Below are 144,179 nucleotides of genomic sequence, written 5' to 3'. Positions count from 1 at the left end.
TACAGGGGCCCCTTATAGACTACAAGCCCTTAAACAAAAGTTACATGTGAAATAAACCAACATGAGTAACGCTTAGAAGGCTGTTACTATATCAGAAAATAACTCTGAGCACTATGCAGACATTTCTGAGCGGTACAGGTGAGTACGCGAGTGGAGTGAAGAGTAAGGCTTGCGACCCTTATCTTTCGACTCCTGCGCTGGAAATATGTACTACGTTTACGGGTAAAGGTAAAAGGTAAAAGGAATTGCACAAATGCTGTACAAATGACCTATTTTGCTTTTGCAGTTGTCGATGAATTAACATTTATTCTGACTTCCGGCACCACCATTTTAGTACGGCACTAGGATTTTCGACATTTATTTTTTATCATCTTTAACACTATAACAAAGCCGTACATTAATAATTTGTTGTAATTCATCATTTGTACCTGAGAAATTCCATTCACTCGCGTACTCACCACTGTACCGCTCAGAAATGACGGCACAGTGCTCAGAGTTATTTTGTGTAAATGAAAAATTTGTAAAATTTAATTAACATTCTCACTTAATTCCTTGCTAATTAAGCGTGTGCCCAAAAGTTGGAAACATCCTATATACTCGTAGGTTAAATCATTGTCACATTATATATTTTAAGCTGGCATTTTTGTTTCCTTTGTGAGAAATCTTTCCCTTCATTAATTGGGCCCCCCAACTAATTTTGATACGGGGCACGCTACGCCACTGCTGATATTACAACAGTCATACATTTAAGTCTTTGTTTGATGATACACGACTAAAATTCGAGTGGTGTGAGAACTGCGTGTTGGTCGTAGTTCGGTTTAGTGTCGTCTGGAGAGACACAACAATTCCTCTGAGCAGGATATCCGTTGTTCAAGTTTATGTTCATTTTATCTTTTCGGCACTATTGCTGGGGGGAGTTGGGAAGGAGCCTCTTGGGCAGCATTAACACTGCGACCTGACGGCAGACTCAGTAACTCTCTCTGACATTATGGAACTGTCGCTTGATCAAGATACATCATCTTCAATGGCCGTTAAATGTACCGTAATTACTTGTCTCGACATAAATTGAGTTCTACTTGGAAAATATGTATTTATAGTCGTTGAGATACTTTTCCGGTACCGGTGTAATTTTATGTGCTACTAGTGGATGCCTGCAACTTCGTCCGCGGGAAACCCCCCTACCCTGACCTACTACTACTACCCACCCTACGCCTACCTTACTATACCCCTACATAACTCTAGCCTACTCCTAACCTATCTCTAACCTACCCTATCTCTACCCTATCCTACCCTACCCCCACCCTATCCCTACCCTAAGTTTCTTATATCCACCAATTTTCAGCCAAAACGGTCCAGTCGTTCTTGAATTATAAATAGTCTCCTCACACCGCACACGTGTAAGTAGCGAGAGAAATGGGCAGAGACGTCATGTATCGTCGTAACTTGTTGCCATAGGTATATCACGCCGCTCGTCCTGCCCACAATTCCCTATTTTGCCTGTCTTGAGCGCGAGACTAATTTGGGACGTCGCGATTGCTTGCGCGATGCTGTGTGTGGGCAAACAGGGCAACATCGTGGAAGAACGAGCGTTCGATCCATATCTACCTTAGGCCCATCTACACTTACCATCAGGCGAGATCGTGGTCAAGCCATTTCATACTCATATTTATATAAAAATAAAAAGAACCTAATTACTGTTCCTCGTTCTTAATATACTTCCGCCTTCTTATGTTTAAAAAGCGAGCAATTCAATGACGTCACGAGCCCCGCGAGATGGCGAGTTGTACTCGAGCAAACTGCGTGTTAGACGCACCACATTTTAGTGTCGCCGGGAGACAGACTATAATTCCTCTGAGCAGGATATCTGCGTCAAGTTTATATTCATTTTATCCTTATATCATTATTACTCTGGGAGCCGCGGAAACTGCCTTCACACTCAGAAAAAATCCAAACACTATTACGCATGTAGCCGGCACCATGTTTTAAACAAGCTCCCTGTGTAATAAGTTGTAGCTTCTAAAAGGCACAGTAAGCTGCACTATTTCTAAGTATACTGCATCTATTTTACGTATGCTGCACCCTTACGTAAGTAGCTCATTTAAGTAGCTTATTTTTCTCAATACAATATATCTATAATATATAATTTTTAACCGACTTCCAAAAAGGAGGAGGTTCTACGTTCGGCTGTATGTATGTTTTTTTTTTTTTTTTTTTTTTATGTATGTCCAGCGATAATTCCGTCAATTATGGACCGATTTTGAAAATTCTTTTTTTGTTTTGTAGGGTTTACTTCCAGGGTAGTCCCATTTTTTTCATGTCAGGATCTGATGATGGCATCCTGAAGAAATTGAGGGGAACTTTCGAAAGTTGTAGAGACGGCTAGTACGTTTGTTAGTGTTTCCATAAGGTATTTTAAACCATTACAACTTTATGAAGGTTTGGAGTTGGTCTGATGATGGAGCCGAAACATAGACGATGGAACTCGTCAAGGATTTACAGCAGTCACCTTTTGTTTGGGCTTGATTAATTTGTATTGATGAGTACTTTCCACCTATATGGGTTGTGACTATATTAAGGGTCTGGTGATGAAGACGAGGGACAGTGAAGAGAACTCCTCGACGGTTCACAGTAGCTACCTTGTGTTTGGACTTGATAAATTTGTATTGATGAGAACTTTCCACCTAGAAGGATTGTGACTGTATTAAGGGTCTGGTGATGAAGACGAGGGACAGTGAAGAGAACTCCTCGACGGTTCACAGTAGCTACCTTGTTTTTGGACTTGATAAATTTGTATTGATGAGAACTTTCCACCTAGAAGGATTGTGACTGTATTAAGGGTTTGATGATGAAGACGAGGGATAGTGAAGAGAACTCCTCGACGGTTCACAGTAGCTACCTTGTGTTTGGACTTGATAAATTTGTATTGATGAGAACTTTCCACCTAGATGGATTGCGACTGTATTAAGCGTCTGGTGATGAAGACGAAGCACAGTGAAGAGAACTCCTCGACGGCTCACAGTAGCTACCTTGTGTTTGGACTTGATAATTTTGTATTGATAAGAACTTTCCACTTAGATAGGTTGTGACTGTACACGCAGTGGGTATGCTAACACTAAAAATAAAAAAATAAAAATTTTAATAAAAAAAATTCAACCGACTTCCAACTCAAAAAATAACTTTAACTAAAAAGCAAAAAATAACATCTTACCTATGTGCTACCTTCTGATCAGTTTGAAGGCGGTGCCAAGCCAGTGTCGTGTTTTAATTAAAGCTGTTTCTGGAATAACCACAGAAATTTTGTAGTTTAAACGTATTTAATTAAAACATCACCGGCTTGGCACCGCCTTCAAACTGATCAGAAGGTAGCACATAGGTAAGATGTTATTTTTTGCTTTTTAGTTAAAGTTATTTTTTGAGTTGCAAGTCGGTTGAATTTTTTTTATTAAAATTTTTTTAAACTAACGTATTGTACAATTTAACGCTAACTTAAACATATATTTATCTATGTGAGATGATGTCCTGGCATGTATCGTTCTACAGTTGTACGTTTTAACTTCGTCACATTTTCCTTCTGCCTTCGATTATAATACTCTTGCAAAATTTTGGTCAATCCTGAACTCTAAAGCATTAAACAATAGTCAAGATATTAACTTACCGGACTCAAAGCTGTCCATACTTTCGGACTTGATATCTGAAACAAAATAAAGATGTCCGGTTATTACATTTATCACCAAAATAAAATATCCCATGCTTTCGTTCTTCTTTGTATAGGACGTCCGCGACTTCGTCCACGTGAAATTATTTTTATAAATCCCGCAGGATCTATGGATTTTTCAGGAATAAAAGTAGCTTATATGTTGCTTAATAACCTCTTATATCACAGTCCCATTAAAATCCGTTCAGCCATTCCAGAGAGTGGTCCGTACAACCAGACTGACAGACAAAAAAGTTAGCTTATGTATTAGTATCGTATAACTCGTAACTATACGAAGGTTACTTAAACACGTCATAATATCTAAATATTTTTTTTTTTTTTTTATTCTTTACAAATTAGCCCTTGACTACAATCTCACCTGATGGTAAGTGATGATACAGTCTAAGATGGAAGCGGGCTAACTTGTTAGGAGGAGGATGAAAATCCACACCCCTTTCGGTTTCTACACGGCATCGTACCGGAACGCTAAATCGCTTGGCGGTACGTCTTTGCCGGTAGGGTGGTAACTAGCCACGGCCGAAGCCTCCCACCAGCCAGACCTGGACAAATTAAGAAAATCTCAATCTGCCCAGCCGGGGATCGAACCCAGGACCTCCGTCCTGTAAATCCACCGCGCATACCACTGCGCCACGGAGGCCGTCATATTGTCTACAACGTCGAGTTATGTGCTTATGAAGTATAGAAACTATATATACATAAATATATAATGTAAGTAAACACTAAAATGTGCATGTGTGCGCTCATTGAAGTCGCTAAATTCGGAGTATTTTGCCTACAAAATCACCTAAACCTGTCTATAGTATAAAATCATTGCTAGTATGTGTAAGCAAGGCAGGGACGCGGTAGCCCGCGGCCGGGTCCTCTAATCCACTTGCGAGGGAGCTTCGGAGACAATTTCCCCTTGTTTTAAATTCTCGCTCGGAAAGGTGATCCTGTTTAAACTTTTAGCAAGTCCAATTTAATAGTTTGACAGACCTTTCCGAATAACTCTCTCACCCACTATGCCCGCAGGTTGTCTTAAACCATTACGAATGGACAATTTAGAATAATATAGCACGTATAGAGAGTAGGTACCCCCGAATGGATATTTTATTCATGGTATTGCACGACTTGGTTAATGTTTACCAAAGCATAATACGTAATACCTAATTTAGAGTTTGATTATCTCTTTTATTTTAGTTAACTATTACTATATTTCTATTATTAAGTCAGTCAAAATCCGAATTAGCATTTTGTGAATATACTCATATCTAACTGATATACAGGTTGGCCGAGGAGTTGACGTTTGGCTGAAATTTGGATGCCTTGTAACGAGGAGTATCTGAATCCCCATGTATAATTTACGATTTTGCTTAGTTTAGGAGATATTTTTTTATGATTTTTTCTGCAATTTTGACCTAACGTTGGTTTATAATTTTTTTTTTATTGTACTGAGCACTTTTCGTTGGGTTTGTAGATAATAGTTAAGAACCATGCTCAGGAGTACCACCTTAAAAATTATGACTTAACTAGGCATTGTGGAACTTACTTATTTAGTCGCAAAGTCAAAATTACGGTTCTAACTCAACACTTGCGCAAGTTCGAAGTATCATAAAAAATATCTCCATAACAGGCTACGCCACTGCTAACTAGTAACTAAACAGTCATTGGTTGGAACTGTAACACGCGTTTCCATAGATAATATAGTGTAAAGAGACGTACACATAGATTATAGAAGGCAGACACTGAGGGCCATGCAAAATTGATGACGGTAGACGCCTCGCCGCGATCGGATCTTGTGAATTACGGGTAGTAAGCGCGCTCGACAACCTTGCGGGGGAATTAATCTGCGTAAGTGTTACGCGCACGCTTTATGATCAAATACTAGTATTGTTGGGGACCCTGATTGAATAACAAATGGGATATCATGAGGAATCATGACATCAGACACTTGGCTTTGTTGCAACTAGTGTTACCAGGCGTCCGAAAAAATGCGGATATAGGTAGGCTTTTTGATTGTCTGTCCGGCCAAAAGAAACGGTGTCCGGCTTGTCTGACTTTTGTTAGGCTTTTTACATTTTTTTTAGCTAAAATGATCTTATTTGTGCCTTTCATGAGTATTTAAGAAGAATTTAAATATGTTGATAAATGTATATGTATCTAGAATTTAATTTTGTCTCATGACTATTTGACTGATTAATAATAAAGTAAGTACCTACATACTCCAGAAGGTATGCTGTAAAATCAAGCTTTTTTACACCTTCTGGGGTTTTTATTTATATAATTTTACATACAATTTTTTGTCGTACCTAGTAAAATCCTCAATAATGTAGGGTGTCCGGAATTTATGGCAAGTTTGTCCGGCTATTAGGGATGGTGACCTGGCAACCCTAGTTGCAACCCTTCACTGGAGACTTTGTTGCACGCAATGAAGTGACTGGGGACACGTTTTCTCATATTCATCATTATAAGCTTATTAATTTATTATGAAACACGGCTAAAACTGACGTTATACAACTTCAGTTGATATCGTGCCGCGTTGCAAGAACCAGCTCATGACTAGGGCCCCGTATCGGTTCGAAACTAGTTGAACATCCGACGCTGTATCACGTGAGTTTTAGCCAAGGCCGAAGCCTCCCACCAGCCAAATCTGGACCAATTAAGAAATCCTCAATCGGTCCAGCCGGGGATCGGGAAATAAGAAAATGCTCTGGTATGCAGGTTTCCTCACGATGTTTTTCCTTCACTGTTTGAGACACGTGATATTTATTTTTTTTAAATGCACACAACTCAAAAGTTGGAGGTGCATGCCCCGGACCGGATTCAAACCCACACCCTCCGGAATTGGAGGCAGAGGTCATATCCACTATGCTATCACGGCTCGTGGCCATACGATATGGGTTTTATTTATTATTTTTATAATGTATTGTAATGTATTAATACATAAACGTATATCACGAACAATAGCTTAACAACACAAGCTCCGAGTACGAGTATATCGCAGGTGCACGTCACCGGGATAGCGCAGATATTAAGCACATCCCAGCGGAGTGGGCGCGGACGAAGGCACCGGCGCCGGGCCACGACCCTAACGGCATTCGTAGGTATACGCGAATCCTATATGAAATTCTATTCACGCAAATTCTATAATCGCTGTATTTGTTGTGTGGTTTGAGCTTTTAGGTTTCGTGACCATGGCACCATCAGCTGGCCTATTCACTATTTTGGTCTATATTAATAAAGTGTCATCTACATACTACATGATATCCACCGTAAGAACCGGATGACATTTGTAATTTGTATTTTATTATGTGGATGACATTTCGTGAATTGATTTGTTTTTTATTTTGATGGATTATTTTTTATTCTGATAGATAATAAAAACCAAAATAGGAAATTTGGCAGCTGGACAGGAAAATCGAGCTCTTTCTAGAGAACTTTTCAAAAGGATTATTGAGTTTAGCTATTCAAAGTGTTAATGGGGCCAGTATTAGACATTATATATAAAATAAACCTTGGCTGAGTTTGTTGTGGGCTCTTCTCGGACCTAAGCGCGTTAGTAACTTTAAGTTAATACTTAGTAACTTAAATTTTAAGTTTTCCACTTTTATTACCACTAGTAGAACATAACTTAAGTTAACATTTCAAAAGTGCTTGTAAACTAAGCCTAGTTGAATAATATATTAATTTAAATTTCATGCCTCGCTGGCATTGGCTGGCGCTCGCATCGAAGGTTTTAGATTTAAAGATTTAGTAGTAGTTTATAATTTTTGGTTGTTGTACAAAAAAAAATCCACTGACTCTTAACAGAGAAATATCCCGTGAGCACGCAAAATGTCATCTGTAACTGCAACTCTTATATGTGTAATGAAAGCGTTGTTATTAGATACCAGGGCGACGCCAGGCAGCCAGGCGGGTTACCTTTTAAAATTCCACAAGTTTAACGGACGTACCTACATTATTTAACGTACTCGGTCAAAAAAACACATTCAGACTAAAAAAACCCACATGAACGGGTTACATAAGGGAAAATTTCAGCCTGCGCAACCGACTTGACAATTTTCTAGAGATAAATATATACGAGTAATTGTACTAAACATTTATTCAGACTAAAAAAGCTATAGGTACTACTAGACCACTAAGCTTTACTAATACTGTCACGTTGCTCAGCGAACTCGCTAGAACCGCGGCACTCGTGGCCGATCGGCAAGGCTGCCGGTAGATTTCCCGCGGGGGCACGTTAATTTTCTGCCGCCTTGAGCATACTGCCCCCATGGGGCGCTACCTTTCACGGAGCCATTCAGGTTGAGGTGTTATTCCGTGCTGACTGATGGGCCATATTACCTCCACATATGCAAAAAATATTTATTTTGGCTACCTAATATCTATACTAATATTATAAAGCGGAAGAGTTTGTTTGTTTGTTTGATTGAACGCTCTAATCTCAGGATACTGGTCCGATTTGAAAAATACTTTCAGTGGTAGATAGCCCATTTATCGTGGAAGGCTTATAGGCTATACTATATTTTCAAAAAAAATAGGTAATTCAGTGATTTGAACACAAAATTACTAAACCGATTTTCATGAAAATGAAATAGGCCTAATCTGGAAATAAGAATACTCTTTCAAACAAAAAACAATTTTCAAAATTAGTTAACAAAGACGAATTTATGAGGTGACAAATATTAAAAAAAAACATACGCGTCAAATTGACAACCTTCTCCTTTTTTGAAATCGGTTGAAAAGAAGCAAGCACTACTTTAGAAAAGTAAATTATTCATTATGTACTTGTAGGTACTTTGCCGATTTTTAGTAAACAAAAATCTTCAAACTGGCTGGCTGACATCAACGCTCAGCCGTTTACTTGTGCATATGTATTCTGTGTCGTAAATACTGAAGAAATAGTAGAACTAAATGCACAATAGTTTATTTAGTGTCTTTTTTTTATTCTTTTACAAGTTAGCCTTAGCCCTTGACTACAATCTCACCTGATGGTAAGTGTTGATGCAGTTTAAGATGAAAGCGGGCTAACTTGTTAGGAGGATGAAAATCCACACCCCTTTCAGTTTCTACACGGCATCGTACCGGAACGGTAAATCGCTTGCCACGGCCGAAGCCTCCCACCAGCCATTGTTGGATAAATTAAGAAAATCTCAATCTGAACAGCCGAGGCTCGAACCCAGGACTTCCGTTTTGTAAATCCACTGCGCATACCACTGCGCCACGGAGGCCGCCAACAATGTTTCGGCGATAAAAGGGGTTTTTTTTTTAATTTCACCTTAGGTATATGATGTGTGTTTAGGTAATTGCAATATAAAATGAAAACCAAATATATTAAAAAAAAATTGTGTAACAATACGCAAAATTATGAATTACGTACATATATACAATTTACATTTACGTAACTTTATTGCAGGAAAATAAAACATGACAACAAGATGGAGAAAAGTAGGAATATGGTATTTACAATTTATGTAATTTAAAATTGATGACTTGTTTTCCAAACTGCATATGTATGCGCATTTTGATAAGTACATTACAAAATAATGATTGGGTACATATAATATTGCTACGAAATAAAAAATACATAGCTTTCATACGAATACAAAATGCCATTAAAACTTTCTCGTACAATGTTGCCGTACAACGATCGATGACATTTACATTACATTTTACACGTGTTGAAAAACTGTTAAGTTACGCTAAGATCAAAAGTGTATGAAAAAAAAATACGTTTACTAGCCTACGCCCGCGACTTTGTCCGCGGAAGACTGAGTCGAGTATGGCACGAGTACAGTGGCGTGCACTTCATACATGCATTAAAGTACTGCATACCCTAAGAATTGTTTTCTTGATGCTTGTTAAATGAAGATTTTCCCAGTTGGGTTAATTTTCTTACTAGTGCATACCCTGATCATTCACCTTATGCATGCCACTGTACGAGTAGCTACGAGTAGGTACATTAGTAGTTATTTAAGCATAATTTCTTTCATATTTTCCTTGTTATTAAGATTTCTTAGAGTTAGGCTCTACCAGCCATGGTAAATTGGGCCCAATCGCGAAAGATTTTCAATAAAAAGCAGTGGCGGATTTAAGGTAATTTCATGCCCTAAACAATCTTCCCCTCCTTGTGAACCCTCCTACACTATATCCTTAAATGTGAACTAAAAAGTGTTAATAAAAAAAAATGTTAATAAGGTAAAATATGTATCAAATAATTTAATTTGAAATTGCTTTAACTTTCTTGTGGTCGTTCTTTTTCTCGATCGTCTCTGGTTTACCGTCTAAAGGGGGCCAGAGAATGCCCTAAACAATTGCTTAAATTGTTTATAGGCTAATCCAGGACTGATATAAAGGTCAATAGTTTCAAGGTTTGGAGGCTCGTCCTCCTTCAGACCTCAAGCTCACATTCTGACAGACCTGTCTTTGCATGACCCATGATAAACAAGGAGAGACCTCATTAAGGAGTCTACAGATCATAATAAACCGGTGGAGTCAAAATGTTAAATACTCTCAAGTTTGATCCTTCTTGGAGTTGCGAGTGGGTATGTCACGTGAGTCGATCATTTAGTAGAAGATCCGACTTAGAAACGAACTTCACCCGTGTGTTTATTAAATGAAAAGTGTTATATATCAAAATTAGGAAGATAAAAAACACGGTGCGAATAGGCTGCCTCAGAAACTCCTGGCCAAACTATAATTTTTAATGATAGTTAACAATGGTAAATAATAGTTTGACCAGGAAATTTTTAGGCAACCTTTCGCAATATATTTTTAATAAATAAATTAATTAAACAAATAAAAAAACCCGACTGCATAAATTATACAAAAACTGAAAAGAAAAAAAACAAGCTCAGTCCAGAAGTGTAGAAAGCAATTAGAAAACAGTCGGGACCTATTATATTGAATAGAATGATTTTCGTCTACATTATTTACCGACTGTTTTCTAATTACTTTCTACACTTCTGGACTGAGCTTGTTTTTTTTCTTTTCAGTTTTTGTATAATTTATGCAGTCGGGTTATTTTATTTCTTTAATTAATTTATTTATTTCACACCTTTTTAGTTACGATAGATGGTGAATTTTGGATGTATTTGTTACGTTGGTTACATGTTACAAAGTACGATAATGTATACCTACGTCCAACCGAGGTTAAGTAAATATTCAAAAAGATCTACGGAACCCTCGGTAGGTGAATCTGACTCGCACTTTCATAATCAATATATTTAGTTTAATATATTTTAGGTGTTTTATAACTTTACTTCATAAACCTCGCACCTTATAGTCATCCGCCTCGCGTATTTTGTATATACAATTAATAAATAACGTTTTTCTAATTGTAGTTTTTTTTTAACATGGCCATGATATACCATTTTGAATTTTTCACAAAAAGCCCTTGATTTTGATACCCATGTTGCAATAGTAAAAAAAAAATTTTTTTTCACCTCGAGTCTATAGCGCCTTACAGTCGTCATGTTGGTTTTTTTTTAATTTCACCTATCTAAGAACACTTGGGTTATTAAGACAAATCTAACGATATCTTAATTACCTAAATCCGTCCAGCGGTTTGGAAGATATGAGGTAATAAAGAATATTACATACATACATACATACAAGATACGCGCGAAAAACATAACCCTTCTTGCAGTCGGGTAAAAATTCGCCGGTGCTCAAAAGCGGCGTAGTAACATTTGAACATTTTCTTTTATCAACAAGCTTATCAAACAAGAAAACGAAAAAACAAACCAATCACAAAACTTCAAAAAATGTCGTATAACTCAGGCTGTATGGTCAACGATCTTTGCTTGTCCTCGTTGGGGACAAGTTAAAGATGATTTAAAAATGTCGTTAAACTTTTTTTGGTACAGTAATGATTTCATTAATAAAGTAGAATTACCAAATCTTTTTTAGATATAAGTAAATTGCCGGTTAGTCCAGGGCCGGCATTCCCTTTTTTTATTCAAAACACTTTTCATTCTATAAAGAGATGGGTGAAGGTCGTCTCTAATACGGATCTTAGACTATTAGTGTTAGTGTTAACTAATTAAATGAAGTAACAGTTCCGTTGGTCGGACGGCGAATGCGTTTCCGCAGCAACTACATAACGCATATAAGAATATGCAGCGCGGAATGCGGACGCGCCCGGAGAGGCGGCAATCAGTTCGGGAGCCCCTGGAGGCTGCATTAATCATGGGCTGCAGCCACACGACGCAGCCCATATCAATCCTGTATTCCTAATATACATACCCAACTATAAAAAGCCAAACAAACATGCCAAAAGTTTAAGCAATGTGTTAAAACTAGAACACAGTAAGAAAATACACTTTACTACTGTACACCACTTAAAATATACAATACAATGCAATTTTTAAATATTGGATAGAATCAGGCGTTACTTTGCGGAAGTTCATCATGATTATATAATGATTTATTTATTTAGCTATCATCCGCGAAAAGTCGACGAACCCATGCGACAACGTCACCCAGGTCCGACAAAATACAACGTGCAATTGCAAAGAAGACTTTGCAATTGCACGTTGTAGAGTCAACATCTCCTGAGGATGCTCCGGTTTCGGGGTGAAACGTACGTAGAGAGTATTTTGTCGGACCTGGGTGACGTTGTCGCATGGGTTCGTCGACTTTTCGCGGATGATAGCAAAATAAATAAATCATTATATAATGCAATTTTTGGCTGGTGGGAGGCTTCGCCCGTGGCTAGTTACCACCCTACCGACTAAGACGTACCGCCAAGCGATTTAGCGTTCCGGTATAATGATGAAAAAATACAATAAATAGAATAGAAGTTACAAAATGCACAATATCGCTAACAAGTGATCTTTTACAGGCAACCTAATGAAGAAACTATTAATGAAACTTATAAAAATATAGGGTATCAAATTTAATTGATGGCCAAATGACAGCCGCGTGGCGCAGAGGGTAGCGACCCAGCTTTCTAATGCACGGCCGTGGCTTCGATTCCCATAACTGGAAAATATTTGTATCATAAATATGGATAAAGTCTGACAAGTTCGTTGACGACACTCATGATATGCGGGCGACGGGGGGACAGACTGTGCGGGTGTGTAATCGTGCATGCGGGGAAGCGAGTCGTGTGTTTTTCATTCATTGCTACACGCTTCCCGGTCCACGCGGACCGAGAAGTGTTACGAACGAAATGCCAAGCAAATCTTAAAAAAAAAGTTTAATCTTAAAAAAATGTTTGAAATAGATGAAATTTTTCATCTAGTAATACTTCACCTGTTACATTATTAATTTCCTACCTACGAGCCCCGTTTGAGCCATAAAGTTAGACGAATATAAACAGAAACCAATATAAGTGAAAGAGACTGTTCAGCTTTTATGACATATCATTGTATTGTACCGTGTAGGCCTGCAGTATAAAGTAGCTAATTTATCAAAAATACATTAAATTACACACGAGTACTTTTCACACGCAATCTTGTTCCTACTCATTATGTTAATTCAATTACTATATTTACCTATAGATAGAGAGATGTGATAGCCCAGTGGATATGACCTCTGCCTCGATTCGGAGGACGTAGGTTCGAATCCGGTCCGGGACATGCATCTCCAACTTTTCAGTTGTGTGCATTTTAAGAAATTAAATATCACGTGTCTCATACGGTGAAGGAAAACATAGTGATAAAACTTGCATACCTGAGAATTTTCTTAAATCTCTACGTGTGTGAAGCGAATCCGCATTGGGCCAGCGTGGTGGACTATTGGCCTAACCCCTCTCGTTCTGAGAGGAGACCCGTGCTCAGCAGTGAGTTGAATATGAGTTGATAATGATCTATAGATACATTGTAAATTTGTTACAACTCTTACATTTGTATTTTGTGCCTCTGCTGCCTTGTAGGTTTATGGTAATTACTATATTTATGTAAATATATTGTACGTCACTCCTGCTGCCTCGTTGGTTCAGTGATTAGCAAATGTGGCTTCGAATCACGAGGTCCCGGGTTCGAATCTTAACTCAAGTTGTGTAATGAGCTTTTCTATCTTCTAAAACTTACAGTAAAATATCTCAGCCCGGAGTTGGGAAACTGGTGTTACCCCGTGCTTTTGCCTCAAGAGCAAATTAAGCCGTCCCTCTCGGTCATTATCATCGTCATCTGATAGTGAAATATTTACCATTATCACCCTACGAGTAAGTCCTTTTTTTATTCTTTTACAAGTTAACCCTTGACTACAATCTCACTTCATGGTAAGTGATGATACAATCTAAAATGGAAGCGGGCTAATTTGTTAGGAGGAGGTTGAAAATACACACCCCTTACGGTTTCTATACGACATCGTACCAGAACGCTATATCGCTTGGCGGTACGTCTTTGTCGGTAGGGTGGTAACTAGCCACGGTTGAAGCCTCCCACTAGCCAGACCTAGACCAATTAAGAAAACCTCAATCGGCCCAGCCGGGGATCGAACCCAGGACCTCCGTCAAGTAAATCCACCGCGCATATCACTGCGCCACAGAGGCCGTCAAAATGGATATGGATAGGTATGGAATATCCCCTCTGTACATGGAGGGAGGCTGGGCCCTCTAATTGGTCGTTAGAATAGGCTGATGATGATGATGACTTCAATAGCAAAAAATCTCAATGGATCCTCTTTGAGGCCAGACCACAGAAAACATAATGTACAAGCAAATCATTCACTGTGTTGAATCCAGTTATCGTGGAACTACTGAGACTTTAGGATATTCGAATGTAGGTAAAAAAGCTAGACAAAAGTATGTCCTAGACATACCTATTATAGATATAGGAAGGTTACAATGTAATAACATATGGACTCGCAAAATAGTCAAAACAATAAACTTTCATATAAAAAATTACCTACAGTGAAACCAAGCGGCTAAAAGTAGCTACGGCTATGTGCTAGACAATATCATTTAGTGTAAACGTCATGGGAATAGGTTCCTTTTTCCACGTTTCCAAGCGCTTCTTTAGATACACGGTTGTGTGTGTGTGTGCGGCTGTGTGTACGCGGGTCGGGGATTCCCCAGGGACGGAAGGAAGTGTGGCCGAAGCGACGCCACCTGGGACCGGGGGGGCAAGAAAGTAAAAAGTAACCTTCCACGGAGACGATTAATTTTTAAGCAATTTTAATCAAAACTTTTTGACTTACAACACATAAATGTGTAATAGCTAAAGCTTTAACACGCTACTGTTTTTTGTTTTTGCGAACCGGCACTAAGTTCTTGCTGCAGCTTTTGGTATGTGTAAAAGACCTCTAACGCAAAGTGACCAAAATCAAAATTAGTTATAGAGTACTTAGCCAATAAATTAAATTTTACATTAATGTTAATGTTAATTAATGGAGATAATTAATGTCGTAAACGCAATGAGGGTCCCAAATACCCAGTCCCAGGCCCAGTCTAAAAAGAAGCCCAATCGAACTCATAACTTACTAAACCAAAACAAAAAAATAGTAGTAATCAAAAGTAAAACAAAATGATAAAAGAATCCAATGAATTTTAATACCTCCTCCTTTTCTGAAGTCAATTAAAAAAGAGTTTCATCGTTTAGCTAGCCGTAGCTTATTGTCGTAGTCTATTGGCAAGGTTATTGCCAAAAACCTGGTTTGTTTAAGTAGGTATTCAGTAAAATCGTTAAAATGACGAAAAAATAATGCAAACAAACACTTTCAGTAATGAAGCATCGGTAGAGCGGTGCTTAGGTCGCGGTCATCCCTAGCGGGTGTCGATAATATCTAAACGCTAATGGCTGCTGGGCCTGTGACGAATGTATCGCCCCCCCCACTATGTGATAATTCCAAACGCTGCGGCCGCGCCACCTGGGATCGGCCAGGGGCGGACTCAACTCGCACTTTTATTTGTATTATCCTACTAATATTATAAACGAAAGTTTGTATGGGTGTTTGTTTGGATTGTTATTGTTATTCTTTAACGCCGCTACTATTGAAGCGTTTATTCTGAAATCGAGAAAAATCCATCGTTCCCGCGCGATTTGTGAAAAATTGAATTCCACGCGGACGTAGTTGCGGGCGTCTGCTATTGTATGAATATATTTTATGTTACTTTTTTATAATAATTAATAGTATAATATTAAAGGTAAGTATCCACTAGTTCCATATTTATCTGATGTATCTGATACTATAACAGAGTTGAAAATCGACACAGATTAAGTATCTCCATATTATTTCATAACAAAACTTGTACATATGTTTTCTGTGAACAAAACCGCGCGTGTCTTGTGATAGTTAACATCCACTAACCTAGACACTCGTATGTTGAGCAATACGAGCACTTTGGTATACTTGTTATTGTTAACGCCACAAAGGCGTCAAGTTTGCCAACAATTCAGATTGTCAACTCGGCGCCGGTATGCGGCGCAGTGTCGGGCGGGCGAGCCTCAGCACCGAACGGAATTTCACGGAACTTCGAATGTACCCTCCGTCCGTCCAACATCGGCATTTAATTACCCACGTACCACTCGAAAATCCTCTGCCGACCAACATTATTGACATTGTTGTTTTGCATAAGTTGCCAGATTAACTTACCAAGTACCGGCTTACTAACTTACCTACACGTATACGTAGCTTATGAATAACTAGCTGACGCCTCGCGGTTTCACCCGTGTTGTTCCCGTTCTCGTAGGAATACGGGGATAATAACCTATAACCTTCCTCGATAAATTGGCTATCTAACACTGAAAGAATTTTTCAAATCGGACCAGTAGTTCCTGAGATCAGCGCTCTTCTGCTTTATAATAATACTCGTAGATGTCATAGAACGCCGGAACATGGAGAAGTGGGAAGGGAATCTATCGCAAATAATACTGACATCAGAAACATTGCTTTTGACAGACATCATAATTTTTTTATCCTGACTGAGTAATTGCCGTAGTCTCCTTAATGGGATCTCCTCCAACCGCATCATCGGGAGTTTTGGGCTAGTGCAGAAGCATCCGAGCCCGAAGGCAGAAGCAGAAAAAGAGATGGCTGGAACTACTCTTTAAGGGCGTTTCTAGTGAGACTCGATCCTCGGCTCAGAAGGTCGTTTAGGAATGATGTTTTGATGATGACCTGAGTGAATCAGTCGGTCAGTCTTGAAGCCTCCATGACCGTGAATGAAGTCCATGTCAGGATGATGTTAGAAATCAGGAACCTCGTCGTCGTCGTATAAACATATGTTTCTTTAACATAATCTATCAACTACACGCTATCCTGTATGACGAGCATACAGAATTGGGTAAATCAAAGTTTATGCTTAGCTTAAGCGTGTTCACTGAAAGATGGGTGTGACTGTATTATTATACTGAGGGAGAGTATTTGTATACTGACGGGTCTGGTGATGAAGACGAAGGACAGTTAAGGGAACTCCTCGACGGTTCACAGGAGCTACCTTGTGTTATGACTTGATAATTTTGTATTGATGTGAACTTTCCACCTGGATAGGTTGTGACTGTATTCTATGTTCTGTGGTCTGTACAGGGTGTAGTATAGAATCAATGTCAGTGTCTAGAATGATAATAATAGAAGATTGCCGCGCTCTTACAAGGAAGTACTACCGCCATGCTTAAGACTACTACCAAGTAGCTGTATTGTAATGTAAGTATAGTTACCGGTGTAGTTACAGGTAAACTATGTCTGACAAGGCTCAAGTTGAGGAGTTGTTCCTAGCAGGAATGCTCTGCTAGGAACAACTTTCTACACTTACAACTACAATTAGGAAAACCCCATGAACGGTCTAATCGTTACGTCAACCATCCTTATAAAAAAAACCTATATTGCCTGTGGCTGTGCCTAACGAATAAACAGCTAGTACCGAGTGCAGTCCTGGCTCGAGGTCCCTCGGGAGCGAGCCCACGCGCCCAACTTCGGGCGCAGCGGCGGCGACCGACCCCCCACCCCCCGCCACCCGCCGCGCCCGTAGAGAATACATTTGCGCACCGCTCGTGTTGGCCTAACAACGACTGCGACAATGTGAATCCGCTATGAAAAAAATTACCTACCTACTCATTTTACTGAGCAATCCTACTAACTGCCACTATCAGTATTGGAGGGGAAATCTAAGTGGTTATCACAATAAGTAGGTACTTATATCGAAAATGATCATAGTAATATAGACAAACATATCACAGCTTCACAGCTCGTGAATGGCAGATCTACATTTAGTTTTATATAGGATGGTACGGTGTGCCTAGTGGGAGTTTTTAATATTTTCATACTGTTACTATCGCGTTGACGTAAACGCGAATTTCTAAGGAATTGAAACAGCGCCATTTAGTGGCATTACTGCACAACTATTTCAATTCCATATACATTCGCGTTTACGTTAATGCGATAGTAACAGTATGAAAATATTGAAAACTCCCACTAGGCACACGGAGGTGACAGTGCGTTTCACTCTTGAAAGTTTGCCGCGATTTACGATAATAGTACGTATTAGGAACGTCATACAGGCGACCACCGTATTCATGCTATCTGAAAAACATTTGCGGTGTCAGTGCGAAGTCCCGTATTTTTTTAGATCTACGTATACTCGAAAGTGACTATGACTGCTGGCAGATTCTTTGCTTAGAAACAATGAAAATACATTTCTCTACACTGTCGCCAATGCTCAATAAATGTGGAGTTTGCAACTAACTGGGATTTTAAAAGACGAAACAATATGTAATTTAGTCAGGGTGCCGTAATATAGCAGCTTTGTTTTGTTTGCTTACATGCCGTATGCTGACTCGCGTAACATTCAATTGTTTATTATACAAGACCTTAAATATACCTACCTACACATATTCTTGGTTTGCTAAGAGATGGTTGCTGAAGATTTTGAAATTGCGATTCATTATCCTTGTTTGCCAATGGAAAAAAACAACAAGTAGGCATTGATTAGTATTTTTGTTATTTTGGTTGTTTGTTCTTTTGGTTGAACGCGCTAATTTCAGGAACTACTAGACCGATTTGAAAATTTATTTCAGTGTTAGATTATTTATTTATCGATGAAGGTTATAGGCTATATATCCCTGTATTCATACGGGAACGGGAACCACGCGGGTGAAATCGCGCCACGTCAGCTAGTGAGTAATAAAATACGGCAAACTACGTAGGACATACATAATACCTAGGTAGACAAGCGACTTTTTATTCCCATAAGTAACTTCTCACGTAAGAAATAAGTGTTAAGTGAACAGAGTTTATGTAGAACGTACACAGACCGCGCATTTTTAACTAAGTAGGTACTATAAAGTGTGAAAACTAAAATAATCCGGGGAGCGTTAAATTTTAATAACAAGTGCGCGAAAGGAGTGCTTTAAAACTCCAAGAGTCGTGAAAGATAAAGTGGAGGTGGCGCGTTGACGATAGGCCTCTGCGGCCAATTTATTTATAATCTCGGATCCAGAATTGGCTACGAATTAGCATGTAAATATTTGAGGTCCAAGGAGTCTGGTGGAGATTTATCGTAAACGGCCTCAGATAAGCGAGCACAGGGTCGTAAAGCAAGAAGCGGGAGGCGCGAAGGCAGCCTGCGCCGAAATACACCCTTTGACAAAGTTATAAAAAGAGCATTAAAGCGCTGTAAAAACGCATCGTGAACATCACAGCGCTGAACATCGCTGGAGAAACTTATTATGGTGTCCTTATGAATTTCAACGAAGTCGTCGATGTAATGAACCACTCTCGCTTTGTTACATTAAATCTTGGTCTATAGCTGTAATCATTCCTGGCTAGAGTGGAGATTACTCGTAAATGTAAAGAAGCGATGTATTTTCTTAGCTAGCTGACGCTAGCGACTTCTGCCCTTAGACCTCCTTGTTAGGATGATGAAATTCAACACCCCTTTTGGTTTCTACACGGCATCGTATTGAATCGTAGGTTGGTAAGTAGCCACGGCCGAAGTCTCCCAACAGCCAGACCTGGACCAATTAATAAAACCTCAATCGGCCCAGCTGGGGATCGAACCCAGAACCCCCATCTTGTAAATCCACCGCGCATACCACTGCGCCACGGAGACCGTCAAATTTAGATTAATTTTTAACGAACAACAATCAAGTAATATTCATCTATTACTTACCAGCGACATCTTCAGCTTCTAACTTGATCTTTGGCGAATTATGTTCATCATCCCCGTCTGAAACAAGAAATATTTTTCGAGTATTTCCAAGGGATTCCACTTCTCTGCCACCTTTTATCTATAACTCAATTACCTCCTAAAAATATTATAGCGCAGAGAAGTTTAAAATAAAAATAATTAATTATAGAATTCTCATAACCATCTTCTATTAAGTTAAGAAGGTGCTGGCGTTATACCCCCTTGCCTTAGTGAGTAACTAAACTATCATTAAGATCTGATGACGATAGTTACAAAATAAATCAAACATAATCACCCTAAGCCCGCCAACGGAGATATGTGATGGGTCTACGCTCCATATCTCTAAAAACGTTCTGTAGCGACACATTGTTTTTTTTTAAGAATATTTGCCATATCTTCCCCTCCAACTAGTCGAGAGAGATTGTTTGAAAGGTACCTATTTACATAGAAATATGTACCAATAGTGTCGCGACGACATGTCGCGTGTGATTACAAACTTGTACTGAAACAAACTGCGCATCTAAACAAAAATTAGTTACCTACCTATACTTGTACTCGAATTAGGGTAATTTGATAGTCCCAGTAGAAGCTTCAGTGTTGGCAAACACATGTGCCGTGTAAAAGTGGACTTAACAGGCTCAGCTATTGCAGTAATTCATTGTAGATTGATTGAGTCGCCGCAGTGCGTCTGCACCCTGCACTCAGTCACCTGTCAGCTGCAGTCGCGGCTGCACACAATTGAGTGACCGGAGCGAGCGAGGTCGTTTATCGTCAGATTAGTCACTCGCGTCTACTCATGCGACGACGCCTGATGCGACATTACTTATGTGAATCCGTTATTGACGCCCACATTTATGAACTAGCTGACGCCGGTCGGTTTTACTGTCGTGGTTCCCGTTTCCGTAGGAATATGGGGATAATATAGCCTATAGCATCCTCGATAAATGGGCTATCTAACACTGAAAGAATTTTTCAAATCGGAACTGTATTTCCTGAGATTAGCGCGTTCAAACAAACTCTTCAGCTTTATAATACTAGTATAGAGCATAGATTAAGTATTATTTTATTACTAATTTTGTAGTACAAGAGCTTTTATGGTAGTGCTCGAGAAACTACAACTGCCATTCTTATATCTGCATTGCTGAAGGACGTAATTACCAATGTAATGATAGGCACATGAAGGTACGCCTAAGTACCTACGTCTCAAATTGATGAAAACCTGGTGGCAATTTTTAGACAGTGTTCCATGCATGCTTTATGAGGTGTTAGACAGTGTTTCATGCATGATGCATGCTTTATGGGGTGTTAGTCGGTTAAGACAATGGTTTACAATTGGTTCGAGTCCAGAGTCAGGCTATAAAGTAATAAGGTTTTCTTTCATCTAAAAAAAATTTCAGTTGGAAGCGTTCTCCTGCGCCTCGGAGAGCACGTTAAGCCTCCGGTCCCGGGTATTAGGTATATTTTTTTCATTCATTTAAGTGGACTTAACAGGCTCAGCTATTGCAACCTGCACTCAATCACCTATCAGCTGCAGTCACGGCTGCACAAAATATTTGAGTGACCGGAGCGAGCAATGTCATTTATCGTCAGATTAGTCACTCGCGTCTACTCATGCGACGACTCCTGACACAACATTACTTATGTGAATACGTTATTATCGCCCTTATGACCAAATATATTATTAGTTAAACTTCGTTGATTCAGTGGCCAAAAAAATACTAATTGTTAATGACTCAAAAGATCGACATAATTCCAAAACAAATCCTAAATTTTACTGTAACATAATAAAAACTAATCAAAGAAAATATTTATTCATCAACAGAAGCAGCGTTGCTCAATCATATGCCATTGGTATTGAGCATCCAATAAATCATCCAACCGACTTTTATTGACGACTCAATGCAGTTCCTCTGTTCAACGAGCAATGGACAGACGACGCGGCGCTACGATCTGTCATCCACAAATCGGTGCACCCATTGCAGGCCAGCCTTCGCTCGTATGTCATGCCTTATCCGTGGCCGTGTGTCAATGTCAACTGCCTACACGCTTTACGATGCTTTGGCCACATATGCAAATGCCCCCATTGCTACATCTACATTAATGAACAGATAAGTAAACCACAGATTTGCTTTAAGCACGCTTTAAGATTTAATCCTTTATACTCGTAACTAAATACGAATGAATGTGACTTTATTTGTTTGTTTGTGACACTTTCAAGTCTAAACCGATAAACTGATTTTGATTTTAAAATTCTTTCACCAATGAAAAGCTACACTACCAGCTATTAACACTACCACTAGGTATATTTTACCAAGGTATTCCCCACGAGTACGGAAACTACAAAGGCCAAAACTGTGTAGAGTATATAATCTAGTAATTTTAACAAGTTATATTAAGACACAAATATACTATTGACATTGTTTTTCAACATGGTCACTTTTGAAACGTTTTCAACCAAAAATTATAGTTTTTTGGTTGAAAGCACACCCCCATATTCATTAACATAGATTACGATTTAAATGTAAACTTTAAACAGTAGTGACTTGATCCATTTTAATATACTTTGAAAAAAAATTAGGTTTAAATATTTTAATCCCTGTTTATAGACAAGGTCAAAATTGCATGCTTACCTTCGAACTTTTCCTCTACATTGTTCTCTTCTTCAACCATATTGCTTTTGTCTTCGATATTTGTCTCTTCGTCTTGCCATTCAGGATCGTCTTCAGTGACTGCGTTTTTCAACATATCCTCATTTTCCTCAGACACTGTCCCCTCCGCCCATTCTTCTTCTTCCGCTGTAAAAAAGGAAACTCTTGAAACAAAACAAAAGGACATGACAGGGGCCTTAGCCATGTCGATTATCTTTCTACAAACGCTAACGCTTCGAAAACTAACAAAATGTATAAAAATGACAGATCCAATCGATGTTCACGTGACCTGTCGATAGCGTTTAGAAAAAGAATCTACTTGCCACATGGCTACAGGCTCTGTACTTATGTTCTAAAAACTTACAACAAAAATTGGCAATAGTAATAGGCCCACAAAATCGTTGGGGGCGCCATTTATACCCAATGTAATGGAGTATTGTGTTAAAGGTTAACTAAATGGCAATTTACACAAAAGTCCTACTTGAACCAGAATATAACGTGTCGACTGTTAAAGGATTTCGTTCACATTTGCGCGGACATCACGTAATACAATAACAAAAATTGAGGGGACGCCATAGCAACCTGTTCACGTTATGCTAATTTTATTGAAGATCATTTTGACGGTAGTTTATTTGTAGTGTTTTAAAAGGGATCAACCCAATATTAAAGACAGAATAAAGAATTATTACGGTGCTCTCAGTCTCATTTTAAACCTAAATTAATTTATTGATATCTAAATCTATACTACAGCCTTTTTTGATGAGTACTGTTTACCAACAAACAAATTATAAATGAGGGTATAAGTCACTAGTCATTTCACACCTAATAATAATGATTAGTAACTTGATCTTAAATTAATTAAAATAGATTTGATTTATAAGCTTAGAACAAGTAGATATAGTAATTATATTTTATATAACATTTTATAAACAAACCATACATCATTTAAAATGAATAATTTATGAAATGACATGCGTTTTCTACCTTCATTTCTAATTTATTTGTTAGTAAACAGTACTCATCAAGAAAGGTTGTAGTACAGTAGATACTTAGTCGGATAATGATATGGTAGGCCTACCCACCTCTACTATTTTTTAAGTAATTAGGGTATTTCTGGTAAGAAAGTTTTCGGGTATATACACTAGCTGCTACATCGATGAGCTGCTATGCTAAGTTTTATCAAATCCACCAAATACATGGTTTTTGTGTGAAAACATCGATACAATAATTTCCACAAACATTTGCATGTATACAATTGGTTATTATTTTTAAATAAATTATTATAAACGGTAAAATAAATAAACAGACATTGCTATTAGGAATAATTAGTAAATTGTACCAACTGTACAGTGTTAGCAAAATAAAAGCTAATTACGATAATTTGAAAGCCCCGCAACGTAGACATGGAAAGCGCGAATAAGGTGCGCGTCCATGGGGACCAGAAATCACAGGCTTGCAGGCACACCGACACACCATGTCGCCATTCGCGAAAGTACTACATGGACCTACCTTCGCTGAAATACCTTACGCCAATTATAATTGTATACTATAGATCGGTTACGTCCCTACAAATTCACCGCAAAAAGTGATCCAATCGGCAACAAAACTGAACGCATGCACAATTTTGCTTTTAATTCCATTATTTATTTATGTATATACATATAGTTACATATTTAACATCATTGCATACTTCCAATAAATTGTTATTAGAAGAGATACTAGTACTTACTGGACTTTGGACTTCGGGTAAGTAACAATTTGTTCGTCTTTTCGTCATCATTATCATCATCATCGTCATCAACATCATTAAAAGCCGATGTACGTCCACTGCTGGACAAAGGCCTCTTGCATGGACTTTCAAATGTCTTCGTATCAAATATAGTGTTTTCATAATGAGAGGCAAAAATTAAAAAAAAAATTGTTTGATATATTTTTTTTATATTAACACTCCTGACGCAGATATTTTTGTAACTCTCCTGTGCATTAATAAATAAAGACGATTTAGGTCGGTCTATCTCTGAGACTGAAAAATACCCTATTAAAAAAGTATAATAATCTTGTAGGATATTAGATCTTGTAATGTTAATTTGATATTTATTTTTATCTGCATAAGAGGCTTGAATTCGACGATCTACCCATAACAATGTTAGCAATGTTAGGTATCAAACTAGTCATTTTATTTTCTGCTTTGTATTTAAGCGGTGTAACAAAGTTTTCGGTAAGAATTTGTCGTCTGTTACGAAGGTAGTATCCTCATTATGTATACTCAGTGACACAATTAGCGACAGGGCGCGGGTAGCGTGATTTCGCCCCGTCCGTACTCGCCGCGCCTTCACTTTCAACCAAATAATATTTTCCACTTTGGCTCACAGTAACGAAACAATGAGAATGACTTAATCACAGAACAACAATTTAGCACAATAAATCAGTAAGAGTTAGAGCCGCTGGCCTATTCTCTAACTTCGAGTAACCTTAGCATGACTTACTCGTAGTCACAGAACAACAATTTAGCACAACAACTCAGTAAGAGTTAGGGCAGCTGGCCTATTCTCTAACTTCGAATAACCTTAGAATTACTTAATCAAATAACAACAATTTAGCACAACAACTCAGTAAGTATTAAAGTAGCTGGCCTATTCTCTAACTTCGAGTAAACTTATAATTACTTAAACACATAACAAAAATTTAGCACAACAACTCAGAGTTAGAGCAGATGGCCTATTCTCTAACTTTGAATAAACTTAGAATGACTTAATCACAGAACAACTATTTATCACAACAACTCAATAAGAGTTAGAGCAGCTGGCCTATTCTCTAATTTCGAGTAACTTAGTGGATGGAAAATCACCAGGGCCCATAAGGCTGAAATGCTTGTTTGGCCGCGCTGTGGAGTGGTAATATGACAGTGTCTTGAGCAAGATTAATGAAAAAATATTTTAGACATGGGTATTAGACAATATATCCTTTTAAAAGGATTGCAGACCAGTGACCACGATTACAGGTTTAAAATCAATGGTAACGACCGCGACGCTCATTTTGACGTTTCCTGCTTACAGCATATTGCATATATAAATTCAAAATTCGAATTTGACACGGTAGAAGTTGGCGACAGTCGCTAGTGGTCGCTATAATCGCGTATTGTTCATCTGGGCGGGCGTCAGGCCATCGCAACTCGGTAACGCGTCGCGCGGGACGCATTCAGCACCAAAGACCCGACACTATGCTGCCAATTCAATTTTCTTGCTGACCATATTGCTTCTATTGCTTGCCATATAATGAAATTCTTATTTCTTACCTCATAATATTTATACTAGTGGGTATGGTTTGCATTTTTACTTCCTAGATAAGTATAAAACTTTTTGATTTAAGAGTCTTGCTTCAGTTGGAACGGACACTGTTAAAGTTGTAAACTTTTATATTATCCCCAAAAATACTATAACGGATTTTGCGAGAGGGCCAGATTAAGAAGGTCTAAGAGTGGACGAAGTCGCGGGCCTCCGCTAGTAAGTATTGAACCTTCAAAAACCCTTAAAAGAGCACGTCTTCATATTTTCTATGTACCGCCCTGTGCAGGTCAAACAGTGGTATTACATATGCCTGTAATTTCGCCAACAACCATATCCTTAATATCCTAAGACAATAATACTCCTTGATGAAAGATATACGCACGGCAATAGGTAGCTTCCTCAGATGAACTTTGTCACACAAAGTCACTATAATCTACAATCAATAGTACCTACGTAGAAACAACAAAGATAATTAAGTAAAAAAAAAGTAAACAATGAAAACGTACAGAAAGGATACGTTTTCATGGCTTCTTTGAGTATATTAGAGCAAGAATGTATCAACGTTCTTGCTCTAATATATATTATACCTACATAATATAGAGGAATTTGTGTAAGCATATAATAATCAGCATTCTGAAAGTCACCATCCCTATAGCCGAAACTAAATCGGTACACAAATACATTACAACGTTATGTATAATTAAAGCTGAATATGAGTCGTTACTATCTTAATGGGTAACAAACTACCCGAGAGCCGTCCTATTCCACTGGCAGCTGTTTACGTGTGCCTAGGTACGTAATAACTATGATTAAGGAGCAGGCGAATCGGAGCACAAAGGAATACCTATCAGAAATCACCCTTAGTACGAGATACCCTCTACATGACTTTAAAAAGTCAATAGTTTGTGTTTTAAAACACCAGCATGTACTAGCAAAAAATACCTAATCACCATTGACTTTAGGTCTATCACAGACTTGCTTTGTCTTCATCTAAGGCTTAAACGATGATGATGCTGATGACCTTCGTGCTTCAAAGCTGAGTCTGTCAGCCTTTCCAGGTAAGTGCAACTGCGAAAGGACCGTGTGCTGAATGTGAAAGGCGAAAGGTGACTTTGGAAGGTAGCATGTTTCAAAGGGTCCAAACTCTCGAGCGTGTACCTAATTTGACGAGTTCCTCGATTACGGGTGGTGATAATATTAATTATTTATAAGTATTACTATAAAAAAGAGGAATTTGTATAAAGTGTATACAACTGTGACTGTATAAATAGGAGGATTGATGACTTTAGTCCAGTTCTTTGTTAGGCAGCGTGAACCCCGTCATGCTGCCAGTCGCGTTAGTGATTTTGTGCGATAATGTTTTTGTTTTGTATTGATCATAAATTGTTTAATGTGGGCATGTAGAACATGTCGGGCAGGGAAGGTGAGTGTCAATGCATTCTAAAAGGATCCCTGGGTCACAAGTCCTATTACCTGCTAGAAGTGTTTCCTCTACCACAAAATACAATCACTGTCGCTGCTACCCGTCACGTATTTTTATACTTTCCTCGGCATAATATAAGAAATCATGTCCTCAATCGCCAATCACATAACTTCGTAGCAACCTTTCGTGAAACACCGTTAAAGATCAAACTTTAAAGGTCTCTAGCGAAGGGTTGCCACGAAATTAAGTGGCTGACATGATTTCTCATGATATCCCGTAGAAAATATCAAAATTCACGTTTTATACTTGGATAATTGAGGGACAAAACCCTTGAAAATTCTTCAGCATTCTTGAAACTACCAGAACCCTTTTGTAATGTTATTAAATTATTTTCTTTGTAAGAACAAACATTTTTCTTTTTTTTCGACATTAACTTATATTGTAGGTTTTATAGAAAGATGTTATTTATTTTACTCTAATGTTAACCTATGCTTTCGATACCGAAGTATATCTCGTTTGTAATAAATATACGAAACTCACATCAGCTTCTCGATCGTTTCGCTCAGTACCTTGGAAACTGTAATTTTAATGTATTCAGTAGCGTCAGTACGAAGCCTCCGGAGAATTATGAACCTAGTATAGTTGTCCCAGCGGCGGCGTGAGGTCCAAGATCGATAACAAACTTCTTTACACAAAGCAGCTAATTATTTACTTTGCTAAATGAGAGTACCTTCCTATTAATTTAGTACCTATTTGTATGATTTAGATGTTATGATAATGTGATATGAAAATTTTCAGGGTTTCTTACCTCAAAAGAGTAAATCGGAACCCTTGTAGGATCACTTTTTCGTCCGTCTGTCTATCACTCAGACCAATTATCTTTGGACTTCTATCGCACTCAAATTCATAAAAATATTGTCGTTGTTTGAGGGGGGTTTAAACTCAGACATATAAAAATATTAACACCAATAAATGTATCCTGTGTTCTTAACTACACACAACTATAAATTTAAATCATAATACACAATTGTAATTTTTACACATTGAAACACCGATTTTTTTTTTGTCAAAAAGGTTTTGAGAGAGGTTTTATTTCTAGCGGGACAGGTTCTAAGGTAATTGTTCTGAAGTTTATCAAGACAGTCTGCAATGACTACTCCTCTTGACTATCGCGTTGAAATTAACACCATAATAAGTTACTTAAGTTTACAACAGTCTCAGTTAGTGAGTCTTGAAGCTGTGTAAATTTTTAATTAAATTAACTGCATCATGTGATACCGTATGAAATAATTTCATTGGCACAAGTTATAGTTTTGTATATAAGATGAAAATTATATTGTATTTATACGGAACCCTCAGTGGGCGATTCCGACTCACATATTTTAGTTATTAATAATACTTACCAACTACAGAAATTTATAATAGATATTACACACTATTAGGTACATCAATCCATAGGCGTTTCACTTGGAAATCATTTACACAGCATTCCGTACCTAGTGCAAAAAATTACAATAAATATAATTCACAACACTAATAACCACAGTATCACATCTACACCATGGGAAATAATCACTGACAGATTAAAATAAAATAAAAAACATAACAGTAACTGTTTTAAGTTAACACAATACAGTGATGGGTAGGTATATTATTGAAAACACTAAAGTATACAATTTATTGTTGATTACCAACACTGCAAACATTAACTAAAGGCTAACTACAATGAGCGAACATAATAACGGTTATCAATTAAAAGTCGAACATCTCGACTGTTATTTCCCTGGGAGAGTGCGGGGCGACCGTGTTGGAGGGAGTGAGGGTCTCCGGAGAGCAGGCGGCGAGGCCCGGGCCACGTCCCGAGGGACCAGTGGGTGGAACTTCACTCCGGAGGGATCTCCCCCCAACGCCGCGCTGGGGGGGACCGTGATATTTTTAAACAATATCTCAGACGAAACTCCTTGCGAACTATATGTATATTATATGATTTGTAAGAATTATAGAGCTGCAGTCTGACCAAGAATGGTACTTAAATCATATAGCATACCATAGTCTATGACGGTAATTTCTATGTAATTGTCATTATTATTATGTACGCCGCGTTGCGTGAGCCAATGATTAAGAGCCCCAAATGTCAGTCATTTTTTCGTCCAATAAACATGATCAAGTCGTTGTTCTATTTTAATGATTTATGAATCCTTCAATAGCTCTACGGAAAAGGGATCTGGTATATTAAAAAAAATTAAATTAAATTTTTTGATTTTAAAGTCAACTAAAACATTGATGCTTGATCTTAATTTCAAGTGATGTTATACCTAGTTATTTTACAGCAATTCTAAATTCAAATACCTACATACTCATAAAACAGACTCAGGGAGCTGAATTTTCCAAAAGTTCTTTTTTACCGAGTCTCTATATCACAAAAGTACTACACTTGGTATATCCAAAATTAAAGGCTGTTCATTGCTTTATTAGTAAGTTAGTTACTTAGTAGTTATAATCAGTAATTAGATGATAAAGACAATAAGTGACGCATATAAAACATCGTACATCATATATCATAAATATTCAATACAAAATCTATTGTTGAAAAACATTTCCAAAGCAAAATAATGTGGTTAATGAATCCAACATTAATACATCTTCGCGAAGCTCCGGTAGTCACTCCGCGGTGTTATTTTACCTGTTATGGATTTTTTGCGTGAAACACGTGAGTGATTTATTGAAGTCACCTGGGAATAGGAAAAAATAATACTTGCCAGTTGCCTGTGTTAACAGATTGCATTAATATTTTTTTTCTTTCGAATTTTCTTTCTTCACAAGTATACAGAGCTTTTCAGAGGCATGACAGCTTTCTCTTTGTTTGCGTAAAGACACGTTACGTATTCGTACTTTTTTATTGACAAGTTAATGTTTGATTGTGATATCGTCTAATGTTAAATAAGTAGTCTAAGATGGTATTGTGCTAACTTTGTACGCTTTATTTAACTTAGCTTTTTTACGGCCTCCGTGGCGCAGTGGTGTGCGCGGTGGATTTATAAGACGGAGGTCCTGGGTTCGATCCCCGGCTGGGCCGATTGAGGTTTTCTTAATTGGTCCAGGTCTGGCTGGTCGGAGGTTTCGGCCGTGACTAGTTACCACGTACGTACGTACGTACCGCCAAGCGATTTAGCGTTCCGGTACGATGTCGTGTAGAAACCAAAGGGGTGTGGATTTTCGTCCTTCTCCTAAAAAGTCAGCCCGCTTTCATTTTAGATTGCATCATTACTTATCATCAGGTGAGATTGTAATCAAGGGCTAACTTGTAAAGTATAAAAAAATAACATTAGTGCCGACCTTAATTAATTGCCTTATTAATTAACTAGCTAACGCCGCGCGGTTTCACCCGCGTGGTTCCCGTTCCTGTAGAAATATGGGGATAATATAGCCTATAGCCTTCCTCGATAAATGGGCTATCTAACACTAAAGGAATTTTTCAAATCGGACCAGTAGTTCCTGAGATTAGCGCGTTCAATCAAACAAACTCTTCAGCTTTATACTTGATATTAGTATAGATTGGATTAGCTTAACTTATTTTACACAAACATCAAGACATGGATATTGGACAGGATCTATTAACTTAAAGGTACCTTTAAGGCAATGGCGTAAATTTACCGATTAGAGCAGCAATAGCCGAGCCGGTAGGTCGACACTGAGCATCAACATAAAACTGTTATGATATGGCTTTGCCGTATTTCCCAGCGCGCGGGAGGTGCGCACCACCCAGGGGAAATTTCGCGGCAGTTCTCTGCGGAGCCTCTACAAGTTTTATGGTCGGCACCCGCGCCTCCCACCATCAACTTCTTATCGTCTCACATAACAACGACCAGTAAAGCCCGGCAGACGTAATTAGTTACCCATGACTCGAGGATCCGTTTCGTAGTGGCTGGGCTTTTGTCTTTAGGGTGCTGTTTCGTTGTATTACGATTTAATGTGTAACCCCTACTAGTACGGAGAGCTTATGATTTTTTACCGGTATATGGGTGTTATATGTTTTACATAACTTCTTTATTTTAACAACTAGTTCGTTGACTCCATTGTTTATATAGAGTTTTTATTTTATGTTAGGTAATTGAACGATGAAAATGTTTTCTTGTTTCATACTTTTTGGTAGAACTTTTTTTCAAAGATTTAACTGAAAGTTGGAGGTGCATACCCTGGACCGGATTCGAACCTACGCCCTTTGAATATATCTGATAAATAGTTAAAGAGTCGAACATTATCACCCTAAGACGCCCGCTTTGGAGCAGTGTGGTAACTGGTAAGTTATCCATATACCTTCTCCTACGTAGTGGGCAACGATGTTATCCTATTAGACATGTTACGAGCCTACAATCACCGCAAAAAGTGATCTGAATTTAGTCCACTGAGCGCACACATGCACAATTTTGTGTTTTCTTGCGTTATATATTTATTTCTCGATCCCCGACTGGGTCGATTAAGGTAGTCCAGGTCTGGCTGGTAGAAGGCTTCGACCGTGGGTAGTCTATCCTACCGACAAAAGACGTACCGCTAAATGATTTAGCGTTCCGGTACGATGTTGTGTAGAAACCGAAAGGGGTGTGAATTTTCATCCTACTCCTAACAAGTTAGCTCGCTTCGATCTTAGATTGCATCATCACTTACCATCAGCCCATTAGCCAAGTGGCGCGTTAGCGATCGTAGAAAGAGAATCGACGTGCGACTTGGCTAGGGGGGCTGGTGAGATTGTGGTCAAGGGCTAACTTGTAAAGAATAAAAAACATCTATACTATATATATATATATATACTTTTTACACTTCCTGAACACACAACTCGATATTGTACACAATATTTATGTATTATTTGTTTAAATAACTTTCGTTGTGTACTATGCGACTAAACGAAATTAAGACAATCCTCCTAAACGCGAAAGTATGGATGTTTGTTTCTCTTTAACGCCACTACTACTGAACCGATTTGGCTGAAATTTGGAATGGAAATAGATTTTACATAGTCTACCTTTCATCCCGGAAAAGTCCATGGTACCCGCGGGATTCGTGAAAAACTGAATTCCATGCGGACGCAGTCGCGGGCGTTCGCTAGTTAGCCATATTTGTTCGCCTCAGTTTCAACGCGCTAGTGACATGTCGAATAGTACAAAATCTTTGGCCATTACCTAATACTAACAAGTTAAATAAAGGAATATACAATGTACGTACACAACATTAACTGTTGAACAGCTATGTAATGCTGTTAAGTTAGGTATCGATCTGGTGGAGTGTGGTGGTTCCGTAATGCGTCCCGCGGGGAGTGCGAGGAAGCTGCGACGCTCCGAGAGCTCCAGGGATGCCTAATGCAATACCTACTCATTGCTGTATCTACTTAGTTCTTAGGTACCTATGTGGAAATAATCTTAACATAGTATGCACAACAAAATCGCTTCTCGTCTAGCTTAGTGCGAGCTCAATAATAGAGAGAGTGATTCGTAGATTAGATGTTAAACATCTATGTAATGCTGTTAAGTTAGGTATCGATCTAGTGGAGTATGGTAGTTTCGTAGTGCGAGGATGCTGCAACGCTCTGAGAGTTCCAGGGACGCCTAATGCAATACCTACTTATTGCTGTATCTTAGTTCTTAGGTACCTATGTGGACTCTGGAAATAATCTTAACATAGTATTGACAACAAAGTCGCTTCTCGCCTAGATTAGAACTAAGTACACATACAATCCATGCGTACTTAGTTCTAAGCTAGGCGAGAAGCGACTTTAATGTGCTCAATAATACATCTAGATAGTGTGATTCGTCCCTTAAGTAGATTTGGGATTTTGCAAGTTGACTCGGTATAGGCCTAATGCACACCACGCCAGGACTCATCGCGAGACGATAACAAAAAAAGCTGTTGACCAACAGCGACGCAATCGAAAATATCGCTCTTTTTTCTTTGCGATAGGACAAAGAGAGAGAGAGGTCTTCTTTTAATTCTCTACAAATTAGACCTTGACTACAATCTCACCTGATGGTAAGTAATAATGCAATCTAAGATGGTTGCGAGGCTAATTTGTTAGCAGTAAGATGAAAATTCACACCCCTTTCGGTTTCTACACGACATTGTACGTCTTTGCCGGTAGGGTGGTTCTTGTAACTAGCCACTGCCGAAGCTTCCCACCAGCCAGACCTCGACCAATTAAGGAAACCTCAATCGACCCAGTCGGGGATTGAACCAAAGACCTCCGACTTATAAATTCACCGCGCACACCACTGCGTTGCAAAGGCTGTCTGGTCTGAGAGCAGGTACCACAACTCGTAGTTATAACCTTAAGTTGACTGCCAAAGATTTATCTAAATCTCTTGGCGGCACAAATCCGATTTATAGCATTCTGGTACGGTGACGTGCAGGTACGGGTAGGCCTAACATGTGTGCCACGACATTATTTCATGAAGACAAATCGACCAATAACGCCGCTTTCGTTATTTTCGTTCGTTCGTTCGTTCGATGAAAGAAAGAGCGATATTTCCGTTTCGGCCGCATTTGGTCATTTTGTCTTTAATAGATGTGTCATGAGTCGCATGATGAACCTGCTTTTGCAGTAGACTTATATACCTGCCAATTCAAGGAAGTCATCTTAGAGTAACTCACTCACCATCGGAAAATCGGAAAGTTATTTATGAATAAAAAATTTGTACCAAATTCTTCGTTATGATCTGATGTCACGGGAAAATTCAGTATCTTAATAACATCGGAATGGAGGCAAACAGGATGGATATTGGGATTTTAGGAATTTAGACAAAACCTAAATGACTAATAAGTATTAACCTAAAAATCCTTTCTAGATCTAAGAGACCCCTAGATAACCGTTGGAAAAAAATAGGTATTAGACTGCACCTACTAGATGACGTCGCGATTTAAAATAGTTACTGAAAGTGTCCACTGTCCACCTGATGAAGTCCAGTACTGTCGTAATGTGTCCCGAGGGAGCTTCGAGTACACTGCGACACTGCGATCCGCTCTAGGGATAAATGTAAGTGTCTAATGTTACATCCAACGCTTATTGCTAGCTGACTACAACTATATTATCAACATTATAACGTACACATATAGTGTGTACTAACTAGCGGTCCGCGTGGAATTTAATTTTTCACAAATCCTTCGGGAACTATGGATTTTCCGGGATAAAAAGTAGCGTATTTGTTAATCCAGGCTATAATATATCTTAATACCAAATTTCAGCTAATTCGGTTCAGTAGTCGAGGCGTGAAAGAGTAACAAACATTCATATCATCAAAATCATCGGGAAACCATGGATTTTTTCGAGATAAAAAGTAGCCTATGTGTCAATCCAGAGTAAAATCTATTTCCATTTAAAATTTCAGCCTAATCGCTTCAGTAGTAGCGGCGTTAAAGAGTAACAAACATCCAAACATACATCCAAACATCCATACAAACTTTCGCGTTTATAATAATAGTAGGAGTAGGATTATATCTACCTATATCTTACCTAAATGATGAAAGATGATGATCAATGATCATCTGGCACTTTTAACTTTCAAGCATTCGAAATCAAAATCATAGTCATATACAAGTTACTATAGTTACATTATATACCTTTAGGTGTCAAAGTTATATACAGTTACTATAGTAAAATTTACGGCAGGCGTCCACAGATCCGCATCGTACGCATACGGATTTTAGTATTATTTGTATAGAAATTAACACAAGTGCGTCTACTGATCCGAATCGTACGGATCGTATCGAACGGATTTTATCTACCGAAAAATTAAAAATCCTTTTGATGCGATGCGTCCGATCCAAAACGTACGATGCGAATCAGTGGACGCCTAACATTACTGATTAATGATTCGCTTGTGGAAAATGGTAGTGTTTTAATTTTGAGCTTGGCAAGTATAAGAGAAATAAACACCTATTGAATTTTCGTTGGATTACAACAATGTACACGAAGTATGTACCAGTATTTTGTAAGGTTGCAATATCGTTAATTGTAAGGTACTATAACATTCTGGTGAAATCCAGTTTCCTCATAATAATATAACCCACAGGGACCGCGAACATGCTGCGACGTTCGAGCCACTCCTGGGATACCTAATGGAATATCTACGGGCTCATTGCTGTAATTTATTATATGGATGCCTACAGAGTTGCATATTGGATGAAATCAACAACTTTTTATGTAAGTTTTACTCTAATAAAATTGAAAATATTGAAAAACCCCGTATGTCATGAAAACACTTTTCCATATCAAAACAATTACACTCTCGAACAAGTCATCAATATTCTCTTTCATTTGAGTCTCCACAAGAGTATAACTGCAGACATTCGGTTATTATTCCCCACTTTCACCCCCCACAACTTTTAAACGGCTAAACCGATTTTCATCAAACATGTCTAAGAACAATCGCACAAAAGTTACCTTTAAGGGGTTAAAAACAGAACAGAGTTGTGCAGGTACCTACTTAATGTCATTATCATAAGTCTATTTGAATGGCTTACTGCCACAGAGTTCGATGCAGGTTGGAATGACCGAGACCGACGATTATTCAGAGACATGTAAAGGCGCAAGGCTGAAAAGCCTAATATTTCAAAGCCAGACCCAATGGTAAAAGTAGAACGCAAGATCTTATGACTGATTTTTTCGTAATAAAATAATCTTGATTTTAGCTTATTATACGAGAAATTCTGGTGTGGAGTGAGCTCTGTGGATTGTAGCTGGTTACGGAATTCGATAGTTCAGGTTTACCACCAAAACGAAGGCAATCACAAACAAGAACCTACCTTTCGATGCTGCAGACCCGTCTAGGCGCCAGAAGACAACTTCCTCGGCAGGACACATTGACAATGGCTTCACACACACTTGCACTGGACCAGAGTCTCGATAGTAAAAAGTTGTTGTCTTGTACACACCAAGATTAAAACAATTTAATGTTGAATTGCACGTAGCACCACGTGGTCTTAAAATTTTTAGTCGAAACAATCGAACTACTCTGTGTCGTGATAACGGGTCTCAATGGCCACCCGGTCGCTTGCATTCGTGCGGTAAGATATCTTTGCCATAACTACCCTCAAGTTGGTGATTAATCTATCTATCCAGATTATGGAACTATCGAGAAGAAATAATTGGAATAGGGATATTTACAAACAAATGCAAAAACCAGATCAGTGTTAGTTGCTAGTATCGTAGTACCTCCGAAGAGTTGTGACTGAAAAAAATAGTCAACCTACGAAATGTTTTAAAAGAATGTATAGGTATTGTTAATAATAATCATATTCTAAACTGAAATTTTGTTGTGAATCCATTTGCATTTGTATTTATAAACGTATTTAATTTGACAGAAAAAAATATTTCATACACCAGCTCGGTGAAGGTCGTCTTCGCCTTACGTTGGGGTCCTCTACAATTTTCAGTTTTGTTTTGCGTTATACAAGTCGATATTTGACAAGCTTAAACATTTTTATATTAAATCGGATGGATTAACATGTATTCGAGGCTAACAGAGTATGTAACAGCTTAAATCTGTGTTTAATCCATAGACCATACATACCATGATTTGTTTATACGCCCGCCATCAGTACTTGGTACTCATGGGTCCTATAATACGTCAATTCCAACTCGCCGTACGCCGTCCCACTTGTCGAGGAATTAAAATTTTATATCCAACGAAAATGTTAATCCTTCGCTGTCCCAGGCAGCCTATAAAAGCGAATTGCCGTATCTTGAATTGTTTAAATTGAGGAGCACGATACCAAGGAGTGTTTTGAACTTTGTTTACACATAATTTGGTTATACCTACTTTTATTAAGAAGTAATTATATTATATAATAAGAAGTGATTTGAACTGAAGAAAATCAACACCTCTGGTATTTGATGGTCTGGTTAAAGATTTGAGCACTCAATTTAGTGTATAAGGTTCCGCAATTAAATGGTAAAACGGGATCCTGTTACTAAGACGTGGTAACTACAGCTTGGAAAAAAATATTGTGGTGGGAAATGTAGAAGGTCCAAACGACCTTGTGGTCAAACGACCACGAGGTAGATCTCCAACCTGATGGTCGGATCTACTCAAAGAAATAGGTGCCCGCACCTTTTACAGTGCCGTCCAAATGGCCAGCGACCGTACTCGATGGAGGAGCATTGTCTACCGAAAGGTGACTCGCTAAGGTGTTCACGATCCTCAGTCATGAGGGATCGACTGGAGAGAGAGTTACTAAGACAGTCAGTCACCAGGCTGTGTTATGAACAAACATCCAAACAATTATCCATACAAACATCCATAGGCAAACTTTTGCGTTTATAATTTTAGTAGGAAGTAGGATTATTAGTGTATATTATATACATAATATCATATAGATATTATAGATGCCTAAATTATAATTCTTGCCAAAGGTTTCATCCTACATTCAATCATACTGTACATAATTAACAGGTATTTAATTTATTAAATGATTCCCGTTTCAAGCTAAAGCTCCATGATGAGGGTTGACTCGTCTGGCTTTATATATGATGTCAGTTTTTATACTTACTGCAACATTGGACATAGACATGTTGGAAAAGTGACTGTAATTGGGTATTCGCCTACCTTTTTTAATGTTTTATCTAATTTATAAATATAGAAAACACACATTAATGGGATGTTAAAATATCAAAAACAACCTAAAATCTTATAACGTAATTATATGAAAAATCAAATACTTAGGTATGTATGTATCTATAGGTACTAATATTATAAAGCTGAAAAGTTTGTTTGTTTAAACGCACTAATCTCAGGGACTACTGATCTGATTTGAAAACTTCTTTCAGTGTTAGATAGCACATTTTTCGAGGACGGCTATAGACTATATTTCTACGGGAACGGGAACCACGCGAGTGAAACCGCGCGGCGCCAGCTAGTTTTTAAAAAAATCTGCTATCTTAGTCCCCATAACACAGACTACGCTGTTCGCTTACTTTGTGGTTAGATAGTGATGTGTGTTTTGTTTAAATATTTTAAAAAAATAATAATAAATTAACAATGTGTGTGTAAAAACTAAAAAAATCAGTCTATACTACAGCCTTTCTTGATGAGTACTGTTTACCAACAAACAAATTAGAATTGAAGGTAGAAAACGCATGCCATATCATAGCTTATTTATTTTAAATTATGTATTGTTTGTTTATAAAATGTTATATAAAATATCAAATATATATACCATATCTAATTGTTCTAAGCTTATTAATCAAATTTATTTTCATTAATTTAATGAAAAACTTAATTATAATTATTATTAGGTGTGAAATGACTAGTGATATATACCCTCATTATTAATTTGTTTGTTGGTAAACAGTACCCATCAAGAAAGGTTGTAGTATAGGTGGAAACAGTGGCGCAGTGGTTTGCGCGGTGAATTTACAAGACGGAGGTCCTGGGTTCGAACCCCGGCTGGGCAGATTGAGATTTTCTTAATTTGTCCAGGTCTGGCTAGTGGGAGGCTTCGGCCGTGGCTAGTTACCACCCTACCGGCAAAGACGTACCGCCAAGCGATTTAGCGTTCCGGTACGATGCCGTGTAGAAATCGAAAGGGGTGTGGATTTTCATCCTCCTAACAAGTTAGCCCGCTTCCATCTTAGACTGCTTCATCACTTACCATCAGGTGAGATTGTAGTCAAGTGCTAACTTGTAAAGAATAAAAAAAAAAATAAAAAAAAAAATAAAAAAAAAAAATAAATAAATAAATAAATAAAAAACATAAGGTAGGTATACGAGGGTTATATAAGTAGGCGAGCTCGTCAGTGCGGAAGACAGGTGGGAATTAATGGAGCATAAGAGACTAACGCATGCAGCACAGCCGCGGTCAGAGCTGATAAAACGCGGATATTAGGGCGCCGCGGCCGCTGAGCGCTGTGTCCATCACGCTAACATATGCGTGCAGGAGGCTCGCTCGTTAATTACATCTCATACGTTTCAGTCTTACTATGTCTGACTAGTACTATTTACCAATGATATTTTATACTAGAGATAGGGTAAAAGCGCATCAAAACTGAGACGGACAAATGTGTATAATGGGGATGATGACTAGGTTTGAATATATTGATTTTTATGATACATTAATAAACATTCGGGTAAATAGGGTCAATGTTAACTAATTTATACATAAAAAGCAAAGATCGTCTGGATATTTGCAAAATAAACGAGATTATAATATTTCAAAATCTATTAAAAATCTTTTATCGTAATTAGATGAAAATTCATACAGTTTTAGCTTTCTTACATTAAATGTGTCATTTTTTAATATATGAACTATAAACATAAACGCACAAATAACAAAGATGCTAGTAATTTTGTTTGAACGCCCATACAAATCTAACGATCATTACGTTGCCTACGACGTCATTAATTCGTACCATTTTGTACGGAACGTTTTTCAGGGATCCGCGGCAGCGCCGTAAATCTGACCCTTTAAATCCCTGTAGCTCCGAAAGCAATGATCGCAGATACCCTGTTACTTTTACAAAATTGCTTTACTATTAGCATACTCTTAATTTATATACAATTTAAAAAACTGTCATCATCCCTATTGTCTTAATGTCATTTAGTCGCTTGTTAAACAACGAAAGTTATTTCAGCACATAATACCTAATTATTGTTATCTACAATGTTGAGTTGTGTGTTTAGGATAAATATACAATGTCATTAAACACAAAATTGTGCATGTGTGCGCTCAGTGGAGTCGCTGAATTCGAATCACTTTTTGCGGTGATTTTGTAGGCTTTACATATCTATTATTTAAACATAGTATAAAATAATCATTGCTATTTACTAACTAGATAGATAATATTCACAGTAACACATTGCAAATAGGTTGCCTAGTTGAATTGCGGCCAGACACATTTTTCATACAAAATCTAGGAATCCATAAACTAATACAGAGACAACTTAATTCAGATTAATTAAGCATAAAATAAGCTTTCATTTGACATATTAGACATCTAAATAACAGATGAGGGTACATAAATATAACATTACTCATCTGTTTATATCTGGCACCTCCACAGTCGCAATGTGAAAGCAGGCAACCTTTACGTTTTCAATTTTGTTGGGTAATTTCTTTTAAATAGGATAAGATTTTTATATTAACCAATGAGGGACTACTTACTAATACTTACTATCCGGCCGCAATTTAACTAGGCAACCTATGTGCAATGTGTCGAGGTGAATATTGTGTATAATTTATTTCTTGTCCCAAATAAATAACAGATGAGGATATAGGTATATTTCTTATGCCGGATCTCGTACTATAATGGTAGGCGTCCACAGATCCGCATCGTACGAATCGGATCACGGTAGTGTAACACCACTAACTTCCCAATTCCGGGCTGAAAATCTCTAAGTAGAAAGAAAGGTTCAGTAATTTATAGCCACGCTAACCGCTGGACCAACGAGACAATACGTATTACACTCAACTCGAACTTTTAGACAACCTTTGGTGCTTAGATTTAGCGCGGGATAATCGTTTAATGTTAACAGCCCTCTACTTTTCAAATTTATTGGTAACATTTCTGATTTTAAATAACATGAAAAAACATGACTTTAAAAAAAAACATCAAAATCGGAGCTGTTTCTGAAGACTTCCTGAATATGCTTGTTTTATGTATTACTAGTTGACGTCACGCGGTTTCACCCGCGTTGTTCCCGTTCCCCTAGGAATACGGGGATAATATATAGCCTATAGCCTTCCTCGATAAATGGGCTATCTAACACTGAAAGAATCTTTCAAATCGGACCAAGCTGAAGAGTTTGTTTGATTGAACGCACTAATCTCAGAAACTACTTTTTTCTGAGATTAGTGCGTTCAATCACACAAACTCTTCAGCTTTATAATAGGAGTATAGATTTGACTCCATCATGGGTGTTAGATGATTTCGCGCCATATTCGCATTAGGCGTCTGAATCGCCTTGCTTGCTTACCTAAGGGTACCAACACACATACTAAGATAGGAGTATCTTCCACTGCTCCTTAACTTTCACAGCTTGGTCAAGCTTTTGGTTTTCTTGGCGGGCTTTTTTAATCTAAGAGTCAGAAAGTAACCATATTTGACGGCCTCCTTGGCGCAGTGGTATGCGCAGTGGATTTACAAGACGGAGGTCCTGGGTTCGGTCCCCGGCTGGGCCGATTGAGATTTTCTTATTTAATCCAGGTCTGGCTGGCACCACCCCATCAGCAAAGACGTACCGCCAAGCGATTTAGCGTTCCGGTACGATGTCTTGTAATAACCGAAAGGAGTGTGGATTTTCATCCTGCTCCTAACAAGTTTCCATCTTAGATTGCATCATCACTTACCATCAGGTGAGATTGTAGTCAAGGGCTAACTGATAAAAAATAAAAAAAAAATAAAAAAAATAATGGGACTTAAAACGTAAGTATCTAGTATGCAAGAAGTAGAAAATATCAATTAAAGATCTGAAATACGTGAAATAGGTATAAAACTAAACAACCCATTAGTAGGCACTCACCTTTGAGAGATCTCGGCTTAGCTTGTTTTCTTCTAGACATATTCTAAACTAAAACCATCGTCTTGGAAATAAACAACACAGCTAATGAAAGAACAGATCACCAAATCCAATAAAGAATATAATTCAAAACACTTCAAATCAGATCTGGAATAGTCACATCAACTCGATCAAACTTTGTTAGTTACTGGAAAACCCGGGGAAAAGTTTATCGTAAAAGTATCTGCGGGTATGAAACGTCACGAAAAGCGACGGGCGGCATCTCACGCCGCACACGACGAGCTTACTGGCGCCCAACAAGTGGTCATAATAATATAAGCTGCCGCGCAAACTCACATAAGACGAGCTTTATTTGTTAGTGGCACCCTCGCTTCGTTATCGTTACACATTGTTCTTCATTTTGTAAAACCACAACCATAGACAACCATTTGACACACTGATTATTTATACGAATAATAAGAGTGTATTACTTATTACAATAATAGGTTAGTACCTGTTGCACAAAACATGATGGTTGTTTTGATGGAAACGTCTCTCGAACCCTCATCTATAATGATACAATGTTATTTCCTGTGGTATATTTCTTTTAGTAAATCTTTATTAAATGTTTTTTTTTTTTTAATTTCAGATGGACTTAGCTTAGCTGTTGCTTGGTGTAGCTAAATGTTTGATAACACATTTGCTCGTAAAGTACCGCTTATTTCACTAATTTGAATATCGTAATGTATCTCATTACGCACATGTGCCGTAATGTAATATAAATACTTAGTCATTCGTCTAAAAACGAACGGTATTTTTTAAATCTACCGCACTTATATTATAATGCACTATTACAATTTTGGGATCTTTCTGACCTTTTCGCTTTCGAAATTCGACTTGGTTGGAAAGTCATTAAGGTTCATTACAAAAAAAATATATTTTATTTTGGATAATTATAATTAACATTAAACAATTAAAAAACAAAAAGAGGCCTCATTTTCCCTCGTATAATTTAAACCATGAAATCGGAACATGCAGAAATGAGGAGGAGAAACCAGGAAAGAAACCAGTTGTAAAGAGGTAAAGATTGTGAGTTTATAGAGGACTTTTGAAAGGTCAGGATTACGTCATAATTGAATTTAATTTAATGGTGGTAATAATAGTCGAGTGAGAGCCGTGGTAGCCTAGTGGATATGACCTCCGATTCCGTAGGGTGTGGGCCTCCAACTTTTCAGTTGTGTGCATTCTAAGAAATTAAATATCACGTGTCTCAATCGGTGAAGGAAAACATCGTGAGGAAATCTGCATAACAGAGAATTATCTTAATTCTCTGCGTGTGTGAAGTCTGCCAATCCACATTGGGTCAGCGTGGTGGACTATTGGCTTTACCCCTCTCATTCTGGAAGGAGACTCGAGCTCAGCAGTGAGCCGAATATGCGTTGATAATGATGATGATGAATTCTATCTTTCTTTAAATTGTCAGTAGGCAAGTAGTAGCAACCCAGAGATGGCAAATTGGTGATGTTAAACCTACACCCCAGTGCCTCGGACAGCACGCTAAGGCGTCTTCGTCGGTTCCGTCGGGTTATCATTAACATCAACATCGTAACAGAGTCAAACATTATCATCCTAAGCCCGACAGGCCGCATTAGAACAGCGTGGTGGGTGGGTAGCATCTAAACTTAATTTCCTCACAGAAGCCCTTACAATAGGCTATAGCGGGTACTTATAAATAATCTGATAATAACTTAGTCTTTGTAGAGTTTGGCTAATGAAAGTAGAGACTGAAATCGTCCGCCTTTAGAAACAATCGGAGTAAATTCTCAAAATAATAGTGCAAATATTGGAATAACTGAGTTTACTCTAGTAACCAATATGCACGCCATTGACGATCAATTATTCTCATGTTTCTGCAGCACCCACGACTATATCTGATCGTATTGGTCACTGCGTGCACGACGGCTCGACTTATAAACCGTTAATGGCTGACCTTAGCTAGCCAAACTCTACCTACCAAAATTTTAATTCTTTAGTCTCTTAGCAGCCCTAGACAAGTGGCACGTAGATTCTCTTTCTACGATCGCTAACACTTCGATAACTAGAAAAATGTATGGCAATGACAGATCTTGATCACGTGACTTGTCGATAGCAAATGTCATTCCCATACATCTTTCTAGTTTTCGAAGCGTTAGCGATCGTAGAAAAAGAATCGACATGCCACTTGGCTAGAGGGGCTGCTCATCTCTGTTCTACCTAGTAACTATGCTACCGCCATCTAGGATCTTATTTTATCAAATCTATCGGAGTTAATAGACCGTACAGACTACTTTAGTATTTTAGTCAAGTAAGTACGAACAATTTTTGAATTTACCGCCCAAAAATCATTCGTACTCGACTAAAATATTAAAGTAGTCCGAACTAGGTCTAAGCTAAGAGGTGCAGATAAAGCTTAATCCCTACTCAGGTATCAGACCAAATAATTACGCCCACGTAAAGCCATTAGCCATTTATAGCCAAACTTGCCAATGAACATTCAGTAAAAGTAAAAGATTCAAACGTACCGTTCAGATAGCACTGTCCATTTTAACAAACAAAAGATATATAAAAAGATATAAAAAGAAATAAATTAGATTTATAATTGGATATAGACTTTGATTTACAAAATCAAAGGTTTTATAAAATAAATTTTTCATCTGGCAAAACTACAACGCGTCAAATGTGACGTAAAACAGAACCTTGCTCAATCAGCTGATTGTCAGTTGTCACTTATCCAGTGTTGCTAATTTGTGGAAAATTCCTTAAATTGCGGGAGATTTCAACTCAATTGGGACATGATACGGACATTTGTTACATGCGGGTGCGACACAAAAAAGTAGTAAATAAATAAGTTGTTACTTATTGTCGTTTTTATGGTAACTCTGTATTATGTCATACAACTACATTGATAGTAATTAATATTTTGTTCTATACGTAGGTAATATTACGTTCCTATTTTTAAAAAGATGATCTGTTGAAAACTATATTATTATCTAATATAAAATAAATTAATAAATATATTTGGAAAATACATATTAAATAGACCGGAAGTCAGTACCATGTGTTATGGGTACTAAGATAGCTGATTTCATGATTTACATTTATTAAATTTAAATAAATTATTCAATTAAATCTCATCTAAATTAAATTTTAATAAAAAAAATACAACCGACTTCAAAACCTAAAAACGTACTAAAAAGTGAAAAATAACATCATAATATTATTATGTTCTACCTGCTGATCATTTTGAAGATGGTGCTAAGCCGGTGTTGTAATAATTTAAGCCGTTTCTGAAAGAACAAGAAAAGAAGTTTCATAAAAGGATACTGTCTGAAATAGTCTACAAATTTTCAATATTCGTGGCTTGACTCACTGCTGAGCCAAATATGGAGTCTTCTCCCAGAATGAAAGGGGTTAGGCCAATAGTCCACCATGCTGGCTCAATGCGGATTGGTAGACTTCACACACGCAAATAATTAAAAAAATCTATCTGTGGTATGCAGGTTTCCTCACGATGTTTTTCCTTGACCGTTTGAGACACGTGATATTTAATTTCTTAAAACGCACACAACTGAAAAGTTGATTTGACTGGATTTGAACCCACGCTACGGAATCGGAGACAGAGGTCATATCCACTGGGCTATCACGGCTCACATACTAATAATACTTTGATACCATGAGATACATTTCTGATACGTTTAATGATTAGTATGAAACTATAGTCGTTTCTGGCAGTCTACAAATATTTATTCCCATTTTTTTCAAATCAATATTGATAGTTTTATCAAATTATTAAAATCATAGTTGAAATTCGGATAATTACCAGACGAATAACAATAAATATAATTTATGTAGATGAGACTGAGTTGAATTTATTTAAATTTAATTTAATGTACCGTATTTACGAGTTGTATCCTGTACAGTATAGTTGTATCTTAGCATTTCTGCTAAATTACAGTTCATGCACTGTAGCATGGTGCGAGTGACAGATCCCTATAAGACGTTCATAATACGTACTATTGTAATGAATCGCGGCAAACTTTCAAGAGTGAAATAAACTGTCACCCTTACTAAGCTACAGCGCACGAACTGTAACACAAATAAGACGAATATAAGGCCTTACGATCAGCGGAAAAGTAACAATGTTACGACCTCTGCGTTCGCAAACATTTTATTTGTAGCGAAAAATGTAAAGCCATCTTCATACTGTAAATAAAAACGTTTCGGATTTTAAACAAACTTTTTATTCATCAGACTTCCAAACTTATTATGCATATGTCTCTATAAAAAATACAATACAAAACCCCTAAGTGAAACGTAGCCTTTATGAATGACGTCACTTGCTCATTTATTTGTGTTTCGGTGGCAAAAATATGGTGTGTGTGGTGTTGCCACACAGCGAAAATTTTAGTTCCAGTTTTATTAATTTCCACTCCTACATGTTGCACTAAGTATATATTCTGGTCTATGAAGATTTTAAACAGTATTTTAGAAAAACGACATTGTCTTTTGAAAAATACAACCATTGCATTAGTATTTTCATATCGCGTTGTCACGTTTAATTATCCTCAGTAAACCGACTTTACAGACAACCGATTTTTTTTCCTTATTTCTACAATTAGTGAGAAATTTGTGTGGAATTCCGATTTATGGGGAAAAAGAAAATAAGAATTGGCAAAGCTGGAATTGTCAAATGTCAATAATACAAACCTATCTTATACATAACCTTGCTTCAGGGTTCCCAACTTAGGGGTTTTCCCCCCAGATTTAGGGGGCAAATAAGTGAAATGGGATTTTTTTAGGGGTCTGAAATTTTTAGGGGTATTTTCAGGGATTTTTTGACTCTTTAATATTTTTAAATTGATGATAATTTTAATATTTCTTTCTTGGCCTAGCGACTTATAACGACATATAATACGTTATTCTACAACCACTCTGAGGCAATGGGGATGATGACTAGGTTTGAATATATTGATTTTTATGATACATTCGGGTAAATAGGGTCAATGTTAACTAATTTATACATAAAAAGCAAAGATTTTCTGGATATTTGCAAAATAAATGAGATTATAAAATTTCAAAAACTACTAAATTTTTTTTAACGTAATTAGATGAAAATTCATACAGTTTTAGCTTCCTTACATTAAATGTGACATTTTTTAATACATGAACTATAAAGATAAACGCACAAATAACAAAGATATTAGTAATTTTGTTTGAACGCGCATACAAATCTAACGATCATTACATTGCCTATGACGTCATTTTTTCGAGCCATTTTGTATGGGGCGTTTTTCAGGGATCCGCGGCAGCGCCGCAAATCTGACCCTTTAAATCCCTGTAGCTCCGAAAGTAATGATCGCAGATACCCTGTTCCTTTTACAAAATTGCTTTACTATTAGTATACTCTTAATTTATATACAATTTAAAAAACTGTCATCATCCCTATTGGAGGCAATTTTCATCGAATAAAAAAATTGGTAAATTGTCAACATGTATGATTTCAAAAAATCTGAATCTTCAGATAAAGACGTAGTATTTTGTCTGTATTAAATATAGACTTTTGAAACATATGACAGCATATTATTTCTAAATTATTATGAATTTATATTTTTTAGGGGGACAACTCAATAATTAAGGCGATTTTAGGGGTTTTTGACACCAACTTTAGGGATAAATATTTTGGAGAGTTGGTAACACTGCCTTGCTTTTTTTTTTTTATTTTTTACTCTTTCTATTTCATTTCAATGTCAAGTCAAGTCAGTCGTCAGAGGAGATAAAATTGTATTATTTTTTAAAAGAAACCAGTAAATATACATTTAATATGTAAATAAAACTTATTATTGAAAAATTTCTTTCTAAAACAATAAAAAATGGCATCTATAGAACTTCCATACGAGGTACGTAATTTTTACTTCCGCTTATGGGTAAAAACCTAATTTCTTTGTTTGCATTTTCTATTAAGTACCTACTCGCCAATCTACTTATCATTTTTTCACGTGATTCCACTCCGTTATATTATTGCGAGCATAAGGAATGATTTCGTATTAAGTGTTAATAGCTTTTGTAATAATAATTGTTTTGTTAACCTACCTTCTAATGACTAATGTTAATCGTAACTATTATGGTAATCATGCAGCCAATATGTATCTAAGTAATAAACAGTTTTTATAAAAGTACTAACTATATGCAGATATAAAGATTTAAAAAAATATATAAATTAAAATATAATCCTTGACCTCTAAAATCTTTCTCCAATGTCAGCAAAATTTTTCTCACTAGCATACGCCACGAGGTTTCAAGTTTCAACGCGCCGAGTATTTCCCGTTCCCTAATATGTTCATCAGTGATAATGTAGATTTCTCTAGTCTCTGAAACTCAGAGCAAGCAAACCAACGATCAAATCCTACCTCATTATGATATTAGTTATTTCCAATAGATAGATAGATATTGGCAATAATAATTATTTAAGCTTCTTTAATCCTACCCTACTTCCTATTAACATTAAAAACATGAAAGTTTGTATGGATGTTTGGATGTTTGTTACTCTTAACGCCGCTACTACTGAAGTGATTTGTCTGAAATTTGGAATGGAAATAGATTTTACTCTGGACTTATAGGCTACTTTTATCCTGAAAAATCCATGGTTTCCTGAGTTTTGCAAAAACTGATGATTTTGATGTTATGAATGTTTGTTACTCTTTCACGCCTCGACTACTGAACCAAATTAGCTGAAATTTGGTATTAAGATATAATACAGCCTGGATTAACACATAGGCTACTTTTTATCCCGGAAAAATCCATGGTTCCATTTGTGAAAAACTAAATTCCAGGCGGACGAAGTCGCAGGTATCCACTAGTGCAGCTATAATTTAAACAAATGCAAATAACATTGTTTATAGTACCTAACTACTACTATTTTTAGACAAGTTCTTAAGTATAGGAAATAACTCAGTTATAAAAAATACAATTAACTTTTTCCAACAGTGTTTGTCAGCCTTTCAATATGTTTTGCAGGTTCTGGTCTACCTTTTTAAATATCTACTGCATGCAGATAGAAAATCAGCAAGTGAAACATGCAGATCTTGGTATTTGGCTGCAAATGATCATTGTTTTTTAAAAGAAAAGGTGCTTGTGTTTTACAAAGCAGATTTTAATGGAGAAATTACACCAATTCCAGCTATTGAAGATTCAATTATACCATATGAAAATTTTGTATTCAGTGAAGTAGAAATATCAAGCAAAATGAATACTTTCTGGGATAAAATGGGGGAGAATATAAAGACTTTAACTATAAGGAAGTGTGATATTCATGAAAAAACTATGAACTATATCTTGCAAAAGTGTACCAATCTGGAGAAATTGAGCATACAAAGCTGTAAGGAACTATTTATGTCTGGATGCTTATTTGAAAAGGCAGAAGACTGGCTGATTGATAGTTTTAAAAACTTAAAAAGTATAAATCTATCAGAAAACAAGTACCTTACTGATGCATTATTTTATAGAATTGTCAAAGCTGCTCCAGAACTAAATGATTTGTGTTTATCATCATGCAATTTGCAATTTCACGTTGGCTTCATTAGAAAGTTTTATCCAAATACAAACAATATTTTTGAAAATCCTTCTGAAAGTGTTCTTACATTATATTTTGTGATGCAATTCATAGCTTCCAGAGCAAAAAAAATTCGAAGTTTGGTGTTTTCTAATACACTATTTGATGGAGCTGCATTAGAATCTTTAGCTCAAATTGAAGACCTAAAACTGGACTCTTTAGAGTTGCAGTCCTGTGATCAGCTCACAAACACAGGAATCATGGCACTCACAAAATACCAGCAAACACTGAGGGAGCTTAATATAGCTCTGTGCACCAGGGTCACTGACCTGTCCCTCAGATATATTTGTAATAATCTGGTCAATTTGGAATACCTAAACATACGGAGGTGTAGAGCAGTTACAAATTTAGGATTATCAGAATTGCACAAGTTAAATAAGTTGAAAAGATTAAACATTGCCCAGTGTGAACTTATTAGTGAAGAAGGAATTGAGTACGGTATATGCCAAAAAGTAAACTTAATCTTGGAAGAATTAGACTTAAATTCTCTAAATCTACACCAAAATGTTGCCATAATGATCTCTGAAAAACTACCTAACTTGAGATACCTCGATTTAAGTTACTGTTTCAATGCTGTAACAGATATGTCAATACAAAAGATTTTTAAGAACCAAGTGCATTTGCGGACACTAAAACTGACTTACTGCGATAGAGTTTCTGATGCTGGTTTTTCTGGTATCGGTAAACTGGAAATAAACATCGACAGTGATGGACCTGCTACATCAAATTACAGTGAAAATCATCCAACCAATAGAATACATTTGGGTTCAAGAGCAGAAGAAGAGATCATACGTGATGCGCGTAGAAAGCGTGATGTCATGAATATATGTAAAAAGATGACTTTTTACCCTTTACCTTCCTACACTGGATACTCCTTGGGTCGGCTGAAGTCGCTCAGGGAACTTAACCTAAGTTCCTGCAACCGATTGACTGATGTCAGCCTCACATACGCTTTTATGTTCAAGGAGCTCAGAATCTTAGATCTTAGTAGATGCCAACAAATCACTGTTGATGGTATAATACATCTAGTCATAAATTGTCCAAGTATTGAGTATCTTAATTTAACAGATTGTTACAATTTAAAAGATGATGCCGTGGTAGAAATAGTCCAAGGACTCAAAAGATTGCAAAATCTTATTTTGAGAGTAAGTACAACATGATATTTAACGAGATTCTAATAAGACCTATGCCTAATAATCACTGTCAAGTTTATTTAAAAAAATTACCTAGCTACTTTATGAGCATAGCAGTTTAAAAACAAGTGTGTCTTATTAGCTATCCAACAAGATATTCAAAATTTAAATATGTTGAAAAATGGCTGAAAGCGAAAAATCGAAATATTTAAAACAGTGATTTTTTTGCTTAAAATTTAATTTTGCAATGGATCGCCACATATTTCCTTTATATGGTGATAGGAGGATCATTAGCTATCAAATTGTTCTGGGGTAGACCGGGCAAAGATACTATTTTGAAGCAAAAATGTTTTTCCTTTTTTCAAGAAATATGGGTAAACGCTACTAAAGTATATATTAAATATACTTTAGTAGCGTTGTTTTTGATATTTTTTATTTGCTAACACCATGACACATAATATAATATAAAAAAAATTAAATGCCGTATTCCAGTGGCCCTGTATGTTCCTAACTAGCTGACGCCGCGCGGTTTCACCCGCGTGGCCTATAGCCTTCTTCGATAAATGGGCTATCTAACACTGAGAGAATTTTTCAAATCGGACTAGTAGTTCCTCAGATTAGCGCGTTCAATCAAACAAACAAACTCTTCAGCTTTATAATATTAGTATAGATGCTGGATCTTAGACCATTTATAAAAATAGTTTATTTAAAACTATATTTAAATATGTATATTGAGCTGAACTCTTAAAACATAAATATTCAATTTTCCAGGGTTGCAATCATATTACAGACAAGTCATTGGAAGCAATAATGGACCATTGCAAAGTCCTCCGAGTGTTGGACATCCAAGGTTGTCGTTGCGTCTCAGTGGAACTGGCCTGCAACATCGCTGTGCCATCCATTCACACGGTTCTGATGTCAAAACCAGGAGTGGTTTACTTCAAGGATGGAGTAAAGGACCGTGTCCCGATACCACCAACCCTGCCCTCTTTATTTAGGAAACTAAGATATTAAATTCCTCTGTATGCATTTTACTGCATTTAACGGTATACTAAAGCCAAGCTTGATGTGTTGAGTTTATCATAAATTTAATCATTATCTACCCATTTTGGTTTCAGCTCACTGCTGAGCTTGAGTCTCCTCTCAGAAAACCACGCTAGCCCAATACGGATTTGCAGACTTCACACACGCATATAAGAAAATTCTCTAGGAGATTTCCTCACGATGTTTTCCTTCACCTTTTGAGACACGTGATATATAAATTCTTAAAATTCACACAACTGAAAAGTTGGAGGTGCATCCCCCAGACCGGATTCGAACCCACCCTCCGGAATCGAACATAGAGGTCCAATGGGTTATCACGGCTCTCATTCTGAGAGGAGACTCAAGCTCAGAAGTGAGCCGAATATGGGTTGATAATGATGATGATGATGATCAACAATCAAATTAAAAATGAAGATAGAAAATCGTTTCATATCTAATATATTTAAAATTATGTAGGTAGGTATTGTTTTTTTTTATAAAATTTTTGTCCAAAGATACTTTAACTATATGCAATTGTTATAAGCTTATTAATCTTTATTGACATTAATTTAGGAATAAGTCAATTAAAATTATTATTAGATGCAAAATGAGTAGCGATTTAATCATTTTTAATTTGTTGATACAAATTCCACATCGAGCATCGCTTTAATTTAGTACAGAAGCTTATGTAAATAATACAGTACAAAAAGAAAAGTTACAGAATTATTATCGCAACAAATAAAATTAACTAGTACCTACCCAGTATTATAAGTGATGTGATGTGATTAGAACATGATTAACATAACAACTTGTTTTTTTTTCATAATCAGAGAAACTCTACCTTTCCAGATTTTCCTAGACATCGTTGTCATTCTTGTCATTATTCTATCTCGTGGGCGTCACAGGGTTACGTGCAAGCACAAACAAGATAGTAGTACACACCAGCGGCGAAGAGTCCATAGAGGCCGATTCCCGCCGGGTTACTTTTTAAGAATCCATACATACATATACATTCTTGTAATGAATATACATCCTTTTCTTTGGGACGGCTTACCTTCGTCAATATTCCATCCTTCGCCACTGGTACACACAGATTTATTGTATTTTCACAATAGATATAGTAATTCATGCACTTTTGATTAATTTCTGAGCAGCGAGTTCGCGACACTACTCTTTACACATTTCCAATATATTTCTCAATCCTCAATCAATAGTGCCCAGTAGTATAAGTATCATTATGTGATTAGAACATGATTAACATAACAACTTGTTTTTTTTCATTATTTAATATATACGTATGTAGTTATGTACGGAACCTCAAATATAGGTACTACCTAATAGGTAAGGTCTTTTTTTTTAACGTAGGGAAACCCTTATGGATTCTTGCCACGGGGAGGTAAGAAGGTTATGTCGGACTTCAACCGACTAAAACCCCACGCCTGATGACTGAACCACGGGAACATCTCGTAAACTACCACAACCCAGCCAGCTAGGTAAGGGGTCATAGGTTAAGCTGGTTTTCATTTCTCCTGGAAAAATACTTGCAGTAGGTAGGTACTTATATCATTCAAGAGCTGGAGCATGGATTTGAAGTAGGTACTATAATATTGTTGAGCTGTGATAGCCCAGTGGATATGACCACTGCCTTCGATTTAGAGATCGTAGGATCGAATCCGGTCCCGGGCATGCACCTCCAACGTTTCTGTTGTGTGCATTATAAGAAATTAAATAGCACGTGTCTCAAACAATGAAGGTTAACATACCTGAGAATTTTTACTAGGTGTGTGAAATCTACCAATCCGCATTGACCCAGCGTGGTGGACTATTGGCCTAACCACTCTTTCGTAGTCTCGTGCTCAACAGGGAGCCTATTATGGGTTGCTAATGCATAATTATATACATATAATCAAACAAACTTGTCAAGCGAAGTTCGATCATTATTATAAATATTCACCAGGTAGTCCCTTTAACTTACAGCCGGGCTAGCATGGGCAAGGGATAAAATTTTTATCCACCCATTATATCCACTGACTAAGGATATAAATCCACCCGTCATAGCATGACCACAAGGGAAAGACAAATTAATCCCCGATTGACATTACGCGTGGAGATCTTTTCCTCGACTATGGCATATGGAGTGGATAAAATGATATACTTTGGGACTTTTGACATTTAAACGCGATAAATTTATCCCTGTGAAGTTGATGTGGGGATAAAACTTTACTTAAAAAAACAATTATGTCTCGCATGTTTTGGTCTTTAACAATTGCTTCGCAATATGGGGTAGAGTAGGGGTAGGGTAGCGGTAGGGTAGGGGTGGGGGGTGGGGTAGGGTTGGTGTAGGGGGGGTAGGGTAGGGGGGGCGGGGGGGTGGGGTATGGTTGGTGTAGGGGTGGGGAGGGGGGTGGGGGTGTTGGGGGAGGGGGGGGTTAGGGGTGGGGTAGGGGGGTAGGGCAGGGGTAGGGTAGGGTAGGGGTAGGGTAGGGGTAGGGCAGGGGTAGGGTAGGGGTAGGGTAGGGGTAGGGCAGGGTTAGAGGTAAAGAAGGGTAGAGTAGGGATAGAGAACAAGTGCACTTATGTCAAAACGAAGCTTGACCGAGTCCGCTAGTATGATGGATACTATAGATACCTACTACAAACCACCGCAAAAAACAATCACCAAACAAAACAATGCCAACAGAAAACAGATAAATAATATGCACAAAAAAACCAAATATTATCAAATTTACGTTTATTTCGGACTATTAATATACCTAATGCCAATTTATAAGATATATACCAATGGGTTGACAAGTCTTTCCCTCCGTTTATCCACCGGGAATATTATATCCACCGACGTGCCCATGCGCGGTGAGTGGATAAAACGAGTGTGGGGGATAAACGTTTTATCCTCTCCCCGTGGATAAAGGGGAATGTCCATTCCCGGCCCAGACCTTTCGTCCCCGCCCCCCACTTTACATAAAACTAAAAAATACTTGATAATTTTTGTTTAATAATGAATAAATTACTTTATCCATAGCGGTTTGCTATAACTTTCCCCAAAAAATAAGTTTCACAACGATATTTGACAATATTATTAGTTGTTGTATGACATTTTTGAAGACACGAACATGAACAGTGTTGCCAGCTAAGTGATTTATTTGGTTTAATCAATATTTTAACCGAATAATAATAATCGATCTTTTTCTACAACAAAATCACCTGGAAAAGCAAAAGTTGTAATAGATTTTAATGTTTTTGATTATAATATCTGCCTCACTCTTTAAAAACCATTGCATAGTCGACATTATAAAACGTTTCTTGATATCAAAGTACCTATTATATTTTTCGCAATAACCAACCACTAAGAACTCAACTGATTTTTTTAGTTTAATCGATATTTAAATGGATAATAATAATAATCGAGCATAACATTAAGAACCTAGGATCACTGCGTAGAAACATTACCAACTGCGCCATTTAAATACCATCTATACTAATATTAAGAAGCTGGAGAGTTTGTTTGTTTCTTTTTTAATCTCAGGCACTACTGGTCCGATTTGAAAAATTCTTTCAGTGTTAGATAACCCATTTATCGAGGAAGGCTATAAGCTATATATTATCTCCGCATTCCTACGGGAACGGGAACCACACGGGTAAACCGCGCGGCGTCAGCTAGTATAATATGAGTAGTAGCGCAAGCCCGTAACTTTGGCGCGTGCAATGCGGTTTTTTTATACAATTTTTCCATACTCTATATAAGCTAGCTACACGATCGGCCAACGCGCAAGCTACAGCTATACTAAGCTGATATACATATGTGTCAAAGTGGTCTTAATAGTTGATATTCAATCCCTTTCTTCCGATAACTTTTTCCTTTCATCCGATCTAACTAAATCAAATTCTATATATTTCTATGTATGTATAAATAGTAAACATATTGTAGATAATATATTATGTTTACATAATACATTGACATAAAATTGCAGGCGTCCGCAATTTTGTCCGGGTGAAAACGCAATATCATGACAAACTACTTGTATAAACCTTCTTCTTGAATCACTTTATTTATTATTGAAAACCAATAAAAACCATTGCGTCGTGTAAAAGAAGGTGAAAACAATGACGTGTTATTCTAGTAATAAAATTATTCAATAAGAAATCGATACGAAGTTATTCGATTTTTCGTGTTTCGTATGGCAACATCGATTTGACTTTTGGACAGATAATCTGTTGATGTCAATAATTGTCAATGTCATTCTCATTTTAATAATTAGATAATGTCATTGAATTAATTAATAATTTACTGATTTTGTCTGTTTTCTGTTTACCTTCAGTATTTTTTGAACCGAATTATAATTTTTCAAACCACAGCTATAATATAAATAAAACTTGCACGAAGTTAAATTCGAAATTCGAATAATGTTGACCCTGAACCGGAAAAATTACAAGTTTATTTCAGCTCTCGGATGTAAATACAAGAGGACATTTACGCTGCATTAATCAATGTTAATATCAATATTAAAATTATTATAGTTGGCATCAATTGTTAATAAAATGTCACGAAAATACGAATACATTATGTTTGAAACATGCTCGTAAACAAGTACACAGCAGGTGAAGGCAGCATAAATAATGTTTGATCCATTTTTAATGTGAAAAACGATTATTATTCTTAAGAAATAATATGTATAACTTTAATAATTTTTGTCATGTTATTGTGTCAAGTCACAACAGAGTGTAGTTTCCCATATAAGTGTTGAAGTGTCGCTCAGTGTATTTTTAACTAACCAATATTGCTGTATTAAAAAGTACATTTACTGTGTAATTACTGGCGTAGAAGGCATAACATCTAGTCAGATGTAGGACAGCACATAGGTTTTCTTGCATTGTTGATGGTTTGTTCAAGCAATATTTAGTGCATAGAAGTATTATAGTATATTTATCCTACTTTCCTGATTAATATTAAATGTGAACTGTGAGTTTGTATGTCAGTTTGCTACATTTTCACACCCTAAACCAATTTTAAAACAGTAATAAATTGTGCATACTAGAGAATTGTCTTAATTCTCTGCGTGTGTGAAGTCTGCCAATCCGCATTGGGCCAGTGTGGTGGACTATTGGCCTAACCCCTATCATTCTGAGAGGAGACTCGAGCTCAGTAGTGAGCCGAATATGGGTTGATGATGACGACGAATAAATTGTGGAATAACATAACATTATTAAATCCACTAAGTAAACCAATTTTAAAACTCTGATTAAATTATTTGCTGGATTTTCACATTTTATTACTATTTCAGTTATCCAGAGTCATCCCAAGTTTGTCAAAATTGCTGGAAAACGACTGATAAAGCAGCATCTTGCTCAACTGAAGAACGGAAAATAATTATGTAATAGCGACAAACAGTCCAAATCAATGTTGTTTTCCTCGCTGTAATACATTTGTAAATTCATTTATTTACAGTGCTTGTAAACTAAGCCTTGGTTTTGCAAACAAGCACTTTTGAAATAATAAGGTTGACTATTTGTCCAACTCCAGACAGACAGACAGACCTCATCACCAGATAGGAAGACAAGTTCTGCTGAGGAGAGTCAGCAAGAAACTCAACAGTCACTCTTTTTTAGAAAAGTAATACAATATTATAATTTACAATTGTTAACATCATTACAATAATTTCTTCTAGTAGAAGCTGATCCAATGGCCTCCAAGTAGTGGTGTGCACTTCATACATGCATTAAAGTACTGCATATCCTAAGAGTTGTCTTCATTAGTAAATACAGATTTTTCCACTTTGCTTAATTTTATTACTAGTGCATACCCTGATCGACAACCATATGCACGCCACTGCCTGGTTGGTTGGTTGTTTCATTTATTGATTTATTTGTTAAGCTTGTTGGTTACATAAAACAATAAATCTATTCATGTACAGCTTTAATGTTACTTCATCTCCGGTGTACTTTTGAGCAGTGAGAGTGATAAAATAAAATATTTTTTTTTATGTCTAGCAAACTTTTATTAAAAAAATTATTTAACCAAATCCTTATTTATACATCATATTATCATCTCCATATACTTTTATGGGGGGGCGTAACTGGGTTTCTTGGGCCAAAGTTGTATGGGCTGGTGGACATTCCCCTTTCTCCCTTGCCCGTGCTAGCCCTGCAGGTAACCGGTCAAGTGCGCACTCGCGCACGAAGGTTTCCGGTTTCCATTATCTTTTAAAACGGCAAAAATATCCTGTTTGTTGTATGGGAGCTCCTAAATATTTGTTTTATTGTCAGGTTGGTGACAAACGAACGGACAGCGGAGTCTTAGTAATAGGGTCCTGTTTTACCCTTGTGTACGAACCCCAAAAATTGGTAATTCGAGAAAAAAAATTATGTTTGTAGTTTTTCCCTATCTTAAATTAGCAGTGGAAACCCGGGGTATAGGTGAACTTATCTTCTTCGAAATAAGCGTGATGACGTCAATCGCTAAAACGTGAAACCGCAGTCTAAAAAAACTTTTTTTTTACTTCTTGACAAGTTAGCCCTTGACTACAATGATGGTAAGTGATGATGCAGTCTATGATGGAAGGGGGCTAACTTGTTATGAGAAGGATGAAAATCCACACTCCTTTCGATTTCTACACAACATCGTACCGGAACGCTAAATCGCTTGGCGGTACGTCTTTGCTGGTAGGGTGGTATCAATCTGCCCAGCTGGGGATCGAACCCAGGACCTCCGTTTTGTAAATCCACCGCGCATACCACTGCGCCACGGAGGCCGTCAACTTAAAAATACTAACAAACAAAACAAGCAAACAGCTCACCTAGTCTTGAAAATGTGAAAGGGCGGATATAATAAAACAATTTTGTAGGTAATAACCAAATCTAGACATATATTTACAAAAATAATATTAAACTCTTAATTACAAATTATTCATATAACTTAAACGTGTAGTGGTTTTTTACTGCAACAGTAAAAAAAGCAGTTAAAAAAAAATATATTATTAAAGAAGCTTCACACGGCCTGATATTTTAAGCTCATAGTACCATATTATTTTTTAGTCAGTTTGTAATAGGTATCAATACAATCTGTAACTACAACAACACAATCTCTGTCCTGAAGGCGGGATGAAATAATATTGAGCAAAATCAAAGTTATTAGCATAAGTCTATTTTGATCCGGGTTACTATCTGACTTAGGTATGTAATTCAATGCTTTTCATAACCGTTCGTTACTCAGTAATGTATTTGTTGACAACGCTGAATAATTCCAGTAACCTAAGCACCTATCCCAGCATAAACACGAGTCAGCATTTCGACAAGCAAACAACGATTTTTTTTAGTAATTGATTTGCGTTTTTGTTTCCGTTAAATAGAAAATAATATTGATATGACACTAGAGCTGACTCCAAAATATAACCATACAGTTTGGGCAACTGTCCTCTAAGAACCTCCTCGATAGTCGATATAGTCCATATAATTTAAATATGACAAGTGTTCCCCTCAAATTAGGAGTGGATACTACAATAGTCCACCGGTCGAGAATAGAACCACGACCTCTCGGTGATGAGTCCGACCCCTTACTTTATTGCTTGGAGCTATTCGGGCTATAACACTGCCAATACATAACAATCCACAGAATCACGTAGACTTCACTCGCTCATTAAAGCGACGCGAAGGTTTTATAAAATCGCAAGCCGTGTGAAGCGATCTATAGCTTGGTCAGTTCGTTGATGACACTCCCATGATATGCGGGCGACGGGGTGAAAAGACTGCGCGGGTATGATGAATTCGTGCGCGCAGGGCATCGCTACCCCCTCCCGGCCCGCGCGGACCATCGGGAGTGTTACGAACGAATTTTCCAAGCTATATACATGATAGCAGTAGAACTTTTAGGTGTATTATACATAATGGTGTTTATTAGTTGTTATGCTGCTGACTCCATATTTGTAAATCATTAGACAGAAATTGTATACATATAGTAATACCTACATAATAAATGCACCTACATTGTTAGGCTATTTAAAATTACTGGTAATAATCGCGCGACGATTTAAGAACGCCTGCCCAATAAAGCTATCTATGCTTAGTAGATGTATTATAAATAATTATGTACTATTCAGAGGCTGGCTTGCTAAATTGCGGCCGATCAGTATAAAAAGATTATTTTTTTAAACTTATTTAATCTCTTTCCTCATTGGTTAATTAAAAAAAAATCGTACACAAGTATATTAGTAGTACCCAAAAGAATTGAAAAAGTAAAGGTTGCCTGCCTCCACACTGCAACTGTGGGGTTGCCAGATATAAACAGTTAAGTAATGATATTTAGTTCCACATTAGCTCGTAAAGTATCTCTCTAAATTCTAATTCTAATTCTATCTAAATTCGTCTAAAAACGCACAGTACTTTTTAAATCTTAGTGAAGATGATTATGTCAGATAAAAGCTTATTTTATGCTTAATTTAACTGAATTAGGTTACCTTTGATCAAGTTCATGGTTTCCTATGTTGTATGAAAAATTTTGGCCGTAATTTAGCAACCAGCTAGGCAACCTATTTGCATTGTGACACTGTGTACATTATCTTTCATTTATTTCATAGCACTAATGAGGGTATATATTTACATAGCACAGGTGAGGGTATATATTTTTATTGCCGGAACTTTCACCATACTGGCAAGGGCTCTTATGACGTCACGCGTCCAGTACCAGTAGGTAATTTTAAACACGATTGTTTTAAATATTGTTGTGAACTGCGATATTGTTGTGAACCACGCCCGTCTAAGGATTCATTTACACGAGCGGCAACTCTACCGACGACCGCAGTCGACTGCAGTTGTCAACGTCTCAGCGGCAGGCGACGGCGTCGCCGACTGCAGTCAGCGACGTCTCGGCGGCAGCCAACGGCAATCGACTGCAGTCGGTAGCAGCTGCCGCTCGTGTAAATGAACACTTACACTAACAGCCGTTTCGAAAAACAATGAAATATTATTAATTGATATCAATGTTAAGAGAATTGTAATCACTCAAATAATCAGTAATTACATTACAAATATGCATTCCGCATTCCAATTTTCATGTAATGAAAAAGAAACTCAACCAAAAACTGTATTCACAAATCAATTATACATGAAGAAACGCTTTTAAACATTTACTCAAAACCCAAAAATATATACATACATACAGAATAATAACAACATATAAATTTTAGATTATTAACAAACAACTTACTAATTTATTCTATATTAATTATTTTTCACTATACAATAAATCAGAATTAAATATACACTAATTGATTCATGAACTGTTCACGTTAGGGCTGTTTGATTAACTTTGGAAAATTTAAATGCGCGTCCAAGCTTGTATTATGTATGGTCCAGGATCCGGGGAACACTTTTACAATAGAGAATATGCATTTGGATATTTCTTTGTACGTTTCGCCTTAATGGTGTTTAAAATCCCCGGAAAATTAAATAATAAATGAAACGTTCGAAAGTGACGTAATTTTTTTACAGGTTAACAAGTTCAGCCAACCGATAGAAGCGTGCGTTTCGGAACTTTTTGGAACCCGCATTAATTAGACAAATATTTTGTTTTGTACCGCTCCCTTGTCTACAAATTAAACATAGACAATACAATAAAACTGTTCAAAACAGCCAATAAAAATACCTGGAATTGAATTAATATCCGGTGTAAGCTGTCAATGTCATGTAATATTTTCAATTGTCAATAAGACACAAGTTAAAAAGAAATATTAAATCGTAGACAGAGAAGCATTAAACAAAAAAAATTAATTAAATTGCTTTAAAAACGCCATAAACGAACGCTAATAAGTGAAGATCTCTGACAATCTGTCAGGGTTTGAGTTACAAGCATGTTGCCACGATAAAAATTCTTAATTAACGTTGTCAGCTAATAAATAAAAATACATTTTTTTAATTAATTAAAAAAAATGCGGTTTCAAAAATTTATTCATTTTGGTTTTTAAGCCCTATATTTTATGTTCTTTTAAAATAAAATTAATTTGTTCTGCTTAGTTGACAGGCAGTTGAAAGGCCCAGCCGCCATACAAAATTGGGACATGTTTATGAGCGCTCTTCTTTCTAAGACTGCATATTGAGTTACCACCATCGTGATTCGCAAAAAAGTTGCAACACATTCGCTTTTCGGTTGATTCAGATTGTTTCAAAAATTCAACAGCCTAACGTGATCAGGTCACAGATAAAATATTGCCATAAGTAGGTATTTCATAGGTTTTGTATATACCTACCTACAACAATTCTTTGTTTATACAATACATTTCTTAATTTAAATTTGTTGTGATTTACAATAAAATTAATTTATATTATGAGAGTCTGGCTAACATACAAATAATAAAATTATTTTAATATTTCCTAGACGTTTACGAGTAGGACATACATAATTTAGATCGGTTAATATGATAGTCCAAATACACTAATTTCATTATTTATAAGTAACCAACACGCATCACTTTATAAACTCAATTTGTTCGTCTAATTAATTAAAATATTACAATGGTTATATAATGTAAAATAACATTATTAAGTATTCAATTACATATTTGAGATTTTATATGGTATACTGAATCATTTCAATTGCAGAACGAATCTGAAAAAAACATAGTAGGTATTTTAGAGCTAAGTTTAAAAGAATAAAAAAAATGATCAAGTGCATTATTGGAACCGCCGTATAAAAGTATCAATTACTACAGTTTAAGGCACTGTGCAACAAAATTAATTTGCAATTCCGTTTGCCGTAGAAAATCTATTTAATTTTTGTAAGTTACATTGAATTAAACACAGGTATGTACTTATCCTAGAGCGACCAGTGAAAATAATATTGTAACTTTAATACATCGGGTATAGTTATTTGCAATGGCAAAATATATTATAAATTAAATGCGTATTCTGTTAAAGGAAACACAAGCGAATATCCATATAAGTCAGTCCTCGACCGCGTGGTACAGGGGATAAGACGACAAAGGGGTGCGAGGAGGCGAGGGTAAGTTCGATAGTAATTAATTAATTAATTAATAAGTAAGTTTATTCATTGTCGAATAACTTGGAACCTGTGCCTCTTGCCCACCCTGATACACCCTGCACCAAATTCTAATACAATCACGGGCTCAGAAAAAATACATAAGGACCAGTATAGCACCTCAATTCACGAACAAAATTGTCTGTAATTTTTTGAAGAAAACGAGCTTAGATTGGTAAGCATCTTATACTAAGCTAGAATACCTTTTTGTGTAGTTGAAAAACGGTCAGAATTGTTTTTCAACTACACAAAAAGGTATTTTTGAGGAAGGTTTTCACCGACGAACATATAGACTGTTTTTATAATCGCATTAGATCGTTGATCATATAGTTTGTCAGAATAGTAACTTCTAGCGAGGCAGGCCCTTATGTATTTAGTCTGAGATCACGGGGCTAAAAGTTTTAATCTTTCACACTCGATCCAATATGTGTGCCAAAAAACATATATAACCTATAACCTCCTCCTTTTATAGGCTTTCGTCAAATACATACAATCAATTAAAGACAAATAAATAGGATCGAATATCTTTAGCGTTTTCACCAGACATCAACTCTCATGTTGATATGATCAAAATTGCGTTTAATCTGTTAGCTGAATACTGAAGTTAACTTTTTATTTTTATTAATGCCCAGCACTAATTGTTTGATATACCTCACGCCAACGCCCTGGCAAGCGAGCCAAAATTTAACGTTAGTGTGTGTACTGCTGATACCTCTTGTCTGTACTTATAATTATTAAAGAGTTTTAAAATAACACATTCAACATTAAATTCAAATTGCTACATAACTATATTCTTTGATTATATAGTGTCTGTATAATTAAAGTGACACTATATAATCAAAGACTATAATTTAAACTTCTAGGCGCGAGCTAGAGGTATAACTATAGGCTTACATAAAATATAACTTGCTAAGCAGTATTCGTAAACCTTAAGTCATTTCACTTAATCAAAGTACACTGTGTAACAATATTTAGGTACATTAAAAATATACAAGTAAACCAAATACACTACAAATGTATTATACCTTCACATGCTAAATATCTGCAATATATTATGGTATTGTCAAACCGAGAGCAAAAACTTCGCGGAACGAACTCAACCTTGTGGCGATGTTGATGTGCTTTAGGGAGAGCACTTTACTATTCTCGAAGTTGATCGAAATTGGGCACAGAGAATAAGTTAGATAGACAAACTACACATTGGACTCCTCTCCCGCGTAAGGGTGTGGTAAGTATACCGACAGATAAGTTCGTCTGTCTGCTTGTCTGTTATACTCTGTACCGCGCAGCCGTGGACTCACTTTGCGATTTGCCTATATGAAATGCAACTTTCACCTCAGAAGATTTCTGATTGCAATATGTTTTTAACCCCCAAGTCTGCGATGTAAACTTTGCAAATTAAAAAAATTAAATTGATTTTCAAGTAACTGGGTAAAGTCGTTTAGATTCGTATTGTCGCGGAGAATAGGCAAAGGCATTCATTAATAATTTGAACAATTAAATACCGAAAAGTAACATCAGCTTCTGTTCAATTCGCGAATAATGGCTCTTTAGCACATCCACACCTCACAAGCATAGCCTAGTCACATATACGCTACATAACGACAACGCACTAATGGCTAGCCGAATGCGGCACGCCGCACGGCGGACCGCAAGCCATGCGCTTTGCCGCATTCCGGCAAAGCGCAATTTCAACTGATACGGCACGCCGCAGTCTCGCGCCAACCGGAGCGGTTGACGGCCAGTGCGTCAGTGCGTTGAAATTATACGATTTCATAATAAAATAGATATGCGGGCTGCTGCAACGGCGCACCGCATTGCGGCTGGCCGTTAGTGCGTTGTCGCTCTTAGACGCATTCTACACAAGAGTCTACAAGTCATGGTATGCCATGTCCCGTGCAACGTAGTTCACGGCCGGACGGGGTAGGAGGGGGACTGCAGTGTCACCTGCGGAGTGTTCAGCATGGAGCTGCCCGGTCGCGGCGACTGACACGCCTCCTGGGAATTCTCGGCGTCCAGCTCGGGAATACTTATATCCCCAAAGTCTGGAAGATTCCCTGTATACGATATTAACTGACTCCCCTCAGCTGAAAGTTACCCAAGAAACATATATTAGTAGATAGCTCTGGTGGTTGGCTTCTAACTCAATAACAATTTCAAATATGGCTCTAATGTATTTACTCAAAATAAAAAGATCCTAGAATAATTTTTACTAAGTTTACAATAAACTAAATTATCAGAAAAGTGCTTGATTTTATTTTTCTATATTATCAAAAAAGGAGAAAAATCTTAAACTAAAATAAATTTCGAAATTATACAAAATTTAGAAATACATTATTTTTAATTTCTAATCAAAAAAGCTAGAATGTAGCAAAATTTTTAAGCAATTAAGGTTATGCATAAATGTGTATGTGTGTTTATTAAAAAGCCGTACAAAAAGTTGTAAAATTCATTGAGATCAGACGTAGGGAAAACAAGTTATGAAAATACCAGATGACTGCAGTCGCTGGTAAAAAGTACTTCATACAAAATTTTCAAGTTTATTGTATAACTATTGTATTATATTTCTGATAACATTTAAACAGTTGATATTTTAATAATTGACATTAAATTATCATCTATCAACCAAAGTATAGTATACAAGGTCTGATTTTGACTGAAAAAACAAGTACCATTTACTGAAAAACTACCGATATTATGTATGTTTTTGTTTATTCTACTTAATATATTATGTATATACTACTTAATATATCATGTATAATGTGTATACTACTTAATAATTGCTTAATATATTACTTAATAATTTGTCTGTAACTTTTTTTAAAGATATTTGAGGGCACAGGACGATGGTTCCACCCAATATTAGGTGAAAAACCATCACTTATACCAGAGCATCCCTTCGCATGGCGTGCAAGGTCCTGTATTTCGCCCGCTAACTACAATAATTGATTACTACTCTTATATGCTCAAAATACTAAATAATAACTCGTATATATTTCCTATCTATAGCTAAAATAAATCCTAACGCATTTACATGCAGCAAAAATGTAGCATTGTTTGAATATACAGCGCATTAAAACTATGGAAACTGATTTTATAGATATTATCACATAAAATACTCATTTGAGAGCACAACTTAAAAAAAAAATATAACAAAAACTTATTGGATAAAAAAATACGCTGCCCAGTTTATCGGTCACGCAACGTAAGGCATAATCTTAACGCTTACAACAAAAAAGTACTTATGGATATTTCTTATATGTGTATGCTTACTTAATATGTAAAAATATTTTGTAATTCAAATTACAGTTGCAAAATATTGAAGAAAGCATAGGTGGGCTGAAAGATATTCTTGTCGTAGTGGTGCATAGAGTGTTGGTCATTTTTGTTTCTTACAATATGACGTGACCATTTCAAATCAATGAGTAAAAATAAGTGTCAGACAGAATATAAAATATAAATTTTGTAATATAAGAATGGAATTAATAATATATATTTAGGCAGAAACAGCAATTGATTACAGCCTGTTTGTATAGAACTCTAAAATTCAGACATGCTTTAGGAAGTAAAAATAAGTAGAAAATGTAAAATCTACTAAAACCGTGCATGAAGAAGGTAGAACAATAAATCTCTATTTCTATCAATAAAATATTATTGTTCAATTTTATTGACTAAATAATTATAATTTTAGAGTGTCATACACAGTAGCTACAAATTCTACAATACCACTACGACAATATAACAATATGTCTACCATCGTCTTCGTCAAAGGGGCTCTGGTTGCGAATTTCGCCGCTGCTTACATTCGAAAGTTCACCTTTCAGCTTCTTTGCTTTAATTAACAATAAAACAATTACACATTACATTTACAACGCTTACAATAATCGGTAATTTGTGGAATCGTCCACATCTACGAGCATAGGTACATTAACGCATCCCTACGTAAGCACGTAAACTTTGCATTTTTTAAATATTGTGGAAAATTTTCATTTGGTTTTTTTTTCATTAAATATTTTTTTCATTTGGATTTTTTTTATTTATTTTAATAATTCTTTGCGAGCAATTATGGCAGCAGCAGCTTGTAGATGTAAACATTCCCTAAGAATTCCTAAAAATACAATATAGCCTTATCTTACACTAACATAGACGACGTAACAGATTTGATTCGATATTTGGTATGTTCATCAGTAGGAGAAAGAATCACAAGAAACCAGTGATCCACGTTTAGAATCATATCTGGTACCGCATCGATAACCCTAACTGTATAGACCGTAACCATCTATTATATTCACCCATTACCAAAAATAAATCCAAAAGTATATTTTGTGATACAGCGGCCAGCGTTCCATAATGTGGGGATGAGGTAGTTAGTTCGCTGGCGTTGTATCGCTGCTACCGATCAGCCAATCAAAATCAATCATCGGATACTGTTTTGTTGTATCTACAATTAACATAAACGTAAAGAAAACTCAGGACATTGTACATGTTACAATATATAGACGTCGTTATCCAGCACCCGAGGCCACGTTTTCAGGGACCCTGTTATACTGAAATATTTGGTTGGGAAAACCATTTGTGTTATAGAAAAAGTATTATTAAAAAACGTCGTATACACAAACATAGACAACTATAAACTCTTGTAATGCACTCAAACACACAACGTGATTACCCGACAGTCAAATTACTGAAAGAATACCACAATAGCTATGTTGACTTTCAGTAATAATCTAAGAATTATGAAGTGAGTTGTCAAATATTAGTCATTTTATGGAAGCTGAAAATCCGTCAACCTATGCTCTTATGGTAGATAACTACAGGCATCTAGGACTTTTGAGTATGGTGACTTTAGGAGATAGCTGGTTTCAAAGGTCCTGACCATTAATCGGCCAATATAAAGCCGAAAGGGGTGTGGATTTACATACTCCTCCTAAAAAGTTAGCCCGCTTACATCTTAGATTGTATCATCACTTACCATTAAAAAAGAATTAAAGAAAAAAAGCGTATACTTAATTTTCATTTTCTTCATAATAATAATATGAGGAAGTTACATCCAGATTTGTTTTTGATTTCTGTGCATGATTTCACACATTTTTCGATACGCATTATACTTGGACGATTGATAGTCTGGACCTGTACCCGTGTGGCACGTCGATTCTCTTTCTACTTACGCTTCGAAAACTAACAAAATGTATGGCAATGACAGATCCGATCGACAACTTGATCACGTGACCTGTCGATAGTGAATGTCATTCCCATACATTTTTTAACTATGGAAGCGTTAGCTGCTACACTGCTACATACTTATGAGTAAGTATGACCTGCTTTTTTCATCATATTTTCGTTTATGCAATCATTGAACATCGTATCAACTAAATGACATAAATATCTTCATTTTACGTAAAGTGGCAGTAATATAGAAGTGGTAGTAGCAAGTAGTAAGATTATTTCAACAAAAAAACGTTATATACATAAATTCGTTAATATAATCATGTTGGACGATCGTAAAACAAAACAAATTACAGCAATTTGATGTAAAATGACGTAATCAAGATTAGTTCACAGTTATGAAAATACGATGAAAAACTATGTAGTGACTTCTTATTTGAATGGTACATCGAGTTACATAATAACCCTGCAGGAGCATGGGCAAACAAACACAAGTTTTATAAAATAACGAAAATCTGGCCATACGTCGGTACTTTATTATGATTGAACAAATCTTGTTAATGGAACATTGTGAGTTTGGATGATTTGTGCGAGTTCATAGTCCATTGTGAATACGGGTGTTAAATTAAAATTAATAATTTTCTACGAAATAATAACCTTATGATCTTTTTCCCTTGACGTCGACGCCGCAATAGAAAATGTTTTTAATTTTACGAGTTATGTATTGTTTTTATGTTTGAAAATCGGTGATAAACTTACCAGCATTGTTGGTCTTTGCTCGTTCATCCGACGAGTTGTAAGAGAGCCCATAAAATGGATCATCCGATCCGAAAAGCTGGAAATGCAAAAAAAAATCCATTGACATATATGCTGAGATAATTTCAAATATACAAGTCGCATCACTAATAATGGCAAATGTGGATATAGATGTATTTCTTTAAAATCATAAAAATGTGGAAAACTATACCTACTAAAGCCAAGCTCGCTGTGCAATCAACAAACAAATTAAAAATGAGGGTATATATATCTTAGCCCAGGATTCGTGGAACATTTTACCAATAGATTACTACCAAGTTAAGTTGTTACTAACCAGCTGTTTTTTTACTGCTGCTTAATGAATAGTTATACAACTTAACAGCCACAATGTCCTACAAATTGCGTGGTACGTTATCTCGTTTCGACGCTCAGAAATTTATATTACCTGGTAACCCAGTTAGCTACCAGAATCAATAATTTTCGTAAATAAAAAAGTTGAGCGTCTCATCAAGATGAAGCTACTCACGGAAAATTAACCTGATAGTAATCAATTGTAAAAATGTACCACGGATCTTGGGCTATTTAGTAATTTTACACCTAATAATAATTTTAATTAAAGTGTTCCTAAATTAATGACAATAAATTTTATTAATAAGTATAATTTTTAATAAATTAGGTATGAAATGACCAGCGATTAATTTGTCCCTTTTAATTTGTCTGTTGATAAACATTGCACAGTGAGTTTAGCTTTAGTATAACACTAATAATTGCTAACTTTTTTGGAACTATGAACTTTAAAATGTCATTGGAAGAATCCGTGCGATTCTTATGGCCTGTGTAGACTCAGTAAATTGGGCTCCAGAGATTATATCTATGCTGGTTCATTTTCGAATGGTACCAAGAAAAAAAAATTGCTTGTTTATTTGACCAAAGAGCCAAAAATTTACCTCAAATAATATGAATTGTCCCTAAAAGCTGCCTATTTAATCTAAATATTAAACTAAAAATATACAAGTAGTAAAAGGTATAGGTACAGAATATTATTCAATTTATGAACAAGTTTTGAAAAAAAAAATACATCTAACTCCTCTATTGTATCTATATGAAAGCATGATTAGACACGCGACTTTGTATATTCACACTCATTTCATTGTTAAAAACATGAATAAATCATGGATTAATAAGTATTATGATTGCGCCGATTAAGCTCATCAATTAATTACATTGTCTTTGGTATGGTGAGAAACTGTTGATCTTACACTTTGTTCAATCTGAGGACAATACAGAAGTTTATATTCATATCATTTAAATAATATTCAATTCAAGCATCCGAAAGCATTTGTCGAAAATAAAAATCGCATCTCAACAATCGTTACATTAAGAACCGCTGATAGCGAGGAGGCCTCCCCCTCCGAGGGTTCCGCACAAATCATTCTACGTCATAAATCTTTAGCTATAATCAAAATAATTAAGTCTGTTTAAGCTTGTGCCAATGAAGCCCTATCAATATCCTACGATAACCCACTTGATACGTTAACTTAATTTAAACTTTTTCGTGATTTAATTACAAACTTATTATTACTTGTGCTATAAGACGTTATTATTTGTCAAATTTCATAGTTCTAAGTTAACGGGAAGTGCCCTATGTATTTCGATTCCCTTGATAGTATCGAAAATGTTTTTTGTAGCATAAATGGATTTATTCATAGTTTCATGGGACTATAGAATAGAGTATATCAGGTTCAATTTCAACTATAGATTTGAAATTAAAACCTGATATACTCTCCGCGGTTTTAACGATAAAGGGTCAGACGGACTTCAAACAGACAGACAGTTAGACAGACGGATATCAAAGTGATCCTATAACGGTCCAATTTCACTAGATTAAGTAAGGAACCCTAAAATCAAACTTTTCAAAGTTTAAATAATCTCCTTTATTAGATAATAAACAGATTAAAATACTGCAACTATAAATAGGTTTTAATTGACCATGGTCGAGTTGTGAATAAAATATACAATCCGGTTTCATGATATGCATGGAAAGATACGACGATCCGCAGTGACGCTGGTTGTGATACGAAATCAACAGTGAAGTGAACTGAACGCGATAGTAACGATTACAATGTTATAATACAGAACCCGTCATTACGTAGTCGCCTAGCCGGTCTGTGAGACTCCAGACACAGAGCTAGGGTTGCCAACAGTAAACCAGGCATAGAGGAATTGCCCTTGGAGTTTTTTTTTTACCCAAATTCACTAAAATTGTTTGTATTTTTTGAGGGGGACGAAGTAAACTCACACATCCAAAATATTTAACACCAAAAAATATAATTTGTGACCTTACTGCACATAACTATAAATTTGATTCGCAATACACACACATGGAAAGTTTACACAGACTAACAAACGCATAGCATATACTATTCGATTACTTGATCGATGTTTTGGATCATGTTCCGGCTAAAGAATCGATTCTTTTTAGATATTGGCTTTATTACAAATTTGATATAATTAGAAATACTTACAAATGAAATGTAACTTCATATTTCAGTAAACTAGAAGTTGTTGACTGTTTTTTATACAATTAAACTACACAAACCGACATTTTCAGGGAGCTCTACAAGACTCTACAAAACGATGCCTGCCCTGAGGTCTCGCGCCTGCCGTAAGCAGAACGAATCTGGATTTGAGAAATAAATCAATTTTATATACTTGTACGTATAGTGCATACCTTACTTGAAAAAAAAACACCAAGCCCGCCACCAAGCTATATTTATAACGAGGTATTCTTGTATATAAAAATGATTCTACAATAGAATTAAATAAAGATTTGCTTTTTGAGTTTAGAAACATTATTTTAGTCGAGTACGAACAATGTTTGGATTTACCGCCCAACTAGGCATAAGCGACCGACCGCCTAGCGAGACGATTTTTTTTCAAGTTAAAGAAGTAAGTTACAAATACTGTAACTTAATAAACGACAAAAGTTGGCAACCCTAGCTCGAGCACGGGCCACCACACGCGCTCACCACACGTTGGCTGCAACGTGACTTCGAGGCGTACTGCCAACACAGCCACAAGAACATTGAACTGTTTACATCGCGAGAGGCTATGTGTGCGCAGCTATCTACGCCTGTGTGCGACGCGGTGAGCTGGTGTGAGTGACTCCACACAGACACAACTTCAAATAATGGCGCGATACCCTATTGTACGATCATGCCTGCCTACGACAACATACACTTTGTTGGATATTATTAACTAGCAACGACACGCGACTATTAAGCAAACGTGACTCGACTTGCGCAGAAAACTACCGACACAAAACGTGCCCTTAATCAATTTCCACTTTACAATGTTTAAAGACCACTGAAACAAGAACCAAAAGCATGCTAGAACACATTTAATAGGAACAATAATAATTGTTCTTATGCAATTTAAATACTGTAAAAGCTCTTTATTCGCAAGGAGATACGTTCTGTAAATGTGTTGCGAACATGGAATGGAATTTTATATAGAAGACATGTTCTTGAGTGACAAAATCAAAAACAAATATTTGAAAAAAAACAATTAATTGATGTTTTAAACCAAATTTTGTAATTTTCTTGATTGACACTTTTTAAAAAATTCTTTAATTTAGACTGATATTCAGCAGTGGCATTCTTAAACCTTCATTATACTACGACACATTTACTTAAGTTTTCATTTCAGTGAAAGAGCGAGTAAAGCAAGCGTGAATAAGGAGTTTTTACTGTACCATGTGTAATAAAATATATATTTTTTGTGTACATTGCAAACTTGTATTATATAAGTACCTACTTATTTCAGTTTTATTTTGTTCTATATTTGAAACACATCAAAAAGATATATTATTATGATAATGTATTACCACAAATATTCATGTTGTGTATATAAATAGAACATCGCCATACATTATTGATTGTGGAATGTTATATAATATACATACCCCTAGCAACGTGTTCGTATCCAACGAGTAGGAGTCGCTTCTGAGCAGCTCCCTGAGTGATTCCAAATCTGTTTGCATTGTATCTAAATGGTCGTCAATGTCATTCCTGAAATTTAAATAAACATAACCCTGTTTCATATCGAAAGTGTTACGTAATATGGCGATTTGTAGGCAAACTCGTCAAAAAAAAGCACTCGTCAATTCAATGCGGATTTTATTCATCTATACATGAATTTTTTGCAGGGGACTATTGTCTGCTTTACATGATTTTTTTTTTTGTTATCCGGCAGACGAGTGCCGTTTAAATTACAATAAGTTTTTGAATGTTTTGATGTATGTTTAAAATTTATATTTTTTTAGTAATATCGTTCCATGCTTGCCAACTGTATACAGTTCAGAATAAAGATTCGAAATTGCACTTGCAAAGATAACTTTATTTGTATTAAAATACATAAGCATTTTTCTTTAATGCCAAGTAAATTTTTGATTAAATTTGAACAAAAAATATGCAAACAAGAACTGTAATTTGTGAGCAAAGGTACCTTTAAACAAGGCTCAGGTTAACATTGAGACATTATATTTACATAAATTACTATAATAAAGAAATGTTATCAATTGCAATTGATGAGATGGTGTAAATATTATTATGAATAATGAATATTTACCTGTTTGTCAAGGGAAAAAAAAAATCAAAGCAAATATTTATAGAAATGTAGCAATAAGATCAACACAATGTGGCACAACATTGTACCAAGGTATATTCAAGGCACTGAATAGTAAATGAGACTACATATTCTTCCAATAAATATTTATAGTGGGCTACTTGAGCGGAAAATTATTCTGAATATTTTATTAATATTATCATTTTGTTTCACGTACTTGTTGTTGTGTGGATTTGTTCCAAAGTGGGAAGGATAATCTTCCCGATTTTGATTGATGTTATCTCTCCTATACCTGAATACCAAAAGTGTGAGTGTCAAAGCAAATATAGTATAGACCTACCACACTGGTCCATGTGGCTTCTTCTGCTCCAAAGTAAATAAAGAGATTTATATCTTAAAGAGTTTTGATTTAAAAGTATTGAATTAAGCATCAGTAGGTAAAAAGGGGCATCTCAATATATAAAACAAATCAATTATAATATTTGAAAGTAAATAAATTAAATATAATGTAACTCAACAAAACAGAAGGATAATATAAAAACTACTGTACTCACATAGCCTGCAACCTATTAGAGTTATTGTTCATAGTAGCCAAGGACATATTGTTCCAGTCTAGATCGTCCTGAAGTTCTGTCTTAATGTCAGCTAAGTTCAACGGGCACGGACTTTGTTCCTTAGTTTTCTTTGCTTTCTTAGCAACTTTGAAATTCCTTTTGCCACTGTTCTCAACTTTAATATTGATTCCACCTAACATTTTGTCTTTTGTCATTTGTTCGCCTGAGAGTTGATCTTGAAGAGTGTTGACACCGGAGAGTTCTTCTGCTGTGTTGACACCGGCATCGCTAATGGAATCATCACTTGCAAAGATCTCGGCGGGAAGCTTGAAGTCAGCTGACGGGTTAATAATGTGGTAATTGCTCGGTGACAGTAAAATCTTTGGAGATGGTACAGTTTTCGGGCTACTGCCAGTCCTTGGCTTTGATGTACCAGGCGAGGTGACCACACTATTGACAGCTTGTTCAATAGGATTGGTCAATGGTGACGCGGACGTGGGAGATGGTGATGAAACTATAGGTTGTGTGTCAGGTATCCTTAAGAAGCCTGTAGTGTTTATTGGAAATGATAATCTTGCACGATCTAAGGGGATTAAAGTATTATTAATCAAAATGTTAATATTCAATATTGTTAACATCATTCTGAACTGTTATTTTGTCTGTAATATATATTATGATGGTTTGAATTGTAAAAAAGTTTTGAGAAATACCAAGTAAATAATTGTTGATACTTACTGGTGTAAGCACAGCAAAATGTTTGCTAGATTGTTTGCTTGTAAAACAAACAAACCTTTAAAGGAAAAAGTCCAGTATACCTTGAAATATATTCCACAAACAACATACCTGTTTCTATATCATCCCCATCCTCCATTGTGACATGGTACTGTGCTGGATCAGTATTTTTGTTTGCTGTCCGGTTTTCAGAATCCAAGACAGATACATACACATATCTAGATGGATCCAATGAATCCTGAGATGCTTCACTGTGTAAGATATCATCATGAGCTAGTTCATGAATAGTTGGTCCATCCTCCTAGAATATAATGAAAAATAATATAAATGATTAGACTAGACAAATCCCTCAAAAAAAAATGAGGATATTTGCATAACACAAATGGATTAGATCTCATTTGCCTACTGCCTTTTGTAATAATATTACATATTAATTTAAAGAACAACTGAATGAATCATGAGAACAAACAAATCCTTTGATATTTTTTTTAAATATCAAAATGTTTGAAGACAGAAAAAGCAACAAGTAGAATACTAGTCTATTACCTATACCACTAATATAATTATAACAAACCAAATTGTCTTCTGCCAATTCTTCTAAGAGAGCATCCTTGTCGAGTTTCATGTTCTTCAATCTGCCAGGGTAACCTTCTGTTGCTGAATTGTGGGCAGCATTGTTTATCATCAGCTGGTATGGTCGTTTGACACCCACATTATTGCCACTCGAGTTGGGAGCTCTTGTTGGTTGGACGAGAGACATCAGGAATTGTATTAGCTGAAACATTCAGTGTAATTTACAGTACCCTTAATAGATGACTTGTTAAAGTAGCATTTGGTTCTTGGCGACCACGACCGGCGACCGCGACCGGGCCGTATGACCCAATGCTTAGTATGAATTTATATGGAGCACTAAACAAATCCCGAGACCGTGTCGCGCGACCGCCTCAGTCCATATAAATTCATACTAAGCCATAATTTTCCTATGCAGTCATATTGCAATAAAGTCATTACAGCTAATAGCTAAAAACCGAAGAGATATTACAATATTAGCCTATATCAATGTGTGGGATCCTATATACTGTATCTCAGATTCCTAATATCTTATTTTTATTTGTCAAAAGTGAAACATTGTTTTGTATTTTTAGCTGATAAGAACCACTAATAAAATTTAATGTATTATTTTGTCTATTGGTGCAAGATAATACTTTCTTTTATTATAAGTCTTGTGTTATCAATATCATAATACTCACATTGTTTACAATTTGCTGTTGTTTGATATGTTTTTGTCGTAGAATTGCAACCTCCCTCCATAGTGCTTCATTTTCCTGCTTCATGGCACTAAACTTAGCATCAAGGCTCTCCTGTTTGCCTTTCATTTGTTTCACATCCGCTAATACTTTGTTCATTAACTCGGGCTTTAGAAGAATTTTCTCACCACTTTCATTGCTCGCAACAATTGATTTGGGGTTCGCAATCTTTCTTTTAATGTGCTCCAATAGATAGGCATGGCCTCGCATGAAACATGGGTGGGAGAATTCAATCTCATCTTTCTCATATCTTAATCCACCATTCTCAACTGATGTTATTTTATGAAAGCCATACATATTTAACTGCCTTATGAAGCTGGCCATGTTATTGTGTTTATAATACAGTGGTAATAATTCTCTGGCAAAGTCTGCTTGATTCTTTATGACAAAAGTTTTCCCTCCCTGGAAAGTTTATCTATTATAACATCTATAGTATGTTAGGACCATTGGATACTTAGTTACACCATTTATAGCCCTAGAAGATTTATCTCTTTTGAAAAGGGGTGACGAAATCATATCAAAAAGATACTATGCCATAACATAGCCATACTGCAACATAAATTGCTAGGTAATAATTGCAACCTCTTTAAAAATAGCCATAACTGAGATTTTAATCTGGGACAATGTTAAAGTTAACGAGAGGTTGTCAAATTATAGAGAAAAAAGTGTAGCATTGAATTGAGCACTCTGTGAAATGAGTTCCTCATTACTTCACTCTATTTAGTGTTAATCACAATGCAATATTTTTATTGTTATCCATAAAAAATGTTGTTCATCCAATTTGGGAACCATATCGCTCAAAAATGTAATCAACCCACATCTTAAATTATTTAGAAATTTATTATTTAAAATCACCCATTTCTACAATTCAAAACTGCCAGGCAGTTATTAACCTGCCTGCAGTTATTAATATTTTTAACCTTTAGTTTACCTTTAACCTTTAATTCTAATTATGTCTTGAATGATAATACCAATTTCTTGCTTTCAGACAACTTGATTTTTTATTTCAAAAATCAGTTTTATTCTCAGGTCACTTTCTACATATATGTTTCCAAAATATCATACAATAATAACTTATAACATAGATAATAATTATGCAAAAGTTGGCCAATTAGGCCATTTATTCTCCAAATACTAATGACATTATAGCTCCAGAAGAGCTGACCAGATCCAAGTTATATATTGGAGGGATTATAGTATGGAATATCACATAATATCTACTTTTATCCCCATACCCTGACAAGTAAAGGATCTATGCGAGTGATACCAAGGGGCCAAACTAGTCATCAATGTAATATTATTTTAAAATACTGTGCCAGATGGTTAATTTAAGAAAACATATTTCCAAGTTAAAAATATTGTAACTTATTATCCATAAACTTATTCAATTTAAGCTTCATCAACATATAAAAAAGTTACGAAACGTAATGGAAAAGTACTGTTTACTAATAGCTGAAAATTATGAAATAACTCAATTGTGTCCACTTTTATGAATCTCTAACGTATTTTAAAGTAGTCCTTAGTGAAAGTTAAAAGGTTAATACAAAATATTTCCCTAAAAATCTACGAGCATGGTATAAAACGTGACGAGTGTATATATTTATTTATCAAGTTTTCAATGACGATCTGTCAGCTGCAGACTGGTCGGGTTGTTTTTACCGACTTTCCCATGAAATATTAGGCAATAAATTGCATTAAATGAAATTTTTTTCGTAATAATTATAGCATATTAAGAATGTTTAGTAGATGTATCTTTAAAAATCACTCACAGGGCTCCATGAAATCAAATGATTTGTCTCTGAATCATTAACCAATTTCCATAATTTTCCCAAAAAGGCTGGGACACTAGCCCCAATTTCCACCACTGATCGCATGTTGGAAAATTCTGTGTATTATTAATAGCACGATTTTTATTCAAAGATAAGTAAATCTCTTTAGAAAGATATTTTATTAAAATACGTCTGTCTCTAGAGGTCTATTCAATATTCACAAATCGTCGCCATTTTAATTTACTAACACATCTGTAATCTGTAAAACATTTGTCAGCAAAACATAGCACACATACATTAATTTTACTATGTTTACACGACGAATTACCAACATTTAAAAACAATAGTCCAATATTGCTATATAAAAAAATTTAAAGAATGCGTTCAAAATATTATATTGCAGTTCTTATTATTTTCATGATTCTGATTTTCAGAATTCAGTATATTTTTTTCCAAATATACGTGTAATCACTTGTACCGACTCATAAATCTATGCGTTTAATAGTATAGAAATAAATATTAAATCAATCACCAAAGTAGAACCACACAACTAATCTGTGCACACACTGCACAGATAAAATTATACGAGTGACGTGACCGTGACTGACGTGCCGAATGTCGTGCGTCAAAAAATGAAAAATTTACAAATTGTGAAGTGGATGTGGTTACTGGTTTGTAATTTACCGGCTGCAGTAAAAAGCTACGTAACGTAACTTTGCTAGCGGATTATAATTTATATTCGTGACCTTTGCCTCTTTTTAGTAAACAAGAAATCCGGTCGACATTCAAATCAAACTTGTATTGTATGAAAAGTGTTTGCTGAGTTGCTGTAGTGTAGTTTATTAAGAAGAAACGTATTAACGTACGCACGAATATGGAGGTATGAATAGTTTTATTCAGAATAAATTATTGTATTTTTATAAGTTAATTATTTAAATCGATTACCTATATGAATTACAGATAGAAATTTTGAGCGTATCCGGTTCCAAACCAATCGGGAAAATACGAGTAAATGAAGATGCTACAATCAAAAATGTGAAAGACAAAATTTATCAAAATCTAAAAAAGTCCTTATATCCGGATAGACAATCGATAAAATTAGAAGCTAAAGGTAGATCACTGAAAGACGAGAGTACTCTGAAGTCTTTAAACATTGATGACGGTGCAAAACTGTACCTGCAAGATCTAGGACCTCAAGTATCTTGGAGGAATGTGTTTTTAGCTGAATACGCAGGACCCCTATTTGTATATCTGTGGGTATATCAGAGACCCTGGATATTGTATGGAGATGTAACAACACCACCTGGAACAGTAGCAAGGTATGACAAATTTTATTTTAAATTATTTCTTCATCATCATCACATCAGCCAATGAACATCCACTGCTAGACAGGCATTTTGTAGGGACTTCTAAACCATAATCCTGAAAAACAACAAATTTCCTTCTGTAACTAGCAGCTTTCAGTGCCACTGAATACACACAGAGACAGTGTTGTGGCTGGTGGGAGGCTTTGGCCGAGGCAAGTTACCACTTATACTGGCAAAGATGTACCACCAAGCTTTAGCATTCTGGTATGATGTCATGTAGAAATGGGTAGATTTTCATCCTACTCCTAACAAGATTGTCCGCTTTCATTTAAGATTGCATCAACACTTTCCATGAGGTGAGATCAACACTTTCCATGAGGTGAGAGGTCAAGGGCTATCTTGTAAAGAATAAAAAAGTATCATTTCACCTAGTATGAGTCCAACCAACATTGAGTTTCCATTGACATTCAACATCATCATTAGAACATCCATTAGCTGTTCAGACTATGTGTCCCGCCCATCACCACTTCATCATTGTAACTTTTTCAGTGTTGTTAGTGACTTTGGTTATTTACTCATTTTGACCAACTAAGTGACTCTTAGCTTTCTTATATGATAATAAAACAATATAGTTGAGTATTCCTATATTTTTATTATGATGTACTTATAATATACAGCTTCAAACTTGGTACTCAAAACACCAAAAGAGGAAAACTTTTAACTCAACAGGGATAATATATAATTATTTATTATAACATTGATATTGTGTATATTACTATTTCTATTTTTAATTAACATTGAGATGATTTCAAGGAAAATATGTAATCATTGATTGCTTGTGACGCAGATGAATTATATAGGGACCTGTGTCGCTAGATGTTACCCCTCTATTAAATAAACAATCTAATGTGTTTATAAAAATTTTTATGAAATCAATGTTTCTATGAAATCATTGTTGTAATTGTTTTTGTCATGTAAAGAGTTCCCTAAATATGCTGGTTTGTATATGTTTGTATGCCATCAGTATACCAATATTATTCTATCAGTATCCCAACATCAGGGAAGACCAGTGCTGTTGCTGTGTCAACAAACACTGTATAATGCTAATGGACGTCCACTGCAGGACATAGGCCTTTTGTAGGGACTTCTAAACAATACACACACAATACTGAGCCACCTGCATCCAGAGAAACCCTGCGCCTCGCTTGATGTGTTGTCAATCCACCACTTTGAACTATCTGCCCCGCCCATAGCCACTTCTGCTTCACAACTCGCTGAGCTATGTCAGTCACTTTGATTCTTCTGTGGATCTTTTCATTTCTGATTAGGTCATGCTGAGATTCCTAACATAGCTCATTCCATCACCTGCTGTGTGACTCTGAGCCTTCTTATGAGGCCCATTGTTTGCAACCAAGTTTCGGGACCATAGGTCATAACTGGCAACACACACTGTTCGAAGACTTTTGTCTTCAGGCATTGAGGAACTTTCTAAACAACAGTCCTGACAGTTGCTTGTATAATGCTTATAATATGTACTATTTTTGTGCATCCCTGCAAATTTCAACTGTAAAACAAACTGTATCAGAGAGCATTTTGGAATCAACATCACAGTGTTTTGTACATTGTATGATTTTATTGTATTTGTTTACTTTTCTGTGATGTGTATTTTTCAAATGAACTTTCATCTTTCTTTCTTCTATTAAATTAAGTTTTAAATATGGGGTGAAGCTATAGTACTTGTAAATAAATAAAACTTGCCATCAATTGAGTAATTCATTTACTTCTTTTACAGCTTGGCTGCAGCGTGTTGGTCAGTCCACTATGGCAAGCGTCTGCTTGAAACATTATTTGTGCACCGATTCTCCCATGGCACCATGCCTCTTAGGAATCTGTTCAAGAACTGCTCCTACTACTGGCTGTTCACACTGTACATTGCATACCACGTCAACCATCCCCTCTTCACCGAGCCATGCTGTGCTAGTGTGTACATTGGTTTAGCAGGCTTTGCGGTAAGTTTGATTAATATTAATATCAAGTTTGGTGACTTTCTCAATTAGCATAAAATCCTTATTCAATGGATTGAATATAAATGCAAATGCTGTTAGATTATATTGATTGGTTATGTTGTAAGTTGTAAGTGTAAATGTTAATGTGTAATTTACTGAAGATGTAAGAGTAAATTACTCTTACATCCACGGTAAATTTGAGAATGTAAGAGTAATTTACTCTTACATCATATCATATCTTATCTTTACCATAATACCATATATATTACTTATGAAAATGGGAAAATATCTTTAAAATAATATTTAACATAGTTATAAAATTTTAATGATCTAAACATTACTAATTAGTATAATTACAATATTGATGGTAGAAATCATAAAAAGAACATAGTCATCATTTAACTGCCTACTACAGGGCCAGACCTCTTTTCTTATGGGAGATAGGATATTGAGCTTAGACCCACCACTCTGCCATAAAGCAGGTTGGCTGGTTTTATCATCATTATCAACCCATATTCGGCTCACTGCTGACCTTGAGTCTCCTCTCAGAATGAGAGGGGCGGGTGGGGTATCACCCTAAGGTGATAAAAAGATCATATTAAGCAAGTTAATTTGGATTTAAATATGATACAAGAAACAAAAACAAAGTAAATTATGCTAAAAGTTCCAATATACTTTGGATTTTATTTAACTTTGCACCAAAAGATAGTGTTATGACTTAAGTGTTTATCTATTTTATATAATTAAACCAGCATAAATCTGCCAGTATCAAAAGATTAAAACTATACTTTGGTCTCAATACAATTTATATTAAATTTCCTTAAAATTAAGAATGTTAAATAATTAACGTAAGTGTTTTTTGTACATTCTAAATATCTCAATGTTCCTGACTTGAGGTTTACCTTGAAGGCATTAAAGAATTACATTTAAGGCCAGAAAGGCCTTTTTTGTCTTAAAATTTAAAGTACATTTATGTTCAGTGGACCTTGTATATATCTAATAATTGCAAATTAACTTGATTATAATTATTTGTACCATAATACTTTTGCTAAGTTTTTATATTTAATTGATTATATTTACTTATTTTTAGATCTGTGAATTGGGTAACTTGAGCATCCATATACTGCTGAAAAACCTCCGACCCCCTGGCACCAAAGTGAGGCGCATTCCGGTGCCTGATGGCAACCCCTTCTCTCAGCTGTTCAACTTTGTCTCCTGCCCCAACTATACTTACGAGTTTGGATCCTGGCTATTCTTCACTGTTATGACTAAATGTGCTCCGGGTAAGTTATTTGAAGGCCTATTTTATAAGTTACTAGTGGATGCCCGCGACTTCGTCCCCGTAGAATTTAGTTTTTCACAAATCCCTCGGAAACTATAGATTTTTCCAGGATAAAAAGTAGCCTATGTGTTAATCCATGCTATAATATATCTCAATACCAAATTTCAGCTAATTCGGTTTAGTAGTTGAGGCTTGAAAGAGTAACAATCATTAATAGTATTAAAATCATGAGGTTCATCAAATCTCAGGAATCTATGGATTTTCTCGGGGTAGCCTATTTGTTAATCCAGAGTTAAATCTATTTCTTTTACAAATTTTAGCCAAATCGCTTCAGTAGTAGCAGCGTTAAAGAGTAACAAACATCTAAACAAACATATATCCATACAAACTTGCGCGTTTATAATATTAGTAGAAGTTTATAATATTAGCAGACCCGGTTAAGCTTTGACTTATGGGCCCTTACTTCTTCCCTAAAACTGACTCCATTCTTCTCTACAATAGAACAGATAATAATTTTGCAATAAAATAATTTTGCAGTTTTTCAACAACTTGAAAAAAATGGATAAATATGGAATCTTTGGGAGGATCATAATTGAAAGTATTAGATCTACAGCTAGATACTTATGCTGCTATATGTGGGTACCACCATTGGCGTGCACTTCATGCATGCATGCGTGCGTTTGATTAATTTTTCATACTAGTGCATACCCTGATCGGCAAACTTATGCACGCCACTCTAACAGCTTTTTTAGGCAGGAAGTATTAGTCGTTTTTAAAGGATATTCTTAGCTTAGTTTGCTTTTTGAATGTATGAAATATAAACAATGAACATAGCATTATGTTTGTTTCCCTACAATGAAATTTTTAACATTTATATTATATAATCATGTTAGAGATTTTTATCGATTTACATAAATTAATGTTAATCGTCCAGATTAGAATATGTCGACGATTTTATCTCGACCTTGAAAGGCATATTTCATCACATATTATTGTTGTAAGGTTTGCATATTTCAAGTCAGTCAACCAAATGAGGTAGGTAGGTATATTTTAACTTGTAAATTGGTACTGCGCCAATAAACGGTTTATTATTATCATTATCAGCCCATATTCGGCTCACTACCGAGCACGAGTCTCCTCTCAGAATGTAATAGGTTAAGACCATAGTGCAGCACACTGGCCCAATGCGGATTGGCAGACTTCACACGCGCAGAGAATTAAGAAAATTCTCTGGTTGAGACATGTGATATTTAATTTCTTAAAATGCACACAACTGAATAAGTAATTAATGCATTAATCACAATATTAATAACTATTTGTTATGTTTTGTTTACAGCTGGAATATTCGCAGTGGTCGGTCTGTACCAGATGTCGGTGTGGGCGCTCGGCAAACATCGCAACTACAAGAAAGAGTTCCCGGACTACCCCAAAGGTCGGAAAGCTATTCTGCCATTCATTCTCTAAAATTTATTATTCATTATTTAAACATACATACAGAACATTGAATATTTATTAAACCAGTGGAATAAGTAATTAGGAATGAAAATGAACTTTCTGTATGAGAATAATTGAAAATGTCACAACACTATATTTTATGAGTATATTTATTTTTAGGGTTATTATAGTATATCCGTTATCTGAGTTGTCCTATCACAATGTGCTATCCCTAAATCCAGTGGCGTAGCTTGCCTTAAATGGGCTCCGTATGAAAGTTAATTGGGGGTCCCAATAGACGAGTGGCAAATCCTGAAAATCTCTGGGTTTTCTTTCCTCCGGGAAGCACCAAATTAAGTCAGATTGTGGTATAAATTTTACTAATTTTGGTTTCCCACTTAAGGGACCCCTGTAGGCCGGGGTTCGTATTATTGATACGGCTAGCTATATATATGTATACGGCTCGCTATCTTATAGTTATATTGATGTAAAGATCATATTCGCACGTCACTATCTCTATCAATCATTCTATGAGTGTGATTGAGACAATTTTATAATCTGACTTATGGTAACGGCTGTACAACATTGTCAGGAACACTTTTTCAACACCCAATTGCTTATTAATTTATTATGGCTAAAACTCATGTGATACAACGTTGGAGTATGCCTGACTAGTTTCGAACCGATACAGGGCACTTAGTCATGAGCTTCTAACAGTAGAAATCATAGATTTTGCAGAGACCAGGGGACCATTCACCCGCTGAGTGTCACGATCTCCTGGGAGCACCCCCACGTCTCTAAATTCCACTGTAAGACCCACCAAGCTATTGTCAGACCCCATCTAGGAAATACAAACTGGTCCTGCTCAAAATTGCAGTTTCAAGGGGCGCCGAAGTCATAATACAAATCCGCTCTGATATTGCAACTCGCCGAACCGTACACATGTAAAACCGCTGGGATATGTTTTAGTACACTGCGCAGCTATACGCCTCATATTCAGAGCAGACTGAAACTTTTGTATTTTGCTGTGGCTAATTACCACCTTCCACCACCACCACCACAATCTCATTGATCGTGTCCTGGTTATTAATCGTATATCAAGGGATGGCTACTTACTATTAACTGTATTAACTGTCGTGAATTAACTAAGAAGTGAGGAAACTTCGATCCATTCAGATGATATCATCAAAACAACCATTCTCATTGGGTATTGATAAAGTGTTTCTGCCTATACAATATAATTATTATTATTTGATTTGACTAAATTAGTAGTGTGGGTTATGGTATGTAATATCTATAAGAATAGCAGTATAATATACTCAGAGGCACAATTAGCCGCTCACTTTAATATACTAGCGTAATATTAAAGTGGGCGGATAATTGTGCCTTTGAGTATATAATTGAACGTATATAATATTATATCTATTTAATGGTGAGGGAATATATGTTTTAGTATTTAGAATTATATGTTATTTTTGTGTTTTGTTGGGACTGAAAATAGATTTAATTTAACAATTTTTCTACACATATGTAATTGCTTCGTCTTAGGTGGTCTTAGGTAGTAATTTTATTATGTTATATTAATTAAATGATAAATTAAAGGCATTTAATAAATTATATTTTTTTTCTACAATAGTATTTTTATTATTTGCATTATAAGATATAATTATCGTAAGTATAAATCAACAAATTGTAAGTATTCATGTAGATGAAGAACTAGTGTTCCTCAGAAATGAATAAATGAACACATGGTATTACTTCGAATTCGATATTTGGATCTTAGTCAGGGAACGAACACACTAAAAGGATAAAATTTATTTTCGACATTTCCTTTCAGTAATGGATTTGCATTGTACGAACAGAGTAGGGGAGTGTTAAATGATTGTCAAGGAATTAACACTATGCCTATTGGTCACAAGTCCAGCAGGCCTATTCACTACTTTGGTCTTTATTATCAACCTATTAAAATAAATATCAAATCAATTGGCAAAATATCATTTACTGTATGATATCCACCAGTAAGCACTGTATGACATTTGTTACATAGAATCTCAATCTCGTATATGTCAATTAGCTTACGTCAAACATAGTGAATAAGCCTGCAGGGCTTATGCTCGGAGGTTTTTCTCTCTGTCACGCGATAACTCAACACCTGCACGGTGAATCCATGGAATGCTAAGATTTTCTTCTCTATAAATGCAAATTTTTAATTTACCAATCAATAATAATAATTCATAATTGAAACAGTATGATCAATCTAATAATACTACTCTTTCTAATAATCCCAAATATAAACTAAATCTATATAATAGTTATGGTAATAATTTTATCTCAATCCACGTGATCAAATAGATCATGTTGCGTCTGGAGGATCTTCAGCTTCATCATCTTGAGCAGGTGCTGATTCTACATTTGGACGTTGGGTTAGAGAATATCTAACATTAAAATCTAGGGGTTCACCAGTAGCCTCGTCATCCAAACATCTGACCTTGGCTAGTAAACGTTCATTCTCTTCTTTCAGAGCAACGATAATTTCTTCTCTTTCCTGTAATTATAAATTTATAACAAATGGTATAGATTTGAAATTATACAAATACTATTCTGCTAATAAATATCAGAGCATTTTCATCATCAGCCGATGGACGTCCACTGCAGGACATAGGCCTTTTGTAGGGACTTCCAAACATTACGATACTGCCACCTGATTTCATTTCTAATCCGATCACGCAGATATACTCCTAACATAGCTCGTTCCATCGTCCGCTGTGTGACTCTGAGCCTTCTTATGAGGCCCATAGTTAGCGACCAAGTCTAGGATCCGATAATAGAGCATTTTAAAACATGAAAAATAACCTCAATTTTCTGCTTAAACTTCTCATCAATTTTCTCTCGATCCTCGGTGATGTGTTTCAGTTTAGCGCGCGCTGTGGTAGGTGGAATATAACGCGCTGAAAGACCGAGTATGGACTCCATTTGAAAGCACCGATTCCTCGTAGATTTCAATTCTATCCTCAAATTGTTGATCTCTCCTAGTAAAGTGCAATTTTCCTAAAAAGACACTGATAATTAATTATATTTACTTGACTAACAGCCAGTTTCTTCATGTAAAGCTAAAGTAACAGTAAAAGTAGTAAGTAGTAAAGAAGACTTTATTTTTCAGTGAATAAGACCGTCACTTTTGATTTATGACGTTACCTTGACTTACTTGCGTTGAAGAAACTGGCCGTAAGACTTAATATTTTGACAAATTGGCGGCAAATCTGCTATAATCCCTGAAATCATCATTAACAGCCGACGGACGTCCACTGCTGAACACAGGTTTTTGACACAGGTTTTTGTTGCATAGACTTCCAAATAAAACATTCTCGAGCCATCGAGCTCTCGAGCATCCTGCGGCACCCTGAAACCATTCCAGCACCTTGGGACCCCAAAGTCCATCGGCTCTTTGAACTATGTACCCTGAAATGTATATTGACAATTGCTCAAAACAGTAGACAATTGGCCTCCTTACATCCATAATTTTCCTGATGTCACCCTTCGCACCGCCCAGCGACTTTGCTAATTGCGCCCTGAGTCCAGCCAATTGCTTCTCAAGGTGTTCACGTTGTCGATTAAACTCTCTAATAGCCTCATCTTCAGCTTCTCGACTGCGTAAGAAGTCAATATCCTCCACATATTTTTGGAACAGCGCCTAAAAACATATTGAGTAGACATTCGAATCTTTTATGTGGTCTTGGTGTGTCTGAACAATTATTGATATTTACTAGACTAAGCCCTTATTCGCACGAGAGTTTTTTTTAACGTTAAAAAAGCGTTCAAATAAAGGGACGTTAAAATAGATTCCCAAGTATGTGTTCACACGACAGCGTTTTTAAAAAACGATACTTTTTTATCGAGCAGCGTTGCCTCATACCACAGTAGATATATTACAAGCAGTATAATAACTCGGCCATATTTTTGAAATAAATACCTACAGCCGCGCGCTCCGTAAACATGTGATAGGGCTGCCTGCCTCCAGCATTTTAATTACATTTGCCAACTTTGTGTTTCCATTTAGTTATGTGATTGTAAATATACTTTTTTTTAAATAAACAAATAAAATACTTTGTAAATTGTAGTAAAATAGGAAGTGATCAATAAAATGCGTGTTGTTTTTTGATTGGTAGATTTAAATAAGGCTGATACTAATCAATGATATTGAAGGACCTTCATATATTTATTTTGGTGATGCCATCTATCTATTACCACCACACTAGGTGACCAAATAATAAAAAATCGGTCAAGTGCGTGTCGGGCCACGCGCAGTGTAGGGTTCCGTAGATTATGTTAGCACTTTAACCCCTTATGTAATGTACAAAAATACCGATAACGATACCCCCACACTATAGAATAGACGATAAAAAATTGACCCTGACTTGGCATGTAGGGAAGGAACTACAAAAAACAAATTGAGATTGACCGGGTTCGGGAGTTTAATAAAAAAATCTGGATAGGTATATTGATATCAGCTGGCTCTTTACTTTTTTTATTCAAATACATTAAAGTATGAGCAACACAATAATGTTGTTAAATTCAAACAACTTCTTTACGTAACTTCTTTATTACCTTAAAATACAGGTATACAAAACATACATGTCATAAGATTTAAATCTATGTATTACATAATAATCAAAGAAAACAACCTAAATGAAGAAGTTAATAAATAATTATTTAATAATATTATATTAACGTTTACGTCATTACCTATTTACACAATTTTATCATTTAAGCATTTATTTATATATATATTTATTAAATTATGCCTTTAGAATACAAAATATTAATCAAACTTTATAAAAATAATAACTTTTTTCCTAGTCGTCATAATTAAAAAATCGTCACCGCGGCACAGTCGCAACGGTCTTCACCCCACGATCACCCCACGTACGAGCTGCGTAGGTATAGCTCGCGTTTCGACCTTTAGTATGAAGTCCAACTACTGCTTGTAATATATCTACTGTGCTCATACTATACGCCACGCCCGCCAACGTTGAGTTTTAACGCATCGCTTTTTAACTCTCGTGCGAATGGGGCCTAAGACTAAACATTTTGTTTATGTTTATTTATATTTAAAACAAGAGTTATTTAAGAGAACTCATTGACCATATTTACCTTCACGCTAAGTTTTAACTGTGTAGGATCTTGAAAGTTTGCCGTCATATTGTGTAGGTCAATTTTAATTTTCTTTAGGGTATTTTTTAAAGTCATGTTCCGGTTTGCTTCATGTAGAAAATCTTTCTTAGCTGACGCAACTTTTTCATTTAACTGATTGATCTTGAGTTCTATAAATAAAATAGTACCTATAATTAAGTTTCCTCAAATCTGTATTCTCAAAATTACAATTAATTTAATTAAACAATTTAAAATTGAAGAACTACTGGTAATAGCTTACTCTTTAAACCAACTACTTTTTCTTCTATTTTCTTTGTTATCGTTTTTCTTTTGTGCAATAAAATACTTTTAACAACTAATCAAATATTTATTTAATATCTAAGATTAATAAAATTGTAAAACTAAACTACAGTGCGATCCACTTCTACAGAAGTAGGTAAATAGAAACGAATAAAGGACAAAACTTTAACGAGTATGTATGAATATGTGGATACTGTTAGGATTGCAGAACTACATGCAGAGGTAAAAAAATTACAACTGAATTACCGCGAAAATCTTTTTGCTTTAGAAGATTTTCTAAAGATACCTCCAATTCTAGTATACGCAACTTTTTCATCTTTATCTCGCGTTCAAGTGGTTCAATCTGTAGTAAAAATTGTAAATTTCAGAATTCAGTAGCAGCTGTAACTTTTTTGGTGTAATTCTTTATAATCTATAACTAATCTACTTGAATGAACATTTCTGCTTGTCTATCGTCATACCAAGATCATGTTTTGTATTCAATAATTTAAGTTCTTCGTTCTCCATATCATCAATTTGAACCTTCAACTCTCGTATTGCCTGCTCTTTGGGCTCTATCTATTATCATTGAATTATTCATTAACTAAACATATAACACATATTATGTATGTTTTAGCTACGTACGTATAATACTTATGGAATAAACTTACTACTACTCACCCAAACTTACCTGACTAAAAATTTTCATTTGACCTAAATATTCTTAACAATACTATTATAATAGTCTTAAATATATATAATATATTAAATATTATAATGTTCAATTTTTGTAATCATACCTGATTTTTCAATTCCGTTATTTTAAAATTTAATACGAATTTATATTTTTCCAATTCTTGCTTCTTACGCTTTAATTCGTAAATTCTTTTTTCTTTATCCTGAATTGTGCCATCTCTTTCGGATATTTCTTTTTTTAGGTCAGCTACATCTCGTTCTAAAGTAGAAATAACTTTTTGGAACTGTTTGTGCTCAGCTAAAAAGAAAATAGTTTGCTTAATTAAATGGAAAATGGAAAAATAAATTTAATAATTAAATAAAAGTTAAATTCTTCACTGAATTCTTTTACCTTTTAGTTGTGATATTTGATGCTTGAATTCATCTATTTCTTTGTTTGCTGATATCAACTTCTTTTTCATTAGACCCGTCTCTCCTTTTAATCTCACGTTAGCATCTTTTTCTTCTTTAAGTTGAACTTCGTATGCCGTTCTTATTTCGATAATTTCTCGGTCTGCATCTTCTTCTATGGAGGATTTTATCGTTTCGTGCTCCCTTTTTTCCAAATCAGCTTGTTCTTGTAACTATATAAATAAAATAACGTCTTTATTTGACATCTCTTTTACAAAATCAGATCATTTAGTAAACTCACCTCTTGAAGTAGGATGTCTTTTTCTTCTAGCCTTGCTTCAAACATATCATTCAGTTGTCTTAGAGCTTGTCTCTTACTTTCTGCCAAATCATCCAATCTTTGTTCATAATCCTTCCTCATCCGAGCAGTTTTGTCTTCTAGACTCTATAAAATGCTCATATGCTCATATTTTTTTCATTTTAATTATATACTTAACTATATTATTTTATACTTATAATCCTTACCTGATACCTATCATACTCGCTTATAAGTCTGATATTAAAATCTGCTTCTAACGCCTGTAAAGTTCTTTCATGACCAGACCTCAGTTTTGCAATGTCTTGTTGTATCATTCCTATTTCGTGGGTGTGTTCGTTTTCCATTTGCTGGAAAAAAATAATTAAGTATGAGTAAAAATTATGTTAGGAGTTAGTTTAAACGAGCCTGTTATTATATTTTTCTTCCCCCCTATTTGATCTAATACCTGTAAATGACCAATTATTGAATACATATCTATACTAATATTATAAAGAGGAAATATTTGATTGTTTGTTTGTTTGCTTGCATTGAATAGATTCTGAAACTACAGAACCGATTTGAAAAATTCTTTTACTTTTAGGAAGCTACTCTTACACTATCCCCGAGTTGTATATGCTACATTTTATCCTCATATTCCTACATGAACGGAAACCACTTGGGTAAAACCGCGTGGCGTCTGCTAGTATAATTTGAATCTCAAGAGAATTGAGATTCAAATTTTAAGGAATTTATCATGCTCGGATATAGTTTCGGAGGCGATAGCTAGCTAGGTTTATTTTTAGAAAATGTACAAAGAAATATATCACCAGGTACGAGTCGTACATATTTGAAGTACAGACACTCGATTTCACTTTCTGATTAGTATAGATTTATATTAATATTTTTATTTTACCTACCTCGTTCTTTTCTTTAAGCTCTTCAATAGCGGCGCAGTATCCTTCGTGTACTTCTTTTAATTTTTCGGCTTGTGTAGCTTCTGCTTGACGAAGTTGGTATGTGTGTTCGGTCTCCAGTTCACTCATCCTCGTACTTAGCAACTAAAATTTACCAATCTGTTTAATAGTTGTAAATAATAATAATAAAATACTTTGTGTAACATTTCTTACGTTTATACTATTGATTTTTTCTTGTAAATCCTTCTTGCTAATTAAAATCTCTTTAGAGTAAGCAAAATCTTTATCCAATGCAACAGCTCGTCCTTCAGCATTAGTTAGTCTCCATAAACAAATAGAAGAATCTTCGGCAACTGATACTAATGTTTGATCATCATACGACAGAGCAATGCCAATTACTTTCTTATTGTGCATGTGAAATTCGTTAAAGATAGCCTTGTCTAATAAAGGCAATTGAACTGCAGCAACCCCACCTTCCCCACCAGTAATAAATAGCATCAAATCTGAACGAGATAGTACAATCGTATCAAGAGCGCATCCAATCAATCCTAAATTTCTGCGAATAGTATTTGAACCAACTTCTTTGATTTCTCCGTCTGTGCCCACACAGTATGTAGTTTTTCCGTTGCTGTTAACATAAAATAACCAAACTAAAGAAACTTATTAAAACTTGCGACATAATTAATTCCAATTTATTCTTGGCTTAAATGAAAGGTTTATGACCAAATGGCCGAGCACTATTGTTCTTCGAATAAACGAGTCAATGTTAACTGTGATGAAATTTCAAGTAGGTACCATACATTCGTCAATTATGTCGAAATTACTTACAAATAATGTACTATATTCCTAAATTTACCTATTTGCTGCACATGCGTTAAACTGATTCGTTTTAAGTATAACTTCACCAACTCTATGCCCAGAAGACATGTTCCATTCGTAAACAGCTCCTTCTGTGCCACACGATACCAGTGTCAAATCATTGGCAGACCAAGCTAAACTAGTTATCTGAAACACAAAAACTTTTAATACAACATATAAAATTTAAATAAGTCATACCATAACGTCATACTAACTCTTCCGTTGTGTCCCTTTAAATTATAAACATTCTGGAACGAAACGGACGAAAACACCTGTATAATTTGGCCATTTACAGCAGCAAAGAGATGCCCATTAGTACTGAATTTTGCGCGTTTGCAATTCCGGATGGGGAATTCTCGCATAACTTCAAAATCATCGATCAGTACCACCATGAAACGTAACTTGTCTGAAAATCCTACGATAGCAAAAAGTCCTGCAATGTTAAGGAAAATTATTAGAAACTTTATTAGGTATAACAATATCGTATCGATGGGAATCATTATGAATATCTGTTACCCGTTGGATGCAGAGACACGCAATGAATCTCTTCTTGATACAGTTTAATCATTTCGACATCATCCGTCATATAATTCCATATTCTAATGCTCTTGTCTTGTTCACCTGAAGTCATGAATATTGGTTTCCAAGCGCACATGGATAAGGAGTTAATACGGCCATAATGCATTGCAGGGCCTAGTTCATTAAAAGCGATTTCTGGATTCTAAAAATATAAAGTAAAAGTGATTTTTAATTCCTACTTGAACTTTTTTCCAGTCAAGTTCTCCCATAGCACTGTCTAATGTAATTTTACCTGAAGCATATGCTGTCCGAATAGTTTCACATAGTATAATTGTTTTCTGAGAGTCGTTATAAGAAGTGTCTCTTGATTTGGATCAATTGTTATATGTTGTATAGCGTCAAGGGGCGACCAAAGTGGATGTTCTCGAGTATGTCTTGAAGCAAAAAAAAACATTAATAATGATTTGCCAGATACATTTTTGAAATATAAAGATTAATTCTAACTTTGCATTTATGCCAACTTTTTGAACAGACGGGAATGGTCATTAAATTATTTTAATAATACATTTAATTGAATATCTACGTCTTTAAATACTGTTGATCCTCTTACTTGTATGATTTTTTCGAAATCCTATACAAATTCCTTTTACGCCAATGATGCGGGGATTCTTTCTCAAACATGTGAACATATCCAGGGCCGCAAGCGTAAGCAAACCCTGTAACGTTTTCGTCAATTTAAATTATTTTAATAATAAATAAACTCAAATTATCATCAGCATATTTTCAGGCCCCTCTTTATAGAGATTTTGATCTCTATCTCACGCTGCTCCAAATTACAACGAGGTATTTTCCCACTAGTATTATAAATATTTTGTATAGATGGATGCTATGAATGTTTGTCACTCTTTCACGCAAAACCTACTAAAGGTTTAGATGGAATGGACATTATAACCTGGATTAACACATAGGCTACTTTTTAAGCAAAGTTTCCATGGTTCTCGCAGGATTTGTAAAAAACTGAATTTCACACAGTTAAGAAATCTCGGGCGTTAGTATTAGATTACCAAAAACTCGAACAAATACACTACCTTTATTGAAGTTGGTAAAATGTTCAACAGGATAACATTCTGTTTCAACAACTTGTTCACTGCTGGTTGCTTCTACAGTGGTTGTGCTGGTCTTTTCGCCCTCCGCCGCCCTATTAATAACAGAACAATAAACTACATTTCTGACGACTATTTACACTGAATATCCTTGAAATATTGAACAATGTCACTAGAAGACTTCTTTGAAAAATATAAGTAACATTCTAATCTATAAAGACTAAAGAGGTAAAGTTTGTGGAATTAATTATAGGGGATAATCTCTGGATCTACTGAACCGATTTTGAAAGTTCTTTCACCAATAGAAAACTGTTGTGTGAATATCTGCTATATTTTATCTCCGTATTCCACGGGAACGGGAACTACACGGGCGAAACCGCATTGCGTCTGCTAGTGTTATAATAAAAGCAACGACGGAAACATAAACTGTTTAAATCTTTACTATAAACTGGCCATAAACAACGACCTTCAATAATAATTATTAATACCCAGTGTGTACGAGGTGTTCACTCGTATTTATAGCTAGGTTATAAAATATAGAAAAATGAAAATTAAGGCTGCAGTCCACCGAAGCGGAGCGAGGCAGCGGAGCCGAGAAACAGAGAAATATTAACCAATAGGATTGCACAAAATCTCCCCTCCTCTTCAGTGGACAGGAACTTGCGAGCTACTTTAAAAATACATATAAAAATTGTGGGCGGATCATGGGAATCACGTCTGCAACTCGGCTTCGCATTACTATCTCACTCAGCTCCGCAGCCGCGCTCCTCTTCGGTGGACATTCAGCCTAATTTAGCCTAAAGGTAAGGTTATGGCTCGAAACTTACTCGACGTCGACTTTTTTAAGTGACATTTCTGTTACATCAATAGCTTGAAAAATGCAGTTCTGTCTCAATTCACCGTTTTCCACCATCATGATTACTCCATTATCCGTCCCGAACATTATACGATCTGAAGTCAGCCACATGCAAGTAGTTATATTTATCTAAAAAAAAAACCTATAATGTATTAACCGATAGAATATTTGGAGGAAGGGTTCTGTTTTCTGTAAAATAATAGGTATATAAAAATATACATACTTGTAATGTAAGCATGGCTCAGCCACGCCCAGCCTTAACTTTACGAAGTAGAATCACTGAAAAGAATATTCCTTCCCCTATAAGGAGGGAACCCTGACCCTGTAGTGGGCTGATAATGATGATTTTTTGACAAATGGTTAATGGTAAATTAATTATTAAAAAATAAAAAAAATACATTTTGATTTGTTTCTCACTGAAACTAGTTATTGCTACAACTACCGTATAATTCAGGGAAACGTACATTTTCCGCCTTGCACCATCCCCACTGCCGCCACACTGTCTCCGAAACGTTCATAATCCGAAATGTATACGGACCTGTTATAACTACAAGAGTTGCGTCCGAAGGATTGCATTGTACCTGACAAAAAATTAAAAAATACTCAGTATTTTTGCTACACAATGACTGACTCAATGGACAGATTGATTTACTAAGAAATATCTTTAATAACAAACAACTTTAGAGTTTCAGGCATTTATTGTATTGCGTAAGTTATTAATCCTGGAGCCGATTCCATTTCGAGCTCAATCTATTATTTCTAAATAGATTTACGACACGAGTAGGTAAGTCTTCATTTATGTATCTTGCGTGAAAACAGACAACTCTCTCAAAACGTTTTACATCTACGTTTCTAATTCTTACAGCAGCGTAAAGTTCTGTGCGTGTTGCCAGAGATGACCTATGGTTCCGAGACTTGGTCGCAACTATGAGCCTCATAAGAAGGCTCAGAGTCACACAGCGAGCGATGGAATACTATGCTCGGAATATCTCTGTGTGATTAATCAGAAATGAGGAGAAGCACCAAAAAAATATAAAACAAAGTAATTCTTACGCTTTCTACGGTTCCCTGACCGCTAGGGTTTTGGGCTTTAGCATGGCTCTCTACTTTTCCTTTATCCCAGTTGTAATAGTACAAATACCAATCGGGTTCTCCAGTGATCGCCACTAAATATTTTGAATCAAACGTGAACTGAACACACGCAAACTCTCTAGCCGTTGAGTTTTCAAATGGAACAGTTAATATTTTACGTCTCTTGTAAGTGGTCAGGTCGTAAATAGTTATGATAGGCTTTTGGCCCTCTTCTGCTATTTCGTTTAATGCCAGCCATCGTCTAAAATGTTATAAAATATTGTTTAAAAATATAAAAATTACCGTAAAATGTTATAAAAAAACAAACAGTGTATTACTAAAAATTTAATAAAAAATTGTAGAGACTAAGTTTGTTGATGCAAACGAATATTAAGTACTAGCCGACTTGCCGCGTTTTCATCCGCTTAGTTCCCTTTCCCGTGAGAATACGGAGTTAAAATAGCCTACGACACTCACAAATAACGCGGCTTTGTATTGGTAAAGGAATTTTCAAATCGGTTTAGTAGATCCAGAGATTACCCACTACTAACCCCTATACTTTTCCTTTTTAGATTATTAGTCTCATCATCATTATTATCAGCCGATGGTGGTATGTCCAGCCGTGGGCGTCCATCAGCCGCCTGTATCCAGCGGATCCCTGCAACTAGTTCAATGTCATCGAACCCCTAGTGCGTCGACCAACACTGCTTTCATTAATCTAAATGTTACATTCTAAAAATACACACAATTATAGAAAGAACTCTGTCTTACAAATAAGTACTTACGTAGTACCTACTTACATTTTCCGCATACATTATATTTTTGTATTTGTTTGTTTTACTCACCATATTAAGTTTTAATGACGTCATACACTTACGTGATAACAAGAAGGTAGGTAGTCAAGGCTGTTACAATACAACATTAAATTCAGGTATTAGGTGCTAAGTAGTTATGTCAAATTACCTGTTTGGAGCCAATACCAATGATTTAATTGGTTTATGCTTGTCCTGGAGTCTGATGAACTTCTGTTTCTTCTGGATATGGTTGTGAATTACTATTACACCACCGGCTGGATAGATAATATCGGAGTCTGTGAGGTAGTGGGCGTTTTGTCTGTGGAGATCATTATGTTTTTATAACACCATTAATACGAGTACCTAACTTAACTACTATAATCAGTTTTTCTTCGACAGTTTTATCGGCTGTCAAGCCGTAAGCGCTGCAGGCATGTGAACTTACTTGGCTGACTTTACATGGCAAACTCGTGAAAATACTGCCTAACTTCGCGCTCTCTTGAAATGATTTGATAGAAATAAGCAAGCCGTATCAAGGCATAAGAATTATTTAAGAAATTAGACATTATTTTAGTAAAGTTAATTAAATAGAAAAAAACTTTTCATAAAAATTGTAGCTCTTATTAATTGCAAATAGGTAATTATTATTCATTCATTAATTTATCAGCCGATGAAGTACCTATAGGTAAGCCTCTTGAAAGGACTTACTAACACTACGGTCTGGTGCCGTCTTCATCCAGCAGTTCCCTGCAATCTCATCGGCCCATTTAGGAAGTCTCAGGTTATTAACATTGCGCTTTCCGAGGAATGACTTCCTAACACCACGGTCATGTGCCGTCTTTAACCAGCAGTTCCCATATTCCTGTAATCTCATCGGTCCACTCAATGAAGGAAGTCTCAGGTTAACCAACACTGCTCTTACCGATGGAGAGTCATAACTCTAGCACAGCGTTTCTCAAACTTTCGACTCCACGAACCCCTTTTAAAATTTCCAAGTGACAGCGAACCCCTTACTAACTAATGAACCGCCGCCCCCCTCCCAAAGATACTGTGCTACCTTATAATCATTTTTTATTATAAGGTAGCACATAAAGTACCAAAACAAATGTTTTTGTAATATTAATTTGATGGGTGTGTTTGTTTCTTGTCGCAAATGGATTCAATGTTAGGAGTAATTTTTGACAATTTTAACCTTAATTCTGACTTGGTATCAGTTACGTAAATCTTGTCGCGAACCTCATGCCGTCGAATGGCGAACCCAAGGGGTTCACGTACCCCACTTTGAGAAACCTAGCTCCAGTACCTTGGGACGACCCGACGTCCATCTTTCTTAGAAATAAATTCTAAATCAAACAATTAACTTACTTGATATCCGTTCTTAAGCCATAGAAAATCCTTGCTGATATATTTGGCGGTGTCGCGGTAGCCATATTCTTAATTAATAACTATAAAATGCAAGCATCAGCGCCAAATTAAAAATCGTTTGAAGTAAAAGTCATAACAAGAAAGACGTCTGCTACGGTTGTTATGACAACTGCTGTAGACTGGGTCACTTGCGGCTATTGTTCCACTTTCATTGGTGTTCACTGCAAAACAATTAATCCTTTTACGTTATAAGTGGAGTGCAATTGGATTTTTTTACCTATCGGAATCCCGATAGTGGAAGAATTTTAATTTTTTTTTTTTTCATTTAAAATATACGAGTAATCTTAAGACTAGATTTTCCAAAAGCCTCAAAACGTCGATTCGAAGGAAACTTGATTTCGAAAGCCGGAATGAAATCAATATCCTTCCTACTTAGGGAGTTGTGTTGTAGTAGAGAAGTTGATAATCATTAGCGGTTATTTTTAAAGGGTAAAAGATCATTCAATTTTATTATCTAGGTATAACGAGTATCGTAAACCACCACATGGTGAAATAAATAATGATTAGGAAGGTCGCAAACGCAAATCAAGCTAGGTACTAAAATAATTCTTACATAATACCTACTGTAGTATAATTAATACAATATCTTTAGGTACGCTACACAATCTAAATCTAAACAGAAATGTTACCTTGACTTGACAATGTTTTATGTACCTACTCATACCTACCTGTAATTGCTAGTTTTGATTTTTAAAATGCTTTTAAAGCATGCATAAAATCAGCCTGAATCAAACTGCTAGTCTTTAGTAAATATTGTTTATTTCATCAATTCAATTAAAATTCTCATTGGGAAATCGATGCCGCATTAGTTTTCCATTGATATTATTTTCATAACAACTCACATTTTCCATAACAGAACGCTCAACTCATTATGTAGACTAAATTAAAAGTCTAGCTATAAACTAACTGTCATCTACCTACCTAAAGGTTAAGGTCAGCCTATAGACCTGAAATAACGCATTCAAAACAAAAATACCAAAAAAAGTATAGCTAATATTTATGAAGATAAAAATGTCAAGAAATAAAATGCGCAACATGAGTTGCCGTTTATGTCCACTCTACCTGATTGGTGCTCAATGTCATCTTTAGTAGAGCATCCTCTTTGCAATTCCGAGGTAACTTGCCGCTTCCTCTCACTAGCGTCTGCATCTCATCAGCGCAATAAAAAAGAGCCAAGCGCGATTAGATTCGCGTCATGAGAGGATTCCGTTTATAGTTTTCGTTTAATATCTTAAAACGAAATCGATGAAGCCTAGAAACATTGTTTGTGCTGTTAATTTAATTTTGTTCAGAATGAATTATTTGTTACCTGAACCATTAGAGCAACTTTATCTATACTTATAATAAATCTGTAGAGAGGTCAATTCTGTACATGAAATATATTTCCAAAATAACTATCAGGGGGTGATTAATGATCGATACTGATGCTAAAAATGCAATCAGTAAAATTTTTGTCTGTCTGTCTGTATGTTTGTTATAGAAACAAAAAGTACTCGACGGATTTTAACGAAACTTGGTACAATTATTCTTCATTCTCCTGAGCAGGTTATACATTTCATCACGATACAATCAATAGGAGCAGGGCAGTGAAGAGAAATGTTGGGAATACGGGAGAAGTTACTCCATTTTTACAGCGATACTACTGTAAGGGCTGGATTAAAGAGGTCTAAGGGCGGACGAAGTCGCGGGCGTCCGCTAGTCTGTTATAAAACTTGTGTGTGGGAATTATTTTCAAGTTAACTAGTTTTAGATATCTATTTAGTTTAATTTACCCACTAACCCGATTTTATTTTTTTTTGTTCTTTATTATCTAATTAATGACAGATATCCTGACCATGTTATGCCTACTCATACCCGATTAACCTGGTAGATAGGCATTGACTTTATTATCAGAGCTTTGTAACCAACTAAAGTGTTTTCAGATAGCATGGGTACGGTGACAGTCGCCTGTATGACGTTTATAATACGTACTATTATTAAACGCGGCAAACTTTCAAGAGTGAAACGAACAGTCACCCGCACCATCCTACATGATACGAACTTTAGTAACACATTTATACCACCGATCCTGAATATTAGCAATGACAATACGCCCAATACATGTAAACTAGTGCGTTCTCTGATCAAGATTTATTAATTTTTGAATAAAAACTAAGAACAAAAACAAACAATCTATATTAATATTATAAAGCTGAAGAGTTTGTTTGTTTGATTGAACGCGCTAACCTCAGGAATTACTGGTCCTATTTAAAAATTATTTCTGTGTTAGATAGCCCATTTATCGAGGAAGGTTATAGGCTATATATTATCCCCGTATTGGTGGGAGGCTTTGGCCGTGGCTAGTTACCACCCTACCGACAAAGACGTATCGCCAAGCGATTCAGCGTTCCGGTACGATGCCGTGTAGAAACCGAAAGGGGTGTGGATTTTCATCCTCCTCCTAACAAGTTACTCCGCTTCCATCTTAGACTGCATCATCACTTACTATCAGGTAAGATTAAAAAAAAAAAAAAAAAACTACTTCCCAGGTATCTGCACAGTACCACTACCACAGTAAATATATACAAGACTTTTACTGTGACAGTATATAGTATATAGTGTCGTGCACTTCACAGATGCAAGGAATTTTCCAATTTTAATTTATAATGCATACCCTAGATAAACATCCTATACATACCTACCATGGTTTCCATACAATATTCGTATAGATCATATACTTCCCTAGGTAAACGATATTAATTAAAGACCCATTGAACCAGTTACCACATCAGGGCCATGGAACTCCGTATTACGGATAGTTTGGAGAAGACAATCAATTTGCACTGTTAACTCATAATCTAGACTTCGAACTAATTGATGCTCTAGTCTACATACATTCATTAGTGTAGTCTAATTGTGTGGCATTAGTATTACGGTAAATTGTGATTAATTAAGTAAAAAGCTTCTTATTGGGCCTCATAAGAAGGCTCTGAGTCACACAGCGGGCGATGGAATGAGCTATGTTAGGAGTATCTCTGCGTGATCGCATCAGAAATGAGGAGATCCGCAGAAGAACCAAAGTCACCGACATAGCTCAACGAGTTGCGAAGCTGAAGTGGCAATGGGCAGGGCACATCGTTCAAAAAGCCGATAGAAGTTGGGTTCCCAAAGTGGAATGGCGACCCCGCACTAGTAAGCGTAGTGTTGGTCGACCACGACCGCAGGTCGCAGGGATTCGCTGGATGCAGGTGGCTCAGTATCGTGATGTTTGGAAGTCCCTATAAAAGGCCTATGTCCTGCAGTGGACAACCATCGGTTGATATGATGATGTTGATGATGATGATGAAGTTTATTGCACAGAGTGACTGTAGTATTTTTTAAAAGACTAGCTGATAAAGTTACTAGTAACAAAGTACTTCTTAATTAGCGTTTTTTTTTCGGGGAATCCCTGAGGTTATTTCCCAAATGCACTGCTGAAGAACAACAAAAAGCACGAAACCAATGAACCGCAATTTGTATTGCCATTTTAGTATACTTAGGTAGGCTTGGCTTGTGTATATCTACTTATTTCTTAGAACGAGGACGAGCAGTAAGTAGGTAAATATTGATAACAAGTCGGTAACCATTAATAACAGGCTGACTCAATGAATTGGCGATACGAACAGCAATTGATAGCTCGCTTGTAGCCTATCCTGTTGAATGACAATACCCTGTTAGTGGAATACACAAGAGTTCTTTACTAAATTGTCGCCTTTGTGTCGACCAAGTGTCAGTAGGGTCAATGGCCCTACTATGTATTTATTTGCTGCCATCTTGAAATAATAACTTTAGTTATAAGTTAACTGACTGACTTGTACGATGAGGCCTGGTGATTGCTGAGTAGGTTTGATTTAAAGTAAAGAAAAAATAAAGTTTAGTTAAACATAGTTATCTCTGTTTTTGGCTATTGTCTGGTCGTGTCGTCTAGCCCCAGAAGGGGGAGAGTGAGTATCAAGGGACAAGGAGCGAATCGTCCTTCCTCGATTCGGCCCAAATTACCGAGAAGTTGAAATTGCCATGGAAGGTGGTGCCTGATGGGTTGTCCCTGGCCAAGGGAACAGCGGAAGCTTATGGTAGTTTTCTCGAAACATTTGTCGTATTTTTGTACACTTATGAATTAGTTTTGGATAAATTCGTGTCAAAAATCTGAGGATATAATGTAATTGGGACTACTTATCAAATATGTCAATGTAATCAGTTAGAAATTGTAGAGAAGACCAACCCAAACATTGAGAGAGCACAGAGTTTGGAAAGAACTTAAGACATGGGATCAATCAGAACATTACGCTATTAAGGTAAGGGCGTGTAGGGTTAGGACTTAGAAGCTTAAGCAAGGCTTACTTCATATTAATTACATGAAAATGTTTTCTTTATAATATTAGTACTGACTGCAAAAAAAATGCAATTGCAATTTCAGTTTCTAGATAAATGATCCTACCTATATCTGTTTAGAGATTTTAGTAAAACACCAATTCACACAGAGCACAGATGACATCAAGCGAGACGTGGAAGATAATAAACTTGCAGACGTGCCTACTGGAGAAGTTACTCTTCTGTATAATATAATGTATCAAAACTACATACTTGTACAAATTATTATTCGATACTACTACTCAGTATCAATGCTAGGGAAATGACCGTTATCGTTGAATTATGTAGGCAATTTACGATTATTTAAGTTCTGTGTTTCAAACATGGCCATTGCGTACTTATTTACATAAATAAAGTTAAAGGACAAAAGGCGATGACTAAGACGTTATTTGCGGGCATTCGGCCAATTTGATACTTTTACCTCAGAAACTTGCTACTCATATAATGTAAGTAGGTAAGTACTTTGCACCATGACGTAATCATTACATTTGTATAATGTATTATACATCTACAACAATATACTTCTATACCAATAATATAGAGAAAAGATTTGATTATTTGATTGTTTGCATTGAATAGGCTCTGAAACTACTGAACCGATTTGAACAATTATTTTACAATTGGGAAGCTACACTATCTGCGAGTGATAAAGGCTATATTTTACGGGAACCACTTGGGTCTACTAGTATTTTGTAACTTGTAACTTATTGTAGGTAAGTATTTTCGCCTGATATTCGTAAGTGGGATTTAAGTTCTACTTCAATCAGTGAGTACGTACTACCTACTTTTTTCCTTCTTGTCTATAAGTTGACTAAATAAACCCAATGGGTTGACAATAGTTTATTATTTATTAGTAGGTAGATACCTACCTACTACCTAACGGTTTGCTTCGTAACTGTGGATCGATAAAATCGCGTGCAATGGATTCTAGAAATTAGGTGATCGCATCTAGGTAGGTAGGTAGGTACTTACTTTCTAAAATATTGTTATTAACGATAAGTTAAGTATATCGAACTCATAACTACATATTTAACCTACATACATTACATTGTAGTTACATAGGTAGGTATAACTATAGCTTGGCAAGTTCGTTTTTTTTTTTTTTATTCTTTACAAGTTAGCCCTTGACTACAATCTCACTACACAATTGGTAAGTGATGATGCAGTCTAAGATGGAAGCGGGCTAACTTGTTAGGAGGAGGATGAAAATCCACACCCCTTCCGGTTTCTACACGGCATCGTACCGGAACGCTAAATCGCTTGGCGGTACGTCTTTGCCGGTAGGGTGGTAACTAGCCACGGCCGAAGCCTCCCACCAGCCATACCTGGACAAATGAAATCTCAATCTGCCCAGCCGGGGATCGAACCCAGGACCTCCGTCTTGTAAATCCACCGCGCATACCACTGCGCCAAGGAGGCTGTCAAATGTCGTTGATGACACTCAAGGACTGCGCGGGTGTGAAGAACTAACATGTTGATCCTGAAGCATATTCTGAGACACTAGGCTCTCAGCTGTTTGTTTATAAATAATTCTGAGTTACGAGTAGCTTGGTCATATGGCCCGCCTATAACTCGGGCAAACTCATATTAGAGGGCACGTAAACCGCATGGCGGATCACCTAGCCACTGGTCTGATAAAGGGAAGTCTCACGCGCCTTCCGCCATCGGCTATCAGAAAAGCAGAGTACAGGAATTAGTGGAAGAAAATATTGAAGAACGCAACAAGGACACTGAAAGGCAGGCACGACCTTCTAGGTAAACGCGCTCCAACTTAGACCGCATTAATCCTTACCATCAGGCTTAATTGTAGTCAAGCGCTGGCCTATATTGCATAAAAAAAAGAAAACGACCAAGAAGAATTACCTACTTGGACAAATACCTATCTATACTAATATTATGAAGCTGAAGAATTTGTTTGTTTGAACTCGCAAATCTCAAGAACTACTGGTCCGATTAGAAAAATTATTTCAGTGTTAGATAGCCTATTTATCGAGGAAGGCTTTAGGCTAGCGGTGTCAGCTAGTACACAATAAGAATCGAATTGCCATTACAGGTAGGTACCTATCTTAAGATTGATAACACAAGCAAGTGTTCGAACGGTAGACACAAAGTAAATATTCAGTAGTTACGTTAAACAATTACGCAATCCATGTAGTTGACATGACACTCCTAATAAAATATTCCAAGTTGCAAAATATTTTCCTAAACTTACTTGGCCTTCGACGTTATTGAAGACTTTACGATTTGTCTGACGTCATGTTGTTAAATAATCTAGTATTTGGTTAGATACTAGAATATTTATTAGTTAGGTACCAACCTACTTGTAGCTTGTGGTTAAAATTCATAATATAAAAGGTTATTAATCGGTTAATGATTTTTTAATGACAAGGATACATAAACGCACACGAGTACGAAATAATTAATTACATACACACACAAAGACTAAAGTATTCTAAAGAGTTAGAGACTAAGACAATTACTGTGTAAATTATAATGAACAAGCATTATTATGCAATCAACAACATGGATAATATCAAGTACAAAGAGAAGAGTTTCATATTTCATAGAGATTTCTTAAAATATAATAAAATGTAGTCTACATTACATAAAACAGTTGTTTAGGTAAGTACAAACGGCATCGATTCAAATGTCTAAGCTTTCTATATCTTTTTAATATTTAAGCTTTTTTCCCTAAAAATTAAAATTACAAGAGAAATTTTACAAAAAGTCACGTTATACTAAACGATGAAAGTCTAGTCCTCTGGATTCTTTAGAATGGCATTGGCGAAATTTCTGTAAGAATAATTTTCGAGTCACAATTCACAAGTTTCTTTTATCGTAGTGGAAAATATTTCAGATGGCTTATCCAATATTTTATTGTCCTGTATAATTACCTTCTCTTGTTCTACGATTACTTAGAAGAACCTTCTTTCTTAAATCAGTTATCCCAAAAAAATGTCCAATTTGGTCATTATTATTTGGTTAAACATGCCACTTTGGTAATTTAGCTGTTTCTTCATTTAGATTGATTTACTACGTTTATTTAAGGGGATAATGGGTTTGCGAAATGTACAAATTTCGCGACTATCTAAAGCCATTCCAAATATCAGTTCAAGTCGGAAAACGATTGCATAAAAACGTTTCCGTGAATAATGTACTGACAAACGGTACCTACTGTTAGAGCAACATTCACTTCAATAAAATGAGGCAAAACAAAAGATTAACCAGTTTCTGCGCAGTTTAATTCGTCATCACTAATTAGCGTAGGTAATTAAAGTAACTGATGTGCAACAGTCTTATTCTTGCTTCGTTTCATATTCTTTAAAAATCGCTTAGTAATGCAGTATGCACGCAAAGTGCATTACGAGTAGCTCGGTTTTATACAAGTTAAAACGCTTCTTTTGAGTGTCTACTTGAAAGAACACTGCAAAGTAGTGTCCACGCCTACATTCTTTTATTATTCATGTATTTTTTTTTTTTATAATCTTGGATCATAGTGATCTAAACTAATGTCTCATTTCCTTTTTGATACCAAATTTGTAGAAAAAATAAATATATCCACATCGATGGATCATCGAAGATCTTGTTACCAGAGACTGGATCGTGATCGTCATTGTTACCGCTATAGTGAATCATTCCTAACCTGACTGTGATAGCCTCATCACCGAGTTTACTGCCGTCGCGGTAGAGTAGTCAGTAGACTGTATAGACCAGTCTGCCTCCGGCCGCGACGACGAGCGCCGCGACGCCACGCTCTTGTTTATACCGCGAAAACAAACCATACGCTATTATCTTCGCGATAAGACGCGCTATCAGTCTGTGATAACAGTGATAACAGATAAAAAACGAAGTGGTCGACGCCAGTTTTCGCGTACCTCCCTATTATGTAAAACTCTGGAAGGATTTAGTGTATTGTGGTGCAATTATGACGACGATGGCGGGGCCTCGAAAGACGATCTCCATTCACGACTACCCGGAGCATCTGAACCCGTTCCGGGAAGAGGACAATCACAATAAGATCAGGTTCTGGACAATTGGTCGGAAGTTGAGCAGATCGAATAGCATTACGTTTTCTGGAATCAAGGACCTCAGGAACTCGTGGTGAGTTTTTGTTACATTTTAAAGTTAGACGAAAGTTTATAAATATTTATAAATTTTCCATATTCTAGATTTAAATATTATCTAAGTACTTACATACAGGTGTAGGCAATATCTAGCGTAAACGTTAGAACAAAAGGAAAGTTAAATAGCTGAAAATATACGTACGAAATAATGATTTAAGTACAAAAGTATTTGGTAACCAAGATTCACTTGATATAGATAAATCTCATATCACGTACATATTATTACTTGTAATTGTAATTGCATATAACTTTTGAACTATAATTTTCCACTATGATTGGAATTATGAACTCAATTATAAGTGCTTTCATGACGATTTTATTAAATAGTAGGATTTTAATAAGTAGTAGGTTTTACAAAGACAAAAAGCAAACACTTATACAAACGTAGACTGTAGATAGGGTTCGTTTCACTACTTCAAATACATGAAATCTACTAGGATACAGTTAAGTCTAAAGTCGCAGATATTTCCTTGATGTCAAACTCCACAACTACAATAGTAGGAACGTTCGTAAACCCGGAAGAAATTGTGACCACATGACCACAAACACCAGTTAACAGTGTTAGCACTGATCCATCTTGCAATCGACTTTTCCTTTGTTATGTGAGTAATTATTTTATACACGCTAAAATACTCGTACGTGTTAGGTATAAAATAAGTATTTCTTAGAATTAGAATATGTTTGCATAGGTGGTAGGTACACGTAACTATTTATATGCATGCGTTATTTGAATCTTAAACATTCAGCTCTCAGGATCCTCTGATTGCACCATCGAGTTGATTTATTAATATTTCGTACGTGATCAGCGATATATTATCTTAGAGACTACTACACCCACGCGACTGCGTCCGCTTGGATTTAAATCCTTCAGACATCCCGTCAATGATGTTAAATACTGTTAGATGTGTTACTAGGTCATGAAAAATGAGACGCTCAAAAGAGGAAATTTCCAAATCTCAATGTTAGTTGTGGTCAACAACGAACGTTATTTAAACAAATAATTTATAATATTATTTCAATACAATATGATTACATAATATAATTGACCCGGTCGATATATCTACTAGTACCTACATATACAATAAACATGACTAATTAGAAAGCCAAAAGCCGTGATAGCCCAATGGATAATATGACCTCTCCCTTCGATTCGGAAGGCGTAGGTATTTGTATATTTGTATTCTGTGGCGTAGGTTCGAATCGGGTCCGGAGCATGCACCTCCAACTTTTCAGTTAAGTATGTGCATTTTAAGAAATTAAATATGTCTCAAACGGTGAAGGAAGGAAGGTTTCCTCACGATGTTTTTCCTTCACCAGAGATTTTCCTTAATTTTCTACGTATGTAAACTCTGCCAATCCGCATTGGGCCAGCGTGGTGGGCTAGCCTAACCCCACTCATTCTGAGAGGAGATTCGTGCTTAACAGTGAGCCGAATATGAGTTCTGAATGAAACGAAATAAATTGATGATGATGAATTTAAAATCTGAAAGTGAACTTACTACTTTTATTGTAATAGGTACCTACCTATAAGTTTTTTTTTTTATTATATGCATACATACAATGCTTGCATTAGACATTATCACAATTTAATATGAAAAAAATAGATATTTTACATAAGTAATTATCACGTACAGGAGTTATTTCAAACTGAATTCCAATCTGATAAGGTAAGGTAAGTAAGTAGGTAGGTACGAACGTAGAATCGATTTTCTTTCAAGCATGCGAGGGTCACTTACAAGTTACGACCTTTATTTTTAAAAGCGTAAAAAAACAAACAAGTGAAAATAATTTATCTTCAACTGTCATAATCCCCTAAGTTAAAGTTTTTTTTTTTTTTATTAAAAAAGAGTAATTTCGATAAAACTTTATTATTGTTGCTTTTCATGATATTATATGTTTATAAAATTATATACTTAGAATATGATGCAGGTAACACCTACAAATATGAAATCTAGATACTAATTGAATAACTGGAAGTGTGAAGGATATGTACTTAGTGTGTATGATAATTACATGGGTAGGTATACATATAAGTATAGACTGAGCAGATGAATAAAAAATCTCGCCGTGTTGCGGAATACGAAAGAACTAATGTCTTCTAAGCGTAGTAAGATGAATATGAAAATATAGTTTGGAATATCCAGAACTGCACGCCTCGCGTTTATTTAATAGTAGCCGACGCAGCGCGGTATCACCCGCGTAGTTCCCGTTCCTGTGGGAATACTGGGATAAAAGACAGCCTATGACACTCACAAATAACGTGGCCTTCTCCTGTTAAAAGATTTCTTAAAATCGGTTCACTAGATCCAGAGATTACCTATACAATCTCACAAACTTTAGTGCGACCATGGCTCTACCATGAACATTTTTTTTGTTCCTATGCATTTCTCTATTTCAATCTGAAATATTTTCTTGTTCGTTCTTTTTTGACCCCTTTTTACGTAGTCAGGTTATAGTTTTTAAACTTTATTTTTTATTAAACGAAAAAAATTGAACCGACTTTAAAATCACAAAAATAAACTAAAAAAGCGAAAAAAAAACATCGCATGTACCTTCTGAGCACTTGAAGGCGGTGACAAGATATACATATACTGAGATTATATCAATTTTATATTTTGTGATTTTTATGCTTTAAATAAAACAGCGAGTTCCTAGGAACGTAAATTTATGTAAGACTAAATATGTAGATGCGGTTTTTTCTCTTTTCTTTCCGCTCTACATACTGCAGCAGTTATCTCAGTTATGTTCAGAGTTAATTTTACATCTAAATAATAAAGCATGAATAACTACCTAACTAACTGATGGGAAATTTATCTCTTTATTTTTAACTTTTAGTCCTAAGTCTGACAAATTAATGAACCTAGTGAATGTTCTAAGGCACAATAAAATTTAAAGTAATATACATATAATATACCTTCAGCGGGTCCTACCTTTCGGAGGGTGTGGGTTCGAATCCGGTCCGGGGCATGCACCTCCAACTTTTCAGTTGTGTGCATTTTAAGAAATTAAATATCACGTGTCTCAACCGGTGAAGGAAAACATCGTGAGGAAACCTGCATACCAGAGAATTTCTTAATTCTCTGCGTGTGTGAAGTCTGCTAATCCGCATTGGGCCAGTGTGGTGGACTATTGGCCTAACCCCTCTCATTCTGAGAGGAGACTCGAGCTCAGCAGTGAGCCGTATATGGGTTGATAACGACGACGACGATACCTTCAGACGTCGTATAAAAAATATACCACTCCGGGATAGTGCAGCATTCCAACAGTGAAAGATTTTTTTCACAAAACGATTCAGTAGTTTCAGAGCTTATTCACTGCGAACAAACAAACTATTATAATAACTTTCCTCTATAAAACATTAATATAGAAGTACCTAATAGATTAGCTCTAGGTTGTAGTATCAAAAAGTAGATAAGTATGTGATGTTTGCTTTAATGTTATCAAGAACTTTATAAACACAAACTTATTTTTATTTTCTGAAATACACCTTGTAGTGTAGACCGTGTAGATCAATAAGAGATTGGAACATCATGGTATTTCTATACCCCGTTAAAAAAGATTGTTTTATGTTCTGTGGCTTGAATACTAAGAACTGAAGCATTCTCTATTCAATCAATAAAAATGCACAGAGCACAAATGTGTTGTCACTTTTAACCTTTAAGTAACGACGTGCCATTTTAATTACAATAGTACCGACATGTGGTCTGACAGACCTCCACAGGTTTAATAACAAAAACTTTCATATTTCTTATTATTTAAAAAAACGTTAGGTAATATGTATTGCTTATATACTTTGTAGTAAGTTGAACAAAATATAGAAGTTACAACATTTATAAATAGTTGATAACATTTACATTGCAGCTTTGTATTGTTTGGGCGATAAATAAAAAATAAAAACATAATTTTTGATTTATTATCAATAATACAAATACTTTTTCCCAACTATACTTTTTTCTTAAAAATTAATAACCAAGTTAACAATAAATAAAAAATTTTACAAACAGTAAACCAACTTTTTTAAAATCACAAGGTACCAAATTGTAAAAACTATCAAAGTTATATGTTAGATTGATACTTAGCTTATCCATTATTATAGTTAATAGTTAAATGAAAATAAAAGAGAAACACATTATGATCTCAAAAAATCGTGTTCAAAAAAAAAGTTACGTAAGTACCCACGTGTGGTCTGACAGGGGACTCGCGATTTTATAAAAATCATAACCACTCTCCATGAACGCTTCCGGGCGTCAGCTTGAGGAGTAGAGAGGAGCTACAGAGGATTAGTCATCGCTAACATATATAACTAAACTTTTCGAACAATCAAAGTGTCTGTCAGACCACACGTCGATACTTTTAAGGGTTAAGCATAAACTTTGTCATTCTGCCACTATTAATAGTGTGTGATGTCACTTTAAAGCACTTGGTAAACATACAAAGATCAACAATCCAATCAATTATTTACTCAACGTTATTTAAAGTAGTTGTATAGTGTAATGATGAACAAATCTATGATCGCGTACAGAACAACATATTTATAAATTAAAATCCGATTGGTTATTGAACCCTAATTAATACCTACTAGGCTTAGTATGATATAAAAAGCTTCCTCTTCCTCAAAGTTTATTAATTAAAAATATAGCCTAGTTAGCACTCGGGTAAATTGTAGCTTCCCAACAGTGAAATAATTTTTCAATTCGGGTTAGAAAATTCAGAGCCTTTTCAATGCAAACAAACAAACAATCAAATCTTTCCTCTTTATTATATTAGTTTAGATTAGTTTTTTACTTTTTTAATTAGGCTGATTCCTTTTTTTCCTTAACACCATAGTCATTGATAGGTACTTACTAGATACAACTCTAAGAAGTTTGTAATAAGTAAGAGCAACCTATGGGTTATTTGTAAAAGAAAATGGAAAATTAACCTTTACGCTTTCAAGGCAAACAATACCTAATAAAAAAAACCACATTGACTTCGATTAGTCTTGCATTTCTATAAGAATAAATAAGTAGGCAATGTGTAGATGTGAATACCTATCTAATAAACTGCAGTCTATAACCTAAAGATAACTTTTTGTGGAAGTAATAAACCAATTGATAGGACAATAATCCTTTGTTAGTTGAAAGTGGAAGAACACAAAAGGAGACGAAGGCCAAAGAAGAAATGGTTGGAGTGTGTGAAAGAGGATATTTATGTGTGTAAAACACGGACTAGAGGTGTAAAAGGTGTAGATTCTAAGTTAACGAATGATAGAAGCGAATGGAAGAGATTAACATATTTTACCGACCCCACGTAGGTAAGTGGGATAAGGTAATGAGAATGAGGGGATTATGATTATGTAAGTATTTTTAATATACCCGCTGGGTTATCACAAGAACCGTGATAGCCCAGTGGATATGACTTCTGCCTCCGATTCCGGAGGGTGTGGGTTAAAATCCGGTCCGTGGCATGCACCTCCAACTTGAATATCACGTGTCTCAAACGGTGAAGGAAAACATCGTGAGGAAATCTGCATACCAGAGAATTTTCTTAATTCTCTGCATGTGTAAAGTCTACCAATCCGCATTGGCCCAGCGTGTTGGACTATTGGCCTAACCCCTCTCATTCTGAGAGGAGACTCGAGCTCAGCAGTGAGCCTACTATGGGTTTATAATGATGAAGTATTTTTAAAATATACTGTCAGAAAGAAGTAAATATTAAAGATACGTAAATATTTCTCGAAGCTCAAGCTGTTTTTACACAAATTTACATTATTTTCGCGAATTTAACATCCATATATTTAAATGGAACGAACACTCAAGAACGGAATGCGGGTATCTTAACCCACATTAAATTCAGAACACTTGTGCGACATCGTCTGTGTTCTAGATTAACGCTGTTAAATGAATTGCCATATTTTCTTAGACATATTTTCCTGAAAGTAAACATGACTACAGTACTCTCTTGTAGTTGTAATATCTTTGTTTCGTACATTTCTTAGTAATGCTTATTATGTCCGATAAAAACAAAAACAAAACATAGTTTGATAAATCATGAGTTTAGCAGAGTCATGGAAGTTAGAACCTCATCTGTCTTCAAGTAAATTGACATGGAAAAAGAAAATCTGAACAAGCTTCTCATATTTGCATACTTTTCTAGACACATCAATAAGTAAAATATCATAAAAGTAGGTACGTAAGTACCTATTGAAATTCTTATTATAACATCATATTTAGGTAAGTAGCTAATTTGGTATTTTGATGCAAAAGGAAATTGTAACTTGCAACAAAATAAAAGAAAGATGTTCAGGAGTCTGCATGTACTCGTATCTTGGCAATTGGCATTGATCCAACAATTGCACTATTCGCGATCATCTCTGTTTAATTAGCGAGATCGTCACATTAGCATTGTGGTAGGTACATACCTACCTAATCTTGAAATGCAGGAGATTTACAGCGTTAGGTATTAGTATAAGTTAAACGTTACGTTAATTAACACGTTGTGATATTGGAATGTGAAATCTATAGGTACTTCAATTTACTACATTCTCTAAATAGTAAGTAGGTAAAGCGGATTGTGTTTAAATTATTTAGACTGAAATGCAATCCGCTGATAATGAATATCCGTTGTAAACTACAATCTACATAAACATAACGCTTTACAGAATAACCGGGGAAAGGTTGGTTAAAGTTGGCAATTTTCTCCGGTTCAAAATGCGATTGCAACGTAAATTCTAGTCTAGACCTAGACCTAGACAAAGTAGGCTAGTCCAAAACTTCTATTTAGATAAAGAGATGACACTGAGTGGAGGTTCGTACAGCATGATTTTAACAAATAGTACAAAATATAAAATTTATTCAAGCAAAATTCAGGTGGATTACCTACATATACCTACACAACAGGAAAATCTCCGATTCATTTTAAACGTTTCCTCGTCAACCTTGAAACGATCCGTAGCGGTATCTTTTTACCTTTTATTAATTTCAATTAAAACAAACTACCGAAACCTAATACCCACGACACCATGACAATATATTCTGATAATACTTTACGTGTACAACTGTACAGTCAACAGAAACCTAAAGAGAAATGAAAATTAATGAAAATGGTCCTCCTCCTATTTTATCAGTCGCTAGCAAAATGTTCTAGGTGTGATCAAAGATCTTTCTTCCCTACTTACTTACTTTCCTAGCTTTTTGGCAATTAGAAGTAGATTATTTACTAAAACCTAGCTTAAATGGTTAAAAAATCAGAAATGGGATTCATTTTTCAATATTTTTTTATAAGAATTGGTTATAGGTATTTCGGATGTATTTAATGCCTATATAAATATGGTATTTATGTAGATTCATAGTGTGGTCAAAGATCATATACCTCCCTAGCTTTTTGGCAGTTAGAAGTAGATTATTTACTAAAACCTAGCATACGCTACGTGGTTAAAAAATCAGAAATGGGATTCATTTTTCATAAGAATTGGTTATGGGTATTTCGGATGGATTTAATGCCTATATAAATATGGTATTTCATTGTGTAAATGAACTGTGTTTTTCATTTAATAGTTGGCAGTTTAGGGTCGAGCGTGTCGTGACGTGAAGTCTATCGGTTTAAATCTTTCAAGAAATTGTCAGTAGGCGCCCGAAGTTGTACCTATTTTATTAGTTGAAGGTTATTGTAGGTCTAACATAGACGAAAGCGAAAGTTCAGTTACGTTCAGCGTTGAACAAATGTAAATATACATAGGTATATAGTATAGGTACCTAAGTCTTTACTTACATCGATCAATAAAACAGTTTTGTAACTAGTGTATCGATTTAACGTGAAATGCCAAATGTGAATGTGCCGGGCAAGGTAGGTATAACCATAAACCATCTACAACTAATGCACCTACATGTCTACACTGTTTTCGTTATTATTTAATAACTAGCGGACGCCCACAACTTCGTCCGCGTAGAAATCAATGTAAACTTTCAACCCCCATTTCACCTCTTTAGAAGTTGAATTTTAAAAATTCTTTAATCACGTTATATTTCGTATCTTTTTTATTATTTGTGAACAAATTTTTAAAAATGTAACTCAAAAAATGATGGACTTTCCATACAAACTTTCAACCCCTATTTCAACCCCTTCTATTTTTATTTTAGGGTCAAAAAGTATCCTATGTTTTGGTCCAAGGTTCCATTTACGATCATACCAAAATTCATCTTGATCGTTTCAGCCGTTTAGCATTTATAATATTAGTATAGAATTATAGATTCTCCAGTGAACTGAAAGTCAGATTTAAATGAATATACACATGCTACCAACACTTTGTGATGGCCGCAAAGTCAACTGTGCTATGCAAATGCGTCTTGCTCAAAGAATGATATCATCGTTGATAAGGGAGATAATATGAATCATTTAAAGAAAATTGTGATAAAATTAACAAGAGTACACAAAGTAGGTCATGTGTATACCATGATTGTTTGCACAGCGGCGTTCATTAACACTACCTATTTTCCGAAGGTCTTAGCCTCGTTAGATGTTAATGCATAAAATTATAACATACTTTATTTGCATTTAATATATAGTACATCCATCTAAGATCCAAATTTTAATCCATTTTGATTCACACTAATATTATAAAGTTATAAAGGCGAAAGTGTGTATGTTTCTTCGTTCTTTGAGCTGCGGCTACTGAAGATGATGATGATGATGATGATGATTGTCATTATGGTCACTCCACGTACGAGTATACTACTCGTATGTACATAATATTCGCAGGTAACTAAGATACAATTCAACTTAACGCCAGAACGAGGCGCAGTTTTGCAAGGCTTTGAAGGCATTTTTACAAACAGCCCTTCTGAATATAGCCAACAACCCTTCTGAAAGTAGTAGTGTCCTACTTATTGTCTAGTGGACGACGATCGACTGAGAAGAACCTACTATAATATTATTACTCCTTACCGCTTTGAACATCAGTTATCACTCGCTAAAACAAACAGTCGTAATGTTTAGTGAGTATAGTAGATGAGTAGACTGTTAAGCTTTTTTAATAAAACTCGTTCGGGGATGTGTTTCTGCCATGTATATTACTGCTGCCAAGCAGCATTGCTGATGACATGCCAAAATGCATTGTTGCCCGTAAACACAGGCAAAGTGAAACTTTTAACAGTCCTGGATATGCTATTTAAGCAATTCCTTAGGGCATCCCGTCTAGGGGAACACTAGAGCCGACCAGGGAACCATAAAAACGAGCACACGAAAATTGAAGCAATTTCGGATTTCGAGCGTTTAAATTATTACAACTTTTTTAATGGTCTTGATTGTCCAATGATAGGCGTCACAAAGGATGTTTGCTTAGGGCATCTAGGTACCTTAATCCGGCACTGAACATGTAGACGTACGACGTTGATGTATAAAGGTAGGTATACTTTGCAGGAAGTGTTCTTTGCAAAGATGTTCCTTATACCAGGTGGGCCATCTGCTTGATCCTTCAATTATTTGTTTCAAACGGTTTTATTACTGCGCTTATTGGTTGTATGTTATTCGCAATTATTTTATCTCGAACATAAATGCAAGCGCGTCCGCCGCGTTAGTTCAAGATCGGGTCAAATCTCGTTTTATCTGCTCGACCTAGAAGATTTTAATGTCAAACATACGCGTGCACTTGTTTACAGTTTAACTATCTGGCGTGTGGGACGGATGAGCCAGACGTTTAATGCCTTCTTGTACTATTCCAATCGCTATAAAATGTAGTTTACTCCGGCATAGCATAGCACTAAAATCCACGTAGGTCGTATTACAGCTGTATTCTTGCAGCACGTCTACGGATTACTACTTTGTATGCCCCTGAATGATGGGATAGTTATTTTTTTTTATCGCAACTTGTCAGCTTTGCCTGAGAATTTTAGTGGTAATTGTTGGAAAAAAGAAAAACACATTATTTCATAGCCCGACTCAGAAACCGAAAGGGGTGTGGATTTTCATCCTCCTCCTAACAAGTTAGCCCGCTTCCATCTTAGATTACATCATCACTTACGAGGTTCAAGGATTAACTTGTAAAGAATTGAAAAAAAACCTAAATCATAATATATTTTAGTATCGGTAACTACCTACTAATTATTATAACCGAAGTTTAAAATAAGCCATGGAAAAGTTTGATGAATTTTACAAGAGGCACCTACTCGTATCGTGAGCTTTTAAACAAATGCAGGTACAATGAACTTATAAAGGTGACTAACATTTTCAAAAAACGAACACTCGTTTATCCAACCGTGGCAGGTTCACGGAACAATAAATAATTGTGTAGGTACGTAAGTGGAATCAAGTGCACTAAACTGCTCACTTTTGTCAGTATCATTGCGCCTACAGACATCCGCCTCGTTTATAAAAGATCCTGAGAAAATAATTCAATAGGTACTTAAATATGATTGCCATTTGGCTGATGTTACAGAAGGTGGGAGAAGTAAAATAATATTTTCACTGTACACAAATTTATTCGATAACAATTTCAGCATAGCTTCCGCTATAATGTTAATATTACACGCTGATGGTAGTATATCAATAAATCTGCTAAAGAACCCTCTATTTTATAATATTTGCAAAGTTAGTGTCTACAGTTGGTAGCACGAATATGTTAACAATACAAGTACGTTTTAATAATAGTTCCGGAGTATTATTATACAAACCAAACGTTATAATTCTATCTAAAACACATTAATAATTAAAAGATATTTATAACGATCGTAAAATAATATTAAAATATCGAAACACAAAGTTGAGAAATTAAATACAAACTAAATCATAACGTGACGTCATAGTTGTCAAGAGTAAAATAACCAATGATGAATTTATATCATGTAAAATAAATAATTATATTTATATCAATAATTAATAATAACCTCTCCACTGTTCGGATTGATAATCATTGTTACTTAATTAAATTTAACTATAATAACCGGAAGTCATAAAAGTATGAAATGAAATGACGCTACTATACGCTAGGCGGCGACACTTATCTATACGAAATAGGCGGGAAGCAGGTACTATTTGTAACATTCGGCCATCCTGAAGAAGCCGTGTCCCACGGCGTTCTGGTAACACTCTGGTATCTCCCACTGCACCATCAGTTATCTGGAAAGAACAGGATCCAGCAGTAATTTGAAACTGACAAGGTTTTGATCAATATACATAATCGAAGTGCTATCATAAAGCCTAATTCGTTTCTGGTAATTATGTTAATGGGTCACTTAGACTTCAAACCCAAACAATAAGTATATTGTGCTATCTATATGAAAGAAATTCAGAAATTATGATAAAACAAAAACATCGCTATTAGTACTTCCAGACAGGTATCTAATCTGGAAATAGTTATTTTACTATAAAATCACATATTTGAATTTTATCTGCATATTAGTTACTAGGTCATTCCGACTTCAATAAATATGAATCACTAAGATAACTTGATTAATCAAAATAACTCTGACCAATTCAAAATCAAAATCAAAATCTAAAATCATTTATTTCAAGTAGGCTCAGTTTACAAGCACTTTTGACACGACAGTAGACTATTTGTAAAGATTCTACCACCGGTTCGGAAGGCAGGTTCTGCTGAGAAGATACCGGTAAGAAACTCAACAGTTGCTCTTTTGAAAAAGTCATAGAGTATTATAATTTACAATTGATAACAATTACAATTTCTTATAGTTTTATTTCCTGTGTGAAGGTGGAAGCTGACCCAATGGCCTCCAAGCGCTTTTATCTTTATAGGAACTCATCAATGTTGTAGTAACCTCGACTAAGTAAATGTTTTTTAACACATTGCTTAAAGCTATGCATTGGCAGGTCCATCACAGTTTTGGGGATCTTGTTATAGAAGAGTACACCCAAACCTACAAAAGATTTTTTTTTTACTCTTTGGAGACGATATGCAGAAATAACTAACTTATGCCCGTGTCTAGTAAGACGTGGGTTTAAATCTCCTTTTCGTTTGGAATTCGTTCGTTCAATTTAGGTAAGCACACAAATACTTAGGTATTTCACACAGACAAAAACGTGTGTCACACAGACCCATGTCACACAGACGCAGGTCACACAGACGCAGGTCACACAGACGCAGGTCACACAGACGCAGGTCACACAGACGCAGGTCACACAGACGCAGGTCACACAGACGCAGGTCACACAGACGCAGGTCACACAGACGCAGGTCACACAGACTTAGGTCACAAGGTCGTATATCATACAGACATGTAGTAAAAGGTAAGCCATAGTCGAATATATAGATATAGACAGACGTGAGTCGCATAGAAGTGAATCACTGACGAGTGCCACATAAGACAGAAGTCACGTAGAAGTAAACCAAGAGGAACCGAATCACATATATCGCCACTTATGCATAAGTCACATAGAGAGAATCTTACAATAATATTGTTTCAATTGTGCGTTTTTTTTTATTTAGAACTGTGAAAATCAATGTTAATTCTCGACTACCGTATATGAGGACATCTGTAACTTCATTTTACTCCCTATCTACCAGAACAATCTGCAAATACGTAGAACTATTAATCTTGTTAATATTACAAGAATATAATTTAATATCTGTACTTATTCACTACCACATTCTATCAATAGACGAACTTTGAATTAAATTAATTGAATCTGTAAACTGCATCCCATAAGGTCTTAGCCCCCACACATTATAGTATAAATTTTATACGTAGGTACCGACCTATCTCATGTTACGCTTTAGAAATCTCTTATGATTAGATTTTAGTATATAAGTACATTTATATTGTAGTTTTCCCAAAAAACATATGTTTCCAAAATCAGTAATTCTGTGTATATCTATAATAATAATATGTGGGTACGAAACACCATTTTCATTACAGACATATTTTTGTTGATATAGCTATTGTTCCGTTTATTGTGTAGGTCTTGCTCTTGTACCTACATTAGGTGGCTGTAGTTCGCGGGTTGGACAAACTGACATTCAAACATTTTTATGACTGAACATTATGATGAGCTTACTGGAATAAGGAGTATTAATTCCTCGTGTGATATAGAAAAGTGTATCGTCTCACGTTTTTCCACTATCGGACATAATAACTACTATTTACTCGAGCCATCTATGATCGTTTAAATTTACACACACCTGACCATTAGCATACATAAAGTTCTATAGCATTCAATATAACCCTGATTTACCAACAAACTGTTAAATTACGGACAGTGGAAGCCTTACTCCATTATTATAAAGTAACTAGCTGACCCAACCAATGTTGCTTTGCTTTACAAGTTTTACTACTAATCACCCTTATCGTTTAAGGGTATCAAAAATGTATAACAACCTTTTCTCGGACCTACCTAATATTATCTACATATAAAACTTAATCAGAACCGGTCAAACTATTTTGGAGGATTATAGCAACTAATCATATTATGATAATTTTATATGTAAAGCTAATCCAAATGATATTATTTATTTACCCATTAACTTTTAATCTTTTGATAGTATAAAGTGAACTGAAAATTGTAACAGGAATACCCTGACTAAAACACATTTTGTAAGAATAATCAATTGATACAGTTAGCACCATAGTATAAATGGTTCCCTAGTATTTACAAAAGGCCCCTTAATGATGTAGACACATATAGTATTCAAATAAATAATTAGAACTCCCTTTAACTTTAGGCATACGATAACTTTCCATAAGCGCACGGTACACAATACTGCATGTATTTTTTTAATATAAGAAAAAGTAAATCTTTATATTTTTTTTCACTTATTTAAAACCTGTGGTATTAAGTACTTAAATATGATATTTTTGCAACTACTATTAATTGTTAAGTTTTAGCTTAATTAATCGGTCTCAGTATAGTTTTCTTATTTAAGCAGTTATTTTAACTAATATAATCGTTTTGTGTATAGGTGCGATAAAAGTTGTAATTTTCGTATTGAATTTGAAACTAGATGGCCCTGAGCTACAGTAAGATGCGGTAACTTTGGTGTGTTACTTAACCTAAACTAAATGTTGAATTGTGATTAAGGGCTCTTATGTTCAGGGTATAATGCTTATCATTTCTCATCGCGAAAAGAAGACGACTCTGTTCAGTTAGAGTTAGCCGTATACCACTGTATTCTAATTAGAGAGCCAGCTTGAATTGTCAATTTTCTTTCTTTCCTGGCTTATAAGTATCTTATTTGTGAACCGAAATCCTGAATAGCTAGCCACCCTTAAGCTAGGAGTAAACGAGGTAATAAATTATATTAGAACTAAAATAGCCCGTTGAGCAATTGATAAGTACAGACAAACCCTAAGAGCAGATTTTATTATTTATCAAATCTACATTAGCTAAATCCTCGAATTATATGATAGAACTCTTCTTCAGAAGTTACTTCAATAAAGTACGCGATAGGCATACCTAATTATCACGTCTTGGCTAGTACCTACTGATTCTAATTTACTATAGCGCTATTAATGAACTCTGTAAACGCTTTACTGTCATAAACGTCAACACCAAGTAATATCAAGTATTTAATTTTTCTAATTTTAAATGCTTTGAGATGTCCTGTCTGACTGTAATAAAAACTGGATAAACTGAATTCTGAACTAATACTATAATTATGATTAGTTACGATAAGTTGTTATATTTCATGAACAGTTTAATATGGGAGTATTTTGTAGGGTGATATAATAAGCAATAACATTTAATAGCTAATTGTGCAACCTACCGTACAAGTAATTCAATCAATAATATTAAACGTCTTACTTTGCCCGCGGTTATTTAACACTTTTATGGAATACTTTACGAGACTCTTTTGATATCGGTATATGTTAATTTGGTTGTTTTAGGTAACATGGCGTTATGAACGGGATATTATTTATTTTTACTTGGCAGTTGGATGGATCTAAACATAAAAAGGTTTTTTCTAATATTTGATATACTATATGCTGTTTTTTTTACTGTTTGTGAAAGAGCTCTATTCACTTATCAACTTCGCCAAGGAGAGCTATAATTTACCCAATTAGCTAAACAGAACTTTGTACAAAATGCCTGTTTACTTTTTATTATTACTCAAACAAATCAATAAAATGTAGCTTTGGTAAGAAGTCATACATTTAAAATAAATCAACTAAGGTTATAAACAGTTTTCTTGCTAGAAACTATTATACGACTGCAAGACTATTGTACAGGACAAGATTACTAATAGGTATTTGAATCAGTGACTAGTTGTACCAGCAACTTGATCATTTACTGCCTTCTATAAAATGTATAACAGTATAATAATCATTAAAAACTTTAACTTTCACGTATCACTACTTGAACACATCACGAGTACTTTATCCATATACCTGCATGTCTCGTCACATAGACATATCGTCCCTTAGCTAACAACACCGCTCAAGTCGAAAATTGGCGGTATTTACATTTTGATGTCATTGGATGAAGCTGCGCATTGCGCGTCGAACCATTGGTCTCATGAAATAGATTTCAGAAAATCAGAAGCCGTAATTCAAAAAATAGTAACAACGCTCAAGTCGGTTGGCGTCGCAACACCGCACAAGTCGTTAGTCTGTCATACTTTTCGCGCGAAAATACTTTAATGCAATAATTCCAATTATTTATTTTAGATTTGAATAAAAAAGATAACACTAGTTCTTCTGACACCAAAGTATGCAATTCTCTTACTAAATATGAAACTATTGCAACACCAATAAATAATCAAAACTTTGGGGAGTCCATAAAAAGTATTATAAGTAGCCAGGATAATGTAAACACAATATTTGACCAGAACATTTGTCATCAACCCATATTCGGCTCACTGCTGAGCTCAAGTCTCCTCTCAGAATGAGAGGGATTAGGCCAATAGTCCACCACGCTGGCCCAATGCGGATTGGCAGACTTCACACACGCAGAGAATTAAGATAATTCTCTGGTATGCAGGTTTCCTCAGGATGTTTTCCTTCACCGATTGAGACACGTGATATTTAATTTCTTAAAATGCACACAACTAAAAAGTTGGAGGTGCATGCCCCGGACCGGATTCGAACCCACACCCTCCGAAATCGGAGGCAGAGGTCATATCCACTGGGCTATCACAACTTTAGACTATTATTACTAATTATGACTAATATTGAAAACATAGACATTCACAATCTACAAGTTGTAGAAAAAGTCTGTGATGACTTCTTTGATCTGCAACATATACCACCCGAATTTGCTACAGTAACCATCGAGTATCTTCAGCCTTCTGCATTGAATGTAGCCAATATCTCGGTAGAAAGTGAGAACGTTGTACAAGAGCTACGAAATATTGACATCAAAGCTTTTGCTAGGAATACTCAAGACCCAATTTCGGATATAGTAATTAACACAGATACTCAATCACTAACAAAGTGGTCATATTCAGTGATGTTCCTTATCACGGTGATTTGTTAAGTCATAAAAAACTACAGAACAAGGCGTCAAAAGATCGAAATGAATATAAACGCAATATAAATAAAGAATTACGGATGAAAGGTGAACATTATTTAGGATACAGAAGAGACAGAAAAGCAAAGATTAATGAAACATTTAAAGTGAAACAAGACGTATTTAAGCCTGCAAGATACATAAAACCACCGTGCACTTCCGTGCAGAAATCCAGGAAAAATTTAAGACCGTGTCATCAAACATGTTGAAAAGTTTTTAGCAGATCTTCCAAAGATGCCGTCGCATTACTGACATTATTTTTGAAACTCTATCTGAGCCTATTCCACCCAAAGAAAGATCAATGCGACGTTTGTTGCAGTCATAAAGCTGAAAATAACCTTAAGCAATTGATCTCAACAATGTGATTCTTAAGATTTAAGTTAAGATGCCTTTGTTATAAAGAATGTTAATTTTCTTGAAATATTTCTTAATAAAAGCTTTTATTTGCAAATCATCTTTTAATACCTTAATCCATAACATTTTCACAAACAACACCGCCTAAATCTAATAAAATATCAGTCAACACCGCTCAAGTCATAAAATAAAAGTTAAAATAAAGTAAATCGTTAAAATAAGTATAAATAATTATTTCTTAACCGGTAACTAAAGAATGTATTAAGTAGCACTAGAAAAAACCCAGATATTTTTTAAAATATACAGTTTTTTACTTCTCCTGTAAAGTTAGTAAAAATGACTTGAGCGGTGTTGTAAGCTAAGGGACGATATGTAACCTATACCTACTACTCCACTCTAATATTTACTAGTGAGCACCTTCAAAACTTTTCATAACAATGGGCGATTTTTACTATTTTTCTGGCAGTATACTCAATTTACTTGTCGTACCAATGTATTATGTAATTTTATATGCACGCGGCACACCAATGGAGAGGCGTTTGTATAAGCGCAAAAAAAAAAGTTTACGATATAAAAGTATACATAGCTGGACTAACCTGGACTGTATGTGTTTGCTGCCGCGGAGTTTACGATGTCGCAGCAACCCAGCAAATGGCTCGGCGCGGCGGCGCGGCGGCGCGGCGACTAGAGGCTCGTGCTCCCGCAGGTGTAGCAGGGCCCCAGTCCAGAGGGCTGAAGCGTAGGCGCCATACACTGCAAGTTTTCTACACGTTCGCTGCCGCATTGACGATGCTTCTGTCTTCTTAGTTGCTTCTTTCTTGTTCAGATGAAAACCCAAAGAGTTAATCAGACGTTTTGAGGCTGGAAGGCATTTGAACGTAGCTCCACCAGAAGGCTTTTGATGATAGACGATAAAGCGTCTTCTCCAATAATGTTGCACTTCTCGAAGTCTTCCTTAATCCTTTGCTCTTACCGACATGACATCAAATTTTTCAACAAAGTCGACTAGTCGTAGAATGCTGTATCCGGACACGCTTGTATGACGATATTGTAGTCTTCGAAGTCTTTGTACCAGCGTTCATCAGGGTATTGTAGACGAAGCTTGATTACAAACTTCTTTGAGTTCCAATTCTGTGCGTCACATGTAGTTGATTTCTTGGTAAGGGCGTGGTGTAGAAGAAGAAAAAAAAATTCCGTTTTTGCTTTCTTCGATTCTTCTTCTTGCCGAGACCCGTAGCGTAGGATCCCAACAGTTTTATGCCCACTTCTGAGATGTTACAGAAGGTGGGAGAAGTAAAATAATATTTTCACTGTACACAAATTTATTCGATAACAATTTCAGCATAGCTTCCGCTATAATGTTAATATTACACGCTGATGGTAGTATATCAATAAATCTGCTAAACAACCCTCTATTTTATAATATTTGCAAAGTTAGTGTCTACAGTTGGTAGCACGAATATGTTAACAATACAAGTACGTTTTAATAATAGTTCCGGAGTATTATTATACAAACCAAACGTTATAATTCTATCTAAAACACATTAATAATTAAAAGATATTTATAACGATCGTAAAATAATATTAAAATATCGAAACACAAAGTTGAGAAATTAAATACAAACTAAATCATAACGTGACGTCATAGTTGTCAAGAGTAAAATAACCAATGATGAATTTATATCATGTAAAATAAATAATTATATTTATATCAATAATTAATAATAACCTCTCCACTGTTCGGATTGATAATCATTGTTACTTAATTAAATTTAACTATAATAACCGGAAGTCATAAAAGTATGAAATGAAATGACGCTACTATACGCTAGGCGGCGACACTTATCTATACGAAATAGGCGGGAAGCAGGTACTATTTGTAACACTACGTATATAAAATGAAGTGCTTCGTCTGTCCAATGGTTAGTCTATGTAACTTCGGAATACCAGGTTCTAGTTCTAGGTCACACTTTCAAATATCTACTGCGCTTTATTTTTTGCAGTAAAAATTCTCATTTAGAAATTGGTGGTGCCTCGGTGGCCGATCATTGTCATAAATAATCTAATAGTGATCGTTACGGAGATGAGACGGAGACGTGATAGCCTAGTGGATATGAATTCTGCCTTCGATTCGGAGGGCGTAGGGTCGAATCCGGTCTAGGTCATGCACCTCCCAACTTTTCAATTATGTGCATTTTAAGAAATTAAATATCACCTGTCTCAAACGTTGAAGGAAAAACATCGTAGGGAAACCTGCATACCTGAGAATTTTCTTAATTCTCTAGGTGTGTGAAGTCTGTCAATCCGCATTTGGCCTAACCCCTTACACACCGAGAGGAGACTGATGCTCAACAGGTTGTTAATGAATGAATGGTCTATAACGACCATCGAATTAGACATTATCATTCAACCCGCATTGGAGCAGGGTAGGTCTAAGGTCTATTCTCTGTCCCCTATGAAGTGAGCCGTTTAAATAGGCTGATAATGATGAACGAATATGATGATTGACAACATTTTAGAATAGATAATAGCAAACCGTACCTTCGTTATCAACCCATATTCGGCCCACTGCTGAGCTCGAGTCTCCTCTCAGAACGAGAGGGGTTAGGCCAATAGTCCACCACGCTGACCCAATGCAGATTAGCAGACTTCACACACGCAGAGAATTGAGAAAATTCTCAAGGTATGCAGGTTAACTCACGATGTTTCTTAACCGACTTCAAAAAGGAGGAGGTTCTCAATTCGGTCGGTATTTTTTTTTTTTTATGTATGTACACCGATTACTCAAAGACGCCTGGACCGATTTCAAAAATTCTTTTTTTGTTTGAAACGGTATAGTCCCCATTTGGTCCCATTGCCATCATGACAAGATCTGATGATGGAATCCTGGAGAAATTAACGGGAACTTTCGAAAATTATATGGGTGTCTAGTGTGTTCATGAACTTTTCCATTTAGTGCCTTTAAGAAATACAAAATTATGAAGGTTTAAAATCGATCTGATGATGGAGTCATAAAACAGACGAGGGAACTCCTTGGCGATTTACAGCAGTTACCTTGTGTTTGGGCTTGATTAATTTGTCTTAATGAGAACTTTCCACATAGATAGGTTGTGACTGTCATTTAGGGGTTTGGTGATGAAGACCAAGGACAATTAAGGGAACTCCTTAACAGTTAACAGTAACTACCTTGTGTTTGGCCTTGATTAATTAGTATTGCTGAGAACTTTCTACCTAGATGAGTTGTGTCTGTTATTAGGGGTCTGATGATGAAGACCAACGTCAATGAAGGGAACCCCTTGACGGTTTACGGTAGCTACCTTGTGCTTGGGCTTGATTAATTTGTATTGCTGAGAATTTTGTACCAAGATGGGTTGTGACTATCATTAGGGGTCTGATGTATTAGTTTGAAATGAAATTTTACACTAAAAATTGAAAAATAATAAAAATTTTAATAAAAAAAATACAACCGACTTCAATACCTAAAAACGTACCCACTAAACTAAAAAGCGAAAAATAACATCATAATATGTTCTACCTGCTGATCAGTATGAAGTCGGTGCTTAGCCGGTGTTGTCTTAATTTAAGCCATTTCTGACAGGACCACATGAAACAACATTGTCTGCAAAATCTAAATCTATAAGATGCTCACATGGCTTGAATTAATACATCACCGGCTTAGGATCAGCAGGTAGAACATATTATGATGTTATTTTTCGCTTTTTAGTTTAGTGGGTACGTTTTTAGGTATTGAAGTCGGTTGTATTTTTTTTATTAAAATTTTTATGTTAGGACTTGTAGTCCAATAAAACACAGTGAAACTTGATTAATTCTGTATTTGATATTAGATCACATCACAATCTCTTACGGGTCGACATTACAGAAAAAGTGGTTCATAGATTAAAGAGAGTGTTGCCAAAGTTAAATATTGTATTGGTTCCTCAACAGTTTTTCCTTCACCGTTTAAGACACGTGATATTTATTTTCTTAAAATGCACACAACTGAAAAGTTGGAGGATGCCCCAGACTGGATTCAAACCCACACCCTCCGAAATTGGAGGCAGAGGTACTAGAGAAAGAGGAGACATCCGCTGGGCTATCACTGGGCTCTTTAATTATTTTATAATAATTAATTTTTCAGGTCTTTGCGATCGTTTATGAGAAAAGGCAAGAAAGGCGAGCAGACATCGTCACAGAGCAGTAAACCCACTAACCACGTGAATGGAGACGCCAGTCCAATCGTATACAGGAGAGCTTTGCAATGTAAGATAGCGTTTATGTTAAAATATTAAGTATTTTAAGCCCCGCGGTTTTACCCACGTGTTTTCCGTCCCCATGGAAATACGGGGATAAAACATAGCCTAGATGGCGTCCTATTGGAAACAGAATTTTCCGAATCGGCTCAGTTGATCCAGAGATTACCCCCTACAAGGTCACTTTCATCATCATCATATCAGCCGATGGACGTCCACTGCAGGACATAGGCCTTTTATAGGGACTTCCAAACATCACGATACTAAGCCGCCTGCATCCAGTGAATTCCTGCGACTCGCTTCATGCCCTCAATTGTGTCGAAATTCCAGCAACTCAGGACCCCAAAGTCCATCGGCTCGAACTATGTGCCCCGCCCATTGCCACTTCAGCTTAGCGACACGTTGAGCTATAGTTTACTTTGGTTCTTCTGCGGATCTCCTCATTTCTTACAAACTTTACTTTTAATCTATACTTACCTATAATAATTCTGTAGAGAGGTCAATTCTGTACATGAAATATATTTCCAAATTAACTATCAGGGGGTAATTAGTGATCGATATACTGATGCCAAAAATGCAATAAGTAAAATTTTTGTCTGTCTGTATGTTCGTTATAGAAACAAAAACTACTCGACGGATTTTAACGAAACTTGGTGCAATTATTTTTCATACTCCTGGGCACGTTATAGTTTACTTTTCATCACGCTACGATCAATAGGAGCAGAGCAGTGAAGGGAAATGTTGGAAAAACGGGAGAAGTTACTCCATTTTTACAGCGATACTACTTTAAGGGCTGAATTAAAGAGGTCTAAAGTCAGACGAAGTCGCGGGCGTCCGCTAGTATCAGTATAAATTTGTAATCGTCAATATGCAGACTCATCAGGCGGCGCGGGCGTACGCAGCACGGTGGGGTCGCCGGAGCGCGCGGACCGCTACGTGTACGGCGGCTCCGTCACACCGCTGCCGCGCTCCCGTTTCCAGGAGCGCCTGCGCAGCTCGCATGACGTCAACTCGCCGAGGTAACTTTTTTTTTATTTGGTCCACCAGTGACTGTTACAGCATTTACACAATAACAATCTAAAAAACACAAACACAAGGCTCTGCACAATCAAATGAAGGTAGACACGGCATGCACATTTTCGTAATATTAAAACAAATAAATACATGTAGTTTACATGAAAAAAATACATTTTACAGTAACAAGAAAAGGAACATTTTACAAATACTATTTGAATATAATATATAATACAATAAATAAAATGAAATTGGTTATAAACAAAAAGTTACATTTTAAATAAGAAAAATAGTTTAGTAAATCTAGTAAAACTAACTTGCTATATGTCCTTAGTGAGTCTATGTGGATATCTATAGACCGACTAAGTGCGTTATAATTTAACTTTTTGAAGTGGTAAAAAACCTCCTCCTTTTTTGAAGTCGTTTAATAATAGTTACAAAAACGAAAGATTTTAGTAGAAGTTTGTGCGGTAAAGCGGTCTTATCGCTAAAGCGATCTCTCCCAGACAACACAGACTACAAAAGTTTTGTTGTATTTAATTATTTTTTTTTATTTTTATAACTATCATTAAAAACATAGCACTTCGCATGACGACGTCAACTCACCGAGGTATATTTTTTTACTTTCATTGTGAAACATCTATTATTATGAATCTAAAAAACTATCACATTTTTTTATTTTCATTGTTAAATGCATATCACAATGACATAGATTTTTCACGTAATGTAGGGAATAATAATATTATAGGTATTATTAATCTTAACAAGACAATTCCATCTAATAAACGGTTATATTTATTTACCTAATAAACGGTTTTATTTAACTTGCTTTGCATATTCGCTGGGTGAAATTTTACCCCCTTCATGTTGGCCTGTCTGATATTTGGCGAATTTCAGTCATTCAGTGTAATTGTAAATCAAACATGGACGCCACTACAAAATGGTGGATATAATATGGGTATCAAATTAATGAGCATGATTAGCAAAATTGAGTACTGTACATTGCTGTGCACTATGAAAAAAATACACAAATCTGGCTGCCAACAAAACGAACGATTACTTACATATTTTGTACGATTAAGTATGTATTGAGGCAAAGGCATTAAGGAGTTAGATAGCAACAAATAATTGCTAGCAATCTAACTCCTCCATTGTGAACATTGCTATGATGTAGCACTAAAAGAACTAAACGGGCAGAACTAAATATAATGTACCTATACTATAACTAAATAAAAACTTGAAATAAAATACTTAATATTTTTCAGTTACTTACATATGACGTACTACAATTCTATTAAACTCTCTTTTCTTATTATTCCTAGTATAGCTCTGTTCATCGCCCGCGCAGTTATAATTAGAATAGCATTACGCATTCATACGCATAATATATACACGTATACTTACATATATGTGCCTAAGCTTTAAGAGACATGCAAATAAGACAAACAAAGAACGTTTGTCGTAGGGCTGGTGATACATCACCCACTGTTGGAATATAATGGACAATAGGCGACAACAAACAACCCATTAACACCAGAATAATATGTATGTAGTAGATATACCTAGACTAAACGCTTGTGTTCAAGACCTTTCTTGTTAATTTGTAGTTTAAACTTAAGCTATTGATTGTGATTTCACCCGCTTCATATCTTCAGTACTCAGGTTGGTACAGGTTATGTTGGTACAGTTTGGCTAATGAAAGTAGAGACTGAACAAATTAAAAAAACATGCGAAATTTTTTGTTTGTTAATGCAATACTACCTATATCTACTTTAAGTATTAAACTAATTTATTCCAATATTTGCACTATAATTTTGAGAATTTACTCCGATTTTTTTTTAATTTGGCGTGCGATTTCGGTGACTACTTTCATTAGCCAAACTTTAGATCATCTAATATCAAAAAGAATTTTATAATGTCTGGATCAAGGTCCGAACCGAAAGGACGGACAATGGTCATTAATTCAATTTAACTGAAAAATAAACTTATTATTACTCGACTACGTCTGAGGGAAAGTAATGTTTTTTTTGTGACACGCGACAGGTTGATATTTGTATCTACCTATTCACCAAATCCTGTTAATTTTTTCCAGCGCAACACCACGTATGGCGCGAAGCGACATCACTGGCTCTCGGCTAAGCATTGAAAGTACGAATCCCTTTGAAGAAGCCCCAATACCGCCAGTGCGAGCCTCACGCCGCAAGAAAAAGCGAGCCCCTGCTCCTCCGTCCACATCTAACGCAGATGATTCGGTCAGTAATTACTAACTAAAAAGCAATAATTGGATTTTAGGGCCTTTACCACCGTAAGTTTTGGTCACTTTCTTACTTTTATGTCAAGCGACAAATGCAAAATTTGTATCAAGCTAACCAAGAATTATCAGGAGGTGGTAACAGGCAATTAATCCATTTGGGGTTTGCAGTGTTTACTGCAGTCATTATTTAGTGATCTGAAAATTTAACGACTCAATCAAGTATAAAAATTTGTTCTTTGATTTAAAAACTATCTTACTATCGTAAAATCGATTTATTTTTGAATTTACTAAGTATTTTTTTATTAAATTTAATAAGGTAACGTGTGCACTCTACACTTCCACAGTTAAAATTTTAGTGATCTTTGGAAAAATCGGTAATGCAGTACTTTATATACATAACTTTACAATAACCAATTTTACTTTCATGCAACACAAAAACAAACAAATTTATGAAACTCCTACGAAATATAAACAAAAACATATTAAGTATAGCATACTTTTTATATGTATAACAAAATCTCTAATATATTCTTTCATCGAACAGGTTACTGAAAACTTGGAACTACGCATAACGGAAAGCGAAAACACTACGAACCCTAGCACAGCTGTAGATGACGACGTTGAAGAGTTGAACCTTAAGGTGGAACTTAAAATAATTGAAGACGAAGAAAAACCTAAAGTGGATCAAAATATGAATAACGATACTGAACTATCTGTTGAAATTGTTGACGATAATATAAAGACACCCGATGCTGAAAGTGAAGTTACCAAAGAAACTATTGTTATAGAGTCAAATGATAAGGAGGAAGTAAAAGAAACCAACACTGTTGCCGAAATCGAAGACTCCACACAAATATCTTTTTCAAAAGTAGACATTACAAAATACAGACGAAACTCGAGCGTGAATGAGGATGAAATTAAACTGCGTCGAGGTAATTTAGAAGATTTCCACTCGTTAGCGCCAAACAAAAGGAGCAAAAGTTTATCACACACATTAGATGGCAGTTACGTGGCTTACCAAATAAACTTGAACGAAGGTAAAAATGTTGACATCAACAGCAACGAAGAACCTCAGAGAGTCGTTTGTAAAGTTTACGAAGACGACTCAAGGAAAAAGAGTGTCGATAATTCTATTTCGAGTACAGAGAAAGAATTTTTAGAAATCGATAAAGCCACGAGGGAACTTGAAAGAGAAATAAGCAAGCTTAACACTGCATTAATTGAAGATGATTTAACATTTGAAAGCACTCGCCTTTCAGTGTCAGAAATACGGCAAAAGTTCGACAGAGCTGATAATAATTCACCAAATCCCATACCAAAGCCTAGAAGGAGTCACCATGGTGAATCGAATTCACCTGCTAATGGTAATGTTCCAGCGTGATTTTAAGGTGAAATTCCCAAAAGCAATATTTATAATAAAATATATAATAAATTAACACATAACTATTAACTATACAAACTAAATCATGCTTAAATTTTCGCATACATTGTAGTTCTAAAAAGTAGGTATTTGGATCTCAGAATTTCATTTTAGTAAATTAAGCTATCTATAAAAAGGAAACATTTAATGAAATGGCATTTAGGCATTAGAAAAGTTGAATAGAGTCATTATATGTTATATAATATCATTACGGTTTTATCGATCTTTAAAATACGTAAAATCATTAGTTACCTAGATACTCTAGGAATCTTTTTGCCATAATACCAATTTAGAGATATTTTTTTATTTAGGGAAAAATATTATGTGATATATACTTGCATCAGCTTTTAATTTTAATTGATAACATGGGATCAAAATCATAATAATTTTATAATGTACATAATTATATAAACAATGTAGGATTTGTAGACGCTTGAATTATTAGTCAAATCAAAGTAATATATTTCGCAATAAAGTTATTATTTAATTATTTTTCATTTAATGTTGGTACTTGTTTTTCGATGAAGATGATCACATTATACAAAAGCAATTATAGATTCGTTTTATATACAGATATATAATATACATATAAGAAGCAATTGAAAACTTTGAATTTTTCAAATGAAATATTTTTAATGTGTCCAGGCTGAGCTAACATTCCGTCGATCGAAAATTGTAAAAATATGGTATTATACCAACATTCATAATTATGTTGCATCACATAAAAATGTTTAAATTCGTCTAGCACGTTAATTGCATTACAAGTGAAGTGAGTTTGTATGTAATTAAGAAGAATTACAAGTAAACCAAAGTTGTGAACAAGGTTTTTTAGTTACTGTTAACAATTTGTGATGGCTAGACCTAAATATATAAAACTGTAGGTTTGTCAGCTCATGCTTCTACCATGGGTATGTACTGTAGACAACCATGGTGCCTTTGGGAGCTAGGAGATTCAAGATTCTGGTTTAAAGCTACAGACTATTTTTTATCTTGTTTATTCTACAAGCTGTTGTAAAAATTTTCAATCATTTTGACTTTCTTTATAAATTGTGATTTAAAAAATGAAAAATTCACTTAAAAGTTAACATTTTAGCATTATCCAAAGTGTCCTTACTACCATAGGTACTAAAATGTGACAAATCGTGTGCAATGTACAAGTTTCCTATTTATAAATTAGATTATTATTAGTTTGGGATGTTTATTATATTGTTTACTTTGTTAATAATAATTAAATTATTATTTCATTATTCAGTGTTATTATTTGATTTCTTTTTCTTCATATACGACGGCCTCCGTGGCGCAGTAGATTTAGAAGAGATCCTGGAGGTCCTGGGTTTGATCCCCGGCTGGGCCGATTGAGGTTTTCTTAATTGGTCCAGGATTGGCTTGGCAGGGAGGCTTCGGCCGTGGCTACAGTCCACCCTACAGGCAACGACGTACCGCCGAGCAATTAGCGTTCCAGTACAATGCCGTGTAGAAACCGAAACGAGTGTGGATTTTCATCCTCCTCCTAACAAGTTAGCCCGCTTCTATCTTAGACTGCATCATCACTTACCATCAGGTGAGATTGTAGTCAAGGGCTAACTTGTAAAGAATAAAAAAAAAAATTAAATAAAAAAAAAAACGTTCTACTCCTAACAAGTTAGCCCGCTTCCATCTTAGATTCCATCATCACTTACCATCAGTCGAGATTGTGGTCAAGGTTACAGGAACATATTCATTTCTACATCTTCAATTTAAATAAATAAAAATAGTAATAAAAAAGTAATGAAAACAATTCATAATAATATTCATATTTAATAAAAAAATAAACAATATACATACATGTACATAGATATTGATTAATTCTAAAATATCGCTTACAGTTTAGAAAGTCTTGCCTTTTTATACTTTATGAACCTCGGGAGATTAGAATTAGCTGTAGTGACGAGAACTTTGTATTCTTTTGGCAATTTCTTTTGTTGTCTTGCCTGAAAATAATAAAAAATATAAGTATACTAGTTATAGATCATACAAAAATAAACCGATAAAAAAAGCAAATCTAAAGAACTACTCATAAAACATCTGAAATATTACCAAAAATAAAAATGTGATTTTTAATTAATGTTGGAAGTAGAATAATGAAAACTTTGAATTTGTGATATAAATATGTTAAATCACTGGTCACTTTAATATTCGTTCGTTCCTTATCAACTCATATTCGGCTCACTGCTGAGCTCGAGTCTCCTCTCAGAATGAGAGGGGTTAGGCCAAATAGTCCACCACGCTGGACCAATGCGGATTGGCAGACTTCGCACACACAGAGAATTAAGAAAACTCTCTGGTATGCAGGTTTCCTCACGATGTTTTTCCTTCACCGTTTGAGACACGTGATATTATATTTTTTTAAAATGCACACAACTGAAAAAATGGGGGTGCATGCCCCTGACCGGATTTGAACCCACACCCTCCGGAATCGGAGGCAGAAGTCATATCCACTGGGCTATTACGGCACATGTAAGATTCGCTTTCACACAATCGCAGATAAAAGACTGCAATAGCAGTTGTAATAAAATGGACCTTATATGATTGTTCTAAAGTTTAAATTAAATAAAAACCTTTAAGGCCGCATTTTAGGAGACCAGGCAAATTAATTACAAATCATACTTTGCTCAATTACAGATGAAATAATTTGAAAATGCGTAAATAACTGTTTTACGGCCTCCGTGGCCCAATGGTGTGTACGGTGGATTTACAAGATAGAGGTCCTGTTTTCGATACCCGGCTGGGCCGATGAAGGTTTTCTTAATTAGTCCAGTGGCAGGCCGTAGCTAGTTACCACCCTACAACAAAGACGTACCGCCCAAGTGATTTAGCGTTCCGATACGATGTGTAGAAACCGACAGTGGTGTGGATTTTCATCCTCCTAACAAGTTAGCCGGCTTCCATCTTAGATTGCATCATCACTTACCATGAGGTTAGATTGTAGTCGAGGGCTAAAAAAGTACATACCTTATAAAGAATATATTTATTTATACAGTATGTACTTTTTTCTTTAGAAAATAATAATAAAAAAAAAGTCTTTAACAAGTTTTGCCCTTAGTTTCACACCACTTATCTAGTTGAGTCTATATGATAACGTCGAAATGTGTTAACTTTATGCACAGTTTGGGTGTTAGGTTTATTTTCGTTACGGAATTTCTTGATTCGTTCGCAGCGCTCAAAGCCCGCGATAAAAGCTATGCAATGGCTTAATAAGTACTAACCTTGTTTTTTAAAATAGGCGCCAGAACTGCTAACTTATCAACCAGTTTAACCTTAGCAGCTAACAAATCAGTTTCATCTTCTGAATACAAATCCACCAACGTATCGACTGCTTCAGCTAAAACCCATACTTCGTTTTCTTTGTGTGCTTGATCTAGTATGAAGTCTGTGATGGTACAAATCACGTTCGAGGAGGTCTCATTAAGATTGCTCACTAACAGTAAGGCTAATATGCCAATCATGCGGATGAGGTTTGATCTTATTTCAGGCTCTTGACAATCTCTGATTCCCGTCAGCATAAGCTACAAAATAATTAAAGGGTTAGGGTCTAAAATTATTTGCCCCACTTTAACGTTATGGCCTAATAAATATTTAGTTGCCATTCATATTAATTTATGTTTTAGAAGTGGATTTGATGTTGAAATGAAATACTAGAAAAGACTCATTTTTTATAATCTTCTTCGAAACCATGACCAGAGGGCTACTACTAGATGTCTTGTCGAGATAAAAAAACATTGTCGACCAATAGCGGCGAATGGATTATTTCGTTGCGTTGGGACAAAAGAGACAGCGATATTTACAAATCGTATGACAGCAAGATATGTCAGATATGCCTTTGAGTTATATATTTAGATTTGATATGAGTCAACTTCCCTATTAAAAATTCCGGAATTTTAAATGAATTAACATTGAAAATTAGGAAGTAACCAATGCTGATGCCAAAGTAGCGAATTTGGAAACAGGTGTTATTAGCGCCACGATTTTTTATGACAAAAAGATCCAAAGGGGAAATGTGGAGAAATCACTTGTTCGCGTAATTAATCATCTTTACATACAGTGTAGAGGGTCCCACTTACCAATTTCACTACAATACGTGGACAAAAAACCAAAACGCCAGATAGCAAATATAACGTTTTGTAAATAAAAAGCACCTTAGAATGTAAAAGGATTGTTACCTGTTGCAATATGTAAACCAATAATAATTAATTGAAGGTCAAAGAAGGTCAAATAAACTGTATCGAGATTATTTGTTATCTGTGAAGCGTGAACACACAAAAACCTAGGTTTCCAGATTATAATAACATACCTCAATGTCAGATAACGCCAATTCACTGAACAAATTACTTTCATTTCCTTTTTCATTACTTTTCAACTTAATTTTGTCTAATGCAGCTCTCATAACAGCGGTGGCGGACTCCAAAAGATTTAAGTTCTCAGAATTCTGTTTGAACACGAGTTTTCCCGCAGCTGCCCATATTTTATACACACCACTTACACCACCAAGGTTTTCTATCGGTAGATTCAATAGTATATTGTTTATACATAACAGAGCTCTTGTTTGTAAGTTGTGCAACCTGAAAATCCATACTATTAATATAAATGTGAAGGTGTGTTGGTTTCTCCGTCTTTCACGCCAAAACGGAGCGACAAACTGACGTGATTTTTAAGTGGAGATAGTAGAAAGGATGGAGAGTGTACCAACTTCCCTAAATAAAAAAATTGGTAGGGGTTGGGTAGGGGTAGGGTAGGTTAGGGTATGATAGGAGCAGGATAGGGGTAGGGGTAGGGCAGGGTAGGGTAGGGTAGGGATAGGGAAGAAGTTCACTTAAGTTAATGATGAATATACTAACTGGCTTGTAACGAACGTTGTGCGGGCGTCCGCTAGTATTACAATAAATCTTGGTCTACTTTGAAACAACCCTGTAAGTCAACAAAACTATACACTAACTAGCGGAAGCGGTCCGCGTGGAATTCAGTTTTTCACAAATCCTGCGGGTACGTGGATCCAGTGTAAAATCTATTTCCATGCCAAATTTCAGCCAAATCGCTTCAGTAGCCGCAGCGCAAAGGAGGAACAAATATACACACTTACACAACTTTCGCCTATAATATATTAGTGTGGTAATAATTTAAAGAGGGAAGATTTGTTAATTTTTTTTCAATAGAAAGCTACACTATCAAAAAGTAATATGAGCAAAAATTTATTTTCAAAAAATTTCGAGTTCTGTAAGATAATTGCATAAAACCAAATCAAGGCATACAAAGTCCCGAGTGACCGCTGCTTTTTAAATTAAAACATAATACTCTACTTACTTTTTATAAATTAACTGTGTTCCTTCATATTCTTTCAATATTGTCAATACATTTTCAGGAGGTAACTGTGTGCGGGCCCAAACTTTGTCGAATATTTCCAATGAAATTAGGCCTTCCAATAATTCTGGTGGTAGTCTGTCTTCAGCCAACAGTACACCTTCGCCGTTACTACAGCTGTCCTCATCTAATGGTTCGTCACTGTCCGAGGATTCAGGGCCTTCCATACAGTCATCTGCATCTAGAAACATGAATAAAGCAAGCATTACATAAAACTTGAAGTAAACTATAATAACAAAATGTTAAGATTTAGTTTTTAAGGTATTCTACTTAAATAAACACAACACCTTTGTCACACATGAAAAAATTTGGGTAAATTTAGGTTTTTTAAACCCATTATATTTTAACACTATAATTGATTAGATGATTTCCTTGACATTAAAGTAGAAAAGTTAAGTGACATTAAATAAACATTAAAGTAGAAATTAAACTAGAAAATTAAATTTTCTTACTCCTATTGTTGGGTGACATTTATATTTAACCAAAAGTTTATGTATCATTTTTAGCACAAAGACAATGCACTCTTTTGTCTTAATCATAGCCCAATATAACCGTAATCTGACTGTAAATATGAGTAATATAATAAACTTTCTGTTGTGTATGATCTTTAGTTTCAGTAACTTTTTTACTTTGTTTAATATAAAGTATAGTAAGTTGTGGGTAGGCTGCTAAAATGTAACAATTCAGTTTTACTAGCTACAAAGCTAATAGTACACAGTCTCATGAACTCAAGTGTTTTATTTAAGAAATCTCTGACATATCACTTACCATCACAAGAACAGACATTTGCAATAATTTCTATTGCACTCTGTTGAGCATCCAAGACCTGAAGGACAGATTTTATTTGATTTTCCAACACCTGCCCTTCCTTGCCTTTAGGAGGTTCTACTTTGCCCACTGCATTGCTCAAAGGCACATTGCTCGACAGCTGATTACAAGCTAATCTGTGATCCAAAGACAAAGTCCTCGCTAATGTTGCAATTATTTGATTCATGACGTCAACTGGTAAAATGGAAATGTTGCCGCCACACATGTTAATAATAACTCCACCAGCAAGTGTTTTTATTAACAAAGCTGAAGGATCATTGTCTTCTAATAATAATAATTCTTTTAGCTGTCTTTCTGAGGAGTTCTTAACTCTTTCTGTTGCTAATGGGTTGTCCTCAACAACTACGAATAAACATTGCATTACTGCTGTAACAATGTCAACTCCAAATGTGCTCAAGTCCAAGTATTTTGGAAATATGTCTAATATTTTTGAATCCCCAAGATATTTTACAGCTAATTCTGGAAAACAGAAATGGATGAGTTAAAAAAAAGGAAAATTATTTGCTTTTATATTTTAAATAAAATTTGTCCATTGAATTACCAAATAAAAATAAATTAAAGTCGTTTGTTTTCTACTATGTTAAGAAAATAAAAATAAACTAACTGGAATTATTTATATAAATCATGGATGCTCTAGCAACCGCAGGTTGATTACAACAACCATGTCACACAATATTAAATGACATAATTATGTTTGGAGACAGAATATATTCTACAAATTATTAAGTCAGCAACTCACTCATTATAAAAATAATAAACAACAAATTCTACTCTAAAATTATTACACGAGTCTTTAAATAAGGGGAATATTCAGGGAATATTCAGTTGTATTTTCACAAAATTAAACTATATTTTCTTACCTGAACTTTCACATAAGTTTAATAAAAGATTTGTACACTGAACAAAAGTGTCAAAATCATCTTTATTTTTGGAAGTAGGGTCTGGTATCCAGCTCTCTGTGTACTGAAAAGGAATAAATAAATATAAAAAACAGATAAGGCTTTATGACGAAAGCTCTTTTTAAAGCATAAAGGCTAGCACTTGGCCACACTCTCAACTAAAAGTAAGTGAATGAAACCTTCAGTACACAATCAAAATTTTTATATAATTTTAGATTAAAATCTCATTAATTCATTTTAATATTTAATACTAAAACAAAAGACTAATATACCTAATAATCCAATCCTTTACTATGTAACATTATTAACCAATATTCTATTACATTAGAAATTGGCTTGCAAACAAAATATTTAAGCAATGAGTCTAAGAAAGAAACTCAATCTGTCATATTGATTAGGTAGATAAATATCATACCTGATGATAGTAAAATATCAAAGAAGTCATAACATCTTGTTCCATCAAAACATCACACATCTCATGACCAACTGTGGACAGATTCCTGAGTGAGCCGGCAGCTGCATTTCTCACTGAAGAGGCTGGGTCGAGAAGCAGTGGCGCCACCATCTTCACTAGTCCCCTGTTGATCATCTGTTCCAGACTCTCTTGACTCTCGAGTAGCATGGCAAAAGTTTGCAGCCCACAGTACTTTTCTTCGACATCTGCAGCCTCAAAGAAAAAGTTCAGTATATTATCACTTACATCATACATAGCAGTGAAACAAAAAGCATTTAAAAATATACATAGGAACTACCTACAACTTTTAAGTTTATCAAGTCTTATACACATAACCTATGAGTGGACGAAAAATTGAGCAATTTCGTCCACTATCATGAAAAATATACAAAATATATTTTTTGTTTTCAATAAAAAATATAAAGATGAACCACTTGTAACTTACCTGTAACTGATCAATTATAGTTTGAATCACATTTTCTTTATTGTCAACCGGCAATTCTTCTTCCTCAGCATCATTAGCTGTTGCATTGTTTACTGTTTTGCTTGGTTTTGGTTTTCGTTTTCTAACTTTTCCCATATTTTAAAATATAATTAATAAAATTACCAAAACTTTAATATAAATATAACCTATAATTTTAACTCAGTCTCAATTAGCACTCAGCAGCACGTTGTGTACCTATAATTACGCACTGACAGGACAAAGACAGCTGACAACTGACATTGACACTTGACAGTGATAGTAAAGCAAAATTATGTTGACAGTGTACATTAATGTACAGATTATGTGAATTTTTTAATAATTTCATAATTTATGGATAAATTCTTTTTTACATCTGTGGTAATATATCTGAGAGACAAAATCCAAGATTAATTATACTATAGAGAGGACAAAATTCTGTATCTTTAAAGAGTTTACTACTTTTGTATATTTTTTCCACCTCTATCACGAACGCCCGCCTGGACGACATCGTACCAGGATGCTAAATCGCTTGGCGGTACGTCTTTGCCATAGCTAATTATCACTAGCGAAGCAGCCTACCAGCCACACCTGGACCAATTAAGAATACCTCAATCAGCCCAGCCGGGGCTCAAACCCAGGACCTCCGTCTTGTAAATCCACCGCGCACACATGCCATATGAGCAAATGTTACGTGGAAAACACCCATGTTCATCACATCAATATTTTCCAGTTGTGGGAATCGAACCCTCGGCCGTGGATGTAGGGAGTAGGGTCACTACCGTCTACTCACTGCGACGCGGCCATCCAATGGCAATGTCCATGAAAATCTACGCTGGCCACACCTAAAGACTATATTAGACAGTTAATTTCATATTTTTTTAAAGAATATTTGTCATAACTTTTTAATTTGATCAATTATTATATTCCCGTTCCCTTCCAATTAGTCGGAAGAGACTGTGTTAGGAGTGGGTAAGACAACGGTAAGACAGTCCACCGGGCGGGAATCGAACCACCACCTCTCAGTGATGAGTCTGACCCCTTTACCACTGAGCTATTGAGGCTTCTTAATTAAAATACAGTAGTAGAATATACTTGAGCCGTGATAGCCCAGTGGATATGATCTCTGCCTCCGATTCCGGAGGCTGTGGGTTCGAATCCGATCCAGGCACGATGCACCTCCAACTTCTCAGTTGTGTGCATTTTAAGAAAGTAAATATCACGTGTCTTAAACGGTGAAGGAAAAAATCGTGAGGAAACCTTAATTTTCTGCGTGTGTGAAGTCTGCCAATTCGCATTGGGCCAGCGTGGCCTAACTAATCCCTCTTATTCTTAGAGGAGACTCGTGCTTAGCAGTGAGCCGAATATGGGCACAGAAAACATGTTATGGGCTTATGACGAGTATACTCGTAGGTACCTTACCTAGGTACCTATATGAAGGGTCCGTACGCCTTTGAACTCGCCGTTTGCTTAATTTACATAATCATTTGTGCTTCAAAAGCTGACCGTGGAGATGGACTTTATTTTTGTCTGAACGATGTTTTATTAAGATACAGCTTGTTTTATAAACACTTATGTACGAGTAAGTACGTTAATTGATTTTTTCCATTTTATAAACATTTAAATAAGATAGGATAGGATAATTTGATAGGTATGGGTAGGTATAAAGTAAGTATGTAAATATTTTTGACCGCATTTCTGATCACGTGGTCCTGGATTCGAAATACTTACTAAGCTTTTCTTTGTTCTAAGTTTACATTGTCTGGAATTGGGGAGTTGGTGATGAGGTGATATGCCCCGTGACTCGGAGAGCACGTTAAGCTGTCGGTAGTGGTCGTTAAAAGATTTAGCATTATCACCCTAAGCCCGCTAACCCGCATTGGCCCAGCGTGGTGGGTCTATGCTCCGTATCTACTCTCCTATGTGGAGGGTGACCTGGCCCCATAGTAAGCCGTTAAAAAAGCTGAGACAATAAAAAAAAAACGTTTTCATTCTGAATTGAATTGTTCAATGGTGTTCCATATTTAACGATATCGCTATTGATAAACATCGTATCAAAATTAGATCTGCGAATAAAGAATCTGAGTGAGCGGCCGATGACGTCAATAAAATGCAACGGGAAACAACGCGGCGAGGCGCCCAGTAGCCGCCTCTCGAGCTCTCTTCATAAATCAAAAAGCTGTTTTTGTGTCTTATCGATGTATAATCGGCGGCTGCTACCGCACTGCCGGTGCCGACCGGTGTCAGGCCTCGGGCACACTGATCGCTCCTGCCAGTATTACAAATTCCTAAAAGTAAAGTTGTAAATGTGCGAAAAATCTCCATAAAATAATAAGTTTCCGTTCGTGATTATAATAATATCACTAGTAACAGGGTTCCCAAAGATTAACTATGATTCTCCTCCGACACGAGAGATTGACTAGTTTTCTGTAAAATCTATAACTAATATCGTTTTGAATTTTGTAGTTGTCTGCGTTTACGCTTGCGTTAGAGTTCTTTTCTACCAATCACAGATCGCGCAACTTTGAAATGCCACAATCTTGTAGAACGCAACCACGGTTCATAACGCAGTGTGCCCAAGGGTTAACTTTGATTTTCGTCCGACACGAGAGATTGACGTTATCTTTTCCTTTTTTTCCGAAGAAATATTTTATCTGTACCTAGATACCGCCGCACAAACTATTAGTCATTTTTTAATTACGCACAATGGACTGGACCGTATTAAAGACTTTGCCGGTGTGGTGAGCCGGTGACTAAGATGATTTAGAGACATTATTTAGATTAGGTCTTTGACTATTTTATTGGTCTGAGGATTAAGTATTTAAAAGATTACTTGTTACTTTTTTAATCCTGCACAGAATTTAAGACAAAATGGTTTTTCCCAGACTTACTTATCATGTAAAAGAAAATCCCTTTCATATTAAGAGTTCATAGTTACACCATGACTGTCATATACCGTAGTAGCTAAGTATATCTACCTATTTGATTTTATTTTACCTCCTAATGACCTGTGCTAAGGGTACTCAGTTATAATGTAAGATTATTTTAGAATAGACTAGAATAGAATATTATTTTAAACCAGTATTGGGAATCATTACAGAGACGTGATAGCCCAGTGGATATGACTTCTGACGCCAATTCCGGAGGTTGTGGATTTGAACCCGGTCCGGGGCATGCACCCCAACTTTTCAGTTGTGTGCATTATAAGGAATTAAATACATATAACGTGTCTCAAACGGTGAAGGAAAAACATCGTGAGGAAATCTGCATACCAGAGAATTTTCTTAATTCTTTGTGTGTGTATGTGTGTCTGCCAATCCGCATTTGGCCAGCGTGCTGGACTAAGGCCTAACCCCTCTCATTCTGAAAGGAGACTCGTGCTCAGCAGTGAGCCGAATATGGGTTGGTAATAATGACTCATGGTCTGTGCAAAGGGTACCTATTCGGTTATAATGTAAGATTGTTTTAGAACAGACATTAATCCAGCATTGGGAATCAAACCCGGAAAGCAGAAACCGGAATCAGAACGCAAAATCACAACCCACTGCGCCACGTGGCCTGGTTCTGTTTATATTTTTGGTTGAAGTTACTTGGTAGTCTTTAAAATTCAAGTGTTCTTATAATTATTATTATTTATTATCTTTATTGAGTGTTATAAAGGCCGTACGTCTACTATAGTATTTTAGTTGAGTACGAACAATTTTTTGGCGGAAAATCCAAAATTCGTTTGTACTCGACTAAAATACTAAAGTAGTTCGAACTGGGCCTTACACGTAGTATAATTTATTACCTATTAATATCTGTGGGTAAAGAGAATAAACAAATTGAGAAAAAAATGGCGCAAATAGCTCCTTTCAATCAGTCAGAATGCTCTAGAAATTAGTCATAACCATTGCACAAAACGAAGATCTAAGCGGCGATAAACAAAGACTACAAAGATAATTCCTAATATGCACTTTGTGTATTCATACTTACACCGTTTTCATTAGTTTAGAGGCATAAATGCATCCAGAGATGGACGTGGCGTATGCGAGACGGCGGCGCGGCGTGTCAGCACATATACTTCGTCTAATTGCACCCCCGCCGAGTGATGGATGGACCGATACCTCGTCCCTCACCCCCCGCGCCACGCCGCGGCAAACCCCACAAGCACAAGGGTTGTTCCCAGAAATTCCATT

At 35.7% G+C, this 144,179-nt stretch overlaps 7 protein-coding genes across 18 annotated transcripts in view; 3 read left to right on the top strand and 4 right to left on the bottom strand.

The window, feature by feature from the left end:
• LOC112049625 (zinc finger protein 423 homolog) overlaps positions 1-41,888 on the bottom strand; it is a 109,505-nt gene extending 67,617 nt beyond the window's left edge. The window contains exons 1-4 of one of the 2 annotated variants that reach the window (XM_052884009.1): positions 41,632-41,888; positions 22,400-22,564; positions 19,752-19,808; positions 3,656-3,691 (exon numbers count right to left, since the gene is read on the bottom strand). In XM_052884009.1, coding sequence (XP_052739969.1) covers positions 3,656-3,691; positions 19,752-19,808; positions 22,400-22,564; positions 41,632-41,671 — 298 coding nt within the window. In that variant the 5' untranslated portion in view covers positions 41,672-41,888. Of the gene's footprint in view, positions 1-3,655; positions 3,692-19,751; positions 19,809-22,399; positions 22,565-35,917; positions 36,168-41,631 lie in introns of those variants that run through there. The other variant, XM_052884005.1, reaches the window with a different exon arrangement.
• A 5,475-nt stretch (positions 41,889-47,363) lies between these two features.
• LOC112049617 (F-box/LRR-repeat protein fbxl-1) lies at positions 47,364-52,751 on the top strand. The gene is made up of 3 exons (XM_024087580.2): positions 47,364-47,543; positions 48,661-50,400; positions 51,160-52,751. Exons 1-3 carry the CDS (start codon positions 47,517-47,519, stop codon positions 51,400-51,402), a joined length of 2,010 nt encoding a protein of 669 aa, XP_023943348.2. The 5' UTR covers positions 47,364-47,516; the 3' UTR covers positions 51,403-52,751.
• A 6,661-nt stretch (positions 52,752-59,412) lies between these two features.
• Positions 59,413-77,600, bottom strand: LOC112049613 (heat shock factor protein). Of its 10 annotated transcripts, none has more exons than XM_024087566.2 (11): positions 77,345-77,600; positions 75,519-75,977; positions 74,843-75,043; positions 74,380-74,569; positions 73,537-74,119; positions 73,200-73,274; positions 72,321-72,426; positions 69,580-69,627; positions 68,360-68,435; positions 66,189-66,266; positions 59,413-64,521 (listed from the first exon to the last, which is right to left on the bottom strand). In XM_024087566.2, exons 1-11 carry the CDS (start codon positions 77,447-77,449, stop codon positions 64,343-64,345), a joined length of 2,100 nt encoding a protein of 699 aa, XP_023943334.1. In that variant the 5' UTR covers positions 77,450-77,600; the 3' UTR covers positions 59,413-64,342. The 10 variants fall into 10 exon arrangements, 9 of the variants coding, with proteins under 9 accessions (XP_023943334.1, XP_023943339.1, XP_023943337.1 ...); XR_002887100.2 differs by lacking the exon at positions 66,189-66,266 and adding an exon at positions 66,734-66,875 and having other exon boundaries at positions 64,304-64,521; XM_024087571.2 differs by lacking the exon at positions 66,189-66,266.
• A 381-nt stretch (positions 77,601-77,981) lies between these two features.
• Positions 77,982-85,006, top strand: LOC112049612 (probable very-long-chain enoyl-CoA reductase art-1). Its single transcript, XM_024087565.2, has 5 exons — positions 77,982-78,224; positions 78,305-78,663; positions 80,444-80,660; positions 81,748-81,940; positions 83,276-85,006. Exons 1-5 carry the CDS (start codon positions 78,219-78,221, stop codon positions 83,401-83,403), a joined length of 903 nt encoding a protein of 300 aa, XP_023943333.1. The 5' UTR covers positions 77,982-78,218; the 3' UTR covers positions 83,404-85,006.
• A 619-nt stretch (positions 85,007-85,625) lies between these two features.
• LOC112049609 (cilia- and flagella-associated protein 57) lies at positions 85,626-97,885 on the bottom strand. The gene is made up of 22 exons (XM_052883875.1): positions 97,668-97,885; positions 96,472-96,621; positions 95,491-95,770; positions 94,902-95,018; positions 94,409-94,566; positions 93,567-93,676; positions 93,089-93,194; positions 92,771-92,912; positions 92,476-92,680; positions 92,175-92,392; positions 91,958-92,106; positions 91,315-91,729; positions 91,105-91,245; positions 90,415-90,555; positions 90,191-90,334; positions 89,891-90,122; positions 89,604-89,797; positions 89,286-89,382; positions 88,525-88,694; positions 86,885-87,064; positions 86,227-86,421; positions 85,626-85,918 (listed from the first exon to the last, which is right to left on the bottom strand). Exons 1-22 carry the CDS (start codon positions 97,730-97,732, stop codon positions 85,727-85,729), a joined length of 3,801 nt encoding a protein of 1,266 aa, XP_052739835.1. The 5' UTR covers positions 97,733-97,885; the 3' UTR covers positions 85,626-85,726.
• Positions 97,886-105,457: 7,572 nt separating this feature from the next.
• LOC112049611 (uncharacterized) lies at positions 105,458-133,213 on the top strand. The gene is made up of 5 exons (XM_024087564.2): positions 105,458-106,217; positions 127,167-127,288; positions 128,153-128,297; positions 130,385-130,544; positions 131,091-133,213. Exons 1-5 carry the CDS (start codon positions 106,042-106,044, stop codon positions 131,925-131,927), a joined length of 1,440 nt encoding a protein of 479 aa, XP_023943332.2. The 5' UTR covers positions 105,458-106,041; the 3' UTR covers positions 131,928-133,213.
• Positions 133,214-133,743: 530 nt separating this feature from the next.
• LOC112049623 (HEAT repeat-containing protein 3) lies at positions 133,744-140,205 on the bottom strand. 2 transcript variants are annotated; one of them, XM_024087588.2, is made up of 8 exons: positions 139,987-140,205; positions 139,503-139,754; positions 139,049-139,151; positions 138,129-138,647; positions 137,304-137,541; positions 136,297-136,564; positions 135,212-135,511; positions 133,744-133,936 (listed from the first exon to the last, which is right to left on the bottom strand). In XM_024087588.2, the coding sequence occupies exons 1-8, from the start codon at positions 140,119-140,121 to the stop codon at positions 133,826-133,828; spliced, it is 1,926 nt and encodes a 641-aa protein (XP_023943356.2). In that variant the 5' UTR covers positions 140,122-140,205; the 3' UTR covers positions 133,744-133,825. The 2 variants fall into 2 exon arrangements, with proteins under 2 accessions (XP_023943356.2, XP_052737736.1); XM_052881776.1 differs by having other exon boundaries at positions 139,503-139,747; positions 139,987-140,127.
• Between the last annotated feature and the right edge of the window lie 3,974 nt (positions 140,206-144,179).

The sequence above is a fragment of the Bicyclus anynana genome, chromosome 1 (genome assembly GCF_947172395.1).
Source record: "Bicyclus anynana chromosome 1, ilBicAnyn1.1, whole genome shotgun sequence".
Taxonomy (NCBI): domain Eukaryota; kingdom Metazoa; phylum Arthropoda; class Insecta; order Lepidoptera; family Nymphalidae; genus Bicyclus; species Bicyclus anynana.
Note: the sequence above shows the minus strand (reverse complement) of the source record. Positions and strands in the feature narration are given on the sequence as shown.

Excerpts from the sequence above, each read along its gene's own strand:
- LOC112049609 (XM_052883875.1), bottom strand. The coding sequence starts at position 97,732 with ATGGCTACCGCGACACCGCCAAATATATCAGCAAGGATTTTCTATGGC. Across the intron at positions 93,195-93,566 it reads TTTTACCAACTTCAATAAAG|GGTTTGCTTACGCTTGCGGC; the intron begins GTAGTGTATTTG and ends AAAACGTTACAG. Across the intron at positions 86,422-86,884 it reads ACATCAGGAAAATTATGGAT|GAAAATTGCACTTTACTAGG; the intron begins GTAAGGAGGCCA and ends GTGTCTTTTTAG.
- LOC112049617 (XM_024087580.2), top strand. The coding sequence starts at position 47,517 with ATGGCATCTATAGAACTTCCATACGAG. Across the intron at positions 47,544-48,660 it reads CTATAGAACTTCCATACGAG|GTTCTGGTCTACCTTTTTAA; the intron begins GTACGTAATTTT and ends TATGTTTTGCAG. Across the intron at positions 50,401-51,159 it reads TGCAAAATCTTATTTTGAGA|GGTTGCAATCATATTACAGA; the intron begins GTAAGTACAACA and ends TCAATTTTCCAG.
- LOC112049613 (XM_024087566.2), bottom strand. The coding sequence starts at position 77,449 with ATGCGATCAGTGGTGGAAATTGGGGCTAGTGTCCCAGCCTTTTTGGGA. Across the intron at positions 73,275-73,536 it reads TCTAATAGGTTGCAGGCTAT|GTATAGGAGAGATAACATCA; the intron begins GTGAGTACAGTA and ends TTTGGTATTCAG. Across the intron at positions 72,427-73,199 it reads ACAAATCCACACAACAACAA|GAATGACATTGACGACCATT; the intron begins GTACGTGAAACA and ends TTTAAATTTCAG.
- LOC112049623 (XM_024087588.2), bottom strand. The coding sequence starts at position 140,121 with ATGGGAAAAGTTAGAAAACGAAAACCAAAACCAAGCAAAACAGTAAAC. Across the intron at positions 137,542-138,128 it reads AAATGTCTGTTCTTGTGATG|ATGCAGATGACTGTATGGAA; the intron begins GTAAGTGATATG and ends TCATGTTTCTAG. Across the intron at positions 135,512-136,296 it reads TGGCGTTATCTGACATTGAG|CTTATGCTGACGGGAATCAG; the intron begins GTATGTTATTAT and ends ATTATTTTGTAG.
- LOC112049611 (XM_024087564.2), top strand. The coding sequence starts at position 106,042 with ATGACGACGATGGCGGGGCCTCGAAAGACGATCTCCATTCACGACTAC. Across the intron at positions 128,298-130,384 it reads CATGACGTCAACTCGCCGAG|CGCAACACCACGTATGGCGC; the intron begins GTAACTTTTTTT and ends AATTTTTTCCAG. Across the intron at positions 130,545-131,090 it reads CATCTAACGCAGATGATTCG|GTTACTGAAAACTTGGAACT; the intron begins GTCAGTAATTAC and ends TTCATCGAACAG.
- LOC112049612 (XM_024087565.2), top strand. Across the intron at positions 80,661-81,747 it reads TTGGTTTAGCAGGCTTTGCG|ATCTGTGAATTGGGTAACTT; the intron begins GTAAGTTTGATT and ends ACTTATTTTTAG. Across the intron at positions 81,941-83,275 it reads TATGACTAAATGTGCTCCGG|CTGGAATATTCGCAGTGGTC; the intron begins GTAAGTTATTTG and ends TTTTGTTTACAG.